The sequence below is a fragment of the Podarcis vaucheri genome (assembly GCF_965113315.1).
Source record: "Podarcis vaucheri genome assembly, chromosome: 3".
In the NCBI taxonomy this organism is placed as follows: Eukaryota; Metazoa; Chordata; class Lepidosauria; order Squamata; family Lacertidae; genus Podarcis; species Podarcis vaucheri.
In genome coordinates this window covers 95904961-96023131 of record NC_138761.1, presented here as the reverse complement: position 1 = coordinate 96023131, position 118171 = coordinate 95904961, and the positions used below count along the sequence as shown (strand labels likewise).

The 118171-nt window shown below is 43.7% G+C and overlaps 3 protein-coding genes across 5 annotated transcripts; 1 reads left to right on the top strand and 2 right to left on the bottom strand.

The window, feature by feature from the left end:
• Positions 1–22236: 22236 nt before the first annotated feature.
• On the bottom strand, positions 22237–66260 carry NOL10 (nucleolar protein 10). The gene is made up of 21 exons (XM_082218296.1): positions 66136–66260; positions 63157–63202; positions 62485–62583; positions 59969–60046; positions 58101–58138; positions 57168–57304; positions 56410–56475; positions 55767–55827; positions 53408–53493; positions 53154–53232; positions 51041–51190; positions 46585–46651; positions 42032–42084; positions 33400–33526; positions 32653–32732; positions 32468–32566; positions 31463–31549; positions 29290–29463; positions 27376–27623; positions 23510–23612; positions 22237–22598 (listed from the first exon to the last, which is right to left on the bottom strand). Exons 1-21 carry the CDS (start codon positions 66199–66201, stop codon positions 22479–22481), a joined length of 2064 nt encoding a protein of 687 aa, XP_082074422.1. The 5' UTR covers positions 66202–66260; the 3' UTR covers positions 22237–22478.
• A 4151-nt stretch (positions 66261–70411) lies between these two features.
• On the top strand, positions 70412–94085 carry ATP6V1C2 (ATPase H+ transporting V1 subunit C2). Of its 3 annotated transcripts, XM_082218354.1 has the most exons (15): positions 70412–71027; positions 72647–72785; positions 72919–73091; positions 74607–74674; positions 78188–78273; positions 80248–80277; positions 83393–83487; positions 84450–84541; positions 85648–85746; positions 86945–87013; positions 88421–88513; positions 90417–90510; positions 91763–91860; positions 92452–92581; positions 92778–94085. In XM_082218354.1, exons 3-15 carry the CDS (start codon positions 72963–72965, stop codon positions 92871–92873), a joined length of 1179 nt encoding a protein of 392 aa, XP_082074480.1. In that variant the 5' UTR covers positions 70412–71027; positions 72647–72785; positions 72919–72962; the 3' UTR covers positions 92874–94085. The 3 variants fall into 3 exon arrangements, with proteins under 3 accessions (XP_082074480.1, XP_082074479.1, XP_082074481.1); XM_082218353.1 differs by lacking the exon at positions 72647–72785 and having other exon boundaries at positions 70413–71027; XM_082218355.1 differs by lacking the exons at positions 72647–72785; positions 80248–80277 and having other exon boundaries at positions 70415–71027.
• Positions 94086–94268: 183 nt separating this feature from the next.
• On the bottom strand, positions 94269–112619 carry PDIA6 (protein disulfide isomerase family A member 6). The gene is made up of 13 exons (XM_082218345.1): positions 112463–112619; positions 108132–108273; positions 106678–106735; positions 105070–105196; positions 104311–104417; positions 99068–99204; positions 98340–98454; positions 97888–98028; positions 97559–97643; positions 97378–97450; positions 96677–96835; positions 96170–96266; positions 94269–94776 (listed from the first exon to the last, which is right to left on the bottom strand). The coding sequence occupies exons 1-13, from the start codon at positions 112494–112496 to the stop codon at positions 94702–94704; spliced, it is 1350 nt and encodes a 449-aa protein (XP_082074471.1). The 5' UTR covers positions 112497–112619; the 3' UTR covers positions 94269–94701.
• Between the last annotated feature and the right edge of the window lie 5552 nt (positions 112620–118171).

The window sequence follows — 118171 nt, the reverse complement described above, 5'->3', positions numbered from 1 at the left end:
AAGCAGGGTAGAAATGTTTTAAAGAAATAAATAAATGAAAAACGAAAGGCCAACGAAAAGCCTCACAACCACCACCTTTATTTTCTTGAACACATCATCTGCTGAAATGGAAATGCTTTGTTGTTTAGTTGCACAGCACTTTGGCACCTGGTAAAAGGAACTGAATTGGCTTTGACTGATCTCTTTGACGGAAAGAAGACCGTAAGCAAATGCAGACTAATAATATACTGGCAGGTGTGTGTGGCTGTGTCTTTTTTTTTTTTTTAAGAGTGAGGCTTGGTGAATCACCGATGTCCTAGTTTAAACTTTTGTAATCAACTGCAAGCTCTCCAGTAATTTTGACTACAGGTGTATGACTCAACACTCCTTCCTAACACACATTATGTAACTCTACACAACAAACTGTACCTTGCTAATCAGTCAGTGTGTATTCAGTGGGTGCCACTGAGATCCCCACAAGACCTACATCTGCTGGCAACTTTACTGCCTTTAGGAGTTCCAAAGGTTGCTTAAGCACTGAGGCAGATACTATAAGTAAAATTGGCATTTTCAGATGCTAAGAAAGCTGGTTCAGTCATGGATTCCAGAAACTGGCCCATGATCGAAGGCTGCAATCAAGTTTTCCAGTCATCTTTTACCCTAGTCATCCGTTGTGTCCACTATTCATGCAGTTGTATTTCATCCGTTCTTCTGAAGTTTAGCTATCTGTTTCTACAGTGTACCTACTGAATACATTTGTACACACAGATTTCTTGTTTTAGTTTGTAGTTTTGTAAACTGCCTTTCAAAAAAACCCCAAAATTCCTTACAAGGCAAGTCACCAAAAATTAACAGCAATATATGAGGCAACACAATTAAAGACACACAATAACGCTGCAGTCAATAAATAACAGCAGCCAGCACAATAAAACCATAAACACATGGAAGAATGAAGCACCACAATAACATTGGCTGCAATTCCTCATGCAGCTGGGTTTCAACTGTGATGCCATATGCTGGCTTCTGTATAAGTGTGTGTTTCTTATCTCAGCTTTCCTGTTGCAGGCTATGCTATATTAAATTACCCCCCCCCCTGATCTCCGTTGTGCTTTTCTCCTCCTCCTCTCATTTAGTGAGATCTCTGAGGGCTTCACTAGAGGTTGGAAGAGATAGTCAGAGACGTCACCACACTGTGCCTCTCCCTTTCCTCTTCACTGAGGTAAACTCAGTGTGTGCTGCGATATCCGTACGCACAAACACATTCTTGTGTCTCCCTGTTGGCAGCAGGGATTGCACAGCAGCACACAGTGTGATGATGACACATCTAAAGTTTTCCTATACGTCACTAGATGCCAGGAGCTGGGCAGAGGAGGAAGAGGAGTGGTATAGACTTGCCTCCCCATCCTGACACTTCCAGGGAGGAGGTAGAGGAAGAAAGGATAGATTTACAACAGTGGTTTGCGGGAGGTCACAACTCAGAGGGGGGAAATAGGGAAATAATGGGAGAGGAGGAGCAGGCAGAGCCAGAGCAGCAGCTGGCTGACACATTGTCAATAGAAAGCATTCCAGACCCACCATCTCCCAGAACCTGGCAAACCTTGAAAGTAGGAGAGCAAAGAACTTCAAGATAGAGGGCACTTAAAGGTAAAAGGACCCCTGACCATTAGGTCCAGTCGTGACCGACTCTGGGGTTGTGGCGTTCATCTCGCTTTATTGGCTGAGGGAGCCGGCGTACAGCTTCTGGGTCATGTGGCCAGCATGACTAAGCCGCTTCTGGCGAACCAGAGCAGCGCACAGAAACGCTGTTTACCTTCCCACCGGAGTGGTACCTATTTATCTACTTGCACTTTGACATGCTTTCGAACTGCTAGGTTGGCAGGAGCAGGGACTGAGCAACAGGAGCTCACCCCGTCGCGGGGATTTGAACCGCCGACCTTCTGATCGGCAAGTCCTAGGCTCTGTGGTTTAACCCACAGCACCACCCATGTCCCTAGAGGGCACTTAGCAGCACCCATATGATGATGAATGAGGAAGTGGGAGAGAAGGAGGGGTGGAGATTCACTTGGGAGAACGCCATTATCCAAGAGGCTGGGGACTATAGCCTCTCTCTGTAAAGTTTGAAATAAAAAGGGACTGTAAGAAACTTTTCCTTGTCCTTATACTTTCCTGGGCAACTGGCCGGGAGCCACTGACAGCACCCTGACACTAGGGCAGGAGAAGGAGACAGCGTGGCTGTAGCTCCGTGCTTCTTGTAAAATCTACTCATGGCTAGTGTTACAGAGGGTTGCTCTTGGCATCACTGGGTAGCTGCTGAGGCCCAAATTCCAACAAGCGGTCCATTGCTGAGCTGACTGAGCTCTCTTTTTTGCTGTTGCCACCTGCCCTCTCGAAGTATGAGAGGAGCGAAGTGAATGAACATTTTCGACCACTGTGTGGACAAAGTGCTGGGCTATATGGGCCTTTGTCCTGATCCTGCAAGCCCTTCTTAAGTTCTCATGTAGAAGCTGCCGCCACTTGTTTTGGTCCTAATTGGGCCTATAGGGAGTATGGGGCATCGGTAAGTACATAAGCGTATATTCCAACTTCTCCAGAGCCAAAACTGGGAAGCACATCTTTATTTGGGGGCATATATTTTTCCCCCGTGTGAGATCACAACCCCAAAAAAGTGCTTTTGGGAGGCAAGTGTACGGCAGAACAGCATGCGAGGTCATGTCACCCAAAATGGCTGCCACAATCTCACACACACAAAAATTGGATTTTTTTCAGGCACTTGGGAGGTATGCATAAATAAAGCCATGCTGGATGAGGCCAGGTGATCACAGGAAGCCCACAAACAGCATTTCCCAAGTGCTCAAGTCCTGCTTTCGGGCTTCCCATAGACCATCTAGTTGGTCACTGTGCAGGGGCGCCGACTTATAAAAAATATTGGGGGGGCCCATACCGGGAGGCGGCCACCCCCTCCTACCAACGTCACCTTAGCCGAACCCAGAAAAAAAGCCCCACTCCGGCGGTGGGAACTCCTGTCCCCTCCATTCTCCCCTCACCCCGGTCCCTCGCCGGCGACGAATACGCCGTTCCTCGGCCCCGCGGCTCCATTCCTTTCTAAAGTCCCGCCGCTGGGGGTCTTCCTCTGACTGACCGACCTGCCCGCCCCTTCTCAGGAGCTCCCGGTCACTTTGGGAGGCGCGCGCCGGAGTCCCCTGCACAGTTTTTGGCAAGGTGCCTAATAATTTTCTTAAATTATTGGGGGGCAGAGCCCCCCCAAACGAATTTTTGAGGGGGCTCGGGCCCCCTCAGGCCCCATGGAGTCGGCGCCTATGCCACTGTGAGATCAGGATTGCTAAGGAGAATGTTCTGTCAGTGCAAGAATTTCTACTTGTGCTATAAAACATTATTTCCTTCTCTCTCCCGCCTGCCCCCCGCCCCGCCCTGGAGACCCCCTTAATGTCTTCTGGGCATGGCATGAGGCCTCTGTGGGGGCATGAGAAGGAGGCAAAGTCCTGTTGCACTAGTGCTAATCTGGGCAAAGATCCCCTATCTGTTACCTTAAATGCCCCTTGCCTCTGCCTCTCCTCCTCCCTTTCATGCCATTTGTTATGTACTGAGTTGAATAGGATCCAAAATGCAGCAGCCTGATTGGTCCTAGAACAATAGGATCCAAAATGCAGGAGTCTGATTGGTCCTAGAACAATAGGATCCAAAATGCAGGAGTCTGATTGGTCCTAGAACAATAGGATTCAGAATGCAGCAGTCTGATTGGTCCTAGAACAATGCAGCAGTATGATTGGTCTGCAGGAGCCACTCAATCCAGCTCCAGGTGGAAGTGAATCCACAACCTGATTGGCCTGCTGGAGAACCCCGGAATTAGCCAATCACATGCAGCCCATTGTGTAAATAATGTATATAAAGCCAATATTTTGGGGAAACTTTCATTCCTCACTACTATGAGCTGAATAAAGAGCATGAAATCCACACTCAACTCCGGGTATATTTCACCATTAGTAGCAGTGCTCTCTCTCCTTGGCTTAATTAATGCTGTGCTTTGTGGATTCTCCACACAACTTACTTTATATTTCCTTATGCATGCCACTTCCGCTCTGCTTTGCTCTAAGGAAAGGAGGAGATAGAAAGCCTCACTTGCGTTTGTGGGATATGGCAGGGCTGATTAGGAAACAGAGCTGCTGACCATGGTGTCAGGCATGTCCCGTCCCGTCCCCCCTCTTCCAAAGAAGGGCCTGAGGCAGTCACCACTATTCCACCCTCTCCCAGTGAGGGCGATGCTCTTTTATTGTACTTCTCCAACATCCAGCATTATTGGAAGGAAGTGGTGATTGTGGTGGGTTCATGGAAGACAACGCTGAAGCTCTGATGCACAGGCAGATACACACAGATACAAATCCGGATCTAACATTGAATTCTAGAGAAACTACTACAGTGTTCTTTCTTTAGAATGAATGACAGAGAACCCAGCCTATGGTTCCTAGAAATAAGGTGCTTCCCGCAGTCCCCCACTTGAAAGAAGTTCAGTTTTACTGATCACATAGAACATACTCAAAGGTAGATAAAAACTACAAAACGGGGGAAAGGGCTTGATCATGGGCAGGAATATCATTGTAACAACAGAATTTGACAGAACAAAAAAAGCTGTCACTCCCTGCTTGCTGGCCAGTCTTTCTGGCGGACAACTTCACAGTTTGGATCACAAAAGATGGTTTCTGTGTACTATAGGCACCTCTTTGATGTACCGTAATTTGTATTAGAAAAGGGGGATCAAAAGCTTCCCAAGAAAGAAAGAAAGAAAGAAAGAAAGAAAGAAAGAAAGAAAGAAAGAAAGAAAGAGACTTCTAAAATCCAGAGTTCTAAGAAATGATGAAAATAGGAGAAAAAAAGTGGACTATCAATGAAACAGCATTACAGTGGTACCTCGGGTTAAGAACTTAATTCGTTCTGGAGGTCCGTTCTTAACCTGAAACTGTTCTTAACCTGAGGTACCACTTTAGCTAATGGGGCCTCCCGCTGCCACTGCGAAATTTCTGTGGAAATTCACCAGCTATCCAGGTGAGCTCTGAATAGTCCCTAGCTAAAAGTCCTTGGATTGAAAAGTAAGGATAAATTAAGCACCCACTCCTGTTGCAACGATACGCAATGATACACGAATACAATGAAACCTAAGAGTTCCATGTGCTGACAATTGGCTGATTGACCAAATCCCAATAATACAGCATATAGTCGTACCTTGGTTCTGGAACGGCTTGGTACTTGTACGTTTTGGCTCCCAAATGCCAAAAACCCAGAAATAAGTGTTCTGGTTTTTGAAAGTTCTTTGGAAGGCAAACATCCAACATGGCTTCCACAGCTTCAGACTGAGCACAGGAAGCTCCTGCAGCCAATCGTAAACAGCACCTTGGTTTTCTAATGATTCCGGCAATCGAATGGACTCCTGGAACGGATTAAGTTTGGCAGCCAAGGTACCACTGTATTTGAGTGCAATCTCCCCTCTCCCCTGCAGCTGGAATTATGGGGAAATGTGATTCTCCTCCCCATGCCCTTCAAGCAGAAATGTTATCTTACAGAAAGCCTGGATCCTGCACAATATGTCAGTAACAATTATGTACTGTATTTTTCGCTCTATAGGACGCACCCGACCATAGGACGCACCTTGTTTTAGAGGGGGAGAACAAGGGAAAAAAAATCTCCCCCTCTGTGCTCAGCGCCCCTTCAGCGAAACGGCAGGAGAAATGGAGCCCCTTTCATTTCTCCTCATGCTTCGCTGAAGGGGCGCTGCGCAGCTCTTCCTCTCTGCTGAAGCTAGGAGAGTCTTGCTCTCCTGGCTTCAGCGAAAGGAACCCAAAGCCTTTGGAGTGCAGTGCAAGTTCGCGCTGTGCTCCAAAGGCTTCAGGCGGCTATCCCTGAAGCCTGGAGAGCAAGAGGGGTCGGTGCGCACCGACCCCTCTCGCTCTCCAGGCTTCAGCGAAAGCAATGCGTAGCCTCCGGAGCGCAGAGGGAGCACACCCTCTGCGCTTCGGAGGCTTCACGTTGCTATTGCTGAAGCCAAGGAGCCTGCATTCGCTCCATAGGACGCACACATATTTCCCCTTAATTTTTGGAGGGGAAAAAGTGCGTCCTATAGAGCGAAAAATTCGGTAGTCATTGCATTTTAAAAAATACGGAATATGATTCAGCCAATGTTAGGTGCTTTTAAATTCCATGGTTTTATATGGGAGGAATTTAAACAGATACTTAACTCTTCCACCAAATTTAATTGGGCTTTAAAAATGTATAACTTGGCAGCATCATGCCTACTGTCTAGGCATGGTTGGTACCAAACGCATATTCATATGATACTACGATAGTAGTACAGATAATGATTTTTATCTTCTTTATATTTATGGCCCTTGCAGCCATAGAACCTCCCTGAAATAAGTAACCACCTTCTTATTAAAGTAGACAACACAGTCAGTGCATTCAGTATTCAGTTCGTTGCCTAACATAGAGAGCAAGCCCACTTAGGAAACTGTTCTGATTCACCTGTGTTAATAACATTTAAATATTTTACAGCTTGCTGCTTTGCATGCATAAAATGAATCAGCCATCACTCTTGTAAAGTTAATTGGTGATGCAACCTGATTCGTTTAGAAGAGAAAGAAATGTGCTACCCCAAACCATTGTTATTAGAGATCCTGTTTGTTTTTCCTGACTCCCTTGTGCGGTACCTGTTCCTGTCTTTAAACAAGGGAATCTTGAATGGCAAAACCACCAGTGAGTTTTGAGAGTCAGCAACTAGCACCCCACAGACCAAATCAGGCCCTGTGAAGTTAGTGTCTGCCCTGCCACACCACCCCTCCAGAAATGTCTATTTCAGGCAGTACAAGAAGGAGAGAAGTATAAAACAGGAAAACATGTTACGAGGACAGACATTACAGCCCATGCCTTTTCCTTTTTCTGCTTATACATGCCTGCTTTAATCTCTCTCACACATACATAAACTAGTGAGTGACAGAGATAACAGTAAGAGTACAGGGTGAATACTGTATAATGTTATCGAGATGCAGACAATGGGCGTGTAGGGCCATTGCTCAACTTCACAGATCTACGGTTGCCTATTAAAAATGAGAAAGAGATACAATGCGCACTAAGGCACCATATCGACACATGTGCATTGCAGCAAAATCAGCATGTGTACAATTATCACACAAGTCATGTGATGGAGGTGCTTTTTATTCAAGATTACTTTCACACCTGGGATTTCTTGTGTTGCTTAGGCCAGTGTTTCCCAACCGGTGTTCCGCGGCACACTAGTGTGCCGCGAGACATTGCCTGGTGTGCCATGGGAGGGAGGCGGGCGAGGCGGGCGGCGAGAGGCGGGGCGGCGGCAGCGAGGAGAGGCCGCCCAGCGCGGGGCTCTCGCCGTCTGCCTGCCTGGCTGCCTGCGTGGCGCTGACGTCACGGGGCTGTAACATGCCCCACATAGGCACACGCGGGGCAGCGAGCGAGCTCCCTCCCACATCCCATCGCCGGCTCTGCACCAGGCGGTAGAGCTCGGCGAAGTTGCCGCGCTGGAAGGCCAGCAGCGCGCGCGCCTTGGCCAGGCTCTCGCCCGCCTGCGCCTCTAGGCACGGCGCCTCGGCGTCGGGTGGCAGCGAGCCCAGGAAGCGGCCCAGCCGGCCGGGGTCGCCCGCCTGCAGCAGCGCCTCGCACACGCACGAGACCTGCTCCGCCGAGAAGCGCGGCGAGCGCGGAGGATCGGGCGCGGCGGAGGCCAGCCCCGCGCTTGGAGAGGACGCAGCAGCCGTCGCCAAACCCGATCCTCCTCCTCCTGCTCCGCCGCCGTCCTCTGGCTCTCGGCCGGGAGGAGCCTGCGGCGACGGGGCGGGCGCCGAAGTTGGCAGAAGTTGGCGCGCCTCCTCGGCAGCGCCTTCGTCCTCCTCCTCCTGCCTCTGCTCTCCTCCAGCGGCGGGGGTGCGCCGCCCTCCCCGGCCGGGGGGCTCGGCGGGGCCCGCGGGGAAGGAGGCCATGTTCGCGGCACGCGGGATCGCAGCCCCCCTCGCCTGCCTCCGGCCCGCTCCCCTCCCCCTGCGCGTTGCCCTAGCCGTGCGGGTCTCCTCCCCCTGCGCCGCCGTCCCCTTTCCACATCCTAGGAGCCGCGGTCCGCCTTCCGCCCCCGGGCCGCGGCTCCCAGCCCGGGCTGGCCTCCGCCTCCTGGGACGCGCACCCACCCCCGCAGCCCCCCAAACTTCGGAGCAACTCTCCAGACGCTTCTCCCCTGCCTCGGTCTCCCTCCTTTCCACTTCTCTTCCCCCCTTCCTTCCCTCTTTCTTTCTTTCTCTCCCACCCGCCTTTCCTTCTATTAACTTTCCTTTCCCCTTCCCATGTAGAACAGTCCCTGCAAATAAAAACCTAGCATATTTGGAAGAGGGATGCTAGCCTAACCTTCTATGCTGTTACTATTTTTTTTTTTTTTTACATAAGTAAAAAGTGACCTTTCCCCATCTGGCATGGTGGTGTGCCTTGAGATTTTTTTCATGAAACAAGTGTGCCTTTGCCCAAAAAAGGTTGGGAAACACTGGCTTAGGCAAACATTTGACCAGCGTTAACGTGGAGGAAAAAGTGAAAGAGGGGCCATTTGTAAATGTGAAAGGGCAGCAGTATAGCATGTGTATCCAGAATGTGGTAGCTAGACTGGTGACTGGGAGTGGCTGCTGGGACCACATAATACCGGTCCTGAGAGATCTGCATTGGCTCCAAGTATGTTTCCAAGCACAATTCAAAGTGTTGGTGCTGACCTTTAAAGCCCCAAACGGCTTCAGTCCTGTATACCTGAAGGAGCGTCTCCACCCACATCGTTCAGCCCGGACACTGAGGTCCAGCGCCGAGGGCCTTCTGGCGGTTCCCTCATTGCGAGAAGTGAGGTTACAGGGAACCAGACAGAGAGCCTTCTTGGTAGTGGCGCCCGCCCTGTGGAAGGCCCTCCCGTCAGATGTCAAGGAAATAAGCAGCTACCCTATTTTTAAAGGACATCTGAAGGAGCTGCACAGAGTGGCTGGGGAAACTCAGCCAGATTGGGGGGTATAAATAAATTATTATTATTATAATTAATTATAAATTATTATTATTGTTGTTGTTGTTGTTGTTGTTGTTGTTGTTGTTGTTATTATTATTATTATTATTATTATTATTATTATTATTATTATCAGTGCAGCATTCATTTCTGAAGGAACATGAGCTTTCAGCCTAATCAGTCAGCCTTGGGTGTCTCTGATGTAGAGAAGGCAGGCGTGTAGGGTATAGAAAGATTTCCTGAAAAACACTGAACCGCTACATTAAGCTGGGCTGCCAGTAAGAAAGCAGCAAATGTGGAACGTAAGATCTGCCTTTGAGAGATACTGTGAGAGAAAACAATCAGATGTGATGGCTTTCCATTCCCACAAGATGTGTTATGTGAGTTTGTTGAGTCTTTCGGCTGGATGCTGAGAAAATATGCCCTTATCTTGAGTTGACTGGTTCTATAGTATCACCCACCAAATCTAGCCTGCTTCCACAGAAAGTGCAGCTCCAGCGCTGTATGTCTGCTTTGCCACTTACAATAAATCTATTTACACACAGAGAGAGATTAGAGCCAGCTTGGAGAGATCAGGGTCATTTGTTGGGTTACTAACCCTCAGAAAATACAAGGCAAAGTCAGCAATTGGAGCACAGCTTGGCTTGAGAGTTACTCACATCATTAAGTATCTCTTTGATTCAAAGAACCTCTTTCTGATTATTCAACAGGCACAACAAACCCCAGGAGAGCACCCCAAAGAGCATTAATTTATAAAACCCAAGCAAATAAGATTTTAAAACACAATATTGCTCCTGAAATTTGCTATGTGTGTGTGTTTTCATCATCATCATCAATATTTATTATTTATACCCCGCCCATCTGGCTGGGTTTCCCCAGTCACTCTGGGTGGCTCCCAACAGAGTAAAACATCAGACACTAAAAACTTCCCTAAACAGGGCTGCCTTCAGGTGTCTTCTAAAAGTCAGATAGTTGTTTATTTCCTTGACATGTGATGGGAGGGCATTCCACAGGGCGGGCGCCACCACCAAGAAGGCCCTCTCCCTGGTTCCCTGTAACCTCACATCTCGCAGTGAGGGAACAGCCAGAAGGCCCTCAGAGCTGGACCTCATAACTTGTAACTCAATCAACACTTGCTATCCCCTCCTCTTTTTTTCAGTTTTTGCTTCAGTTTTCTCCATTTAATATGAATACCATCCCTGGGTCAGTGATATATTTATGAGCACTATTTCTAGGTTTTTTAAGAGCCCCTCCAGACTGCAGGGTTTCTTTGTTTGTTTTGCCAGTGTATTGTCCAGCATGTCATTGATACAATAATAGTGTGATAATAGTGGATTTATACTAGACAGTGCATACATCATTCTGATTTATTAATTCGGTGGTGCTTCCTCAATATTATTGCCATCTGAACAAACACTCTACAGTACAACAACCCCCAGGAACATTTGTGGTAAAAAAAAAAATTCTGGAAGCTATGGGGTATGCACTTAATGGAAACAAAGCAGCACATCTAGCCCAAAAACTTTTGCAGGCTCAAACAGTATTGACAGTGGGATCATGTGTAACGCCACAATACCATCAAGAGCACAAATAATCATTAATGTGCAATGAATGTGGAGGGGCCCCAAGGTTTACCTAAGTGATGTAGATGTCATATCTGGAGTAGATAAAATAACTAAGTTGCTAATTTATAGTGTTCTCAACATAGCCATCCTCCATTGAAAAGTGGCATGCAGATCTGATAAAATAAATTTAAAATGTCAAGATAGACACAGCCTTCATTATTGCTGTTGTTCTTCTAGTTTTTCTGGTCATCACTGATTTCATAATACCAGGATATGGTTTATACTTAGCCTACAAAATGAATTCTGCCTTTAACTCTGCCCAATGAAGTGAGGCATGCCATGTTAAGGTTATATATGCAAGCTTAAGACACACATCTGGATGCAATACAATACAGTGCACATGAGCAAGTGCATAGTGCCTTTCCGAAACCTTTGAACAAACACAATCGGCAGCACCACATCTGGATTAGACAGAAGTGTTTCAGAATCAATGGGAACAACTTTCAAGCGGGGTTGAGTCCCTGTTCGTCCTGATCTTGCACTGGTTTCAGCAGGGAAATTTGCTTTGCAAACTTGTGTATTTTAATTAGGCAAACTTGAATTTTAAAACCGTTTATATGAGGAGAGATTTGTACTAAAATGCTGATGAATTTTCATGAGGACGTTGTTAAAAAAATGCAAACTGATGTGGAAATGTGGAGGAATGAACCCGAGACTGGAAAAATGAACCAAAACTGACATATTCAATCCATCCCCCACACTAAAGGAGCTCTCTAAAAGCTTCCCATGAAACATTCTGAAATCAGTACTTAGGAGAGATCCAAAAGTTCTCCAAGAAGTGGCTGACAAGCACCAGCAGACCAATGCAAAGAAGCTTCCATGGTTGCAGATTGCTTCTGTAAAGAAATCCTAATCTCTTGCTTTCATGAGCATCAAAAGGCATAAAAAGGCTCTCACCAAATTCACCGAAAAGAAAACAGTAAATTAAAACTGAAAAGGAGAAAGAGATCCTGAGGTTTGGCTCAACTCTGTACACTGTACATGTATTAGCTTTGATGCATTATTAGAACTGAAATAACTTTCACCCGTTTCAAGGAAAAGGGTTTCTTTTTTCAGGCATGAGATCAAAGCGAAAGGGGCTAAAGGGTATTTTGGATCTCAAGCACAAGGAACTTTCAAACAAGTGAGTCATGATTGTTTATGTACCTAGAAATGTTGTGATAGAGAAAGCTCTTTTTATGGGGTGCAGTAACAACAGCGTAAATCAAGCATTAACCAGAAGTAGACAGCAAATTCTCTATATTTTTCAAAAGACCTCTACGGGAGCAGAATTTTAGGGAAGGCCCAAAGTAGTTCTGTTTTTAGTAGCATAAAGGCAGTCAGACAAGAGGCGCCACTGTATCTTTGTCCCAAAGCATAACAGTGTTTAATATAAAAGAATAACCAAAACAATACAAAGCAGCTGATCAAGCCACTTGCAGGAAAGTGGCCATGAAGTACAGTAGGTTGAAGCTCACATCTGACATTTGATTGGCTCTTCAAGTCCTTGCATAAGGAAGTAACTGGGCTAAAAAATTAACACCCATATACCGAGCTGCATGGGACTTGTCTGCAAAGCAAGTCAGAGTGCAAAATTAATGTGTTCCCGTTAGACCAACAGTTCAATTTCCAACATACCCTTTGGTGACAAAACTTGCAGACCCATGAATCCATAGCAGTGTCCAGCTAAAAGTTCAGAGCCAATCCGTCTCTGACACCCAGCTGATTCTAAACACAACACTGCACGCCAAATGCCTCCACAATAAACCAATTGCCACTTTTCTTGAAAGGCCAGACTAAGTATTAATCATTTGTAAATTATCTTTTATTTTTAAGTATGCACATGTAAAACAACCAACTAACACCGGGACCATGCAAGAGGTAAAAAATATGGATGGCAAACTCATGACACATGGAGGGGCTTTCTTAATTTGCTGAACATGAGGACACTTTAGATTTTCAATTTAATTTTAAAATGAAGGACACATGGGGGGGATGGCAGCTATTCCTTCAATATACAGTGGTATCTCTGGTTACATACTTAATTCGTTCCGGAGGTCCGTTCTTAACCTGAAACTGTTCTTAACCTGAAGTACCACCTTAGCTAATGGGGCCTCCCGGTGCTGCCGTGCCGCCGCCACACGATTACTGTTCTCATCCTGAAGCAAAGTTCTTAACCCGAGGTACTATTTCTGGGTTAGCAGAGTCTGTAACCTGAAGCATATGTAACCCGAGGTACCACTGTACTGGGAGCCATTCATCATATACAGACAAAACATAGAAACAGCTATGAGAGATCACCGTAATTGTCCACAGAAGCTTCCCCTCTTCTTTCTGCAATTTCGTTAACTTGTTTGCTTGATCCCATTCTATCTTCCCCTTTGTCTTCTATCATTCATTTGGTTTTAGTTTCTTTAACTCATTGGTCTCTCACTTTCCAGGTGAATTTACTTCCATCTTTAAGCCTAAAACTCTATCTACCCAGTTATCACTGTGTTTCTTTTCCTTCATTTCCCCCCTTGCATATATTTTATTCCTGTTGTCTTGGATATCTTACTACTTTCTAATTGATTGATAAAAATATTTATGTACAGCAATGTCATGAAAATATTTCAAAGTGATTTACAACAATAAAACAAAAAAACTGCAATAAAAAATATTACAAAGTTTTTAAATTTCTTTAAAAATTGCTCTTCTTCTCTCCGATCTGAATTTTATTCTCTTCAGTCTAATAATATTGCCCTTACTAAATTATCTAACACACAAAGAAAGTAAAACCCCTCTTCCTCTTCCTCTTCCTTCTCCTTTTCCTCCTTCTCTTGATAGTATTGACTGTTTTCTTTATAATAATCTTTTTCTGCTATCTTCCTCAGAAACAAGTTTAAAGGTAAAGGTACCCCTGCCCGTACGGGCCAGTCTTGACAGACTCTAGGGTTGTGCGCTCATCTCACTCTAGAGGCCGGGAGCCAGCGCTGTCCACAGACACCTCTGGGTCACGTGGCCAGCGTGGCGAAGCTGCTCCGGCGACCGGCACCAGAGCAGCACACGGAAACGCCGTTTACCTTCCCGCTATAAAGCGGTACCTTTAAAACAATTTTAAAAAATGCTAAAATCCCTCCAGACTGGTGCTTTATTCTGTAACATTGTGCGCTAATGGTGGATTTGTGCTGGACTGCCAACACATCTTTCTACAGTGGTGCCTCGCAAGACGAAAATAATCCGTTCCGCGAGTCTCTTCGTCTAGCGGTTTTTTTGTCTTGCGAAGCAACCCTATTAGTGGCTTAACGGATTAGCGCTATTAGCGGTTTAGCGGCTATTAAAGGCTTAGCGGCTTAGCGGCTTAGAAAAAGGGGGGAAGCGAAAAAAATCGCAAGACTCGCAAGACGTTTTCGTCTTGCGAAGCAAGCCCATAGGGAAATTCGTCACGCGAAGTGCATCGAAAAACGGAAAACCCTCTCGTCTAGCGGGTTTTTCGTCTTGCGAGGCATTCGTATTGCGGGGCACCACTGTACTTCATTAGTTGTTCTGTGATGCTTCCCCAGTGTTACTACATTATTGCTTTCTGAAAGGTCACTCCTGCACTATAGTGCAACAAAAGCAAGCCAATACCTCCCACCCCCCAACCTGGAATGTTTGTGGTATTAAAAAACCCCACAGGATTTCAGCAGGAAGCTACAGTTCATTCACCAGCTGGAAATGAACCCTTGCTATGTTTAAAAGTGCAGTGAGATAATAGGTTTTGTTTTTTTCTTGAATGGGTCAGTAAATCTTTGACGAAAACAAAAGTCAAGGATGAGATGAGCTCTCGTTAGAAAAATGAGATTGCAGGAGAAAGTAAAAAAAAAAACACACCACGCAAACCCAGGATACTCCCCTTAAGGTCATTAACTCAGGTTCCGCAGGAGACTGCGGAAGAAGATTGGAAGAAATTCAAGATTTATCTTAAGGACCATTATAAACTTGAGGAAGTTTAGAATGTCGAGATTCGATAGAGACAAAGGGTTGCAGTAATATAAGATCAGAATAAGAAAGGACTATAATAAATTAGAGTTGGAAAAAATATTTATAAGTTGCTGTAAAATTTGGACATGAGGATGCAGAAAGGGGAGGTATGGGGAAGTCCGAGGAAAGAAGTTTACGAAATGACATTATGAAACCACACTTCTTTGTTTGTTTGTTTGTTTTTTTGTGTTTGTTTGTTATAAAAACTTTTGTAAAACTAATAAAAAATATTATAAAAAAAAAAAAAATATAAGTGACCATGTATATTTTGGATTCAGCCGAGAGATCATAGGATGCAGCATAAACAGAGAAAGACCTGATCTGCCATGAGATGGACCCAATGCCATTGGAGATCCACTGATACACCTGTAGAAAGCTCCTGTGGTGTAGACAGAAGTATTCCGTTCCTGGTGGGGGTCAGAATGGGGCAATATGAGACACAAGACTTACCCACCTTGGAAGACTGGCAGATGCAATTAATAGACTACATGGAGATGGCGGAAATGACTGGCAGAATCCGAGACCAGGGAGAAGAGATGGTGGAAGAAGATTGGAGGAAATTTAAAATATATTTACAGAAATATTGTAAAATTTTTGAATGCTGATGACATTGAAATGAATTACAGGGGTTCTAGCAACAAGGTAAAATGTAAGATTGGATTAATAACAGATAAACTAATAGGACATGAATTTGCTGAATTAATTTTTAAAAGGGATACAAGAACGGGAGACGTGAGGAAGTCAGGAAAACAAGTTAACTAAAGCTGAGAAATTAAGAAAGAGGGAATTTTTGCCTTTTTCTTATATGTGTTTTTTCTTTTTCTTTTTTCATGTTTAATGTTCGTATTTTTGTATTTTGTAACTTTGTATTTTCTTTGTCTTTGTATTTTTTCTGAATTTTTCTATTGTTAAAACCTAATAAAATATTTATAAAAAAAACACAGAATGGGGCAATATGGGGGTGGAGGTAGCTGAGGTCCTCCTCCGCAGGTCTTCTGCTGGTTCCCTCACTGCAAGAAGCGAAGTTACAGGGAACCAGCCAGAGGGCCTTATCAGTGGTGGCACCCGCCCTGTGGAACACCCTCCCTTCAGATGTCAAGGAGATAAAGAACTACACGACTTTTAGAAGACATCTGAAGGTGGCCCTGTACCAGTAAGTTTTTTTTGTTTGATGTTTTATTATGTTTTTATATATACTGTAAGCCACCCAGAGTGGCTGGGGAAATGCAGCCAGATGGGCGGGGTATGAATAATAAAATTAATAGTAGTAGTAGCTTTGGATCTGCAGACTCCCAAGCTCCCACATTCCCTGACATGCCCCTCCAGAAAAATATACTAGTGCGGATCCGGGAATCATCACAATGCACAGATTTTCAGGGGATCCTAGTTGTTGCCCCTCTTTTATTTGCGTATTTATATCCTACTTGTAAAGATGAGCCTTCACAAAGCATCAGGCAGTAACTTAATGAACACAAAGCGATAATAACCTGCTTTATTTTTCTTTATTTTCACGCTGCCACAGGCAGGTATGCTGATTCGGTTTCGGATGAATAAATGCTAGCAATGGTTTTAGGAAACATATGTCCTCTTGTTGGAAATCCCCGTCCTCCAATACGGAATGCAGTTATCTTCCCTGGACACTTGGTATGTGGAAACATCTTGAGAAAGGAAGCGTGATCCCAGCTGAACTGATAAACAGCTCCCTTTACCTAATTTTTAAAATACACACACACTCACACAATCACACCGTCATCATCCCCTTCCGATAGGATTGCCAAATTTTAAGTTTCTTCCCTGATTTGTATATCCTGCAGATGTGTCTCCTTGAATTCCCCACTCTATTAAACTTTTGGCATTATATTAAAGGAAACAAGTATTTACCTGGACCAGAAAGCTAACCCCTTTTTTACATCAGTAAGAGCTGACCTAGTTTTTGCTGAGGAAGTAAGCCTGTCTCAGGGCTGCGCCACTTCAGACTGAAGGTGTGGCCGAGATCAGAGATACACAACCATTTCCTTGCCCCACATGCACCCTGCACATAGAAAAACGGTACGTCTGAGAAAAGGTTACACACTGGAACTTTCCTCCCAAACGTCTAGTTTATTGTGTGCAGCAAAATGTTGCATGAAGGACAGTCCAGTGAGCCTCCACAGGCAGCCTGAATTGGTACAACCCAGACATATTTGCTACCTCTCTGTGAAAGCTAGGCCAGAACTGGAGGCATCAAATGGATGAAATGTCGCACGTGAAATGCCAGAAATGAGCAGGGCATGATTTAGCCAAAGCTAAGCACATTTATATCCCACTGCTTTCAGTCGGAGAAAGCGACACATGTGCTTAACACTTCCATTGCAATTAATGGTGCTGAAAAAGCTTAACTTGGGACAGGCTCTTGTCTGCTGTACCTGCAGCACTTCAGTTAAGCCTGTTAAAAGATGGAACAAAGCCTAAAATATACATGATTATTGGCCCATGGTTATTTGCAGCACAGTCCTGTGTGTCCTGCTAAGTTCAATAGGAATTACTTCTAGGTAAATGTGTATAGGATTGCCTGCCTTTTGGTGCCTCAACTGCCACTGTTTTGCTCTCTTATCTAGTTCTTACCTTTATTACAGGGAATGGGGAACTAAGATCATGTTATGTAAAAAGAAAAATGAAAACATTTTCCCCAATCCCATCTTTATTTTCACCTCTCTACTTAATTCTGAATGGAGCTCCATCAATTTGTTTTGTTTTGTTTTGTTTAATTAAATTCTGGCCAGATCAGTGAAATTCAAGCTGATGGGCATTCATATTTCCAGGCTGGGGTATGACAAAAAAAAAAAAAGGTCACGTGTTTGACTCACATATTCTGCATTTCCAGTACTGTTAAATTCCTTATCCACTTCTGATGTCACCACATGGTATGTTTGGTAGGCAGGTGTTTACTATGTTATTCCCTGAGCCCAGCGAGACACCTCCCAAAAGTGATTGTGGCTAGTACCCATTGAAACTGGTAGGCCAGAAGGTAGGAAGACCAACCGTAGGTGGCGATAGAGCCAATGAAAGGCAGACTCACTCCATGACTGATTGTAAATAAGAAGGCAGGAAGGTAGGGGTGGCTGAGGGCAAAGTTTGATCTGGCAGTGCCCCTTTCCTCTAAAGGATCAGCCCCCACTGCTCAATGGGTTGGTTGGTTGGTTTTTGTTTGTTTGCTTGTTTTTTAATGGTCCAGGGACACAACTACTGAAATAGGAGTGAGGTATGCTTTCTTCATACTGATCATCACAGAAGGAAGGGCAGGAAGAAGAGGGAGCAGTCTCCCTGAGCATACAAGCATCTATTCTTGCTCAGACTCTTCATTTGCAAACTAGCACCCAACCTCTTCACCCTCTTCTGTTGTCCTCTTAACCCTCTACAAAGGACAGTGAAAACTACCACAAGTTAATTTGTGACTTCACTGGAACACCATGCATTGAATTATTGAAGAACCACATCCAGTCTCCAAAGTGCTTTTCGATATGATGTGGTTGTGACGCTTGTGATTTCCTTCCCTGCCATAAAAGCCGGGTTTCTCGTTTTTCAAAGAGTGGTGATCTGCAATTATGTGGCTTTAACTTCAGATAGATTCTCACATGCAATTTAATGCTGGAAATTTCCAAACGGCTGACATTAAAAGTTAGCAAGTCTGACAAGTTGGTGGGGAAGAGAACAGAAAATGCCAGAGCTGGATATTGCTGGTGGGGCAAGGGCTACTGCGCTCTGATCTTGCTTTTGAACTTCCCATGGACATGTGTGTGTGAGAACAGGATGGTGGACTAGGTGGGCCTTTGGCCTGATCCTGCCGGCTGTGTGTTCTTATGATGTGTGTATTGTTCTGGTGCAAACAAAGGCTAATCCCTGGAAATGGAAGCATGGAGGCATTATCTGCCATAAACTGTGAGCTAAGTGGCAGCTGGAAAGGAGTATTTCATCCCCTCACGTTAATCCAGCCTTTCTCAACCTGTGCGTCCCCAGATGTTGTTGAACTACAACTCCCATCACCCCCAGCTAGCAAGGCCAGAGCTCAGTGATGATGGGAGTTGTAGTCCAACAACACCTGGGGACCCACAGCTTGAGAACCGCTGCCGGTTAATCCAACATCTTCAGGTGTGTGTAGCATAAAGGTGCGGGTGGGGCAGAGGGGTGGAGAATTTTCTCCTCACATTGACTCTACATAGTAGGAATGGTCTATTGTTGTTTGCTTCTCATGTCTGAACCACAATGGTGTCACTGTCACCACAGTTCTGGCCCTACCATTAGGCAAAGTGAGGCAGCCACTTCAGGGAGCGGCTGTTATTCCCACCCTTCCTGAGTTGGCGCTCCACTTGTCTTGGTGCTTCTGTTTGCTTGTATCGGGATTATATGTGAAATCTGTGGATATATCTGGAAAAATGAAAACAGAATGGCACTGAGCTCCAAAGGTGGGGGGTGGGGCTTCTTAGCCTGCCACTCTAAGCAGCTTACAAGAGTCATCACACTAAGGAGAGATCATGGCGCAAGGTGACAAAATAGTGCCTTAAGTGGGCCAGGCTGGTGCCTGATGCTCCACTGGATAGCTGCCTCACGTGGGTGCTTATAACATCACACGGTCAACCAGCCCTGTGCTTTTCTAGGTTACGGAATCACTGTGACCAATTAATCATGACTTGGAATTAAAGCAGATAACGGGTGATAATCCACACTGAGGAAACCATTAGAAAAGGAAAAGAGGAGGGATAAAGAGAGGCGAAACATGGAAGGAGAAGTGAAGCAGCAACTTGCATGAAGATGTTAAACACAGAACGTGAGGGTTATAATTTTTGGGAAGTATCTTAAGCACAAAGCTCTAATTGCCCATCAACATGCACAAGAACCGCAAAGCTGCATCATGACCGCTGATTTGACACAAGTGTTGGTGTTGGTTAATGCTCTGGCGGAAACAAATTCATTTATAAAAGGAACACTACCCAGAGTCTTGGGGCTATTTACAGCATCACTCAGAAGCATTGCAAACTGGAACTGAAAATAGTTTTAACGCCAGTCATTAACAATCCATCTCCCACATCACACTGCTCCCACATCACATAAAGGGGGCTTCATGCCCCTTTGTGGGAAGCTGATCTATGGGCCGTTAGTTCTTCCCACATAAACATATAATCATAGCCACATCCATTTGTTAGTCACAGATTGCCCATGGCAGCCAAGAATAAAAGCTATATTCATTGATACAAATCTATGACAACTATGTTAAAACTCTTAAATGCATGCAGAAATAAGCATTATGACTATTCACAAGGCTAGTAACTGATGATATCACAAACATCCTAGCTTGTTAAGTTACCGGTAATTAACTCTGGTCATCAAGTAAAGCCCAATGAGAACTGATCACAGACACTTTGTAGTTTTCCTCTTTGGAGTTTGTGACACAACTACATTTTTTAAGTTGTTGATGCTCATTTTATTTCACCCCATGTCTTTTTTATTTACCTTCTTTTATTCAATTTTTTTGTCTTGTACACATTTGGATGATTTATTTTATGTGCTTCTTATTTTGTTTGCTTGGCGCTGGTCATTCACCATATCAATTAAATAAGATGTGATTTAATTTGAGTCACCCACTAGCAGAGGGATAAAAACCCACTGGCACAATTCAACCCAGAGGTGATAAAATTGAACTTATCAACTGGTACAAAACCATTTAATTACAACTTGAGACTACCTTTGAATTTCTTTTGATTTGAGAATGACCAGATTCAGGCCAGTGATCCGAGTGTTCTGGGCCGGCTGTGCTCTACCTGTTGGTTTCTGATTACTGTTAAGACAGTTACAGGTAGGTAGCCGTGTTGGTCTGCCATAGTCAAAATAAAAAAATTCCTTCCAGTAGCACCTTAAAGACCAACTAAGTTAGTTCTTGGTATGAGCTTTTGTGTGCATGCACACTTCTTCAGATACACGAAGAAGTGTGTATCTGAAGAAGTGTGCATGCACACGAAAGCTCATACCAAGAACTAGTTGGTCTTTAAGGTGCTACTGGAAGGAATTTTTTTATTTTGTTAAGACAGTTACACCCTAAATAATGATTTTCTATTTGCAAAGATTTGATTAAAAGTTTCTGATTGCAGTTAAGGGGGGGAACTGAGATCTGTGTTAGCTGTGGCTAAGATAGTTACTATACCCTTTTCATTATTACCATAAATGTAGAACACACACAAAAAGCACATTATTTTAAGTGGCGAAAACAACACTGAGACCGTCATTGTCCCACAAGTTCTCATTTCAATGGTTTATGAAGAAAAATTTATTGCTCTGTAGATGTAACCAGTGACGTTACTTCTTTTATAACAGAAGTAATGTACACACAGAATGGTGAACACACATTTTTTAAATGACATGTTCCGTGTTCCGATTTTTAGTTTGAAATCTCTTGCCCAGGGGCAGGAATGCCTTCTGAAAGCATTCTGGTACTAAGTGTCGCTAATAAATTCCAATAAATAATTCTCATAAATGTCTCAGCTAAAGGGGGAAAGTAGCGAAATGGAAGGAAAAGCACCCATTGCTTGATCAGCAACAATCCACACCGATGAACTATTTTTAAGGGAGCTATTTCATAATACCTTGCACTTTTAATAAAGAACATCTCTTGGCTCAAGGTGCCATAGGCGACTTCATGTGTGAAGTGGGCCTCTCTCTTCATGTGTGTGGGGCAGGAAATTGGTTCAGTGCCAAGGACTGCTCTGAAAACTTACCGTGATACAGATCGCTATAGCCCGTTTGATTACTTTAGCGTACCTCTTAAAAGACCTTGTTTTCATTCAGACTTTTTGCAGATATACTTTGGTGGTGGTGGCACATCGTAAGCGTGCAGGAAACCATTCCTGACCTGTGGAATTGTCTTTTTTCTTTTATAAGAAGTCCTCCTGTTTGCTGACTCTGGGTCTAACATACACATGGATCGCTTGCTATCCTTCACTAGGAATGGAGAGCTGATGGCTTTCCCAGCTGTTGGTGGGACTGCAACTCCCATCATCTCTGACTCCTGGTTGGGGCTGATGGGAGCTAATTAGAATAATTTATTTTTTAATACAGTGCCATCTATATGCGTGGAAGTTTTCAAAGACGAAATACAACAGGGTGAACTGGATGAGAGTGTACGTGACAAGAATGAACATGCAGAGAGGGAAAGCACTGCGAGGCCATGGAGGATTCTGAGGACAATAAGCTTGGTATAGGATCCAGGAGTAGCTAGGAAGCCATTGCAGGGATTTGAGGAGTCACAAGACAAGAGTTTGAGAATTTGAGTTCTCTTCATAGAATCATAGAATTGTAGGGGGGCCCTGAAGATTCATCTAGTCCAACACCCCTGCAATGCAGAAATATGCAGCTGTCCCATAGGGGAATCAAACCAGCAACCTTTGGCGTTATCGGCACCATGCTCTCACACTGTCCAAGCTGACGATAATTAATGATCTTTGTCATCGACTTCAGAATTTCTTGTCATATAATTCCCATTCCCACCCCTCATCATCTTGTTAAAAGACTTGGCAGATCAAAGTTTTTCAGTCCTTGAAAGCTAGAGTCTTTTGAAACAGAGCATTATTATTAAAATTTATTTTTTTTAAAGGTGAAGTCTACTCAGCACAGGAATGGTTGTATCTGAAACAAACACCAGGTTATACAATCAGCAGCTTAGAAACATAAGTATCTCCATTCCAAATCAGCGGCTTTCCCTGGTTTTGTTCTTTCTTCGCCACCCAGTTGTGCCATGGACAGTTCTTCTCTGTCAAATGTAACTTGAAGAGTTTTTATTTGTGTCTATGAAAAGCAGAATTGTCCTATTAATGGAAGGGCCGCCCTCTTCCTCTTTTACTTTTGAGATGGCCAGCTGAACGCCTGAGTTTTCGCCTTTCTTGATGATGGTGTTTCTCTGCTTCCTGCTGCTTTTTCTGTTGCTCTGACTGAAAACAATGCAGAAAATACCCAAGTAAATACTGCACTTCCAAACCATACTGATGTACCAAGAGAGATGGAGAAAATATTACTTTATTCTAGTCAAATCCAAAAAACCACAATTTACTAAGTGGTCACCCAAGAATTATTACTGCAACGTTTTTCTTGGGTGTATCAACAAGCTATTAACTCTATCTTCTAGTTTCATGTACAAGCACATGTAATTATATTTAATCCTGTGTACCCCTCATTTGTTCTGATTTTAAAATAGTTAAATAAATAAATAAAGTGCATTTTGGGGAAAATCTAATAAAAACAACCACAGATAGATCAATGGATCGAAAGATAGTACAAGCTCAATTAAAGGTGCAATCCTGTGTCCACTTATTTGGGAGTAAGCCTTATTGAACTGAGTAGACATGTACAAGATTATACTGCAAGGCACTTTGTTTAAAGACACCCATGTTTCCATTTGTTCCCAATTTCTTTCTCACCACCAGTGTGTAGTCATCAGTAGGTTGGGGATACCACTAGAAAAATATTTGATGCTGGGCGGAACATTCTTCCGTCCCCAACTTGTGCCTTCAGTTTGTGCTAGAGCTGTGCTGGGTTCATACTGACCCCCCCCCCCACCATCCCATATAAATGACTGAATAGAATTCCTAGCTTCCAAGGAGAGTCCTCCAGCAGCTTACAGAGATTCAGCAGCTTGCCTAGCTCACTGCTCCTACCCACAGCCAGAAGCAATGAAATAAATTATATAAAGCAAGTACAGGTATGCAAATATGCTGAAGTTGCACAACACAAACACAGCCCAGCCCTTGAAACAACCCAAGTTGTACCAGAAGGCTGACTTAGCCCTTCTATTGCATTGCAATTAACACCGCATTAACGTGCACCATTAAGACTTTAAGCTTACCTTTTTTAATTTAAAGGTAACTTGTTTACTTCCTACTGTGGTGTCATGTACGCTAAGTGCACCAACTCTCTCTTCGAGCTGCAAACGATCTCCGAGTGTTTTTCTGCAGACAAGAGGGGGAAAGTCAGTTTCTTAGTATTTCTAGTCAGCATACTGTATTAAAAGCACATAGAGGGGGGAAATAACCACCTCTGTGTGCACAGAAATTATTTCCAAATATGATCACTAAATTTTTTTCTGAACATTTCACTCTTATTTTCCCAAATATTACACACATACAAACATGAGATTTGTATGCTCCACACACACTGTATGTTTAAGATCCATTTTTACAGAATGCATAGGTGCTCCAGCTCCAACTATTATATGCAAACAACAGTCTACAAAATGCGCTTTAAAAACCCCAGAGCTCTACATAACCACATTTCTAATCTTTTATATGCCACATAAAATAAATCTCTTTTGTCTGGACAAAACGCAAAGCAAATTTTAGGTGAAAGCGAAAAAAGCAGGTGAAGCAGCCTGAAGCGTAGTTTATATATCAACATTTGTACCTCAGATAAGAGGATACATTAGCACTAAACAATTTTTGCACAAACCTTTTAACAGGGGCTCTCACATGTAATTTATAGGGTACAAGAAGCTAAGACACTGCAATCCTGCATTTCCAAATCCAGATACAAAGTTTAATCTAGGAATACCCCTAGAATATGTACATTCCTGTTTCTCCAGATGAATGCAACCCTATCAAGAGCTGGCCAGCTACACAATACCTAGATCCAAGAATCACCAAGAACACCCCCATGCTGATATCTGAAAGCAGAGGAACCACAGTAACGCTGTGACCCTTACTCTTCACCCACAGAGCCAATTCAGTAAGATATTGTGGCTGATGGTCTCAAAAGGTACTGAGAAGTCCAAGAGATTCAATAGGATCACATCTCCCAATTTCGCTCCTGAAGGAAGCCATTTGCCAGGGCGACCAAGGCGAATTCAGTTTCAAAATGGAGTCTAAAGCCAGGCTATGTGTAGATAATCTGTCTTCTCTACGAGCATCTGAAGTTGGCTAACCACCAATCTCTTGAGCACTTTGCTTAGTAAGGGCAGTAGTTTTGCAAACTGCTGGAATACTGGATACTTTGCCATTTCCACCTTCCCCTCGTCTTCTCCCCTCCATACCGCTGTTTATTGTTCAGTGTGTGTGTGTTGTTAAGGAAGAACTTAATACAGTATTAATAAAAGCTTGGAGCAACACTGAGTCAGGAATATGATAAAGCAACACCCAGTCTTATATAAAAGAGTCATAAATCTCTTCAAAATGCCATAATAAAAAGCAACATGTCTAGCCATTAGGTGGATTGGGGAGACATTAAGACAGTCAAGATTCGGGGTGGGGTGGGGACTGAGCCCTGTTAGCACCTTAACAAATTAATTGTGTCATAAGCTTTTCTGGATCAGAGTCTACTTCATCAGATGTGAAACTTTATGCCACAATACATTAAATTAGTTACAGGACTTTTGTTGTTTTTGCTACAGCAACTAATATGGTGGCCCTTCTTGGAGATTGAGGAAGTTACGTTACATATGCTACAATGAAAAGAAAAAATATAGAAAGAGGCATATATATCTGGCATCAACTAGGTATCTTGAAGATTACCACATTTTACCATTCAAGAGTGGCATCCTCAGCTGGAGTAACACCTGAAGATGGGACTTTAGTCTCTGAAGGGACATTCCATGCAGCCACTAGGTAAAGGTGTTCTCATTTTGCTTCCACTGGCTTTTTTAAAAACCTAAGTAGACCACATGAAATTAATCTCCAGTTTTGCCAATACAGTGCTACCTCAGGTTAAGTACTAAATTCATTCCGGAGGTCTGTTCTTAACCTGAAACTGTTCTTAACCTGAAGCATCACTTTAGCTAATGGGGCCTCCTGCTGCTGCCGTGCCGCCGGAGCACAATTTCTGTTCTCATCCTGAAGCAAAGTTCTTAACCTGAAGCACTATTTCTGGGTTAGCGGAGTCTGTAACCTGAAGCGTATGTAACCTGAGGTACCACTGTATAAAAATTGCCATGTTTCTCTTTCTTGCTGGTTTTCAGCCACAAGAAACCTGTGTGTTTTGCTTAACTTTTGAGACAGATATAGAGAACTCTCTAGATTTTATATGTTTTAAGAATTAGGAATCAGCCATTGTGTATTTCTTCATCCCAATGTCCCTAGATGTAACTGGAAACCTGCACAGCTCCTAGCAATGCCTTAAGACTGATACTAAAATGCAGACTTTAATGGTTTCTAACACCAAGCCAGTTTTTCCACTTCCCTTAATAGCCAATTTGATGAAGAGTTCTAGAACTTGAAAGCGTTCTCACTATTTTGTGACATTACGGTTGGTCTAATAAAAGTAAAGCCCTCTTGTGAATCCTGGAATTATGAGTAACCAGAAATTCTTCTTTTTGTGTGACAGGTTTCATGGACAGCAGACCAACTAATTACTATCTAGTTTTTCAGGTAATTATTTGGATAGCATAAGTATCACTTTTCCGGGGGAGGGGGGAGAGAGAGAGAAGGAAAGGCCCATCGAAGTTCAGCATTCTGTCACCATCAGTGACCAGCTAGATGCCTCCTGGGATGTTCCCAAGCAGGGCGTGTTTGCTCCCAGAGTTTGTAATTACAGGAAAACTGTATATGGTGGTTCTGTTCTTGAGTACCATGGCTAACAGGCACTGAGACATCTGTTTTGCCGTGAATTTGTCTAATCCCCAAGCTAATACTCACCATTACATCTTGCAGCAATTAATTCTATAACTACAGTAACCACGATATTCCCTATTGTATCTTTGCTATTTAAAGCAACTATATTCAGAAGCTGTTTTCTAGAACAGCCTAAACCTGTTTCCCTCAAAACATGCAGGTGACCTGAAGAATACCAATAAAATCCTTTCACTTAAAAGATGCAATTCTTAGGTTGATCAAAGGTGCTATTATAATAATATGAAACAGAGTAATGTAAGATATTACAATCATAGGTAATAAGTTGTGGGATACTGGGATACACACACACACACACACACACACACACAAATACAACTCCGTTAATAATGATTATACTCCAATATAAATAATTAAATCTACTGAACTTTCTTCAGGACAAACTTCACTAAGAACTATTGTTTAATGTTAATAGCAAGTTCCTGCAGTAGACGAAACCAAGAGTGAAAATGGGGAGTCTCAAAATGTGCTTGTCTTAACAACAAAGAAAAAAAACTACCAAGCCCATGAGGTGAAAGACTAAAAGTCAAGCCCTGTTCTAACAAATGTATAAGCAATTGTAATCTCCAAGGGTTGTTTTTGGGGGGGAGGGGGCAACACTGGTAAGCTTCTGGTGTAGAGAAATTAAATTAGCCACCAGTTCTAGCAAAAATTTGGATATGGGTTGTAAAAATTTGATTGCCAATTATAAACAGAGCAATATGAAGTTGGTTAATGAGGCAAGGGATGCAGCAAAGTTTGGAGATGTTCTTTAGACTGGTTCAGACAGGCTGACAGCTAACTGGACACTGGTCTTGTGCCCAATCCGCATGGGTGCACATTAGGGTTTAAGGGGCTGCAATCCATGCACAATTACACCACACACTGCTGAGTCTCTCTGAGTGTAGCCCTATGTTGTATTTTTAGACAGCGGACTGGTGTGTGTCCAAGAGGGGCACCTCCTTTGATCCTTCCCCAGCACCATGTCTGGCTGTAGAAACAACCATCCCCAGAAGAAACCAGTGCAACATCCAATTGAGCCTCTCAAACACAATTCAGGGGGAGGGGGTGGAATTAACTGCAAGCCCAGTGAATGAAACAGAGGTGTTAGCCTTACTTCATTAACTTTTGCCTTTTGGCGGTGTCCTTGAAACTTCTAAATTCTTCTCCAGCTTTAATCTCAAAGAACTTAGGTTCCAGGAGTGTCTGCTGATCCTCCTTGAACCACTTCTGCTGTTTTAATTTTTCCTCTTGGCGTAGAAGTCTGCGCTGTTTCCTGACCTCTTCAACCCAACCTTTTTCATCATCTGAAGTCTCAGAACTTTCTGCATCGCTTGGTTTTCCTTCTGGTTCTTCCTCTTCTTCCTGCAGACAAAAATAACTACTTTAAAAAAAAGAAGAAAAACAGCAACAAGCCACCCCTCCCCACAAGACACTAGTTAATGTTCCTTAGAAGAACAATTTATCCAATTAGAGTACGTGACACTCTACAGATGCACTATTTGGAGAGGGCTATAATTCTAACGGTGGGGGTCGGGGTGGTTAAATGGCATGGAACACAAGGAAACAGAATGCATTTGCAACAGTGTTCTTCATAAAACTATTGATGTTGATACATTATTAAATAAACAGTTCTAGATTGGATATATACAACTCTCAGAAAGATAAGGAGCAGAATAAATTTAATAATTTGGATGCAATCTTCATAGAAGAGAGGAACACACAACAACAAAATCTATTTTTGTCTAATATTCACTGATCCCATCTCCAGTCTCACCCCCCACACCCGTAGCATGTGATTTAGCCTGGCTCCATTTGAACATCTCACAACAACAACCACCATTACTACTGGGTTACAAAACCACTTAGATCACAGTTACACAACTACCTATTTGCCTGCTTATAAGAGGAAAGGGACACTGGCAACCAGTTGGTAATAATTAAGATCTTCTGAGTCCAGAGTAGGCTTTTTCAGGAACAACTGAACCACTGCCTCTTTTAAATTAAATGGAACTGCTCCCTTGCTCAAGGAGACACTGAACACTTCCTGGACCCAGCTGGTCAACCCCTCCCTGCTCACTGCAACGAGCCTAAGAAGGACAGGTAGCCACAAAGTGGGCAACACTTGGTCAAGCATACTTGTCCATATCCTCAGGCCTCAAAAGCTGGAATTTATTTAAAGACACAAGACCAGATAGAAGTACCAAACATGAAAAAAGAGTTGGAGTAAAATCCCCAGCTTGACCACCATTCTCATGCATATTGAGAAAAACAAATCAAGAGTTGGTCCTGCTACATGGATTAGGTCAACAAAATGTTGGGTCAGCTTCCGGTCCTCAGCCTCCTCTGTCAAGGTAGCCTTGGCATGAATGCTGAGGTCTTTCAGGACCAACACATCCTAAACATCAAATCAGAGAGAACCTCTATCAGTTCAGGCTGAGAAAGGCAGAATCTCTTGGCGGGCCCAATTGCCCAACATACCACACACAGAGTGGAGACTGTGACCCGTCTCAACAGGAAATCTGGGGAGGGAGAAGGGATTCTTATACATGACAGAAACACCACCTCCTAAGCTTATCCTGGTACTGAATGGAGCATCCAGGTGAACACAACTGAAAGATCAACTCCACCTAACTCATCCACCCAGGTTTGGGTGATCCAAGCTAGTTCAAGCTCATCATCCATAATTTATTGAAGCACAGAGTTTTTAGTATGTATAAATATTCTTGCATGCTCATAGACATTTTAAAGCATGGCTGACTTGCACCCCAAATGCAGTGCCTCTCATACCTGTACCTTGCATGTTATCTGTTATCACATGCTATGTGAGGGAGGCAAATACTCCCCTTGTTGGATTGCCTGGATGTATTCCTTAAGGCAGGGTTAGGTGGAGAAAATAAGGCTATACGGAGTCCTATTGGGAATCCTCTGCATAAGGGCACTAAGCCCACAATGTGACTGGATGGTGTTCACATTCCTGCAAATGTATGTTAAAGAACAGAAGGCAAATCCTAAAACCTCACAGATTTACCTCTCCCAGGGTTTCTTGGTGCTCCAAGATCTTTAATTTCTGTTTCCTTTTCTCACTTATTTTGGAAACAAGTGGATTAAGCAGTCTGAACTCTTCACTCTTCTCATCCACCTGGAAATCTGGGTTCTCAAACATGACTTTGAAGCGATCGTCATTAAGAATGCTAGGCATTTTCTAGAAGGAAACAAAACAAAAACACAGTCAAGTGCTGGTTATAAAACTTACAATGTTCTAACAAACCTGGTTTTTCGTCAGGTTTCACAAAGCAAGAAGGCCTTCTGTGAAATAAAGGCTCTATTTTCTTCACCAGAAGGGGAAGGGGAATAATCAAAATTGTCATTCTGCCAAGAGATTCCTTTGTCATTCAATGAGCAACAGTGGACACCACACACTGAACTTCATATTGCATATTGCACGTTTCATATACTGGACATAACTATTGAAGTTAAAATATCCCCCAAAAAGTTTAAAAACATTGGATGGACATAAAATGTGACCAAGGATGACTCACCAACAGCATCTAAATACTTTTCACCTACCACAGAGCCAAGTCATGGGAAGGGTAGGAAATATTTTGGATGTCTAACTATTTTAAGCTGTTGTCTAGAAATGTGAAATCAAAATTTTCCAGACTTGCTTATGATATGATCACAAGCTACTAAAATAGGATGGCAACCAACACATGGAATGGAAAATACATCTGCCCCACAAAGGTTGTCTATTGTAACTCTTCATGTACCATGCCTGTTTCTGCATATGTGCATTTCTGCATAGCTCATCTTAAATATTTCAAAACGAAATGACATTTGAAAAATCTACAGCAGGAAGAAGAATAGCTATGTAGAACATATCAGGTAGACATAGTGTTGGCAGCCTGCACAGACTTCTTTGAGGAACATGAAAAGGATGGAAGTCAATGCCCACCTGGTGCTTGGCAACATGTCTGTATGAACCATTAAACAGACATTACTGGAAAGTTTGGAACCAAATCTTTTAGTCACAGACACCATTAAATTAAGGAAGCCTAGTATGGGAAAACTTGGACAGCTGGAATGCCTCACTTACAAACTTCAGCAAGCGTGGCAGCTTCATCTTTAAAGTGAGCTACATTTTAAATTAAGATTATGACGCTTTAATGAGTAGCTTAGTAACAAATGCTCATTTTTTTATTAGTTAGGAAAATGCCATTTGACTGCTGCCGTTGGAAAAGTACTAACACCTGGGAATCGATCTGGTCCAACAGCATGTTTGTACAGCTGCCCAGAAAGGAAAATTCTTTGAGCAGCAATGGTAGGTCTAAAAATATGCAGAAAGAACAACTAAGAGGAATATTACTAAGGCCAGCTGCTTTATGGCCCATCGGGGAAACAGTCAGGTGCTGACGCCATAATTTATTTTACATTTAAAGTGAGAAAGCTGTAAAGGCCAAGTTTAAAATGTCAGACCAGCCAAGGACGTAATGCTTATGTGATAAAAGCTGTTGCTTCTCCCACCCACTCCCAGCCTGCCTATCACAGTCATACTGCCTAGGTTTTGACTTTCCTCTGCAGAGAAGTTGGGTTGGAGCTAATGGCGATGAAAGCAAACTCAAGCTATCATGCATGACAATTTGAGTTAACTTTTATCACAATATTAACTCCACGTCAACTTCTGCATAGCGGGATGCTCTTGGTACTCTTGATAATTTCCTCAATTATACAAAATTTTGCCTTAGCTCAATGGTAATATGCTTAATAACAGGCTCAGATTAGAAATATAGTAGACACAGAGGCTTGTGAGCAATGTAACCTATTAGTACTATTCAAGTGCTGATTAACTGCAAACACGTTATGTTCCGCCAGGTCAAGTAAGCATATGAAGTGAACTTATACCTGTTCAAACTACTGGTTCATTAGTTCCAGTACTGTCTACCATGGCTGGGGCTAGGGCAAATATCTTTCCTAGCCCTGCCAGCAGAGACCCTTTAACCAGAGTTTGAACCAGGGGAAATCACTGCAAGGGACATTCTCTGTCACGGCTCTACAGCTCCCCACCCAACTGCATACAGAAACACGCTTACCCTGAAAATAGAAGCACTGATTCAGTTTGGCATGTCTTAATATCTGAAGGCCCCTCCCATTTTACTATTGCAGTACAAAAGCAATGGCAGAAACAGGGAAGGATATCCTCTTACCTTTTGCTTCTTTTTTCTTGCATTTTGTGGCTCTTCTCCTTCCTCGATCAACTTCAGTGCAAGCTCTTTATTAACCTTGGGAAGTTTCTAGTGAATGAAAGAAATGTTAAAACTATGGGCTACTGAACAAACTGCATTTAAGCCAAAGGACATTCTACAGCCATGGTTTCAGCTTACTCTGCTCCGTTTCCACCGCTCTCTCGTTACCCTTAAGACTTTACGGTGCCCAAATACTGGCACTGCCTTCCATGTCCCCGTTGCCCTTTTTGCTGCTGGCTGCAGGAGCAAGGGTGTGAAAACCTTATTGGCAGTCTTATAAGGCTATTGTCAAACAGCTACTCTCCCCTTCCATTCCTCCAGAAACACCCATACTCCTTTGCAGCTTGATTCTTTCATCAATTCACAATCTGTTTTTACCATATATTTAGACTTGAGTTTAGTAAGTGTTGCTTAAGTTGGTACCACCTTCAACCTGTTTCCCCCTACGCTCTGTGCTGCCAGGGGCTTTTAATTTTAGTAATGCATTTTATTAACGCACACTTAAGCAGCTTCATCTGTTAGTTGTAATGGCTGTCAGAAATCGAACCTCTTTTAAATTAGATGCTTTGCTGTCTTTAGATACTTTGCAAGTATTTACTGTGTTTATTTCTCCTCACTTAATCGGAGTTCCATATTCTGACAAGATATGAGAGGGTGTTGATCACGTGTGACATCCAACAGCATCCTCCCACCAAGGTGAAAGATTTCTGCTTGGGCAATAGTAACCTCCTTCCTTCTTCTTCTTCCCCCCCTCCAAATCTGCTCTGGAGGTTTCGGGGACCCTTCCCAGGGGAGATATGTGAATGTGCATGGCAGGGAGAGGAAAGGGGTTCGTGGAACAGTAAATATCACCCAGTGTGTCTCAGGGTATCACAAATGTCCAGGATTGGTAGGGTAGCTTCTCCCATCACTCCACAATGGCCTGTTTATGGAAACTTCCTTGAACAGTTAAAACTGCACCTTTACCTTTAGTTGCACTCTTTGTGCCCGCGTTTCTTCAATCTTCTGCCTAATTTTCTCTCTTCTGTATTCCTCATAGGCAAAAGGATTCACCATCATTTTTACCTGCAAACACAAAACAGTTAAGTGGAGACAAGGAAAGAACTCATAAGATGCCCTGTTTCTAAGCAGCCTTATTTTGCCCAGTTCACCTTGTGATACAGTCGTATGTCCATGAAAAAGCCATGCATATATGCTCGGAGAAGTGGCGATCCAATCAGATGAGCCAGCCCTGAGGTGGAGAGGGGTGGGGGGAAGAGAGAGAGAGAGAAAGAGACACAGACAGAAAATATTAATGTATCAGGAAATATTTTGGCTACATCACAGAAGGTTTTTTTTTAAGTAAAATAAAATTGGGGTTGTAATTTTCTTGGGGGTGGTTGTACATAACCATTTGCAAAAAATTTGAAAGTTCCTAGTTTATAGCCTTCAGACATGTTCAGAACACTGGACAGACATATTGGAATGTATTTACACCTTCGCTGCATACAAAGGTTCGTCCATTTCTCCAACAACATTATTGGGAGTGTGCCATGTGTGAAAGGACCTCTTTGAATGGGTTGCATTTCCAACCTGGTAATAGGGAGAAAATGTAAACTTAATATACGTTGCCAGGTGAAAAGCTGCAAACTGTCACGTAAAATTCCTTGCTAGCTTGATGTAGGCTTTGTAGACAAAAGGAAAAAGACAAGGAGTCGTGTGTTGTACCCACAACTCCATCACGTCAAAAAGGGATGGGCTAGAACAGGCAAACCATCACTGCTCCCTCTCTCAGCAGCAGGAGGCAGCAGCAACTATAGCAGCGTGTAAACAAAATGAGTACCTGAGAGCAGAATTAATTAAAAAGAACAAGAAAGAATAAAGAAATTCTTGCATCTTTCAAGGCAGCAATACTATACCTAAATTGTCAAGGTCTTTTCTTGTTACGAACTTGTAGTCATCATAAACAGTCGTCTCTGGGTTTTCCTCCAGCTCTTCTGTCAAATTATCAAGAAACGAGCACCATTTTGGAGCTGGACCTAAAACCTGTAAATGCAACAAGGTTAGTCGTAAACACTGTTTCTGTGACATTCCAACAGCTGTTATAACATAATTTGTCACTACTTTAACCAGAACACTGAGGTTGCAAACAAGAGGACAGCCAGATGAGTAAACCTGTTAAGACTATACAAGTCCTGTTAAGATGCAAGTCTGAACAGTGTAAGTGACGTACAGTCAAGCCATTAAACTATAGTAATTGTGTGGTGAACTGTGGTTCAAAAACAAATACAGGGGATTTAGTCCACCCACTATATAATGGTGTTTCAATTTCTCCCCTAAAAAGAAAGAGAGAGATTGCCAAGTAATTAGTGAACCTAACGAAGCTGTTCCAGGATTCAAACATATGAAGGATCACGGAAAACTACAGCTTTGCTGGAGAAGTTGTGATAGTTGTAAGTGCACTCTGAACAGATACCAAAGTGCGTAGATACCATTTCTTAAGACAAGGTGCATTAATGAAGGTATTCACACTGGCATGGCAAATTCATGCAAATAGGTTTGCCACATATTGCTAAAAGAGCAACACAATTAAATTAAAAATAAATTTGATTTGTTGGTTTGTTTTCAGTCGTCTACTAGACTCATGTAAATCCATGTCAATCAGCACAATATTTATTGCAGCACTCCAAACCATTTATGGTGATGAAGGGTTTGCAGATTTAAACTCCCCCCCCCCCCTTGCTGGAATCAAATAGATTCCAGTATGTGCAAGGTGTTGCAGGGGGTGGTAGGGAGGTCACAGAAGGTTTTCAGCTCCCTGATTTTAGAGGTCAGGGCTCCTCCATAAAAAGCCTGCCATTGCAAGCCCACCCACCCCACAATACATATACAACTTTCTCGGGATCCCAGTCAAGCCTACATGCAAACATAGGCCCTGCTGGATCCAGGTCAGCAACTCTTTTTTTTTTTGGTAAAATCTTCTGAAGGTTGTGTATAGATATACCAGATAAAAGTAGTTTACATAAAGATCCTGTTCACCTGGTCAAATGCACTGCTTAATAAACAGATATGCATCAGCTTCAGACATCCACACATAACCAGTTTCTGCAAGCAAGTGAAAAACCCAGGAAACTGCAGGTAACCATAGCTTCCTGTTACGCCCCAAACCGAGAAACTGTGATGAATGGCTTCTAAACAATCCAGAATATATTAAGCCATGGTTTTAAATTTGGTTTCAAGATTCTGGCTTGCTTGGAAGCCATTACTCATAGCTTCCCTGTTTGGATGCAAAAGGAAGCTACAATGTTAACTGCAATTTCCTGGCTTGTCTGAAGCTTGTGATTATCTTGACTGATTAAGCAAAGATTTGACCATGCAAACGTGAAGATTGTGGCACTAAATGCACATTTTCATTGTGCTGACCTTACAGCTGATCCTCCATGTTTGGGAAATGCAATGTTTCATTCCCCTTTCCTCCACTTTTGAGACTGATGCTAATGACATTATATGCCGAAATACTAAAATTAAACACAGGGGACAGGTTGAATACCACAATAATGCATGGAATATGGATGAAAACATTGTATGGATTCATATAGCCCGGGGGGGGGGTCAGTTATGACCCCTGATGCCACACTACTGATGTATCTCAAAATTAGGTTTCCATTTCCTCCAAAATTCAGACCAACTGAACTCTTTTCCACTGTTGATATCAATCTCTCTCCCACTTCATGCGCACACAGTCACACCCAGTGAAGCTAGATTATTTGAGTAACCGGAGAATGCATCAAGGTAAACATCAAAAGCCCTCTCTCCAAGGGAAGGAAACAGGAAATAATGGCAAGTTCGGAATACCCAAAGCACCTACAAAATGGAACGTTAGAAGGTCTGCTTCCTTTTTAAAAATGTTATCAGTGGTGATAATTTAAGTGAAAACAAACAAGGAATTCTAAAAGGTCATGGTCACTATCCAAATACACTACTTGATTAACCAAAAAAAGTATATGTATCTTTGCTGTGCTGTACATATATACTCTGAGTACAATGACTGAGACAATGTCCACTTGAACTACTGTATACTATGCGAACAACTGTTCTACATTGGGAAGGGGTGTGGATTAACAAAAATGTCACTATTATTAACAGGTGGGAAAAACAGTAATCACAAAATATTACAGTACTTTAAAAACAAACATGGTTTCTGGATATTGAATGTCAGCTGTTTCTAGTGGACACATTTTCCAATTCCGAGCTGTTTAAAAATATTTCATTGGCATCATTAACGTTTATTTATTTTGTGTATCCACACAATGTTTGGGGGAGAACTACCAATGACTAAAGATGAGTTGCATTTATACAACAGGCTGAGTTAAAAACTACTCATCTAAATATGCTATGTCTGTTAAATTTAACTGCTGACATTTCTTGCAAAGCAAGCTGTTGTATCTCAGTGGACCACAATTTATGGGATTTTTTTAGTGTGTCGTTGGTGCAATCTTAAAAGAAAAAGGTAACAGGGGGTACTTGCACCAGAGTTGCAGAAAACTGCCACAACGGAGAGCTACGCATATAATGAAATGGGAAGATTCAGACATATCTGTCCCTTTCAGAATCAGAAGACTCTTCAGCCACTAGCCATAGCAATAAAATAAAATAAATGTACTGAAGATAGAGGTAAAAACCTAACTATGCAAAATACATTTTGGAGGTTTGCATCAATAATCAAATAATAGATCTTATTCTAATTGCCCCTGCTAAAAACCTTTCAGTCTTTGCCCCTTTTTTCCCTTTGCTAAATATCCTTAACTGACTACACAAAAAACCCCTACTCCTCATTCTTTCCATAACAACGTCCTTGACATTAAATCCACCCCACCCACAAATATCCTGCTATGAGAAAGTGCCTGAGCCAAGCATATTGTAGTTCTATTAAATTTATTTTTCAGCCTAAGCTGCCCATTCTAGCTTTATACTTTCTGGGTCACCCTTAGATCTCTTTGAGTTTGGTTGCATGTGTGTATTTTGTCCTCTTCCAGTCACTGCTAATTATCTAGAGATCAAACTTTTTTTCTTTTTCTTTTAAAGGATTATGGATGCATTGCTCATCGTCTGAGCAAGCTGCTCCAAGGAAGAGGATGCATTAACAATTTGTCTGAAGCTGACAAAGTAAATTGCTCCTTAGAACTCTAAACAACACATAAAGGTCTTCCATAGACAATTTCCACTCATTTCCTTCTTGCCGGGCATCTTTTATTTCCCTTCTCTACAGCTGTCCTAAATAACCATCTCTGGAAGCCCTTGAGTGTCCCCATTACAAGATTCCTGCCCAGCCCCAGTCCAAACACTTAATAGGCATTGAGACATAAAGGTTTCAAAAGAGTACATATGGCCCACATCCAGCTTGCCAAGGTCTTTCTTCCCCTTCTCCATGATAACCTGCCTGCAAGTTGGTAGGTCTTGGTAGGTCTGAAGTAGGCTACAAGCCATACATTGGCTCCCCAACCCAAGACTAAAGGGCGAAACCTTCTACAGACTCACCAGAACTCCTCAATATTTCACAGGCATGCTAGACTGGCTTATTTGGGTCTTAAGTTATTCACATCCATGCAGTGCAATATCACATGTTTACTCAGAATATAATAGGATTTATTGTGAATAAATAACTTGCCAGAGAAATTATACAGGCCATTACCGACCACAGGCCATTTACATGTGGGAAATGGCACTGGATTTTTTTTAAAAGGCAGTTTTGCTGAGCTTTGGGTGGGGGGGGGGGAGAACCGGAACGGGGGCGGGGTGGAGATGAGAGAGGGATGTTTTGTTCATTATCTTATGCAGATGTCCCATAAAAAAGGTGAGCAAAAAAAAGTATAGTTATTCCACAGTAAAGGCGCGGGTGGCACTGTGGGTTAAACCAGAGCCTAGGACTTGCCAATCAGAAGGTCGGCAGTTCGAATCCCCGCGACGGGGTGAGCTCCCGTTGCTCCGTCCCTGCTCCTGCCCACCTAGCAGTTCAAAAGCACGTCAAAGTGCAAGTAGATAAATAGGTACCGCTCCAGCGGGAAGGTAAATGGCATTTCCGTGCACTGCTCTGGTTCGCCAGAAGCGGCTTAATCCTGCTGGCCACATGACCCGGAAGCTGTATGCCGGCTCCCTCAGCCAGTAAAGAGAGATGAGCGCCGAAACCTCAGAGTCGGTCACGACTGGACCTAATGGTCAGGGGTCCCTCTACCTTTACCTTTAAAGGCCCAGTTTGGAAGCATCTCAAATCTCCAATACCTTTGTAAACAGAACAAGACCTTTAAGTGGAACAAATGAATCCCATGGGCGGTATGTGGTCTGCCCCTGAATGAGGCTGCTTGGCATCCCTTGGAAGTAAGGCAGTGTAGCGTCTTTAGCACTCTGCAGGCATAAGCAACCCATTTCCTCTACTTCCCAAACTCTAGAGCAGGGATGGGGAACCTGTGGTCCTCTGGATTAAATGCTGGACTATGGTTCCCATCATCCTTATTTACTGTCCATGCTGGCTGGGGCTGATGGAGTCCAACACCATATGGAGGGCTAGAGTTTCCTCATCCCTGCTGTAGAACTTTCTACTGTCGTCTAGGCCAGAGTTATTCTACTTGAGCCAAACTGTAGCAGCCATTTATGAACTGGATCGTATTCACTAATGCAGTGCCTCACTTCTAACAGCAGTATCTGTGCTCCACATCCGCTTATCGGGCGCACAGACACTTCCCAACGGAGCATCCAAATGTGTTAAGAGATTCTACCGGATGGCCCCCACAAAATTACTTCCCGAGTGTCACACATTGGATGGTTTCCGCACCTATGCCCACACGCGCGCATTTCCTTTGAGGCAACCTGTTTTGATGGGAAGTGGAGGATTTCCTTTGTTGTGAATAAGCCCAACGTGCTACTTTTGAGATTGAAAGTATTTATCTGAAAACAGATAGGAAACCCATGCTTCCTGTTTTGAGAAGGAAAAACAATCGTCCAACAGGTTACACTTAAAAATACTAGCAGAAAAACCACAGCCTTTCACTTGAAAGCCATACAATATTACTCTATGCAGACACAGATGCAGAAGAGAGACAGAGACCTAATATTGTATGAGCGTAATTTACAACGTTCGTGATATTTTAAAATCTGTATGAAAATGCCCTTAGGATACACCCATTAAATGGCGCGTCCATGAAATCCCACATCTGTACCTCCTTTAATAGTTTATGCAAGAATTCATCTAAGTTGTGGGTGGAAAGACTAGGGTTTTAAACGGGGGGGGGGGGGAGAGACATCTTGTGAAAACAGAATTTAAACACTGACTGTTTTGTACTTCACCACTATAGAAAAAGTACAACCAAACAATAACTGTTATCAAGCTTTCCATCAAGTGAAAAGAAGGAAGAGTTATTAACAAAGCCATCAGTGGCTGATACAACTTTTCCCCTGAACAAATTATTTTAAAAACAACCATGGTCCTTCTCAGCTTAGATCTTTTAAAAGCACAAAATAAAATGGTACAGTGGTACCTCAGGTTAAGTACTTAATTCGTTCCAGTGGTCCGTACTTAACCTGAAACTGTTCTTAACCTGAAGCAGCACTTCAGCTAATGGGGCCTCTTGCTGCTGTCGGAGCATGATTTCTGTTCTCATCCTGAAGCAAAGTTCTTAACCTGAGGTAATATTTCTAGGTTAGCAGAGTCTGTAACCTGAAGCGTATGTAACCCGAGGTACCACTGTAATGTCCTGCAATTCTCTTTCACTGCCCTATCATAGCCTTTTCCCATCCTTAATATGAGCTTCACTCAAGGCATTTCAGTGCTCTTGCAATATTCAAGAGATTCTTTCCAGAAGTTGCAGGGCTGTAATTCCGATCATTCATGACCATTAGCCATACTGCCTAGAGCTGGTGGATACTCGGAGTCCAACAACATCCCGAGGGCCACAGGTTGGCAACCCCTGCCACACTGTTTGGAAGGCTGATTTCAGCCATCTTCCAGCATCCTGTTTATGGAAAATAATTCAGGTTTCCACAGCCAACATAACACAATACCAACCAGAGTTGTTCTCTAATTTTCAGATCATTACTTCCCCATGTTGTGCCCTGGAATGAAGTCCAAGAAACAAGTTGACCAAACTTGCAACTAATTTGTATTAGTTTGTCTGCGGTTTATCCCTTTTAATTTATATAACTGTGATCTTAAATTATTGTAAGGCATGTACACAGGCACTAGATGGGTATGGCGGAAATTGCACAATTCAAGGGAAAACCTTTCAGCTATGCAAATTAAAGTGGAGCTTTCTGCAACTTGAATCCACGAGTAAGCACCTTTATACTTTTGCACTTTCTAGCTGGGGTGCATAAATCAAAGTTTTGGGGGTTTTTTGTATCTGGTGTAGGAGGTGGAAGACTGGATTAAGTTACAAACCTAGGAAAGCCAAGAAATGCAAGTACGGCTGCAGGCAAAATAAATGCAAACCTATCTTGTGGAATTTGGGGGATTTCACAGCACTCCTCTTCCTCATAATCCTAAAGGGAGGCTGTGATTGGCTGCACTAAATTCTATGATATGCTTTCAAGTTCTATCGAAGTTCAGCAAAGTAAAAAAAAACACCCAACACAAGTCATTAACCATTTACGTTAATGTGAACTGGAAATAAAACAGCACCTTCTTCCCTTTCTGCACATGCCAATTTGCACTTACTCTGTGAAACCAAAACTGAACGTGGTCTTTATTTTATTTTTCCTCCTCTCCTCTGGCATATTTCATTAAGGCAAAAAAAGCCCTGTGTTTTAAAATATTACCTGGCCACAATGGCATGCCCTCAACCATGCTTTGGCCTTCTGCTTCTCAAACAAGACTCCCAATTTATGCCACGTCACAAACCACTTTTGAAACTAGGGTGGCTTTCAACACCAGTTTGTATTGTGGAATGGGAAAACCTGCAGCCTGGCCAGTGCAATGGATGATGGGAGTTGTAGTTCAAAACATCTGGAAGGCACCAAGTTGAGGGAAGGCTGTGTCAAGCCTTCTGGGACTAGTGTTTCTCCAGAAGCACCTCCTGCATCCCATATGAAATGCAGCAGGTGGGGGGTCTGAGACAGGCCTTTTGGACTATGATGCTCAAATTCCAAAACTCCCTTCCAAAAACGGCCATTTTGTCATGCTTGCTGCTCGCACTGGCTGCATTGGAACACCATACTATGCCCATTTTATCTTGATGGGAGTTAGGCATAGTGAACCTTGGGCTCACCTGCTGTCCCCTCTCAGGCATGGCTGGGAGGAGAATGGAGGCGTCTGTGACCGTTTTTGATTAAATACATCTTAGGTTTAAAAAAAGGTAAAGGGACCCCTGACCATTAGGTCCAGTCATGGCCGATTCTGGGGTTGCGGCGCTCATCTCGCTTTATTGGCCGAGGGAGCCGGCGTGCAGCTTCCGAGTCATGTGGCCAGCATGACTAAGCCACTTCTGACAAACCAGAGCAGCACACGGAAACGCTATTTACCTTCCCGCCGGAGTGGTACCTATTTATCTACTTGCACTTCATGCTTTCGAACTGCTAGGTTGGCAGGAGCAGGGACCGAGCAACGGGAGCTCACCCCGTCGCAGGGATTCAAACCGCCGACCTTCTGATCAGCAAGTCCTAGGCTCTGTGGTTTAACCCACAGCGCCACCTGTGTCCCTTACATCTTAGTTTTATATTAAAACCTTAAACTGAGGTTATAATCTTGATTATGGTTTGTTGAAACAATCCAGTTTCGTAATCAATCATTTGAAGCTGGCTGGTTTCTAACAAATCATAATTAAGATTAACCAGAGTTTGATGGCTTCAGAGGAAGCAACAAATTGCAACTATATATGGACATTTAAGCTTCTTAATGCCTTGTGGCCACACCAGAGGAGAAGGGTTATCCATGGTTTACCATGTCATCCGAACACAGATATTTGAAGCTTTTAAAGAAAGTCTTTATTGTAAGGCTCATTAATAAATTGACCTTTATTGTAAGGCTCATTAATTAATTAATCTTTCATGAGCTTCTTTTAATTCTGTATACTGCTGGTTGCATTATCATTGTTTTAATATTTTCATTTTCTTGTTTTTAATTTGTGAACTGTGTGTTTCAATAAACTATGATTAAAAAGTAACTCGCTTGATCCCAGAAGTAATATTTATGCAGGTTTTAGATGTGCTTCATTTTAACAGAAAACTGATACTTTCTCTCTCAGTGGTTTTTTCCAGTTCTGCTAATTCAAAACTAAATTGTAATGAGTAAAGAGAAAAGCTTCAAGGTTAGTTCAAAGCAATTCTACTCTTTTAAAACCAATATAGTTGCATTATTACAACAGGGTGAGAATGAAATGTATCCATGATAAATTTCTGGAATATACTTTTCAGTAGCAAGTTTACACCACAGACTCAAACGTACGTGTTAAAATGTACTGTACAGTACAAATACAGAACTGTATTACAATCGAAAACAAAGCACAGGGCTATTTCTCAGTGTCCAGAGATCATAACAGCAGAGAAAATGTTTCCTTTACTTACTGGTATGTAGTAGATGCTCATTTTGGGGGCTTCATTGGCCGTGAACAGCATTCCTAAAGATTATAAGAGAATCTTGTAAAAGACAGGACATCCCCTCCCATTTTTAACTTTCAGAAATTTGAACTGAACACACTTGGTGAGAACATGAATTCCAAAGCTATTACTAAAAAGAAATCGGAGAGCACTATAGACATACCAGCTCTGGGCTCAGTAAAAGCTCCACTCTTTTGAGTGCCCAGAGCTGTTCCTGTTTCCTCTTCTTCTCTTACCACATACACCCTCACCCAGTCAAATGCCATTTTATTTTATTTTATTCAAAAAGTCAACTTTCCAGACCAATCCTCAATACCATCCAAGTATCTGAAAAATGGGGGGTTAATTTTTGTTATCCCTAGAAAGCAACAACAGATGCAGTCCTCCCATGAAATCAGTAGCAAAATGACCACGGATTTTAAGGGAGCAGGAATGAAAATGGTCAAATTTTCTGTTGCAGAGTTAATTATTAGTAGCTCCAGATGGTTTATATGAAATCTAGTCAGCTCTTAAAAGCTCGTTCAAGAATGTATACAATTGAGTGGCATCTAAATTTTATGAAATAAATAAAATAGAAATGTAAGATAGGGCTACCATACATCCAGATTTTCTTTAAAACAACTCAATAACTTTTGGGGTGTTCTGGTTTTTACTTTTTGAAATATGGCAACCCTATGTAAGAACCCATATGTGCCCATCTGAATTGTTTCAGGAAACCTACCCAGGCATGTGATTTCAGTACAGTGGTGCCTCACAAGACGAAATTAATTCGTTCCACGAGTTTTATCGTCTTGCGATTTTTTTCATCTTGCGAAGCACGGTGTCGGGAAAGTTTTAGAAAAGCTTCAAAAATCACCAAAGTCTTTAAAAACCTCAAAAAAGGCTACCACACCGCGTTCTATGAGTTGCTCCTCGAAGTCAAGTCGCAACTGTATTAACGGTGTTAGGAAAAAGGAAACAAACTTGCAAGATGTTTCCGTCTTGCGAAGCAAGCCCATAGGGAAAATTGTCTTGCGAAGCAACTCAAAAAACTAAAAACCCTTTTGTCTAGCGAGTTTTTTGTCTTGCGAGGCATTCGTCTTGTGAGGTACCACTGTATGTGATTTTAGTAAGTATAAATGTTTTAAAACTACCGTATTTTTCGCTCTATAACACGCACCTGACCATAACACGCACGTAGTTTTTAGAGGAGGAAAACAAGAAAAAAATATTCTAAACAAAACAGTGGATGTATGATTTTTGTGGTTCATGCTGTGGCCACAGACATGTGATCTGACGGTGAGTTTGGGGTAGCCCAATGCAAAAATCCTGAGGATCCATGTGGGTCCATGCTTTGTAACCACGCTTTTGCCCCATTGCGGCCCCATGAAACAGTGGGTGTGTGTGTGTTTTTTGTGCAGGCTGTAGCCATGGACATGCTATGTGATCTGATGGTGAATTTGGGGTGACCCAGTGCAAAAATCCTGAGGATCCATGTGGATCCGTGCTTTGTAACCACGTTTTAAGTGGGGAGGGAAGGAAAAGCACTCAAGGGACAAGGAGCACACGTGGGGGGGTGTGGAGAAGGGTGCTGCTAATAATGCAGGAGAGGCTCCTCTCCGGCTTTGCTCCTTTAGAACAAGCAGGCTCTGCGTCTCTCCCTCCTCCCCAGCAAGGAAACCACGATAGTAACCACTCTGAGACAAATCAAGAAAAAGTGCGACCAACACTCTCCCCCAACAAGCACAGTGAGGTCAACACACACACACACAGAGAGAGAGAGAGAGAACTGGCCCTAAAGTTGCAGGGCGCTGGAAGTCGCAGGGGCGCTAGGGGAGTGAATGGGAAGCAAGAGAAGGAGAAAGATCCCTCTCACACACAGAGACACACAGAGTGTCAATTCTAAAGTCGCAGGGGCGCTGGGGGAGTGAATGGGAAGCAAGAGGAAAAGGAGCCCTCACACACAGAGAGACACACAGTGTGGATTCTAAAGTCGCAGGAAGAGTGAATGGGAAGCAAATCACACACAGAGAGACACACAGAGTGTGGATTCTAACGTTGGGAGAGTGAAGGGGAAGCAAGAGGAGAAGCAGCCCTCACGCACACACAGACACACAGAGTGTGGATTCTAACGTGGGGAGAGTGAAGGGGAAGCAAGAGGAGAAGCAGCCCTCACGCACACACAGACACACAGAGTGTGGATTCTAACGTGGGGAGAGTGAAGGGGAAGCAAGAGGAGAAGCAGCCCTCACGCACACACAGACACACAGAGTGTGGATTCTAACGTCGGGAGAGTGAAGGGGAAGCAAGAGGAGAAGCAGCCCTCACGCACACACAGACACACAGAGTGTGGATTCTAACGTGGGGAGAGTGAAGGGGAAGCAAGAGGAGAAGCAGCCCTCACGCACACACAGACACACAGAGTGTGGATTCTAACGTCGGGAGAGTGAAGGGGAAGCAAGAGGAGAAGCAGCCCTCACGCACACACAGACACACAGAGTGTGGATTCTAATGTCGGGAGAGTGAAGGGGAAGCAGGAGGAGGAGAACGATAGCTCAAGCACACGCGCACACACACACACACACACAGCCCCTACAGTGCCTAATCCAAAATCGGACAGCAAAAAACTGCAGGCAGGGACAGAAAGCAGGGGTTGTTTTAAAGCAGCCAACTCCCGCTCTGCTTCTCTCCCTCCTTCCCGGCTCCGCTAGCTGACAGGAGCCGCTTACACCCGCTTTGCTGTTTCAAAGCGAGCCACGGACTGCTCACGACTGCAGCAGATTCCCCCGCCATCTGTAGGCATTCGCTCCATAACACGCACAGACATTTCCCCTTACTTTCTAGGAGGAAAAATCTGCGTGTTATGGAGCGAAATTTACGGTACTTGCTTTAAATTTTTTTAAATGTAATGTAACTTGTTTTTAATGTTTGCTTTTATTGGTATTTTTAATGAACACTTCAGATTGTGTTTTGTAACATATTTAGAGGTCTGTTGTTTGAATAAGTGATAGTAAGCAAATAAACTCTGCAGTTGGAGTCACTTTTTTCACCCTTCTGCTATGTCACAAGAGTGAGCAGAAGAGGGTTTCGACGAGTGGAAAAGCACCTTTGAAATCAAGCCATTTTCTTTTATCTTCTACTCACAGGAACGAATGATAATTTTTTCCCATCAGTCAGTGAAGAGGAGGTGAAAGGGAGGATTCAGTTTAATAATTATTTCAAAAGTTTCTAATAGTTCTGTCAAGAAATGGAAAACAACTTCCTAATGGAGGCAATATTCCCACAGACTGAAGGTGTGCACTCTTTGGGGCAGTGGCTGGATGCAGATATACGATAGGGAGAAATCTGAATTAAAGAGATTCCTAGAGCTCTTTTGTTTAAACACGCTAATCCTGATCACTGATTACAGGAAGAGGGACACACCTATTAAACCACAGAGCAGACTAATCAGATTATATGAAGAAGTATTTCAGACTTGTTTGAATAACCTCCTCATTACTAAAATACTGACACCTGAAATTATGCTGAGGAATGAGATCTTGTAGGGGTTTCATGAAGCCAGAGAAGAATGAAAGAATGAAACATCCAGTTTTGACAAGGATATGATTTTTATGAGAAACGAAGGATTTGGAATGTAGGAATGAGCTGAAGTGTGCAAGATAAAACACTGGAGACACAACTGACCGCTTGCTGTTTCTTGGATATAGATATTTATTCCGACAGGAACAACCTTTTTAGACAGGCACTATTAGGCTTGTTCCATCACAAGCATTTCTGCTTGCCAGATGGAACGGTCCCTCCTCTCCACCCCCCCACCATGCTGTTTTGGGGGTTCACCAGACCTGCCAGTCAATTTGGGGGTGTGGGATGTGAAGCCACATTGCACTAGCAAGAGCCCTTGTACTGACTTCCACTAGCATGCTGGCTCAGTTGAATCTAGCCCCTAGTCTCGCATAGGATTCCACAAACGGGCCTAGACATGGGATGACTTTCCACATTTGGCTAATTTGGCTGGGAATTTTGAAGTAGCCATTTATTTCAAAACTTGCAAGGAGCAACCATACATACTAATAGCACTCTCAGTTCTCTTGAGGGCTGGTCCTTATGTAGCCAAACCAACACAATGGGGCAGTGTCAGCTGGCCTGGAGAAACTCCCGAGGTTTGCAGACGTTAACTGGTAAGGGTGGAACACAGCCTGTGAAGAGGCAGTGTTGCCACACATGCACACTATGCAATGACAGGGCCTTGCCCTGGCTGTTGGAATGAGGGGCCCATCAGTGGCACATGAAGTCTGGTGCTGGCTCTGGAGACACTGTTTGGGGTGGGGCTGGGAGCCAGAAAACAAGGGGAACGGAATGATTTCAGGAATCCTGAACAAAAGCCCTCCATACTGCAATATTACGTTGCAGGTCCCCCTTCTGATTATTTGCAACCCAACAGAGGACCAAAATCAACCACACCCAGGTAGGAAAGTTACCAGAGGCAATCATGTTTGGACCAGCATGGTTACCTATCACCTGGTGAAGAATTTTCCACATACCTGAATTAGGATATATGCAAACATCATTAATATCATGTTCAGGCTCCAAAGAAGTGAATACCTTCCCCTGAAACAGAAAAATGTGAAACATAAAGGATTAACCCAGCTCTTTTAAAAGAGCCAGTTAGGCAATATAATAACCTCTCCATTGCATGGAAAAAGCTCCAGGTTCGACTCCTGCCATCTTCATTTGGACTGGAAAGGACTCCTGCCTATAACACTGGAGAGGTGCTGCTAATCAGTGTTGACAATGCTGGGCAGCTTTCCTATGTCAATTAATTGGAGTGACCTTAATTAATTGGAAGAAAATATTTTTAATCAACTGATTGATTCATCCATCAAAAGTGGTAGACCTAACATATTTCATGTCTCGCCTATCCAAATAGATTCTGAAGGCAGCTTACTCCAATTGAAAAATACACAGGACCCACCCCCTTTAAAAAACAAGGTTTCAACAACCAAGCAAATATAAACAGTCTGAATCACTCTCACTTTAGCCTGCCTTTACTGAAGACATTCTCAAAGGAATCTTACATAATTTTCACCTGCTAATATTCACTGTCTGTGAAAATGGTCAGCTCATGTGAAAGTTTTATTTCCTGCATGGTAAGGACTGAACTGCAGAAGAGGAACTCTCCAGACCAGAGCTTTCCAAACTGTGTGTCGCGACACGTTAGTGTGATGGCTGCACTGTGTAGGTGTATTGTACAAATGCTCCATGCACTGGGGCTGGAAAGAGGTTAGTTTAACCTCTGGCTTGCTAGTAAAACTGAATTACCGTGTCGCGAAACGATGCGTGTCTAAAAAGTGTGTCACCAACATGAAAAGTTTGAAAAGCTCTTCTCCGGATAGTTAGAACTTTTGCAAACAAGGTGTCATTAGTGGGTCCCAGAAAAAGAAAAGTAGAACAGGAAGGAAGACGAGGACAAAAGAGGAAAGAAGAGAAGGTGTGTGTCTATCCATCTGTCTGTGCTGGGAGGCCCTGGGGGAGGAAAGGAGCAGAAGAGAACAGGTTTGATAGGCCCTTCTTGCATTTTGCACCAGTTGCATTAGTGGCAGTTTGCTGCCTGCTGAATAACCAGGCTTCCTCAAACATGGCCCTCCAAATGTTTTGAGACTACAGTTCCCATCATCCCTGATCACCGGTCCTGCTAGCTAGGGATAATGGGAGTTGTAGGCCAAAAACATATGGAGGGCCGAGTTTGAGGAAGCCTGCTTTGGACTGATCCAGCACGGTTCCTCTCATGCTCTTAAGCATCCTTATTTGCTCTCTAATACTTTCAAGGTGTGGGCTACAGTCTTTTCCATTCAGAAGGTGACAGTGCATGTTAAGACACGCAGTTCTTTAGCCCAGTGCTCTGCAGTTAGGATGCAGTAGTCTGCAACAGGCTCCATTTTATTTTATATAAACTAGGGCGAGGCCACCCAAATCGCTTCAGGCAATTTCCCGCTATAGCCATTTGGGCAGAAACGCTGAATGTCCAAGTTCTATGCAGCCTCTTCGCTATATAAAAAAAGACTGATGAAAAATAAAGTGAGACATTATAAATGCTTATGACCTGCAGTATACCTGCACTTTAAGAGGCGCAATAAATATGATCCAGTTGCAAGTAATTCAAGATCTGAGAACTATAAGCAAGCAGTTCTTTAAAATTCCAGGATATGTGCTCTGTGTGTGTGTTTTTAAGCACAGACATCCAAGCCATACATACTGCAGCACGGGCATAAAACTGCCTTCCACTGACAGCCAGGTCCTATATATTAAAAAGAAGGCAATCCGCTGATTATGTCTTTGCATATGTGAAAGAAAGAATGGAAATCAGGACCTTCACTGAGAAATGAATCAAGGCCCACATGGTGCATATAAGGTGGCTGGATTTGCAAATTGGGACATTTAAGAAAGTTGTGTGTAATAGTGAGAGAAATGACTGCAAGGCTCATACAGTAGCCTCCTCCTTCTAACAGGTGCCAGTGAGGAGCCCCCCCCCCCATCGCAAACATGCAATCTTTAGCTGAGGTGGGACAAACTTCCTGCCTGCTGCGATAGGAATCAGCCTCATGCTTTTCGTGCCGTGTGTGGACACAGCCTTGCTGGACCGCTAAGGAAAGGACAAGTAATGGATTTCCCCCCCTTCCATGGGAAGTGTGTGGATTTCCCATTCCACTATATAACATTTTCCAAATATGTATCCCGGGGGGAAATCACTCCAAAAGACTCACGTAGAAAGGAAAAGAAGTTTGGTCACAACCAGCCCTGATTCGCAAGTGGGGAGGGGGGCAGAAGGAGGAAGGAGAGCGGCTGCTTTGAAGCGAGCATCATGTCGCCTGACCCAGTCATTCACTTCTGGGCATTACGGCTTCTGCTTCTTGTTTCCTCCTTACCTCGCTTCCACCATCCGCAGCAATGATCTCCCATGTACCAGCAAAATGCACTGGCATTGCCTTTTAAGGCCTTTTTATTGTTTTATCACCTGTTGTTTGCTGCCACAGACTCCTTTGGGTAAATAAAAAGCTTGGTAAATAATAAAATAATGAATGCTAAATCAGGGCTGGGGAACTGGTGGCCTTCGAGATCCGGTTGTTCTCCCAACTCCCATCGGCCAGGGATGATGGGATTTTGGAGTGCAGCAACACCTGGAGGACCGTAGGTTCTCCATCCCTTAGCTGAATCATGGCTGTTGCTTGCCTGCTGTGAGTGGCACATGCTGGGACAGCAGCAGGAAGGCCCGTATTCCTGGCTCAGACATGACATCAGGCCAGTGCTGAGCCTCATTAGAGCAGAGGGGAAACCACACCAAAGTCCAGGGGTCAAACTAGCAAAGATTGATCATAACTGTGATAACCTATGTTGGAAATGTAAAGAAAAAGAAGGAACCTTTTATCACACGTGGTGGACTTGCCCCAAGGTGATAGACTTCTGGGAAAATATTTATAGTAATATAATAATATTGAACTGGGGGGGAAAATTGTTGAAATATATATTTATAAAGAAACCAGAGGCCTTTCTCCTTGGAATAACAGGTTTGGAATTGCCCAAGAAAGATGTTAAATTATTTTTGTATGCCACAACTGCTGCTCAAATATTACTAGCTAAGAAATGGAAAACGCAAGAACTACCAACTGTGGAAGGATGGCAGATGAAGATGATGGGCTTTTCGGAGCTAGCCGACCTGACCAGAAGAGTCCGTGATCAGAATGAGGAGGAGTATCAGGAAGAATGGACGAAATTTAATGACTACTTAGTTAAATACATCAAGTTAAATTAATTGGAAAAAGCTTGCAATTTCCAGTTAGGCTTAGGGTATAAATAAGTAATATGAGGAATTATTATGTATAATGCTGAACTGGGAAGAAAGACTGATGTTAAGTGATTAAGTTAAGATTTTAAGAACTTTGATTTGGAAAACCGTTAAAATGATATCCATTGAAATTCAACTAGGGGGATACGAGGAAGTCACTTAACAATGTTAAGAAGATTAGTTTTAATAAGGATATGATTTATGTTTGTCTATTTATTTGTTAGTGCGTTTTTTAATTTTGTGAAAATCAATAAAACTTTTTGAAGAAAATAAAAAGTCAGGGGTGGGCAGAGCAGCTAGGCTGTAGAGGCAAGGAAGTACAGACTTAAAGTGGCCATTGATTTGGAGGGGAAAGAGAGAGATCTGGCCTAAACCTGTTCAATGCTGAATCTTCAATGATTCAGCTAATTAAGCAGATAAAAGGGTACAAAGCAGTTTGTTTCCTTTTGCACTCCTCCCTTTTTTCCCCTTGTGTGGTTGACAGCTTCACCTCCCTCCTGGGTGCTTCCTTTCCCTCCCTGTTTAATTTCTGCCACCCCACCCACTTCTGCTGCCTTCCGCCTCGGTAATTAACAGGAGGAAGGGTCTTCCCCCACCTCCGCGCTTTTGGAAAACAAAAGAGCTGGATGCTCCCCCGCTGCAGGCAAGTCTCTGTAGGTCCTCTCTGCCACACACCCTTCCTCTTTTCGCCACAGATTTCCAGCCAGAGACAGTTAAAGGAACCAGCATCAGAGAAGGAGAGGCCAGTGGGAACACATCACCTGCCCAGGAAGAACAACTGCATCTGCCTTGCAGCCAGAAATCTCCTCATTTGGCATTCCACAAGCCACTTTGAACTCTTGCAGGTGCAATTTGGAGAGACAAAATATATTGATTCTTGTTGCCTAGGACTGCATGACGTTCACATTCCAACACACAATTAAACACATCCTCACAAACATGCACTGGGCTGCAGTCCATGGGTTGGATCCAGATTAGAGTCACATGGAAGGGGGTTGGCGGAAAGTGACTACCCTTCTCCCAGCCCCACAAAGGCTTCTCCCATGGGAGACACAAGTTTTTTGGAGTGATACCTCTGGAAATATTGGAAAAAAAATATAATGGAATGGGAAATCAAAGGAGAAACTCAAAGGAAAGACAAAAGGAATTTGACTTACTGTGTCCTTGTTCCATAGCTTTATGATTCTTGAATCGGCAGAAATAATTAAATCTAATGAATTGTGGAACTGGATTGATTTGATAGGCAGACCATATTGGTGATCCTTCACTATTAATGGGCTGCTTGATCGGAGGTCATAAAAAAGAACCTGGAAACAAGTAAAGGTCACTGGATTACATGTTCAACATTCAAAAGAATATTAGAGGTCTAAAAATTATGTTAAGTTTTCAATAGGTGAACAATTATCAGATAAATATAGAGGATTTCCACAGTATTTCTGAAGAGGAACGAATAACAGCATCATAGAATCATGAGATGTGTTTATTCCGTAAGAATTAAGCATGAGCCTTCAAACACTGAGATCTATAAAAAGAAAGGATCTCTATAGATGAATAGAGCAAAGAAGCAGTGTTAAGCTTTGTCCTGGTTTGCACATCATAGTAAAACAGAGCAAAATGGGTGTGATCTCCTCTTCAGGAGCCAGTACATTCACACTAAGCCATAGTTTGGCTTGTGTGAGAACGTAACTTTTAGCTTTTCTTAAGCATAACTCATGTTTAAACTTACTTTGCATAACTCGCATTTTTCAGCCTGCAGGGCAGTAGAAAAGTTGTTGAACCCCCAGATCTGCCAAATTCTCATCCCACTGTATGCTTTACAAATCCCCTATTTGTATGTCGGGTGGTTGAAAAGAATAGGTGTGTGTGGAATTGGTCAGGTTGTAACAAGCTAATCTTAGAATCATCCAGTTATGTCTGGCCTTGCAGTAATGTGCTACCATATTTTAATGTTTCAACATTTTAATGTTGTATTTTAATCTTGTTTTTAAGTTGTATTCATTCAACTTGTTTTTATTATTGCTTGTTAGCCGCCCTGAGCCCGGCCTTGACTGGGGAGGGCAGGGTATAAATAATAATAATAATAATAATAATAATAATAATAATAATAATAATAATAATTTATTATTATTATTACCATATAAAAAACATTTATATTTCATTCACTCTTAAACATTTGAAGAAATAAATGAATCCTCCTCTGCAATAATTAATTAAGTTGCTGTTGTTGTTATTAACACTGATCCATTATTTCCACAAAAACACCTCAAAGCAACTTGCAATACAGAAATCAAGACAATGTTGCTATCAGTTCCCCATATGGGGAACCTTTGTAACAAGAGCACATAGACAGCAAACCATCACCAAACTGGGCATGCAACAAATTGCTGCAGTTTTCCATGTATAACACGACTCCTACTTTTGGGAGCCCAAAATTAAGAAATCAGTATTTTAAAGTTGTTCACCTTTTTGACAAATTTGCCCAAAAAGTTGTTGAGCTTTTTTGGGGCAATCCATGGTGTGGTGGGAACCTACTACTCCCCAGATGTAACTGTACCACAAGTCCCATCATCCCTGCTCATTGGCCGTGCTTGCTAGAGCTAGTGGAAGTTGTAGTTTGGCAATCTCTGGAGAGCCACAGGTTCCCTATACCTGCCCTAAAGAAAATCACAGCATGAAACAAAGGAGCACAAGTTGCATTGGAACTGTAGCTTCCTTGGGAAGCTGAGGCAGGAGGCAATTTCAACAGGGTCCCCCATCACATGCACATGCAGCTCAAGATCGATTTGACACATTCCACAGAACGTATGGCCCACAATTCATATGCCAATAGAAGACCTGGACACAGTCTTGCACACCAGCCCAGTTTGCACATAATGGTAAACCATGGTTAATGGTTTACGATGAACACATTCAATTGCTCTTGCTTTACTTTTACCCTCTAACCAGCAGCAGCAACAAACCACAATACCCGGCTTAGCATTATGTTCAAACAAGATTTCACCCAGATAAACTTTGGTTCATTTCACCCAGATAAACTTTGGCTTAACCTCATGGCTTGTTTGGAGTGAAACAAGCCACAAAACTTTGTTTGGATGTAGCACTAAGGCTCTTGCTAGAAAGAAGATCTCAACCATGTTCAGAGCAAACCGTTATTTATGATTTACATGTGAATGCCACCAGGGACATTTAAGAATCTGACATAATGTAGCCTTTGCTCAGCAGAGAAATGTAGCACAAAGCCCATAGCAACTAAGCTGACAGCATAGCTACCTGCCCCGTGGATGTTCCAACAGCCATATTCAATGTTCCATCAAACTTCAGGGCCGAAATAGAGGGCAGACCATCTATCCTGAAAGAATTTGAGAAAAACCTCATTCTAGTTAATTGCCACAATCACTAACGCATAAGGATCAGCACCAACCAAAGGATGGTACGTAATTCTGAGAAGCTGCAGCATGTTAAAAAAAAAGTTACTTAAGAAAATTTACTTAAGTTAAGAGGCAAGATAAATATATTTTCCATACTCCTTATCAGCTGTCACACTGCTTAAAGCGCAATCCAGCACCCCGACTCTGTTTCTTGTTCTAGGGTCCCAGCATTCCACCTTCCCCTGAGGAAAGCAAAGAAAATACCATTTAGTGCTTTCAAACAATTCACCATGCTTTCATCAGTTTACTCATCTGCCGTTCATTGAAGCCACTTATTTAGCATTCAGCCTCGAAAGATTGATTCCTATTGTCAGGGGTTCAGGAGCAGAGACGCAGAGAAGGGAGGAAGCAGAGAGCGAGGGGGAGGAATCCGAAGGGAAAATGAGTGATGATGACGACCCGAGATCTCCAAGCCTAAGCAGTGAGTCAGAGGACTCCCAAAAGGGAGCCCCAGTGAGCAGAGCAAGGGGGGGATCCGGGGGGACACCCCAGGAGGAAGGGAACAGAGGAGATTCAGAGAGTAGCAGCTGGAAGTCGGGACCCACGCTCATAACTGAGGGCGGCAGCAGCTGGAAGTCGGGACCCACGCTCAAGACTGAGAGCAGCAGGGAGGAAGGTAGCCAGGCATCGGGTTCCGGAGGCTGTCAGCAGGAGGGAGGGCACGAGTCAGGGGTGGTCACGCCCTCCTCAGAGAGCGAGGCAACGGTTAAGAGGAAAGTAGAGAGTTGGGCGCGCGCGCCAAGTTCAAATGCAGCGGAAGCCGGAGCAGTAAGCAGCCCGGAGAGTGAGCCAGGTCCCAAAGCCCGCCGCAAGGAGGCAGAAGGATCAGGGGGGTCAGCGTCAGAGGAGAGTAGAAGGGAGGAGGCCCAGGGGGGCAGAAGGACCCAGAGACGTAGGGAGAGGCGAAGGAGGTGGAGCAAGGCTAGGGTATTAAGCTGGTGTGCAAGAGGCGGGGACTCAGACGGGTCTTCGCCGACCTAGGGCAGAAGGTGTAGAGCTGCACGCTGCAGTTCGGAAATGAAACCTGTAACTTAATAAAGACTCTTATAAAGTGAACGCTGGCGGACTTGGTCCTATGTGAGCTGGGACTGGGTGGCAGCTCTGACACCTATGCTTTCAGGTTTTTTTGTTGCATTTAAAAACGATCTGATCTTCACATACTTGCAATGAGCAATTCCTTATGTAACCCGGGGCTGGGGCGAGCTGGGGTGAGTCAACAGCTGGGACTACAGACATGACACATGTTGCAGCATGTGAACCAGCTCTATTACATACCAGAGCTGGCAGAGTCTGCTGCTGGGCTCCATCCAGGTTAAAAATTGGGGACTCATAGAAAACACAGATTCCCAGCACAGCCTCAGCAACTCCCCACAACCATCCACTTGCTTTCTGCCTTTTTGTCACTTTAGAGAAGACGCTGATGGAAGGCTTTCCCCGCCCCCCTCCCAATGTAAATAAGCACTTTGAAAAAGAAAACTTTGACCCTTGGGAAGATGGGGTGAATGTGCCCTTAAATGCCATGTATCCATGGCAGAAACAACATTGCAAGCATGGCAACGATTGCCTCGTTTTAAACAGGGCCCACGTTAAACCAAAGGACACAGACTGGCAGTAAACCATTGTCCCACCCTGCAATTATGCCATGCCCACTCCTCAAAAGCGTGCCTGAGCCTGCTGAAGCAGCATTGTCAATGGTGCACAATGCCACTGCATCACAACTCAGCAAGAGAAGGTTTATTCTCCTGTCTTTTGTCTCCATCGTCACAACAACTCCGCCGCACCCTAGTGATATAGCACCTCAACACAGCCTCAATGTTTTGACCTCCCAAAGAGCTATTCCTCTTCTTCAGTTGACATAACCGACGTCATGATGCCCAACACATCTTGTGTCCTTTGCACGCAGGATTGGTTTCCCTAAATTTACAGAGAAATCTGTGCATATCTGCTCAGAAGTCAGTCCCAAGCAAATGAGAAAAGAACTGCAACCTTAGTAAATGTGATGGAAATATATTCTGCTGCATTTTGGTGTATATTTTTTTTGAATGCCTCCTGTAATAAATTGGCACAACAAAATGTTGCAGTGTGAGATCTTTCTATGTAGGATTGCTGTCAGCCAGCCATGCCTTTTCTACAACACACACTCCATTGCATTACCGTTCCTCCCACAAGGTTTTCCATTTTCTTCCCTCCAAAAGTTAATCTATTTTGGAGTTCCTCCCTTGTTAGAGTCCCCAGCCTTGAAATATTCTCTGAACTACTCCAACGTTGATTGGGTTCTTCCAAGCCTGATATTACCGCCTCCTTTTTCAGGGGAGGAACTACTTTGGCTTCATAATGAGCCACACTCAGAGAATGAATTTGCTATTAGTATATAGGATATTGCAGTCCTGTGTCAATGATCTTGTTTTTTAAACAGAAAATGGTGCTATATTTCTTAGTAAGGTGAAACATTTACCTCAACCGTGCCAGTGGCAAATAAACCATGTGCAGGATTTATGTCACAGACGTGATTCTCCCTAGAGGAGAAGGAAAAAGAAATTTAATGACAGGGAGATAAAATATTAAAATAAGCAAGCTAATACCATCTGTGAAATGTTCTAAAATCAACCCAAACCTATGAGGCTACTAAGAGTAAATGCAATTTTACGTGCAGTGTTTCTTTGTTCAATCGCTATATTTTAATCACTATATTTTGGTTCTGTTAAGAAGTATAACTAAAAGCATAACTAACGGCCATGCAAATCTGAAACAAGGAACAATTCATCGCAGATAGCAGGTCTATTGGTTTATCGGTTGTACCTATTTAAAACTATTTGCCATCTTTTTCTAAGATACTTCAAAATATCCAATGAGGTATTTTCTCGACTGAGCAACTTAATGAATGGAAATATTGAAACCTTTGCTTATTAAAGTAGAGTAATTAAAGTAGACATTATACTTTAAAATATAAACAGAGCACCCCCAATTTATAAGTGCAGTCCGCAATGCATTTGTGATACTCAGATTACAGATCTTATGACAATTTTTTTTTAAAAAAAATCAATCCTGTGGCTCCACCTGCTGGAATAAGATGCACCTAGTGAACTGAAGATACTCACGAAGCGTCAGTCTGTAAGGAATTCAGGTACCTTCCTTGTTCCAGATTTAGCCTGTATATTTCAGAGCTGCAACAACAACAACAACAACAACTGTACTTACACATTTCCCTTTCGATAAGAGTAAGTGACAATAAGTGTATATATTAACATTCATATGAATGTATGTATGTCTACATATGCCCAAGACATAAATAAATCTACTCTTTTCTTACATTGCAGCAGCAAGTAATCAATTCCAACCCCTCCTTCTCCCTATTTTCATTTAGTGTACAGGCAACACCCATTTTAGGCACAAATGATATGTGTGTGATCACATATACATGTACAGCGCCAAACCTGGAAGTGACCTGGGAACGTCATAAAGACATCATTGAAACGTTACTAGAAGGGTGGGGCAGAACAAGGTGCTTGCAGGCTTTTTCAACGGGTTTTTGGTTTCACGCAATTAAATGCTTTTCAAATGCCTTAAAATTCCTAAAATAAACTTAAAACCATCACTAAATTACAATAAAATTGAAATGGCCCACATATTTTTCAGAACTCAATTGCTTTTTAACAGAGCTTCTCAACAATTCAGCTTAACCACTTCCTACAAAATATTTCCAACAAAACTCCTTTGTTTTGTGAACTACTCATTCAGAGTTCTCTCCCAATATATTTATGAATGTTTAGTAAATCTGCTTTTGTAGGATATTCATCATAAACACTAAATAAAAATGTATGCACAGTTAAGGAAGGAATCAGCGCGTCTTAAATACCTTGCTCCTACGAAGTATAAGTCACATGATGGATAATGATATGAGAAATCTCTACCAAACTTTGGTATTCTTGTCCTGTAGTAACGGCCATGTTGGGAATGAAATTCTACGTATCTGTCACACAGCAGAAAGACTATCTGAAAAATATAGAGCACAGGATTGAGATCTGGAGGGGAGTAACTCTCCCGCCTTGCTTAACCTTTAAAAAGTGGGGAATGATTATTTTCCTAGAGGCATAATCAAGTGGGCTCAGATCCGGAACTGCTGTTCTGCAAATGTGTCCGATCTAGAGGAGGCTCCCACGCCTCAAACTAGATGCTTTCTGAGGCAGAAGTGAGAAGAGAGGCTATTTTCTCCAAAGCTCCCTCCACCAGACTTCTCAGTAAGTGGCACCCTCCCTGTGGAACACCCTCCCTTCAGATGTCAAGGAATTAAACAACTAGCTGACTTTTAGAAGATATCTGAAGGCAGCCCTGTTTAGGGAAGTTTTTTTCAGTCCATGGAAGTGCAACTTTGGATAGGTTTGACTGGTGTAAACAAAATAATGGCAGATCGATCATCCATGATACCTAATTTAGCAACTATATGAAGTCTGTTTCATGTGATCAGTGACACATCGGGAGAGATATCTTACACATCGGTAAGAATGTTTTAGTGCTACTTGAGTACTTTTTATTTTAAAAAAGATGTACCACACTCTGGAGGATAATTTTTTGTTTTAAATAAACACAGCTAATTCCAGCTTTTCAGCAAACAAACAAGACATTCAAAAGAATGTCAGCAGAGGATAAAGAGCAATTTTCCTTCAGGTTTCTGTTGCTCAAGGAAACAGCAGGTAATTGCACACTACAGCAAATGGATCCTTTTAAACATTTTGAAATGCAAATTCTTCTAAAGCTTCCTACATGATATAAACATTAAAAGGAGACGTACCTTTGAGTAATCATCTGACAAAATATCAAATGTAATGACTGTGGAGATGAAAAACAATTATAAATAGGAGAAACTAAGAAACTCTTAAATAAACCGCACAACCTCAATTTTCATTGCACAATGCTCCTGTCTGTCTGTCTCTCTTCCTCCCTTAAAATCAAAGACAGAGTGTGTAATGAAACAAGCAAAACCATTAGCAATGCTCTGTTTGCAGTCTGCTGCGAAAACAGCCACCTGAGTGCTGTTTCTGCCCATGCCACTATCTCACTGGGATCCGCGAACCCGCTGAAAGGGACAGTGATCAATTATTAAGTCCATCCTCTTGCCATAGGAGGAAGGTTTTCCGCTGTAACACATTTTGGGTTCAAAGGTCCAAGGGAAGTGTTGGCGAGCTATTGCAACCTCCATGGCTAACTTCTATTTGCCTTACAGAATCAGTAGCATACAAACCAGGGATGACCTTCCAGATGTTGTATCCCTGGCTATCAACTACAGTGGTGCCCCGCAAGACGAATGCCTCGCAAGACGAAAAACTCGCTAGACGAAAGGGTTTTGCGGTTTTTGAGCTGCTTCGCAAGACGAATTTCCCTATGGGCTTGCTTCGCAAGACGAAAACGTCTTGCAAGTTTGTTTCCTTTTTCTTAACACCGTTAATAGTTGCAACTTGACTTCGAGGAGCAACTCATAGAACGCGGTGTGGTAGCCTTTTTTGAGGTTTTTGAAGACTTTGGTGATTTTTGAAGCTTTTCCAAAACTTTTCCGACACTGTGCTTCGCAAGACGAAAAATTCGCTAGATGAAAAAACTCGCGGAACGAATTAATTTCGTCTTGCAAGGCACCACTGTATGCTAGCCAGGGCTGATGGGAGTCCAAAAACATCTGGATGGCTACAGATTCCCCACCCCTGTTGGCTCCCATTTCAAGCAACACTAAGCATGTGATAGTGCACTCTTGGCAGGCACTATAAGCTGACCACCATCCATGCTCCAGGTAAGCAACAAACACAAGCCGATATAGTAGCACAATATCTTGCCAAGGACTGATCATTATCTCGATTTCACAAAAGTACAACCCCCAATACACTCTCAAATTTCTTTAGACTATACGTACTAATGTATAACTTTTTGCATTCATGCGTATACTAACATACTTTCCAAAGAAAGGCAAATGGCATGTGCTCTATTCTCAAAAAAACACCCTGATCTACATAGTAAAGGTAAAGGCACCCCTGGCCATTAGGTCCAGTTGTGGCCGACTCTGGGGTTGTGGCACTCATCTTGCTTTACCAGCCAAGGGAGTCAGCGTACAGCTTCCGGGTCATGTGGCCAGCATGACTAAGCCGCTTCTGGCGAACCAGAGCAGCGCACGGAAACGCCGTTTACCTTCCCGCCGGAGCGGTACCTATTTATCTACTTGCACTTTACGTGCTTTCGAACATAGAAAGCACAATTGGGACACACAGGATCTGGTCACTTAGCAAGCAATTCTGTACATCAGTCTTCTCCCGCCCGGTGCCTTCCAGCCCTTTTGGATTACAAATCCCATCAGTCTCAGTCAGCATGGTCAATGGCTAAAGATGGTGGGAACTGTAATCAAAAAGGTCTGGAGGGCATTAGGTTGTAGAAGACTGCTACACACACTTATCTGTGAATAAGCCCAGCTTTAATACTACTGAGTTATCGTTTGTTGTGTTTGTTGGTTGCTTTTTATATTTTTAAAGTCACAAAGCAACTTAGCTCAATAAATATTATAACATTGTACGAAGTGGGATTTCCCACCTAATAAAGATGCATAGGATTGCACCGTTTTCTACTGCCCTGTTAATACGTTTTATATATTAGTTTCCATCAAAATTAGGGTTTACTTACCATCAGCATCTATGCATCTTTCAAATTTCATCGATAACTGGTAAGTATCGTAACATCGAATCCTTGGTTTGTACGTCCCTGTTCAAAACACAAAATAAAATAGTGTATTTGACATGTGAGAAAATTTGCTTTACTACTCTTGAATTGATTTGTCTCACAGAGACAATATGTCTCACAGAGAAAATATGATTCAGGTCTTGAAAAAGTTTCTGACCTGGACATGAATGTTTGTTCAAAAAGAGCTGCAACTCTGCACCTAGAAGTGTGTTTTTTTGTTCCTTCATGACAATAACACCAATCAATCAATATAATTTATTTTTAGGATTGTGGCACAAGCCACTTATACTTCATTCAATTTTTAAAAATTGTATATAAATAATTGTAATGATTTATATAGAAATACACAAATTCACAATGCCTTATGCTGCTGAACTCACAGGAATCCCACCTAACTTAATTTTTAACATGACCCAGTCCATTAAAAAACAAGATTCCTATTAACTGGACAAAATAGCACATTAATAGCAATCAAATACTAACCCTTGCCGAGTCTTATTTCAGAACTCTATGGAATTCTACAGAACAGACAGTTAAAATCCCTTACATTATTTTGAAAATTATAGGAATCAAGTATGCAACAATGGGCCACACTGACAAGGCTGCTATGGGGTACCCTTCCAATAAAAGGGGGCGGGGGAATACAGTCTTATTATATCCCAAAGGATGAAGGCAAAAAAAAGCACATCGAACCAAGCTCAGATATAGATATCTAGCTAGCTAGCTAGCTGAATGGGAAAACCTCTATGTAGATGGATCCTGGCATACGTAACAGACGGATCAAGCAGCTGGAGCAGAACAGGTAACATTCAGCAGTTTGGGAGGAGCAGCACATAGCCAAACCCTGCTCCCTTCAGTGTGTTATTTTAGGATCCTGATTGAGCTGGGAAATCCTCTATTGCACAGCGAGCCTCTACAAGCAGAGGAGGTTACCCACTGAAAACCTTCACTCTTGGATTCATGGAAGACTCTCTAAACCAGGCATGACTAAAGTCTCTTTCAGGGGCCTAATCTGGCCTGCCGGTTGGTTTAATCCAGGCCCTGTAGCAGTTTATTTCCTGGGATAAAATCCCCAAAAAAGCTCAACAACTTTAATCATAAAGAACAACTTTGGTTGGCCCTCACGCATGTTCACTACGTCAAATCTGGCCCTCTTTGAAAAAAGTTTGGGCACCCCTGCCTAAACCATGGGTAGGCAAACTAAGGCCTGGGGGCCGGATCTAGCCCAATCGCCTTCTAATCCAGCCCGCGGACGGTCTAGGAATCAGCGTGTTTTTACATGAGTAGAATGTGTCCTTTTATTTAAAATGCATCTCTGGGTTATTTGTGGGGCATAGGAATTCGTTCATTTCCCCCCCCCCTCCAAAATATAGTTCGGCCCGCCACAAGGCCTGAGGGACAGTGGACCGGCCCCCTGCTGAAAAAGTTTGCTGACCCCTGCTCTAAACTCTGCAGAGATGATACTCTGGAGGGATGCGATTGCAACACGCAAGTGTTGTAAATGAGCAAAAGGGGCTAGAAGGTAAGTGAGATATGATATTGAGTCTAGACTCAGTTAGTTGTGCTTTGTTCCAATTGTAATCAATCTAATTTAAGTCATAACTAACTTGTACCACTGAACTGAAGGAGATATAAGTGCAACTAACAGAACAATCCCATACAGTGGTACCTCGGGTTACATACTCTTCATGTTACAGACTCCACTAACCCAGAAATAGCACCTCGCGTTAAGAACTTTGCTTCAGGATGAGAACAGAAATTGTGCTCCGGCGGCGCGGCAGCTGCAGGAGGCCCCATTAGCTAAAGTGGTGCTTCAGGTTAAGAACAGTTTCAGGTTAAGAACGGACCTCCGGAACGAATTAAGTACGAAACCAGAGGTACCACTGTAGCTGCTAGCCTTATGCTGAGTTTGGGAGGGGGTCGCCCCCTGCCAGTTGCCAAACATGTTGAAAGGAAGCCCACTGCTGGGATCCCTACTGGGATCCCTGTCAGTAGGAGCCAGCAGAAACCCCAAAATGTGGTTGGATCCTGAAGCAGTCTCACTACCATTACATGATGGCACTAGGCCCAATTTGGGGCTGATCATCCTGTCCCCATACTCTCTGCTGCGGTGGGCCTGTGGATGCTGCGGTAACACCATAAAGCCTTATCACTGGGAGGGGTGAGCTTGGATTGAGACATAACTTTTCTGAATCTAACTCATTGTTTGCAGGTCCCCAAAGTCCCATTTTAATACTACATAAAGGAAATTTTAAGCCCTCAAACAAAGATATGCTTCCTGCCATGCTATCCTTGCCAGCTACTAACTTTGCTGTCCAACAGAAGTTTCAATCTCAGAGCCCAGTCTTCCTCAACCATAATATATCCAATGTGAGAGTTACTAGTGCTTTACAACTCAGTGCAGACACACTGTTACAGCTAGCAGCAGACTGAAAAAACCTGAATGTTTGCATACTCACCAGCTGCCATCACGTACTGCCCATCCCGTGATACCTTGATCTTGGAGCTAACAGCAGGCATGTCAAAATCTTGGATAAGTTCAATTCTCCTAGAAATGCCTTTAAAATAAGAGTTATATGAAACATTGCCTAATCAATACATCACAATAAAAAGTTTTCACTTCCAAAAGTACTGCCAAAAGTACTTAAGGGGAAAAATGCTGAATGTAGGGATGGGGGAAAGGGGTGTCCCAATGTTGTTGGACTCCATCTTCCTGTTGGGATTCCATTCCACCTTTTGCTGCAGACATGGGATTGTTGCGTGCCACATGTCTGTTTACATTCCAGCACAGATTGCTGGCGTGAGCGGAACTTCCGCTCTGTATTGCTTTTGCTTTTGCTTTTCAGTCCGAGAAGATGGCAAGAAGAGATGCCATGTTTTCTTTTTCCTGATTTATGCCGGAATAGGCAATAGTCGGAGAGAATCAAAGCTGTAGTCCAGCACCATTCAGCGTGTCACTAGTTTCCCATGCCTGGCTTAAAGTTTAGCATAAAACAAACTGTTCCAGCTTTAAGGCAAGATCCAAGCAACCCCCTTCCAGCGAAGCACCATCAGATGACTCTTTGAAAACAGAAATGGCACCCAAGCTAATCTTGCAGTGCCCTTTACATTGTACAATGAGGGTAACTCACCAACATCTTTCTTTTGCAGTGCTCTCTTCTTTCTATCAGAAAGCCACTGTAAGAAAAAGAAAAGAACATAGAGGGTTAGTGTTAAATGGGCAAAAACATAAATAGCTGAGCCTGGTGAGTTACAAAGGTTCCCAGCCCCCATAGTCATAATTTGCAGGTTGCCTTCTAATCTTATTTGATTTTGATCCGATCTTAAGCTGTATTTCAGTCGATTGCTGAATTTTATGTTTTAATGTATTTATATTTTGATGTTAGCCGGGTTATGGCTGGGGAGGGCGGGATATAAATAAAATTTATTACTATATTATTAAAAACTCTGTTTATTAAAAACAGAGATGGTACTATATAGCCTTCAAAATAAGATTGATAATCAAACTATTATGCTCTATAAGCCCTATTTCACATATATTTAAGGAAGTTCAGCCAAAGAGCTCCCAGAGCAGTCCATATGAGGTTAAAAACAAAATGCAATAAATGCAAGCAAACAAACAATTATGCAGCAGGGTAGTTAAAAGTTCCAGTATTAAATCAATATAAAACAGAGAAAATCACTTTGAAGATGTGATAGGAATTTTGAGGTCTTAGATATATGGTAATGTTCATAAGTGTACCAACTAAGCATGTACAGAGATCAGCACAGGAAGACTGACCTGAAACCATTTTGATTCCCAAACTGACCAAATGTTTTCCCTGCAAGGGGGGGGGGGGTGTCAGGGAGCCTTCCCATTGACTCAGGAATTGAGTAATCAGCTTTTTAATGGGTGACAGACTATCAAGCAAGGCAATCAGATAATGGGTGACAGACTATCAGGGAAGGCAATCAGGAAAGGCAATCAGATAACCTGGCAAACAGGAAAAACATTCAAATTTCTGTTTTAGACCGCCTTTTCTGTTATGTAGGTATGATGTATCTGGGGGGTGGTCTTAGGTTACACCCCTTCTGTGATGTATGTATGATGTTTCTGGGAGTGGTCTTGATCTACAGGGTGGCAATTTCAAAAGTCATAAAGGCCTTGCACGCCATTGTTCTGGGTTCCTCCTCCTTTCCTGTGTGAGGGGAGCACCCTGTTGCAGCAGATCAATAAATATCAAGCTTACTAGCTGCTTTGCTTCTCAATATGCTCTAGTTGGCCTCTGTTATTTTCTCCTACCAATAGGGAACCTACATAAGGACTCTATATGGGCTCTTGGATACCCCGTAAGGGAAAAAGGGCAGAGATTTTGTTTACAACAAAGATCACTGTGCTGTAGCAGAGACCAAAAGACACATTTCATGGGCATGGTTTTGAATACGGAAAGGTGGCATGGCAAATCAAACGATAATGATGATCTGTGAAATGTGTCTTACCGTATTTTTCGCTCTATAGGACGCACTTTTTCCCCTTCAAAAATGAAGGGGAAATGTGTGTGCGTCCTATGGAGCGAAGACGCCATAGCCCCGCGACCCTCTCCCGGCTGGGGAGGTGACGCGCGGCTATTGAGGCTCCTGCCATAGCCGCGCGTCACCTCTCCAGCGGGAGAGCGCGTGCGGGGCTAAAGAAGCCATAGCCCCGTGACCCTCTCCCGGCTGGAGAGGTGACACACGGCTATGGCCGGAGCCTCTCCGCTGCTCCCTGACCTGCTCTTTGGGGCTGGTGGTGGGCTTCCCCCCACCAGCCCCAAAGAGCAGGTCAAAAGGAACCTGAAGCCTGGAGAGCAAGAGGGGTCAGTGCACACCAACCCCTCTCGCTCTCCAGGCTTCCAAGGTAGCCGCCTGAACGCACCTTAAACGGCACCTTGTTTTAGAGCGGGAAAAAAAGAGGGGGAAAGTTCTCCCCCTCTCTGTGCAGCGCCTCCTGCCGCTTCACTGATCTCCCCCCTCTAAAACAAAGTGTGTCCTATTGTCCGGTGTGTCCTATGGTGCGAAAAATACAGTAGATTGAGCATTCAGATGTACTGCTGAACAGCCACTGACCTAGGCACCCAGGCACACCACTAAAATTCCACAATATTTTAGAATAAATATGTATAGCAACCAGCTACAAACAGACACTCCCATTGGTCATGAAACTTTAAGCTCCCCAGCTGTTTTGCTCAGAAAGATGAAAGCAAGCAAACAAGCAACTGTTCCGAGCTTAGAAGCTTGTGCACACTAGGCAAATGTGAATTTTTAAAAAAAAAAAATTGCAGCCAGCAGACCCAGCAAACTGAGTAGCCAATGCAGGAAGGAGCCGTTTAAAATAAAATAAATGACTGTCTGTCCAACATTAAGAGAGAAAAAACCTTGCAGGATTCTTGTCGAGAGGAGGAAGGGGGTCGGGAACCCACGTGCTTTAAAATTTGGTGTTATGGATGTGACCTGTGCCTCTTTAAAAGGGTGCAGAAAACAGAATTGGACAAAATGACAGGAAGGATTTGAAACCTGCCGGACCAGAGATTTACAGAAGATTGGAAGAAGTACTGTATATGAATTATTTGAAGAGCAACTGTAATCAAGAAATTACGCTAGTAGGACTACAAGAAGTTTTGTAAGGAGAAATATACGAAGTGTTACAAAGTAGAAAAAGATAGAGATATTGGCTATGAGTTTGAAATGTAATAGGGAAGATAATAAATGCATACCGAGAGATTAGATTGGGAAATTTTCAGACAGTATTGATGGAAGTCAAAAATTTGAATAAGATGCAAAAGTACGTTTAATTACTGCTGAAAATATGTTTTTAAAAAAACCTAATAAAAATTATATATAAAAAATAAAAGGGTGCAGAAAGCAAGAGATGCTTAGCAGTCGCTCGGGATCATCTACAGACCCCTGTTGGTACCTATGTACTTTCTGCGCATCCATCGGGAACTGAAAAAGGGGTGGAGGAAGAGAAGGGAGAGAGAAGGGAAGGCACGGGGTGCGTGGGAAGGAGCTCGCTCGTGGGTAGAGGAAGGAGGCGCGCGAGGGGGAACCGACGGGGGGGGAGAGGCAGGCAGGCGGGGCCCCGGTGTTCTCACCTCAGGCAGGCTCCGTCCGGCGCTCAAGCTGTAGATCTTCACCTCGTTGAGGCTGGAGACCTGCATGCTTCTTTTTCCTCCTGAGCGACGGCAAGAGGGCTTCACTTCCGGGGTCAGAGAGGAACACATCCGGTCATAGAATTCAGAGGCAGGGAAAAAACCCTAGATAAGCAGGAAGTTACACACTGGCAGTCCTCCCCTCCAACACATTTACTCCAGAGGAAACAGGGACTGCTCCTTTCTGTAATGGTCATTTTACTGTTTATGCTCCACGCATCTGACTGGGTGGCCTGGGCAGCCTCCAACATATATAAAAACATAATAATACATTAAACATTTTAAAAAAACATCCCTATGAATCAGTCCTTTTCCCCCGGGAGTATACCCCTAAACATTTTGTGAATCTTTGCACTTTTGAATCTTTGCACCATTATACTGTATTTATTGCCTTCAGATAGCTTGGGGGTCGGATAACTCCATACCCTCCAGCATTTCTGCAATGAATATAGGGACATCCTAAGGAAAAAATGGGACATTCCAGGATCAAATCTGAAACTGGGGTGCCTTCTCTAAATTAGGGACGTCCCTGGAAAATACAGACACTTGGAGGGTCTGCTATCACTATCACTATAATTGTATTATTATTAAATTTCATCCAACTGAGGATCACAGGGCAGTTTACAGTATAAAAACACAAAAATACATAATATACTAACGAAACAATAACACCACACTGTTTAAAAGGTCATAAAGGTAAAGGTAAAGGTACCCCTGCCCGAACGGGCCAGTCTTGACAGACTCTGGGGTTTGTGCGCCCATCTCACATCTATTGGCCGGGGGCCAGCGCTGTCCGGGGACACTTCCGGGTCACGTGGCCAGCGTGACAACGCTGCTCTGGCGAGCCAGAGCCGCACACGGAACGCCGTTTACCTTCCTGCTGGTAAGCGGTACCTATTTATCTACTTGCCCCCGGGGGTGCTTTCGAACTGCTAGGTGGGCAGGCGCTGGGACCGAGCAGCGGGAGCGCACCCCGCCGCGGGGATTCGAACCGCCGACCTTTCGATCGGCAAGCCCTAGGCGTTGAGGCTTTAGCCCACAGCGCCACCCGCGTCCCTTAAAAGGTCATAGATTTGTTTAATTAGCCAAAGGCCTGAGGGAAGATGAAATCTTTTTGCCTGGCTCCTAAAGATACATAAGGAAGGCACTAGGTGAGCCTCCCTAGGGAGAACATTCCACAAGCGGGGAGCTACCACAGAAAAGGCCCCTTACACGTGGAGGCACGTGAATAAGGATCTCATACAGAATCAGAATTGTAGAGAGTTGGAAGGGACCCTGAAGGTCACCTTTTCCGACCCCCCTGCCTACAGCTGTGCCTGGAAGGAGGGGGGAGCTCAAACCACCAACCTTCGGGTTAACAGATGATGATTGCAGGGTCAAGGTCAGTTCATATGGGGAGAGGCAGTCCTATAGGCATAATAAGGTAAAAAATGGGAGCAGGTGGTGCTGTGGTCTAAACCACTGAGCCTCTTGGGCTTGCCGATCGGTTGGCAGTTCGAATCTGTGCAATGGGGTGAACTCGCATTGCTCTGCCCCAGCTCCTGCCAACCTAGCGGTTCAAAAGCACACCAGTGCAAGTAGATAAATAGGTACCACTGCGGCAGGAAGGTAAACTCTGTTTCCATGCCCTTTGGCTTCTGTCACTGTGTCCTGTTGCACCAGAAGTGGTTTAGTCATGCTGGCCACATGACCCGGAAAGCTGTCTGTACACAAATGCAAGCTCCCTCAGCCTGAAAGCAAGATGAGCACCACAACCCCATAGTCACCTTTGACTGGACTTAACTCGAAGCTACCAGCATGAGTTTGACCAAACTGCGGGAGGCAGTGGAAGACAGGAGTGCCTGGCATGCTCTGGTCCATGGGGTCACGAAGAGTTGGACACAACTAAACGACTAAACAAGAACAACAAAACCGTCCAGGGGTCCTTTACCTTTACCTTATAGGCATAATAATTTAATTGGCCTGCTAACCTGCCTTATATATGGAGACAGACACTACAGCATCTCCCCACCTAAGCCCCTCATGACCACAGGATTAGGATTTTCATCAAGGGAGCTTCTCTGGGTTCATATAAAGAAAATATTTGGAGTCACACAAAGCCGTATTTTTAGCTCCCTCCCTTGTACTCCCCCTCCTTTGCAGTGCCGTCTTTCAAATAAATATGTGTGGGGTAACATTATATAATAAACAAATGCACTGCTGAGCATGTAAGGGGTGCCTTTTCTTGCCCGCTGAGTGGAGTTACTGATTTCTTGAAATAAACCTCTAAAGAATTGGTCAGAAGCTGGGGCTGACACTCCAATGGTGGAGGCAGGGGACATAGCCATGTGATATTTTGCTGGGTCTGGGGTGGAGGAGGCCTGTGGTTTTGGGTGGGTCTGAGAGTGGACCTCAACCCCATAGCCATTCATATTGGAAATTTCTACCGAATCAGTCCATTGTTCCATTAAGCCCAATGCGGTTGACAGTTTCAGGCAAGGGTCCCTCCCAGTCCCAGCCCTGTTTGGAGAAATCAGGGATGCAGCCTGGGTCCTCTAACGTAAAAAATATGTGGTCTCCTTCTAAACGATGGCTCTTAAAGTGCACAGCTTACATAAAACAAAAACCAGCCGTGCTCTTAATCGACTGTAGACCACAAAAGCTTGTGCAGTAATAAACTGGTTAATCTTTGAGGTGCCACAAGTCCTTTGGTTTTTTCCACTGCAGTACACTAACCTCCACTGGAAAGCGCCATTTTGTTAACTGTTATTCTCTGTACTGTTTCCAGTCAGTGGACAGGTGACAAGCTAGGACCTGGGAGTACAGGCTTCTAGTCCCCATTTGACCATGACTTTGGGCCACACAGTGTCTGTCAGCCTAACCTCCATCACAGGATTTTGCAGTGATAACATGCAGGCTTGGAAGAAAAGGTCAGATATAAATGTAATAAATGGTTGGCATCTGTTTGTCTTGGGAGACAATGGAAGAGTGTGCCTGCTGTCAAACCGTTGGAGAGTTACAGCGCCTGCTGTGGCTGTAGAGACTGGTATGGGAGAGATATGTTTTATTGCAGCTGGGGCAGATGACGGTGTCCGGTTGCGCTGCTGCAGATGCACCATTGCATATTTTCTATCTGCGCTCCTCCCAGTGGTCATTCCTTCTTTGGTCACTTGTGGTCACAGCCTGTCTGTCTGTCTGTCTCCAAGCCTTGCAGTCGTCTGCAAAGGATTCCCACATGCGGAGGTCAATGCTGCCAGCCTTCATGTCTCGTTTGCAGACTTCTTTGTAATGCAGAGTTGGTCTGCCAATGGGCCTAGTGCCTGAAGCCAGCTCCACGTAGAGCCATCTTCCATTCTGTGGACATGACCAAGCCAGTGCAGATGTCGCTGAGACAGGAGTGCAGGAGACGTGTTGGGAAAGTGAGCTTGGGAGAGCACATCTTTGTTTGAGACTCTGTCCTGCCATGTGATGCCCAAAATGTTCCTGACACAGCACACATGGAAGGCATTGAGGCGTTAATAAATAAATATTGTGTTGTGTCAAGTGCACTAGGCGTTTGGGGGTCCTTCCTGTGTGGAGCCCAAAATGCATCCCTGTAAATAGCCATGTGCAGTGGTACCTCGGGTTACATACGCTTCAGGTTACAGACGCTTCAGTTTACAGACTCTGCTAACCCAGAAAGAGTACCTCGGGTTAAGAACTTTGCTTCAGGATGAGAACAGAAATCGTGCTCCGGCAGTGCGGCGGCAGTGGGAGGCCCCATTAACTAAAGTGATGCTTCAGGTTAAGAACGGTTTCAGGTTAAGAACGGACCTCCAGAACAAATTAAGTACTTAACCCGAGGCACCACTGTATCGCTAACCACACTTCCATACGTGGTATTAAGTTCAGGGAACGTTTTTAGTGTGTGATGTCGTATTGTGCTTTTACTATTTTTTGTTGAGAGCCCCCAGAGTGGCTGAGGCAATCCAGTCAGATGGGCGGCATATAAATAATAATTTGTTGTTGTTGTCGTCGTCATCATCATTAGAGTCACCCACAGTTTTGCTTCCTTGAATAAGTTTGCACACCATCCACATTTGTGTGTGCCCACTCCACATCTGAAACCTGACGATGGGACAGTTGGGGGGGCGGTAGAGTTAACCCGTGGCAAATGCCCCTTAAATTGATACGCCAGTTAGGGGGGTGGGGAGGCGGGAAAGCTGCGGAAGGGGGCGGGGCGTCCAGGTAGCACCTCCTGGGTGCAAAATAATCCCCGAGGCTGCTCAAGACATGCAGAGCTCGGAGCAGAAAGAAGCCCCGCTGGCGACTATTGCGCGCGAGGAGGTGGAGGAGAAGGCGCATCCGAGCTCCGCCCGCTGCGGGGGGCTCAGCGGGCCGGCCGTTGGCCGGGAAGGGGAGCCGCCAGCCCGTGCAAATACCCGAAGGTCGTCTTCGGTGGCTAAGGCAGCAGAAAACTTTATCCGCGGCTCTTAGCCGCCGCCGCCCTTTAAGGTGGTTTGGACGCCTTTGCGCAAAAGCCTCTGCGTTTCGCTCGGCTGAAGAATCCTATTGGGAAAAGGCTCCGGTGCGCTCAGCTTTGGATAAGCTCATAGGGGGGCGAGCCGTCGTGGGTGGACTCCCCCCCCGCCGCCGCCCTGCACCTCCGTCTGTTAAGTTAAAACAAAATATTCGTGTTTAAGATAGCTGCTTAATGAGACTAGAATGCTCTAATTATCGGACGTTGGGCGCTTGTGTGTGGCTTTGGCCGTTCTCTGACTCTCTTCCTGAAAACAGCCGAGGTGGTGGTGATGGGAGACAAATTGAGCTCCAGCCTTTCCGAGTTTGAAGAGCCACAATGAAAAGCGAAATGTAATGTAAGTTGCAGCTGATGAAACGGTGGTCAAGCATCAATATAAAAAGTTATTAGGTAGGGTCTTAAGGTTTGGAGGGGAGGGTGGGGTTCACAGAGCTCCTAAAAGGTGAAGTTGAGAGGCAGTGTGCAGTTTATAATGCCAAACTGGAGATGAAAAGGGTCAAGGTTTAATAATAATAACAACAATAAATAAATTATTGTTTTATTATTATTTATACCCCACCCATCTGGCTAGGTTTCCCCAACCACTTGTGGGATGCTTCCAGCAGAATATAAAAAGCATAGGTAACGTTTGTTTGGGTAACAAAATGCAAAATCCAAAGGCTATACATGGGTGTCCTTTGTGCTTGGGGGAGGGGGTTCAGAACAGGAATCCTTACTAGGATAAATTGAATATTGAATTGTTGAAAGCAACACTGTTTAAAAAGTATTTGTAGTACATAGTATATTTATGTCCATTAAAATTAAGTCATTTCCCCCTCCTTTTTAGTGCCTTTGATATGTATTCCTAGAGCAGAAGCTGGTTTATCTGTTAATGTAATACTTGGTGTGTCAAACGAGTAAGTTGGCTACAGGTGTGTTCCTGATGAATAACCACCTGTTCCTGATGTTGTGCTCTTGATGAATGAGCTAAAACCTGATGGAAGGAGGAAACTCTCTTCTCTATCCTTCTTAATGGTACTTCAGTGGTGTTGTGTGCATGTAGTTAGCTTGATTTTGCTATAGTTAACAGGAACAGGTTTAGAAATGAGTGTTGGGCATGCCTGCTTGGTGACAAGCTTCATGTATTATTTGCCTGCCATTTATCCCAAACTTTTAAAGATGGAATTCATTTTTATTCTTGGCTGACTTGGGCACTTCTAGTGAAGATGGGATATAAATGTTGCTAATAAAAAATACCTTGTTTGATCACACACCAGCCCTGTGAGATGGATTACAATCATACCCGTTTTGCAGTTTGGGCAAGTAGACAGCAGGGCTTCTGATCCAGAGTTAGGGATACAGGTGTGGAAGCCTCACTTGCACACAAGGAGATTGAGGCAAGAGCATATTATTTTTCATTTTTACTGTACTGTTTTATTGTGTTTCATTTTTCATTCTTATTGTATTATTGAGAAGTTAGCCACTGAGTTCTAAATCTGGGACAGAAGAGCGGGCTCCTTTAGTTTTTAATTACCACATAGATTCCCCCCCTTTAAGATATCTATTGGTTACATTATGTACATTTTTTGCTCACTTTTTTGCCATTTTCAGTTTCCAGTGCCTAGCCTTCACTAACCTCTTGCCTGAGATGAACAGTAATAGAATGTCAGTGACCTAGCAGCAGGTATCTTTTTTCCCAAGAGTAAAGATTGGCTTACACTTACATTTTCTCACAGTGAAGTTTTAAATGTCCTAAAATATTATTTGTATTTTAACTTGAAGAAAAGTCTAAAAGGTTTTCCAATCTTCAATGCCATTTTGAGAAGGCTTTCCCCCCTTTTTCTTACTCTGATCAAAACCCTTTAGCTTGCAGTCCATGATAGGTTTATTTTAGAATAGTTGTACAGTACTCCAATCAGTGCGACAGGACTTAGAATTTGGTTTTATTACTTTTGCAAATGTTGTGGATTGCTTCAGGCGTCGGTGACCTTGTGACTGCAGACTCCTCCCCATGGACCAGATGAAACAACCCAGAGCAGGAAAAAAAGGAACCACTGCACTGCCCTATGATAACATTCAGGGAAAGGTCACATTTAGTCAAGATCTGGATTGAAAGGTGACTAGGCAGAAATACTAATCGTCTTGCTGCTTTTGAAAAACTTACTCTACATCGAAGATAACTTCCTCTGACCTGATCTATTGTGGGGCTTTTTTGCTCCAGGGTGATTTTCTTTTTCTGGTTACCTTAGTTTTTGGCTACAGTGATTTAAGAGTGAAGGGAACTGCTTGCACCATGTCAGAATTCTGGTTAATTTCGGCACCTGGAGATAAGGCAAACCTAATAGCCTGGGACAGGATGAACACAGTGACTGCCAAAGCCAACCTGTCCTGCAACAGCAAGTTCATCATCCCTGACCTCAAGGTAAAGATGGGAGAGTGGGGGGGGGGGCTCAGAACAACAACATGAAGAAAGGGGCAGGGATGGGGCAGATTTTTCTTCTTTCGTGACATGGCTCTGTGCTGCAATATTAAAAATGACTATAAAGGGTAAAGCAAAGATTGTATACTTTGTTTTTGAGGTGTCTTGAGATCAGGAATGAAAGTGGGAAGCCATTTTTGTAAAAGCTAATCAATGGATTAATTATTCATGGGGGGAGGGATTTTAAACTTTCCATCAGAACTGTCATATCCGGGAAGGCTTGAAAGCCTTTTTGTAAATAATAAAGTTTATGGGCAACTTTTGACTGGTCAAAGCCCTGAGATGAGCAATGTACAGCCCTCATATATGTTTGCAAAACTGACTTCCATGAGGGTTTACTCCCAGGTAAGTGTTGCAGCACAAACACTTGCATAACAGTAAATGCCGCCAAACTCAGTTGAACTTACTTCCAATAAGATTGGTTTGCAAAAGGTCTGTTGCAAAAGGTTTCTATACATGTTGAGATTAAGTCCCATTTAATTCAATGGGAGGCTTCTTCTAAGTTAAGCTTGTTAGCTTTTGTTACATTAATATAGCTGAAGCCAGTTTGAATCTCCTGAATGTTTGAGCTCAACTATTTGCTCTTTTAGAAAGAGGATTGCCTAATTTGCAGAAGTATTCAAATATCTATTGGTGGTTAAAATTGACTATGTTCCTGACAGAGAAGTCTGATCTCGCCATTCAATATGAGCTATGACCTTGCTGTCTAGATGGTCTCAAATTCATGTGTGGATTTTTCTGTCAATTGGCAAGCTTCTTTCGTTTGACGAGCATTCATCGATTTTCACTTTCCTTGCAGACGTAGACATATTAGAAGGCTATAATGTAAGCATGCAGCTATGACAGAAATGCTTGTTCATATCTTAAAAACAGCTGTTCTGTTTGTAACAGGTATTTTTAATATAAAAAAGAATAGAAATCATCAATTTAATTGAAAGAATTGCTCCTCCACAAGTGAGGATCATTCATCTCTAAGGATGAGAATTCAGGCTATAATGCTATACATACTCTCTCACCTTGAAGCAAGTCCCATTGAATTTAGTGGGACTTTCTTCTGAGTAGATATGTATAAGACTTGGCAGTAAAGTCAGTGACAAAACTTGTACTGACTTTAGTGGCTCAGGGAGACAGTGTTTTACATTATGAGCAAGAAGGTTTTAAGGAACTTAAAAACTGGGAAGAATTCCACTGTGGCTTTTGATCATGAGACAACAGCATAGAATCTTTTCCTGACTTAGAACAGCCTTTTGAAAACTTCTTTAAAAGTAGGTTTTGAACCATTGCAACCGTTTTCCACTGGAGGAAAACGCTCCCTTGAATTTCCCATGAATATACTTATTTGATAGCAAGAAGTTCTCATTTGCTAAAGAAAGGTCACTTTGAAAAATTAAATGTCTGGTAAAATATGCCCTGCGGCTGACTAGCTTAAGCTTAATGTGTTTGTACTCCCTTCTGCAGGTGGGGACCCTGGATGCTCTCATTGGCCTCTCAGATGAGTTGGGGAAACTTGATAGCTTTGCTGAAAGGTAAAATAGAACTTATTTACTACACACAAAGAGCAAATGGGTGTTGTTTTTACAAGACACAGTGTTCCTGTGTCAACCTAACACAGGCATCTTTAACCTTAGCCATAGGATTCAGCCAGGGTGACTAGGTGTGACTTTTCTTTAGAAAAGGATTATCCCTAAATAAGGCTTGGGTTCTGCATTTTCTCCTTCGTCCAACAGTTATACAGGAAACGTCAGGGATTAGTGCAGGTGGTGGACTTCACATTGGGAGTAGGTAGGCAAATCCCTGTGAAACTTGGTACTTTCCCTCCTATATTCTGTGTTCTTTGCAATGGCATGGAACTGGGACACTTCTGCACAGGTTGGTTCTGGGCAAGGAAACAGCATTTTCCAGCCACATGGGCAGGGAAACCCAGCCAGATGGATGGAGTATAAATAATAAAGTTGTTGTTGTTGTTGTTGTTGTTGTTGTTGTTGCATTTTGCAATATAAACAGCCCAGTGGTTACAGCAATAATCCTCTTCTTCTTTCGCCTCCTATTTTGTTTAAAGACGGTATCCACTGGCAGGTCTTACCTCCCAGAAAATGTCCTCACATTCAGACTCTACATGTCTGTAGGGCTGCCACTTCTTGTCAGGCCCTGAGGGGCGGAAATATTTTGTCAACCCAGAACCACAGTAGCATGAACGGGTGTCTTCTACTTTGGCAACAGCCAGTTGCCTAATTCAGTTAGCCAGAACTAAAGCACAGCACTGAGCTGGAGACGGGTAATGTGGCATGAGTAGGCCTGAGACGGATTTGTCTATTCCAGATACCAAGGTTGGCTTTGCCAGTGAGCAGCCACTAGCCAAATCCAGTTCTTTGGCAGTGTGTGTGTGTGTGTGTGTGTGTGTGTGTGTGTGTGTGCTGCCTGACCCCTTTCCTGTTTCCAGTTGAAAAGTGTGAAAGGAGGAGTCAAGTAAGCAGGATGAATGAATGAATGGAAAACCCTGACTCTACTTGCTTGCTCCTATGTGCATCACAGTTTCCCTTCCCTCTTCTCTCCTTGTTAGTCTATTTAGTGGAAAGTATACTTTAGCCTGCCATTTTTCTCCAGGCTTTCAGGCTATCCTGAAGAAGTAATGGAGCATTCGGAGCCTGTTGCTAGGCAACGAGCCCCGATTCCCCCCCCCCCCAGAGAGGAAGGAGAGCCTCCACACTAGAGAGTGAAGAAAAGAGGCTTGGGTGTGTCATGGAGCCTTGAGGAGCCACAAAGAAAGAAAACTGAGACACCTTACCCACAGCTGCCACCTTCTCATTGTGGCTCTGTAGCAAAACGTATTTTCTGACTGGGGTCCTAATACTGTTAGGTGCCAAATTTGGATTACAAATCAACGACATTTAGATGCCTTTTTGAAGGCAATTATTCCAGTAGGTCTTTGGCCTGCTTGCCTTATGATTTTACCATCTCCCATGATGGCAGTTGATCTGAAACTATGCAAATGAGCCAGGCCAGGCGTTTACATTTTTGCTCCGCTGAAACACCCTGCTGCCAGAGCTGTTATTGGATCAACACACCGAGAGAAGTGCAAGTAAACCTAGCTAGGCAGCAGAAACCTGTCAGCACTGCTTCTGGCCAGGACAGCAGAGAAGGGGCAAGAGTTTTCAGGGTCTATTGTTTCCATGTACTTTTATTACTTATTTACACAGGGAGACTGAGTAATTTTCCATGTCACTATAAAGCAGCATTTGGCATTCAGATGCCTTTCTGCTTGGTCATTCTTGATTTGTTTCCTTATCAAGTGGCACGTTCCTTTTGCAAATCCATTTAAAAAATTGCTGGGGAAATATGTGGGCGAAAGCCAAGGGTTATGGGACACCTGGCAATCAACATAAATCTTCAGAAGGAAGGCTAAAATGAACTCTTGACCTTGGGGTTCCGTTTATTTATTGGAGACCCATTTATTTATTACATTCTGTCTTTCATTCAGAGATCTCGGTATATTTTATTCTAGCTTCAAAATGACCTTTCTGAGGGGTACTGATTGGCTCAAAGTCTCGTTTTGCCCATTGTAAAAACAAAAACATGATAACTAAAACTGGCAAGAATATTTGGTCTTCTGGGATTTTTTTCCCTTTTCAAACAAGATGTTCATGCACAGGTACAGAAATACCTGTGGTCTTGACCAGAACAGAAAAAAGTACTAGAGGGGAGGGGAGGGACCATGGGCATAGCCAGGATTTGTGTTAGAGGGGGCAGGACTTTTGTTGGGGAGAGGGGCAGAACTGAGCTATCTGTGACTTGATTGGTCAGTTAAATATTTTTATTTATTTACTTGATTTTTTGGGGGGAGCTGCCCCCCGCAGCCCTGGCTAGGCCCATGGCCGAGGGACGGACAAATACAGCTCAGGTGATGATGATGTGGGCCGTCCCCTCCCTTCTCCTGAACCTTCCCTAGAACAGGAGGACAGTATAGATTTAGAACAGTGGTTTGCAGAAGGACATAGTTCAGAGGCTGCAGTGGGGAGAAGCTGGGAAATATTGGGAGACGAGTAGCAGGAAGAAGCACCAGGGAAGAGACAGCAGACAGACTCAGTGTCTTTGGAAAGCATTCCTGACCCCCCCCCCCCCGGACCAGGCGAGCATTGAGGGTAGTAGAACAGAAAGCTCAGAGGCAGAAAGCTCAGATTAGCCGACGCAGGGGTGACATAGAATAGGAGAGACCTAGCGGGATGGGACTTGGAGCAACGCCATTATCTAGGAGAGACTGCAGTCCTTCATCTCTCTCTGTGAATATGGAATAAATTACTTGATAAGAACTTTTATTGTTTATCTGCTTCTTGGCTGCCACTGTGGGAGGGATCGGATTCTCTGAAGCCTGAGAGGTACAATCTGTCACACTGCACCCACTGGTGTGGATGGCAAGTAGTGAATATTCATAACTGGGGTGGGGTGGGGACAGGAACAGGAATGTGTGGGAGCCAACATGCCAAACAGCAGGGAAAAATCAAAATCTTTACGACCTGTTTGCAGTATAAAGTGCCACCTAGGACCTCTGATAGAGCACAGGTTACAAATACAGTGGTACCTCTGGTTACATATTTCATTCCAGAGATCCGTTCTTAACCTGAAGCACCACTTTAGCTAATGGGGCCTTCCGCAGCTGCTGCACCACCAGAGCACGATTTCTGCTCTCATCCTGAAGCAAAGTTCTTAACCTGAGGTACTGTTTCTGGGTTAGCAGAGTCTGTAACCTGAAGTGTATGTAACCCGAGGTACCACTGTAACTCAAACTCAAGCCCCAGCTGTGCTTTCCTTATCATGATCCTGCACTGATGGGACAAGTCAGGCCTTGTATAGTTCTGTGTGCAACTCTACCTACTATGAAAAGGAGCTGAAGAATTGGCTACTTGGAGCCATCTGAGGATATGGACCTGGTGACTGTAAAAACATTCGCTTTGAGCATCCTGCTGTAAGTTTTTTTAAAATAATGTATGATTTTTTAAATAACTTATTTGACTTATCTTAAAGGCTTCTCTCCTTGCCTTTAGTGTAATAAAGAAAATTGCCCAGTATATTGGAGAGGTTATGGAAGACTCAAAAGACAAAGTGCAGGAAAACCTGCTGGCAAATGGAGGTAGGTCCTGCAAAGTATATAGATGTGGGGTTTTTTGTTTAATTGCTGGTGGTTTTCATCCAGTTTCCAATGGGAAAAGCTGGACTTAATACATCCATATGCTTACGAGTTGGGTTTTAGAAAAGAGCCCTTTCAGATAGTCAGCAGCCTCTGTTTCTGCCAGCATCAGGGAACATCATTTTTGCTCTTTGGTGAGATGTAGGTGGCGTGGTTTGGTTTTCTTCCTCCTCTGGTTTCTTGACAAAGGGATCTTGTGACTATTCCATCATGAGTTCAGATTTTCAGAGGTGGCTATTACTCACTTCTTCCCATCATCTACTTCTTGCTAATAGCGTGGAGAAATATGCCATAATCACTCTGCATCAGAAGTGTGGGGGGGAACCTCTAATCCACAGGCCAGCCAAGGCCTACCACTGGTCCCATTTTGGTCCAGGAGGCCATTTTCTCTCTCAAAATCACAGCCACTCGGCAATCAGCTGACATCACATTGATGGGTGGGTGACGAGCTGTTGGCTTGTGGGCTCATTTCTGTGTTGGCTGCACATACAGTGCCCTGCAGGGAAAGGGGCACATGCAGCCAGTGCAGCAGGATTTAACCCACAGCTCACGAGTTCAGGGTTAAATCCTGCTCAGTTTGACAGAATCCGTTGCTAATCCCTTACTCATCAGAAAGGGGTTTGGGTTGAATGTTTTTACCCCCACTTCAGAACTTCGAAGTGACAGATCTCCTGACATAATTGCGCTGTCAGGTGATTGCCCACTCTTCAGATTTGGCCCATGAGACCAATCCTGGGAAGGATCTGGTCTATGTAGCCCAGTAGAGCAGGGGTGGGGAACCGATGTGCTTTTATTGGTCTGTATTATATTAGATTGTATCTGGCAACTGGCAGCATTTGAGGCTTGATGAGGAAAATCGGCCTGGGTGTGCAATAAACCCCGAAGATGCAGTATTGAGAGCCATGCAATCAGGTAGAAGATCTGAAAGACTTATAACAAGAAGTTAATTGCATCTAATGCAATTTTGGTTGGTGCTTGTGAGCGAAAGCCTTTGATGCCTAATCTATTCAGTTTCCCTTTTCCCCCGCTTAAAACATTAAAAGGTGCTAAGTTAAGAAAAAAAAGGAAACAGGGTTGAATTATCTAGGCTTAATAATGCTTAAAGCAGACCTCCTGAAATAGTGGTGACAAACTTTAGTCGCATTCAGCGCCATTTTTACAGAAAAAGAGGCACCGGAACTCACCGTGAACACCTCCCCCTTGTTCTCTTAGAATGGCAATGGTGCCCACCTGAGAGGTGCCGGAACTGAGTTTCGGCTGAAAAAGAAGCCCTGGTTGCATTGGTTTTAATGGATCTACTCTCAGCATGATGGGAAATTAGATCCAAGCCAAGATCTTTAGTCTGTTAATAGACAATGGATGGAGCAACCAGATCTGTCTTCTGTAGCTTCCTTTCCCCACTGGCTAACCAGTTATTTGGTGGGAACAGAAGAAGTACTAATTCCAAAACACTTTCCCCCATCCCAAACAAAAGCTGTTTCTAGGGATCAGGACTGGTGTTCGCACCTGGCATTCTTGGTCACTCTGCTGTCTTGTCCCCCCTTAATTTCCCCCCATGGCCTGGCACCCTAAAACGGACTAGATGGTTGGATCAAAAGCACCTTTTAATTTTCCTTGACGACCCTGACCTAACACCCACTTGCCTTCCCACATCACAGTAGGGGAAATTAAGAGAGTGACTAGACCTGGTTGCCTGGTTTTGCTTATAGCATGACTACCATAACCAGGTGAGCCTGCCAGGGACCAGTTTCTTCAGGGCCAGCTGAGACCTAGAGTTGCCCCCAAGTGGGATTTCAGCTTTTAAAGACTAGAACATAATCCCACTCTTTTGACATCCATCTTGTTGTATGCAATAGACTTAATTTTAAATCTAACCTGTCTTTTTCACGTTTAATAATCACAATTACTATATTTCAGGAGCGAAGGCTAAACTGCAGTTACTAAAGAGTATGTTGAGCATGGGTGATTGTTGTGTTCTTGCAAGCATGCGCTGGTGTGTTTAATGAAAGAGTTGCCTCCACATCTGGTTGTAGGGGTACAGTGATCAGGTTACGATGGATTTCTCTAGTAACAACCTCGTAGCTCGATCACCATCTCCCTATGACTCAGATAACAGCAGGTTTGACAACCTCCCCTTTCTTTTCACACTTTTCCTGGATATATTTTTCTTTCTTTCCTTCTAACTACTTGCTGCATGTAAAACAAGAGGATGTAGGGACTATTGGATTGTGTGAAAACTTCCTATGCATGTCTGTTTCCAGGGGCGTTGTTAGGGTGGGGCCCGAGCCCCAGGACCTGAATCTTCTAGCCCATTAGTCTTCAACTTCTGCAAATCTGGGACCCACCTTTTACTCAAACAATACGTTTCAGGGAACCCCCTCCCAACTTTTTAACCATCTATTTGTATGGTGGCAGCGACGCTGTTGGGACCCACCTTAGATCACGCCACAGCCTGGTAGTGGATCCCAACTCACCAGCTGAAGACCCAGTTCCTAGCCTTTCCTGTTCCTGTCCCCACCCCTTTGCTTCGCTTACAAAGTGGGTGTGATGCAAAGCACGGGGCAAAGGAGACTCTAGCTGCCACCATCTTAATTGCTCCAGAGGCAAATTAAGCATTGTCAGAAAGAGTCAGAGTTGGGTTTCCTGCCCCACCTGGAAGTGGGATAAATTTGCATTGCTGCATGAAAATTAGCATATGCAAATTTATGCCATAGGCCTGTGCTCCTAGTCTTTTAGATTCCTAGCAACGCCTCTGTTTGTACTTGTTGGTCCTGTGCTTAAGACTTCAAATGTTTATCCTCCCAAGACTATTTTGTCTTAGCCCGATTTTTTTCCGCTCAATAGACTAGTTAATTAGGCAGTCACCACTAACTAGGGGCCAAACTAGGCATGGCGGTGGCTGCAAGAAATGGCTGTGGTGTGTGGGTGTGTTTGTGCGCCTTATCCCCGCCCTGGGTAGCCTACAGAGTAGATGTCACAAAATTTTGTGTCTTTTCCTTTTATTGGCTACCATTGGCCCAGGGCAGGCAATGTGGGCCATTGTCATGTGACCTGGGGTAAGTTCAACCTGGTATTACAAGGGGAAGAGGAATGAAATGCGCAGATGTTGTTTTTGATGGCAGCTACACATTTAACATCATGCCTAGTTTGGCCCTGCATTTGTGGCAATAAAATCCAGATAGGAACTTACCTGGTAGGAGTTTTGCTGTTGACTTTAAAGGGCTATACCACAACTTTGCTCTCAGGGTGTGAGTTCAGGTTCTCTCCACCATTGAATTGCCTCTTGTATTCCTTTTGCATTAAAACAAACAAACAAACTCCCCTGTGCATCAAATTCATTCCTTGCCTGCAAAAATGGCCAAGGTTGTGTGCTATATTATAGGTGCCAGCCAATCAGCACTGTGGCGGGTGAGCATCTCTGGTGAGCATCATGAGTGCACTTACAGAGCCTAACAAGCCCTACTTCTTTTGTATGGGCTGCTGCTTGTTCTCTTTATGCTTGTATTGGCCGTCTCATATATACTTTATGGAACTGTGATAAAGATGGCACCTGCTGACTCCAGGACATTCTGCATGCTCTTTCTGTGTGCATGCTATACTTTCCATACCCATGAAACCTAAAACTGTAAGGTGACTCTTTCGAAGACGAGAGAAACTCTAGGGAAGGAAATTCAGATACTCCGAGGGGAACAAGTTTCACGTCATGAAAGAGGAAGCTGCTGAAGAGTGCCGGCTCTGTCTGTTAGAAAGAAACGGCATTCTTGCAGAAGCACAGCCAAAAAACTAGACTTCCGTTAAAGATGTGCTTTTTAAAAACATCCTCTCCTAAGATCAGCAGGCTTTATATCAGTTTTGCGTTACTTCACCAAGGTGCAAATTTTAGTAAACACGCAAGCCAAGCTCAGCATCAGTGCAGGATATCCAGTTTAAAGTCTGACCCACATTCATGTTGAGTTGGGTGTATGGGATGGGGGGCAGGGAAGATGAGGAGAGTATTACCGGTAGGCATTCAAGCGAGTCAGATAAAAATAAAAAAAGCTGAACAGCAACAGACTATTCCCCATCCCCAAGCACTCAGCATAAGTCACAACCAATAAATGACCATTGGAAGTTTTTCACACCAGAGCCCCATCACATGCCCATTTTTTTTCAGATGCAGTCTAGATTGTTTTGGGCGAAGGCTGAACATTTTGACAGCAAACAGGAGCGTAAAAAAGCAGTAAAAATAAAGCATCGGAGAGGTTTCCCATCACACATTATTAGTGCAGTTAGATGATCAAAACCTGCTTTCCAGTGTACTCTCCCCTGTCAAAAAAAACCCACAATTGCACAAAAAATAGAAAATTGCTTGACAGATTATGTTTCGAGGACTTAATCTCAAAGCAAAGTTTCAAAGGATTAATGAACAGAGGAGTTGTTATATTTTGCTGGGGGGAGGGAAAACACCCCTCAACATCCACATATTTTACTTTTCAAACCAAATAAGGTTTGAAACAAAAGACCATTCACACACTTGACAATTGCCTGAATGGTGGTCACATTTAGTTTGGCCTGTAGGCAAGTCTCTTTCGGGAGGGAGTTCCAAAACTCTAGGTGCCACAACTGAAAAGTCCCTACTTCAAGCCTTTGCTGATGGTACCCATTTGGGATACAATCCATGCCTTCACAAAGTCAGCAGCAAAACTCCTATATAGTTAAGGTTTAAAGATTTAAGTTCCCTTGGATTGGAAACCATCTGTGATGAGAACACTGCCTTTAGCAGCTGAGGCAGGTGTTATAGGATAGTTACTCTGAGCATTGCTTTTTTAATTAATGCAGAACTTTTATTTGAATAGCTAATCTACACACCGTGTCTGAAAATGATCAAGTGAGTTGAAGATGGATTTTAAAACCATCCACTTTTATATGGTGCTTAATAGCATGGAAAATATGGAAATGATAGCAAAAGCCAGGTGTCAGATGGAAGCTGTTAATATTAGATCAGCCCCTGAATGGAGAACAATGCATCCTGGTGGTGGTTCTTCTTCTTCTCAACTCATTGGAGTTACTCATATCTTTTCAGTTGACTTGATCAGTTATCTGACGAGGTTTGAGTGGGACATGGCTAAGTATCCTATAAAACAGCCACTGAAGAACATTTCAGAAGCATTAGCAAAGGTAATATGATCTCTTTTGGAAAAGCACCCCCACAAAAGCTAGTTTTCAGGACTTACAATAGATATGATTATTTTCTTATTGGAAGCAGTGTGTTTTGTGGATTATTTATGCTGAAACAAATCTGGGCAACATATATATATATATATATATATATATATATATATATATATATGCTTTCGTAGATTTTCACGGGTACAGGAATGCAGGTTTTGGTGTCTTCGGGTGTCTTCCCGTGTAAGAGTCGGGGTGTCTGTGCGACGTTTCGACGAGGTCTCACTCGTCATCTTCAGGCTGGTGCTTTCGGCTTCTTGTTCCAGTAACAAGAAGCCGAAAGCACCAGCCTGAAGATGACGAGTGAGACCTCGTCGAAACGTCGCACAGACACCCCGACTCTTACACGGGAAGACACCCGAAGACACCAAAACCTGCATATATATATATATATATATATATATATATATATATATATATGGGCTATGAGTTTGATATTAAAGAGGCTATCATAGTATATACAGCACAAAATCCAAAGCAATGGCTTTTTCACACTGGCAAATTGCAGGAATCAAATAATCTTTCCCCTGCATATGTTTTCTTCCTGAGAGGAGAGATGGATACTTCCTTCTTAAGACATACATTTGGACCTAAGAAATCTCATAAAATCATGAGTATGTTTTGGGTCTAGGTGGTAGTTTTAAACAAATAGCTGTTTTATTCTGTCATTTGTAAAGTTAATAATTATCTGCTCCATAAAGTTTTGAGAATGACTGGAATACTGTTTGAAGCACACTTGCCAAGGTGCTGTGTGTGCTGAAAGCTTGATGGTGGAATCTAGCCATATTGGTGAATTTAGCAATAAAATCCACATTTTGTTGTAGTATTTTGCATTTGTGGTATGTAAAACTGTTAACATATGCAGAGTCAGTTTTGCTCAGTTGGATTTCTCCCCCTCCTTTTATATTAAGCAAATTACACAAATAGAAACAGACATGAAAAACCGAGCAGCTGTGTACAACAACATCAAAGGAAATCTTCAGAATCTGGAAAGGAAAACTGTGTATGTATAGCATTTACATATATATATACTTATATATGTATAGTGTGTGTGTGTGTGTGTGCGCGCGCGCGTGTGTGTGTGCATGCATGCGTGCACTGCATCTGAATATGTACTGGGCAATATTTACTTGCCATGATGATGCCCCAACATGTCAGTGGATTTAGCTGTACTAGAACATAGCCTTACAGACAGGCAATGTGGCTCTGACAGTGGTTGTGGAGATCACACAGGGTCCCCAAATGTTTAACGGTCTATTGATCCCTGTGCCGCCACTGTGCTCGCTTCCCCGCTGCCACCAACCAGTTACTCTCTTGTAAAACACTGAGTCCAGACAGTTGCTAAAAGTGAACCAAAAAAACCCCAAGTTTATTTTACAAACATTAACAAGTTTATGGTTTCTCCAATAATATTCCTGTCAGTACCTTAACTTTAATTTCTTTACCGGCCTATACCTTCCTAATACCTTCTGACTGATTATCTCAACTGTTTGACTGACTCCTCTTAACAAATTCTCTCACTCTCACACAGCAGACTAGCCCAACCCACAGACTTGACTTATCTGTCTCTTCTAACTCTAGACTGTCTTCTCAACCACCCTAACTATAACTGTCTCCAAAAAAACCTCTGTGCTTAAACCTTACACACAGTTAACTCTGCCCCCTGGGTTCCCGTTGGTTAGTCATTTTACAATTAGTTAACCCTTTCCTTATGAACCCAGTATGATGTCACACACCTAGGAGGGCAAACGCCACAGTGGGAAAGCAGGATACAAATTGGATAGATAATACAAAACCATCTAGACTCAGGTTAAATACATTTCAAGGAATGGTGAACAGCAAGAGTAAATGCAAGCTTTGGGGAAGTTGAAGGGAGCCCAATTTTTCCAAACCTACAAAGCAACCATAATTTGATCTTAAGTTGTGGGGAGGCATGGGGGCACAGTGTGTTCTGAAGTCAAGAAAACATTTCCTTCCCCAGAACTCAAACCAGTGGCTCCTTTTCTAGTGCTGATACAACGAACACCACTGTCACTAGTAAAAAATTTGTAAAGAATGAGCAGTAAAAGCACAAATCTCATCATTTTTGGCTTTTGTGTCTTCTCTTAGGGGAAATCTTTTGACACGTACGCTAACGGATATCGTGAACAAAGAAGACTTCGTGTTGAATTCAGAGTATCTCATCACTCTCCTTGTTGTAGTTCCCAAGTAAGATAAATCAAGTCCATCCGCAGCAGGCTCAGTGTCTTAACACTTAGCATGTTTATAGAGAAATTAAAGTACATACGATATTGCATTGTCTCAGCAACCCTCGCACGGAAGGCCACTAGGACTGCCACCCTCATTTTGCAGATATGAAGTTGAGAGAAGAAAGTAGAAACTAGCCACCTGGAGAGTTCATGACAAAGACATGTTTGAAGCAGGGTTGTATGGTTCACTGCTCAGTCTCATAGCCACTGCCCTGAACTAATTCACGTAAGCATTTTGGATTTAAAATGTGAATGCAGTGAGAGAGAGAGAGACCCTGAGCAGATGGAAACCAGGATTTGTTTGTTTCAATGTTTTAATTCTTGAAGATAAAAGGTGGTTGTAGAATTTAAACTCAAAGCAGCAGACATACAGTGCTCCCACATGCGTGTAAAACGGTGAAGGTGTTGCTAAAAAATGAGAAATAGTACTGGGTGTTGTCAGTATATCAGCCCGTATTTCCAAACACCTTTACTCAACGGTTTCATGCAGGCGTTGAAAAGCGGTGGGTGATGGGTGGGCAGATATCAATTGGGAAAAGCCCATGGATGTCACAAGGTCTATTAAATTTGGTATCGCTCAGGCTAAAGGGGCACCTGTGCGAATGGCGATGCCCCATCTCCTAAGACAATAAATGTTGGGGTTTCTAACAGCTCTTGAGACCAACTCCTGTCAGCTTAGGCAGAGATACTGTTTAGGCAGTGGGGTGGACAGCCCACCTGCAGAATCCCTATACAAAATGATACGACCTCTGGACCCTGGAAAAGGAGACGGAATTGTGATGGACTGTGGCAACCCTCCCTTCCTGCTTTTTCCTGCTTATGGCAAGAGCTAGACCTCACTATCCTGATCCTCCCTGGTTTTGGAGATGTAAGCCAGGCCAGCGTGATGACTCCGGGTCTAACCCCAGATGGTAGCTGGTTTCCCATTCATCAGTCTTGCATGAAAGTGTTAACACTCAATGAATTCCAAGCATGCTAAACATAAGGACCCTGTCTTGAATTTGGACCCAATATATAATACTAGGTAAGATACCTAAGGCTTGAGGTTCCAATGTTGTTACTATGAGCAAGGCAGCCAGTCATACAATTTTGTACTAAAAGTCACTTTTTCGTTCACACAGATACTACCGTATAAAATTTAATCTTTCTCGTTTCAGATCAAGCTATGTACAATGGCAAAAAACGTATGAATCTCTCTCTGATATGGTGGTTCCTCGCTCTACGAAGTAAGTGAGATTTCTGGCTCATTTCTCTGGTCAGCTTTATCTTAAGCCTTCTCCTCATACTATAGATTCTGACGTATAAGACGACTTTTTAACCCCGGAAAATCCTCTAAAAAGTCAGGGGTCGTCTTATATGCCGAGTATGGGTTGGCTGTGCAGCGGCAGTGGGCGACGGGCTCTGCGCTGGGAGGAAGCGATGCTAAGCTGGTTTTGCTGGGCAGCTTCCTCCCGGCACGGAGCAGAGCACATTCTGGTCTTGGGAGGGTACTTCCCTGGCACAAACAAAAGAAAAATAGTGAGGGGTTTGTAGATGAGTGACTGTCTTTGGATTTTTCTGGTGGGTGTGTTATTTCTTGTACGTATCCCTTCTCCTGTGAGACGCGGGTTGCGCTGTGGGTTTAACCACAGAGCCTAGGGCTTGCCATTTGGAAGGTTGGCGGTTCGAATCCCTGTGATGGGGTGAGCTCCCGTTCCTTGGTCCCTGCTCCTGCCAACCTAGCAGTTCGAAAGCACATCGAGGTGCAAGTAGATAAATAGGTACTGCTCCAGTGGGAAGGTAAATGACGTTTCTGTGCGCTGCTCTGGTTCGCCAGAAGCGGCTTAGTCATGCTGACCACATGACCCAGAAGCCGTACACCGGCTCCCTTGGCCAATAAAGCGAGATGAGTGCTGCAACCCCAGAGTCGGCCACGACTGGACCTAATGGTCAGGGGTCCCTTTACCTTTTTATCCCTTCTCCTATAGGCTCTAGGAAACCAGTCAGTAGGAGCCCGTCCCTTACTTGTTTTTTTATCCTGATTTGCTTGTGCTGTGTTTTCACACCTTCTCATTAATCAAATTAATTCACTTCTCCCACTTGGTTCAATGCATTTCTGCATCACTTTCCAAGCCACAAAAGTCTGCTGGTACTTGCTTACTTGCTTGTTTTTGTTTTTGTTTTGTTTTTTTGAAGTGGGTTTGTTGCGCTAGGGTGGCAGTTTTCTTTAATCCACTTTAAATAGCCAAACCTAAAGTTCTGGTATACTCTAATCCCTCTGCAAATACATGGACTGGAGGCACCCTCAGTTCACTCGTGAAGATAAGACTGGAATTAGGTGGCAACAGGGCATTGTGCTATCGCCTCCTCCAAGGCCTTTGACAGCTGCTTGTTTTTCTCTTATTAGTGTCCCTTGCTCTAGTGATGCTTTGCTTAATGTGATACATGTCTGTTTAGTATGCTCCTGATCTCAAGAAGAATGAAAGTTGAAATAGACATATAAATAACATAAAATGCCTGTAGTGTGCCCTAAATAAGAGCCAGCTCTACTCATAATAAGATATTTTTGTTGCTATTGGCTCTTCTGGGTGCCGAGTGTAAAATGGCAGAAATTTTTTTTCAACAAAGGAATGAACGTTTTCTTTTTTGCACAGGATGATTACTGAAGATGCAGAGGGAGGACTCTTCACAGTAACACTGTTCCGAAAAGTGATTGATGACTTTAAAGCCAAAGCAAGAGAGAACAAGTACTGACAACTTTTCATTCGTAATGCCATAAGTCAGAATGCTTAGCCTTGTTGGACAGAAGCTAGGAACATGCATGCTTAATAATTACCGTATTTTTCGCCCCATAGGACGCACATTTTCCCCTCCAAAAATGAAGGGGAAATGTGTGTGCGTCCTATGGGGCGAATGCAGGCTTTCGCTGAAGCCTGGAGAGCAAGAGGCATTGGTGCGCACCGACCCCTCTCACTCTCCAGGCTTCAGGAAGCTATCCGCAAGCCTTGCAAGCCCGGCGGGAGTTCCCGCGGGCTCACAAGGCTTGCAGGCGGCAGCCTACAGCCCGAAGCACGGGGCGCCCCTGCTTCGGGTGGGTGTCCGCAAGCCTCGCGCGCCTGGCGAGAGGTCCCGCCAGGCGCGCGAGGCTTGGGGCGGCAGCCTGCAGCCCGAAGCACGGGGAGCCCTCCGGAGGGCGCCCCATGCTTCGGGCAGGTGTGTGCAAGGCTTGGGGCGGCAGCCGCAGCTGGGGGGGGAAATAATTTTTTTAAATTCATCTCCCCCCCCCAAAAAAAACGAGCTGCGTCCTATGGGCCGGTGCGCCCTATAGGACGAAAAATACGGTACATGAGTCCTTCTGAATTCTTTGCTTAACTAGTTTCAAATCTGTTTAATTGCTTTTTCATAAATGATATTAATTGTATGTAGGTACAAATAATGGTTGGGGGTAGGAAGGAGAAAAGCCTAACTCATTCTAACCAAGTATATTTGTATTGCATAAATAGGACGTTTGTAACAAATGTGTTTAGGCTAACACATGAAAGTGTATTAAAATGCTATAGCTCGCAATCAAGGAACAATCAAGGAGCTGTAGCTCTGCAAGGGGGTAAAGATGTCGATCAAAAAATTTTCAGCATTTATACAGATTTACGGAATTCTGGAAAGGCAAGAAATCATGGAGTAAAACTGTTTCTATGTCACTTCCAAGTACGGTAGAATCAATGTGTCCTATGGCAATTTACCAGCCAAATTTTGTACGAGACTGTACAATCAGTGACTCCATTCTAAGTTCTAAGGAACCAATGGAAAAAAAATCAGTTGCACCTATCCAGGGTCTTGTTTTGTTAAAAGTACTTTTCGCCCCACTCTTTTGAGCCAAAAATGGCTTCCAGAGCGTGCTACAATTAATTAGAACACATTCCCCATCTAAAAAATCAGGCCACTAAAGGAAAATCACTTGGAAAGGCAGGGAGGAGGCAGATTGCTCCTCCTTTGGTTAGAACTAGGGTGGTCTCCACCCTTATCATGCTGTCCTTCCTGAAAGCAGGGGGGGTCAGTTGCCTTTGGGTCCCCCTGATGGCAGAGGCCACTGTGTATTACACTTATTCATTTCAGTTCTAGTTATAATGCAATCCTATGTGTGCCTACTCAGAATGAAGTCCCACTGTGTCCAGTGGAGTGTGCTCTCTAGTGAGGTGTGTTAGAATTGTACCTAAAGGGTGCAATTAGAACCCCACATACCTGGCTGTAAGCCCCACTGAGTTCAAGGCCAGTTATTTCTGAGTACACGTGGTTAGGAATTTAGTAGAGCGTGAACCTCACAGAGCTGTTGTGAAGTTAAAGCCATGCTGAGTTTTCTGAAGAAGTCAGTTTCCCCTCTTCTGATGCATCCTTGTGGGTGTACAGACCCATTAGAGCAGAGAAAGAAATGCATGCTAATTGCAAGAGCTCCTGGAAAGCTTTTGTGATAGGTCTGACGTGACTTGCCTGCTTAAGAGGACCTGCTGCACCAACATGGCTTAGCATAGCTTTTTAATTCGTATTTTTTGACATGTTGCACAGCTTAAAAACGCAGGCAAACAGAATGCAGAGGTTTCAATAAGACAGAGCCTTCTGAATCCCAATCTATTCTCATTTGCTATTTGCTTCAAGGTTCATGGTGCGGGAATTTTATTACGATGAGAAAGAGCTGAAATGCGAAAAGGAAGAAATGAGGAAGTTGGCTTCTGATAAGAAGCAACAGTATGTGAGTACACAAATTAAGTTCACACGCCTGTCTTTTCTCTTAAGTACTGGTTTCTAGGTCGTAGGTTAGAGATACAATGATTGAAGAGACCTTCCTATATTACCCAAGGATGACAACTCTCATGCCAATTGAATACCTTAAGTGTATGGTGGTGGTATTTTCAGTGAAACAATTGTGCAGTTAACTGGATGTCTTTCCACAATATAATGATTTTGACAGCACATTTCCCACAACTCTCTGAGCTGTGTTCTGGTTCCCTCCTTTTCCTTCACTAGTTCATCAGTTCCTGTCTTAAGCACTGTGTGTGATGCTGGTTCCACAAGCATCACACCTACTTGTTGGCAGTTCCTGTGAATTCACTGGTGATAGATGACATAGTTCCTCCCACCCATCGTGACTATGCTGGAGCTGAGCTAAAATTTCTCAGTTTTTTGTTGTTGTTGAGAAAATGTGAAATTTAGGGTAAAATGAGAACCTATGCTACTGCTAACCCTTGGCAGATATTTCCTCAGGAGAAATTTGGTGAAATGATTCTTCCCTCTGCTCACAAATAGGCTGAATAATATTGAGAGGCCATTTCATTCCCTTTGGTTGTTGCTGAAAGGCTTCCTAACATTCAAGCATAGGAGCACTTATTTAATTTAAAGCAGGAACAAGACGGCGCCTCCATCATTATATTCAATTGATTCAAGGCAGGGGTACTTCTCCTTCCTAGAAGTGGAACAAATACCTCCAAGTGAAGCCCTGCTCTTGCAACAATACGTGGAGAAGGTTGCTAGCATTCAGAAGCCGTCCAATATATGTTTAGGCCTTAGGCCAGGGCCCTAAGAAATTTGTGGCCCTGCAGTTGTTAAGATGCCAACTCTCATGTCAGTGGACAGGGATGATGGGAGCTTCTAGTTGAACACCTAAAGGCCACAGCCTCCCCACACGTTTTAGGAAGCAAATCCATAACCCCCCAATCATGATAAACTAAATTCATGACAAATTGCTACCATTTAATGGTATTTCACATTCTTCCATTTTACCTGACCTAGTTATAGAACAAGAGCATTTGCAGGGACGAGAGGACTGTCCCCTATTAGGTATATCAATATATTGCATAAAGAAGTACAATTTCTATGGACAGTAATGTGGTGACTTAAGCCATACAGATCCCCATAGCAGAGTTAGGTGGGTGTCTTAAAAATATTACAGTGTGTCTCTAAACAAATCTAAGTACGGTGTGCCACTTTTGTTTTTCCTCTCAAAGGGTCCACTACTACGTTGGTTAAAGGTGAACTTCAGTGAATCATTTGTGGCCTGGATTCACATAAAGGCTCTCAGAGTTTTCTCAGAATCTGTCCTCAGGTAGGTTGCACTTGAAAACTTTCTGCATTGAAACAGGTAGCACTCTCAGGGACTCCACCCATAACACAAAAAGGACCACGCATACAAAACTAGAAACAGGTAGCTTGTTCCATAATCAGTAATATTATTATTTTTATTATTTATACCCTGCCCATCTGGCCGGGTTGCTCCAGCCAGTAAAAAAGTCAACAGAAATAGCAGAAGTAGACCAGATTTGTGGCATCTCTTTATTATTATTATTATTATTATTATTATTTATTTTATTATTATTATAGCCTTCAGATGCCATTGGCTGAAGCCAAGTGAAAACCAGTGGCTCTGGGGAGCCAAGACAGACTTAAGGAACAGAGAGGGAATTGAATACTCATTTTATGGAAATATTAACTCCTCGTTTCCCCCCAGGCTTTTAATTTGGAAAGGGTCCCGTCCCCCATTTATTACTGATACAGCACAACTGATAACCATAAACCCTTACGGATCTACTGGTGGATCACTGCATGATTTGCAGTTAACTACCTTCCCCCACTTTTCAAAATAGTTGTATCAAGTTATCTGCTTGACAGTTTACCACATTTCTTTCCATTTATAAAGGTATGGCCTACCAGTGAATTTCCAAGCAATGCTAATTCAGCCCAACAAGAAGTCCACAAAGAGACTGAGAGACGTCCTTAATGCAGTCTTCAAACATCTGGATGAAGTAGCAGCAGCCAGCATAATGGATGTAAGTGTCTACTGAATGAAAAGTGCCATTTCTGCTCTGTGAGCGAATCACAAAAAACGGGGTGGGGTGGGGTGTGTGGACTAGATGACCCTTAGGATCCCTTCCAACTTGCAGTATAATCTTATTCTCACCTAACCCCTAATGTACCTACCTGGGCAGTTTGGCACTAGTTACATTGTTGAATCTTTCTCCCCAGACTTCTATGGACATTCCTGGCTTGCAACTAGGCAATCAAGACTACTATCCTTATGTCTATTTCAAGATTGACCTCAGTATTCTTGAGTGCAGCTAATAATTGCCTGACTTGGGAGCATCATTTGTCCTCCAGCATTTTAGGATTTGGTGGTTCACGAACAATGAAACTGATGTGGCAAGCCCCTCCACTCCAAGCTGCTTTTTTAAGAACCCAAGTTCTGAGGGGACTGTGCGATAGACGCCTTTTTTCATGCAGGAGGATTAAATAACTGTAAGCAAGTATTCATTTGTAGTTCCCAGGCTTTGCCTGCTTTTACAGATACAGTAATTTTGCCCTCTTCCATTTTGAAAGTATTAAGATTCTGGAGCCTCTTCTGATCATGTTAGAAAACATGCTTCACAAGGCAGTTGTGTTACAGTTGTATTTATTCTTCTTTTTTTGTAAATTAAAGTTCTGAACCAGGATTTTAAATAAAAATCAAGCGGTATCTGATGGTTAAGATGATAAAAGTACTCCTTAAATCTGTAACATTTGGAATCAGTCAAAGGTACAAACTCTTGCATGAAAGTTAATCAGTAGATCAGATTCTTAATTTTGGGGATGGGTGAGCTGTTTCAATGTAGGACTTGCAATAAATAAGATACTTAATCCCTCCACTAATCTAATGTGTGGTGAAAAGGAGAAACTTGGCTGGCAATAGATTAATAAAATACAGTGCTGGAAAATCTAATCCATTTTGACAAGTTTGGTGGAAGTAGTTTCTCTGACAAGGGCAGAGTATGTGTGTCCCCTCTTACAAACAAGTTCAAGATTAATCCCTAAGTCGAAGTAAATTTGTAACACATACTATAGCAACCTCAAGGTAACAATTAAGTCTGTACATAATTTAAGAGTGGCAATATTGACGTTAATAAACTTCTCAAAGGGTAATTGGCAGAAATAATACACAAAAGAGATAGCTCTCTATAGAAAGGCTGTCAAGTATTTCTTACCGGGAAGTTCTGTACTTCTTGCGGAAGGAAACATTTGTTTAATACTGGAAACCTAGATTCCTTTGCACAACTCCTCTGAGGGGGAAAAAAGCCAAACACTGTACACCAAATCAACCTGGATTACCTGGTTCTGTATCAGACAACAGGAATGCTGTATTAGGAAACCTTTTCTTCCTGTGAAATAACTGTTAAGCAGTCACTGCAGATCAGCTCCTTTTCCGTATCACCAGCATCAATGCAACATTACTCCTAGAAGATTCCAACTCCAAGTAACATCCATTAAGAGTTATGCCTGCAACAGACATTCCCCCCAGGACACCTTCAAGCAATATGGTGCTTCTGTAAACCTGTAAGGCTCCAAAAAGGTGAGATAAAACTGAAGTATCCTAAGTAAAATAGCTCCTCTGGTGCTGTTAAACGCTTACCGCGTAATGACACCAGAAACACTGTGCTGTTTATCAGAAGATAGTGTGCTGCATACAATGTACAACACTGACACTGTGTGTCAAAAATATTTGTTTTATTCTTTCATTGAAACGAAGGCTGGCATAACCTAGATTTTTGAGGGGGAGGGGGAGAGAATTAGATCATGTTTTAAAACTAGTTAAACAAAGTCTTGAGTCACGGTCAACCACATACCAGCTGGAGAAAAAGCTAAAACAGGAGTATTTCAATGAAAGATCAGCGTCGGCCCCCCGCAAATATCTGTTGCACAGGATACAATCAATTTTACTCGATACAAAACAAAAATTCACAGAATTTTAAAGATGGGCTTTCTTGAGAGCCACAGTTCACTTGCAACAGTGCTTACGGCAGCTGGCCGAGGGGGCTTCTCTCGGCAAAAAGGCCACTGGAGTATCCGTGGGATGCAAAGAGATGTTCCGTCAAACTCCTGCTCAAAGTCTCTCAAGAAACAAAGTGTCTTCCTGCTCTCACAACTCGTCCTTCTGGGTATCCCAGTCATCGAGATCTACATCACTGAGATCAATATCCTCTTCGACTGGCAGCTATAAGGCAACCAAGCAGAGTGTGAATCAAGTTTACAGGTATCCAGATGCATAAAACTAGTGTCTCCATGTGCTTCTTTGAACGAATTCAGAAACTCTGCTCAAACCATGACAGGAAGCTCAAACGCACATGGCCAACACACAAATAAGACTCTTATCTATGCCAGCCATTGTTGCAGGAGACTTCTTTGCTTTAAAACAAAGGTTTAGCTACCTTTCAGTTTTTGCACCTTGACCAACAACCTTATTAAATGTGTCCTCAAATTAGAGGATAAACTTTTGCAATTTAACTAGAGCAAGAAGAGCCAAAGTGGTGCCTTTATGGCATTGTGGGCTACAACTCCAACCATCCACTTGCCATTGGCTATACTGCCTGAGGCTGATGGGAGCTGTAGTCCTAAACAGCTGAACTGCACCACGTTGGCAGCCCTTGAACAGACAGCTCTCACTCCTCCACAAAGATGTATGCAGCTCATTAAAACTTTGATATTGAAAGGTGGTTCAGGCTTCCTGTGAACTTGCTTCACTCTCAATGCCATCAGCAAGTAGAAAACGCTAACCAGAGACATTTATAAACTGAAGTTAGCAGGTATATATTAAGAGAGTACTCTTTTATTTAGCACAGTGGTTTGTTGCAAGAGTTTTGTTAATAGAGCATCACACGCAGGGAAGTTGCCAAAACCATCTATAGCAGTATATGATTGGAATGTAAGACCATAAAACGGGCGGGAAGCTTTAAAAGAGAACTGCAATCAAAGAAATATGAGAGAGACTGACTACAAGTGGAAAAAAGAGGTTTTCTGATGAGCTAAACAGCAGGAGAGATATGGCAATACTATAGACCAGGCATGTCCAACAGGTCGATCGCTAGAGTGATCGCCTGTGTGGTCCTCACCGATACTCAAAAAGGGCATCCCTCCCCTAAAAAAGCTCAACAATTCCTGGCAATGACAATGGGTAGATCACAGCCAGTATTTTTTATATACTGGGAGTAGATTGCAGTCTCTTGGAAGTTGGATGTGCCTGCTATAGATGAATAATGAGAATTGGGATTTTAGCAGTCTATGACAGACAATGTAGTACTCCTTCAGATGTTGTGGACAACAACTCCCATCAGCTGCAGACAGCATGGTCAATGGTGACAGATGGCTCGAGTTGTAGTCTGGCAACATATTGGGGGGGGGGCACCAGGTTGGCTATCCATAGTCTACATGAAGACAGAACAGATGTTTACAATGCTATTAAATCTGATCTGGTAATGGGCAGCCTGGGGGAAGACGCCCCATTCAAAACCACAAGCTATGGAGTGGATTGCAAAAGAGCACCATTTATCCCCAAACAAGCACTAAAACAAAATGCTCTGATGCGCACAGTTCAAGAAGGCACTTCTTACCTCGCCATCTTTGCCGTCCCATGGCTCTACTGTGTTAACTTTTGGAAAAGCCCCTCCACCTACAGGTGCTGTGGACCCTCGACCAACGGAGAGTTCCCTAAAAGGAGAAGGTTCCGTCATGTTTAGAATTTGCTTTTGTTTTTTTGAGTGGGTGAAAAAATACCATACCATTACCAAGTCTGAGATGGCATAATTGTTTTCCACCACCCAGTGGGCAATATAAGGTCTCCTCGTTTCATTTGCTGCACCTAAAAAACGGTTACCTAACACGCTCAGAAGGTTTACGCAAAACCAAGCACACGTAACCTTTAAAGGGTTGAAGTAAAAATTAGCTCCGATATAATGGGAAAATAAAAGCAACCCTAAGAATGATTTTCAAGTCCAGTAGCATTCTTCTACCAATGCAAAACAACAACTTGTGTCCAAACCTCGAGGGGGGAAAGGCATATGGTTCTTGCAGTTTGGATACCATCAAATGGAGCAAAACGTACGCAGAGATTTCCATACCTTAGGAACTCGTTAATTCCTTGCTCGCTGAAAGATCCTTTCAGCAGTGCAAATTTCATCTTCCGAGCGTTCATGGCTGCCATGGCTGGGTAGCCAAACCCTCCAATTCCAAAGGAGTTTTCAAGATCAGACTGAGCTCCAGCTTCCGTCCACAACCACCTGGGGGGCAAAAAAACCCACATCACCACCACTGTACATGAAGGTCAGTTCACATCTGTATGCCTTAAAAAAACTAGTTTTTCCTTCCTTTGCTTCGACACCTTGGTTAATGCTCGTGAAACGGAACACCAAAGCAGGACAAGGGTGAGGGAGGGAGAGAGAGAAAGCTGGCTGGAGTGTGCAGTCATACCATCCAATCCTAATCCCTGATCCCCTGAACATAGGAAGCTGCCTAATCCTGAGTTAGAGCATTGCTCTATCTTGCAGTGTACTGACTAGCAACAGGTTTTGCTGGGTTTCAGGCAGGGAACTTTCCTGGCTCTAACTGGAGAGGCCAGGGATTGAACTAGGACCTTCCACATGCAAGGCAAATACACTATCACTGAGTTATGGCCTTTCCCACATGTTACATTCATAATAATAGCTGCCTTTGCATGTCTGAATGGGGCACGTTCTTTTGCAGAATACAAATGACCCACCCACTAAAAAAGTAACGGGTCTGGCAGCATTTCTTCCTTTCTATGCGTTTTGATGTGACTTACCCCCACATCTTCTTTTTGTATTTATCTGCCAATTTCAGCATGACTTCCAGGTAGGAATTTCTACCTGCGGCTCCTGTTATGACAAGACAGGAAGGGGCAAAAATGTTTGAGGCACTTATTACAAACACGATTGGGGTGGTGGGTGGGAAGAGACAACTAGCTTTTTCTCGCTTTTATTTACCTGTGTCAAGAATATGGGGCAAGACGGAAATGATGCACAACTGGTGAGCATCGCAAGTTTGTTTCAGAACATCTTCATTGATGATCTGAGAGAGAGAAACACACACATGCCTCATCACCCATGAAATTACTAATGGTTAAAGCAGGCGTGGGGAAACCTGTGTCACAGGCCCAATCTGGCCAAGCACAGTTCTTTATCTAGCTCTATCACTCTCCCCAAGACATGCTCCCTTGTCCCATCCCATCCTACAATGAGTTGGCCATGCAGATGAGATCTCTTCCTACATGGCCCGTTTGCTTCATTTCATCAGATTATCAGGACAAGAATACCTCTAGGAGTTCAGGCGGTGGAGCATTATCTGAGAACAGGTCTAGAGCGCGAGCAACAATATCCGATTTTGTCCTTCCACCTTCGTAATCGACGGGCTCTTCTCCCTTCTGGAAGACCTTTATTGTCGGGAACCCACGGATCTGGGAGGTTTCAAATGGTAACAAATCAGAGCCACAAACCTGACAAAGCAGCGATAGCCACTGGGAGGCTACACACTTTCTACATAAAGCTGCTTTCCTGCATAGCAGGAGCGACGTCCGAGCACATATACCTACATTTAAAAAATACTACTAATTCCTGGCTGTGCTCTCACTCTGCTTTTGTTTTAAAATGCAGTACATTAACTTGCTGAAGCAAAGTGCATATCACTTTATTAAACTCCCCCGCAAAACCCTAATTGAGACAACTATCACGTATTTTGAAGAAAAGAACACTGCTCTGCTCAACTCACCCCATATCGGCTTGCTAACATCTGGTTCACTGTAGCATCTACTGCAGCCAATTTCACTTTTCCCTTTGTCTGCTCCTTCACTTCTGTTGCAGCTGCTGCCCATTCTGGCTCCAAACTGTGGGAAGAAAGGTGGGGTTTTTGCGTGTTTGTTCCTTTTTTATTTTATTTTAAAGATCACTACTAATTAGCAGCGGCATCCAAAATCTTAATATTTTAAAGCACCTTTTGTCACAACTGAAATAAGAGTGAGACTAAACCAGGGGTAAAAGCAAGGGGGGTCCCCTCAGGAGGTTGTCAGACTCCACCTCTACCACGAGTCCCAGCCAGAATGGCCAACGGTCAGGAATGAGGAAGAGTTGTAGTTCATAAATGTCTAAGGGCCACAGGTTTCCCACCCCTGCTCTGTAAGCTATGAGCTTTCCAGACTTGTTTGTGGAGAACATGAGGGTAGCTGGCACCAAGGGGACTGCACTGAAATCAAGAGAGAAAACCCCAGCTTAAGGGAAGCAGAAGATGTTCATCATTTTCAGCTGTCACAAGCTGAAGAGCAATCCTTTACACTGTCCATGCGTTCAGTTCCACTGCAGCAAGGTTCACTTCTGAGCAGATGCGATACATAGGATTGTCCTTACACCGGAGTACTGAATAAACATTTCAGACACCCGCCGATAAATTTTGAGTCGTACTTTGCACCTGTAGCAAGTAAACGGTGCCTTCAATCCACTTACTTTTTGCAATGCCCGCACCAAGGAGCATAAAACTCTACCAGCCAGACATCTTCGCTGTTCAAGACGTTCTTATCGAAGGTGTCGTCCGTCAGGTCAATCACATCCTTTTTGCCCGAGCCACCGCTTTCCCCGCTGCTCTGTAGTTCAAAACACAAAAGGCCTCAAATTTAGTTTGAACGCCTTTGCCGCAGTCTAGCAGTAGTCACTCCACATGGGCACATGGGAGTTGCAATTGTAAGCTACAAGTCTGTGGAGCGTTCTCTGCATGTATCTATGCCAGGGCAGCCAATGTGGGGCCTTCCAAGTGTTGCTGAACTACAGCTCCCATCATCCTTGGCCACTGGTCATGCTGGCTGGAGCTGATGGGAACTGTAATCTTAACATCATCTGGCAGGCGCCATGTTCGCTATCCTTGGTCTATACAGTGGTACCTCTGGTACATACTTAATTCGTTCCGGAGGTCCGTACTTAACCTGAAACAGTTCTTAACCTGAAGCACCACTTTAGCTAATGGGGCCTCCTGCTGCTGCTGCGCCGTTGAAGCACAATTTCTGTTCTTATCCTGAAGCAAAGTTCTTAACCTGAAGCCCTATTTCTGGGTTAGCGGAGTCTGTAACCTGAAGCGTATGTAACCCGAGGTACCACTGTACTCTATGGCAGTCCAACGCGTCGATAGTGAGATGGATTTTGGTCGATCGCACTACGGTGGTATTTTTTGTGTGTGTCCTCTTTCCTCCTCAGAAAGAGAACTTTTGCCTCCCTCCCCCAAACCTTAAAGTCTCTCATTGGCTCTTAGTCACGGCACTGCCATCCCCGCTCGTATTCCCCATTAGTTGGCAGCGGTGCCACTCCCAGAAGAGCCTTGCGTCTACAGCCACGCAGTCTGCCTTTTATTTGCTGCCAGCGCCATTGGAGGCGCTCCGGCCCCAAGGAAAACGAATCGGCTTTGTTCCCGGTGTATTGGTCTTCGATGTCTGTCGATCAAGCGCCACTGATGCTTATCACTGGAGAATATATGTATGGTTAAGGCTGACCTGCTTTAATAACTTGCGTTTTATTTCTCCGTGCTGACTGCCAGGGTGACCAAGCACTGCCAATGATTGGCTGAAAATGAGCCTCTTCTAGCCGCCTAGCAGGTTAGGTTGCGAGGCCTCCACCCCCCTCCTTTTCTACGCTTATTTATTTATTTAACTTGAATGACCTCGGAGGGGTGAGAGAAGGGAACGCTTCCTGAAGTCTAATGCCCAATAGCAGATCGGCCACAGAAGGAGTCAAGAGAGGCATCGACCAATGGCACTGGAGTACAGTTAGCACTCTGCCAGCCAATCAATTTCTGCAGTGTTAATCACTGTCTGGATTTGGCAAGGAACTGGATTGTACCATTCACAGATAAGGGGGTTCTAGGCAGCGGGAGCAGTGGACTGTTCCATTCTCAAGTTAAGGGGGGGGGGAATTTAAGCACAAGCGAAAAAAGAAGATCCCGCAGAAGCGAATGAAGGATGGAAAAGCTGAATTGGTTTTCCTTCTTGTCTGGGTGTCTGGTAGTTCAAAGGCTGTCACACTTTCCAAAGCAGGTAGCATTCTGTCTCGCTGAGTTAAGACGATAAAGCTATATACACCATTATTATATTATCATCACCAGTATTACTATTAATAATGATTTGCTAGTCGCTGACTGCAAACAGGTCTCTTAAGAAATTTACGAGAGATGAAAAACCATAAACAGCAATTGCTTGGCTTGGGAATGAATGCATGCCATTCTCATTTCCGAAACCTGGAAAGGGAAGATGTGATTCCTTGCGCTTTAAATGTGAGGTGTAGTTTCTTGTTACCGTCTTTGCACAGTCATAGTTTTTAAATCAATTATTTCAGAAGGCCTAGGCCCTATTGTAAAAAAAAAATAAGTGCCCAAAAGAAGTCCAAAAGTTATCATTTTCACGACGAATGGGAAATTGAGTATTCCTTTGTGATGGTGAAAGACAAGTTGTTTAATTTGTAACGCCTCAGTGTCCTTACCAAAAAAGGGTAAGTTGGAACGCCACTATAATGCTCTCCACTGTAGTAAATTGGCTGTTGATTTTCCACTCAAAAGTGAAATGCGTAAACTTAAGCTCAAAGCACTTAAATCAAAATTAGCTGCTCAGCAACAATTACTAGCAAAATCCAGCTCACATTCTAACAATGCAACCATTTCATCCTTCAAGGTGAGCAACCTGATTGCTAAAAATGGCAAATGCTAGTTTTTATTCATATGATTTTTGAAGATTCCGGTACCAAAGAAGAACTACTTGGGATGGCTTCTTTAAGAGAAAGAACTACAGGTCAGGAAATATGGAATTCTTTCTATTCCTTCATCCTTGCTGCCATCACTACTGATGGAGTAAAAGCCATGACAGGTCAGGTTAATGGATTTATTGCCATTTGTCGACAGCATGGTGATTTCCCTGACTTCCTTGCATATCACTGTATCATTCACCAGCAAGTTCTGGCGAGCAAGAGACTGAATGCAAAGAATGTCATGGACATAGCTTTTAAATTTTAAATTCAATTCGTGGAAAATCACTTCAAAGGCAGCTTTTCAATCTCTCTCTTGAGGAAGGGCAGCCAGAAGTAATTTTACACACAGGTGGCTCAGTAGGCACAAATTTTTGCTAAGATTTCACAATTTGTTGAAAGAAATAATATCCTTTTTGAAGGAGAGGGGAGACGAGTACGCTCAGTTAGAAGATGAAGCGTGGTTGTTTGATCTGGCTTTCCTTGCAGTTTTCACACATAAACTTAGTAATATGAACCTAGAACCTAAAAATAAATGCATTGGAGACTTGATGAGCATAGTTTCATCCTACAGAACCAAATTTAAGCTAATGATGGCTGACCTTACAATCAATACCTCTGGTCACTTTTCCTAACATGCAAGACAATCTGGGGGAAAAATCCTGCCTTTGTTTTCCAAACAGAGAAGTATGTGATCAAAATTGGTTCTGTTATTCAGGAGTTCAAAAAGAGATTTGGTGACTTCCAAAAAATTGAATAAATTGTAGAGTACAGTGGTGCCTCGCAAGACGAAAAGAATTCGTTCCGCGAGTCTTTTCATCTTGCGATGTTTTTCGTCTTGCGAAGCACGGTCCGTCGCAACTGCGCCTCTTCAAGCGGCTTTAAAAAAAAAGCGCAAGACGTTTTCGTCTTGCGAAGCAAGCCCATAGGGAAATTTGTCTAGCGAAGCAACGCAAAAACGGAAAACCCTTTTGTCTAGCGAGTTTTTCGTCTTGCGAGGCATTCGTCTTGCGGGGCACCACTGTACATGTCATTTCCATTCAAATCCGATTTGGACATTAAAAGAAATTGCAGTCACTATCAGTAAAAATTACTCATTGCGCAAACCAGATCTTGAAAATGAGATACTAAGTCTGAAAAATGACATTTTTCTGAAGGCCCATGAAAGAGAAAAATGATTTTGGAGGTTTGTGCCTAGACAAAAATTTCCTAATTTGAGAAGATGCAGCGAAATTCTACACTCATGTTTTGGTTCAACTTATTTGCATGAATCTGCATTTTCATATCTAAAAATGATGAAGAGTAAGCAACGTTCCAACATGACAGATAAAACATCTTACGGATTCTCTGAAGCTGGCTCTCACCCAGGACTCACATGGTATCTAACAGACGGTTAACAAAATGCAGACCCAGGCCAGGTGTCATACTAACGACGGAGGCAAGCAGGTGTTTTAAAAATATATATTGATTTATAGTATAACGAACGTTTCAGGTTTCATGGAAGCTACTATCATTTCTTATTATTTCTCTATCATAAGTAAAAGTAAAGGGACCCCTGACCATTAGGTCCAGTCGCAGACGACTTTGGGGTTGCGGCGCTCATCTCGCTTTATTGGCTGAAGGAGCCGGCGTACAGCTTCTGGGTCATGTGGCCAGCAGGACGAAGCTGCTTCTGGCGAACCAGAGCAGCACACGGAAACGCCACTTACCTTCCCGCCAGAGCGGTACCTATTTATCTACTTGCACTTTGACGTGCTTTCGAACTGCTAGGTTGGCAGAAGCAGAGACCGAGCAACGGGAGCTCACCCCGTCACGGGGATTCGAACCGCCGACCTTCTGATCGGCAAGTCCTAGGCTCAGTGGTTTAACCCACAGCGCCACCGCTCAGCCAAATATTATGTGTTTAAGTTGAGGAATGACAATGGGAGAGTGTGGTAGATCACTGCCGGTTTTTTATACTGGGTTAGTAGATCGCAGCCTACTTGGACATGCCTGCTCTATGGCATCTTTACTATTTAATTGATTTACAAACCTGCTTTCGTTCCTGTGTATTTTAACTAGGTTTATATGGCCACCCAACAGAACGTGTTCTCTAGGTGGCTCACTTAAGACAAAAACAGCAGTATCAGAATTGTAGAAAGCGGCACAAAATGGTTCTTTTTGATAGGAAAAAAAATAAAAATAAATGGATGCAAAATAAAACAAAAAACAACATAAACGGTAAGCCTAGATCGCAAAACATGTGAGTTATTTGAAAGGCATAGGTTAGTGGTAGCCAATGGGCTGCCACTCCACCCCCCCGGCCATGTCATTGGCACTCCCAGCACCAACCAGCCCCAGCCAGAGTGGCTGATGGTCAGGGGTGATGGGGAGCTGTGGTTCACCAACATCTGGTGGGTACGATTTTGGCCACCTGGCCCAGGTGAATAACTGGTTTTGGAAAGTCCATAAAGGTGACAACTGATGGGACTTTTTACCTTGCAAGCCTTGAATGGGCGATGCCACTAAGACCCGGAAGCATTTCAATTCCATCCCTGCCCCCCCCGTCTGCTATTTCATTCTTTGCCAGCCATCGATCCCAAAACACACTTTTATTTCCACTTAACCTTCTGCCGTCGCTACTCCCCACCTAACTGTATTTTGATACTTACACAACGTGCCACAAATACGTCATAGGAAAAGACCAATCCTGCTAGTTACTCCTCAACGTGCATTAAGTTTGCCACGTGTGACTATGTTCTAGTTTTAAATGGGCAAACACACTGCACTGCTTTGCACTTTACAACAACAGCACTTAAAAAAAAATTCTTTTTAAACCTGTAATTAAAATCCTTATACACTATGCATTTTTTTTTTTTAATGCAGACCAATCCTCACCAAACTGCTCTCCAATTATAGCTTGAGGGATGTGCCTAGAAAACACATTCACGAAAGGAAACAATCTGTTGCTTCTTTCTGCCTGGACGTACCTGTCTTCCATAGCTATGGCCCCCTCCTCTGCCACTAAGACGATCTTTCACCATTGACCGGATGGCACTTAAAGCAGCATCAACGATAGCGTCGCTTGTCCTGCCCCCTAAGAACGTAAGAGAAAGACGGCAGGACTGTTTAGACTGGCTCCATGTCAGATTCTGTCAGCACTGTCTTGTGATGTGATGGAGCCTTCCAACAGTCACCAAGAAGGCAGTAAAACTGCAGTGCTGCACTGGGAGAAAGCACAGATGCCAGAAGGAATGAGTCACAGATGAGATGCAGTGGAACATCCTGCCTCCTTGCAAGTAGGCTTGAAAACAGCCTTCTCTCAAGCCCAGTTACAATAAAGGAGGGTCAAAAGAACACAGTTGGGGAGGGAACAGCTACCCCGTCCTCTCTCAGCTGTGACTCCCTAACCACCACGCCCACTTATGGCAATTTTAGTACAAGAAAATGAGAAGGTGTGATGATTACCTTTACAATACATGGCCTGATTAGTTAGGAAACAAGAGGGGGCTATAAGAAGTTTCATTTAATATGCTCATCAGCGTTTCCCAAACTTGGGTCTCCAGCTGGGTTTTTTGTGTGTGTGTTTTTTGGACTACAATTCCCATCATCCCTGACCACTGGCCCTGCTAACTGGGGTGATGGGAGTTGTAGTCCAAAAACAGCTGGAGACCCAAGTTTGGGAAACACCGAGTTAAGTGTATAAGACTCAACAATCCTAGTAAAAACCACCACTTTTACAGAAGTACCTTGGTAATCTTCTGGTCTGTTCTTGTTGGCACCAAATATCTTGATAGTGGGGAATCCTCTGACACCATACTGACCACCTAGGGACTTATGTTTATCTGCATCCACCGCCGCAACTTTCACAATACCCTGCAAGAAAGAGACTTTCAGTTGAGGTAGGATTGATCCACTTGAGAATGAACACTAAGCACCACCTTTAAAATGGGGTTGAGAGGGGTTAATAGGGTTCTATGTAGGATGTCACACATTAAATTTTGCCCAGATGAATGTGGTAAGTCAAGGAATCTGCTCATGAACACACAGTATGTGCTTGGCTTGAACATTAATAAAGCTGATTTCAATAAAGGGCTATTTTTAGTTCATAAGAGAGTAACTTTTACCAAGTTCAAAAAATGAGAATTAGAGCTGTATGAAACTTATTCTCCATTTAAATGTAATCAGAGGAATGATGAATTGATGGGGTCAGTCTTGAATTTTAGCAGGTGTTAACCATCCTGATCACAGGATAACATGATGGAAAAGATCTAGAACAGGCTTCCTCAAACTCGGCCCTCCAGATATTTTGAGACTACAATTCCCATCATCCCTGACCACTGGTCCTGCTAGCTAGGGAACATAGGAGTTGTAAGCTAAAAACATCTGGAGGCCGAGTTTGAGGAAGCGTCATCTAGAATAATATAGGTATTGCTACAATGATGCAGTTAAGGTAAGAAGAATTTAAGATGAAATAAAAGTACAGTGGTACCTCTGGTTGCGAATGGGATCCGTTCCGGAGGCCTGTTTGCAACATGAAAAGAGTGCAACCCGCAGCGGCGCGTCTGCGCACGTGCAGGTTGCAATTTGCCGCTTCTGCGCATGATGTCATTTTGGGCTTCTGCGCATGTGTGAGCAGCAAACCCAGAAGTAACCCTTTCCGGTACTTCCGGGTCGCCGCGGGACGTAACCTGAAAGAACGTAGCATGAAGCGGACGTAACATGAGGCATGACTGTACTGCTTAGTAGCCTACAGTCTTGGGAGTGGCCCACTTCAGACAATGTAACAACTCTAAGGAATTATGGTTTATTGTAGCAAGAACAAGCAACAAGCTAAAGCACTCCCTTCGCTTCTCCTTGCACACCCAGCAGCAAAGGGGACTTCCTAGTTTTATTGAGCTGCATCTGACTCGGGAAACTGTGGTTTGAATGCTCCCTTACAAACCAGGGAGCTCTCCTGTGTAAAACGGGACATCGCACACGCCACTTTTGCAATCGCAAAACTGTCAAGTTAAGGCTCCAGAGTGCTTAAAATGAAGATTGCAAAACAATACGCTTGTTCAAAGCAAATAAGAAACGCGTGTTACAAAAGGCAGCCACCTTCCAAACACCAAGAGAGAAAAAGGCCACAGCAGCGCTGTAGGGCACGTGCTTTGCCAGGTCCACGCCCTGGCAGGGCTGCAAACGCTCCTGTCCCAACCCCTGGAGAGTAGCTGCCAGTCAACACAGACTGGCCTCTCCCAATCTCCAAATGCCTTGGACTACATCATCCCAGGCTAGCATGGCCAATGGAATCAGGGACAATGCCACCAGGTTACAGAAGGCTGCGCTAGAAATGTCATGTTGCGGTTACTCACTTTCAGTGCTGTTGCAGCTTTCTTCCATTCAGGTGTCAGTCTTTGGCAGTGGCCACACCTTAAAGGGGAAGAAGAAAACACACACACACACACAGATTTAAGAACTCTTTTGAATCCAAGGTGCACAGGAATCCAGCCACTTAGAATATTTTGCAGGAACAGGGAACGCAAAGAACATTCATTGAATTTCAAGCAACACCAAAGGTTTCATTTGTTTTATAGTTTGGTATCAGTGCCTCCGTGGCAAGTGGAGACACGGAGTGTGGATGCAGTAGGAGCTGATGTGGCAGGCTGGTTTGTGTGTCTGTCTTTAGTGTTGATAAAAGGGGGGGGAGCAAACAAAACAGCAGAGGCAGCTGGGATGGCGCCATTTACAACCACCTTATAAATCAGGTGTGTTGCAAAGGTTGAGAGGAGAGATGGCAGCGGGGCCAGCTCTGTGAAAAGCAGCCAGTTGAAGGGGATGCCAAGCCAAGACAGATAGTAAGGAGGGGTAAGAATGATGAGGCTTGATGGCTGCAGAAACAGAGATAGAAAGAGAAAGAATGAAACCCAGGAGGAATAACCCAAACATCAGTAACCTTCTGCTTGCTTCTTTCACACAGAGAACGTTGTGGAATGCGGAAACAAGTTTGCTGTAGCGCTGCATGCGATAGTCAGCGTTTTTATTCACCCCCCCCCATAAAATGCTCAACATCTCAGGCCAGGCCCCCCTAAAAAAAGCTCAACAAAACAAGTCTTGCCCCCCCCCCCCCAAAGCTCAACAACTCTGGCCAACACCCCTGCCTAAAAAATGCACTCTCCTCCCTCCAATGACAATGGGTAGATCACTGCCAATTATTTTATACCAGGAGTAGATCGCAGTCTCTCGGGAGTTGGATGTGCCTGGTCTAGAATGACCAGAACCCTCCCTGCCATGATGGAAGATGCAGATCAAACCCTCCTGGCTCATCAGGTGAGTGAGGAAGAGGCAATGCAGGGATCAGCTGAGGAAGGGGGTGCTCTGTGCTTTATGTGTGGGTGAGGTCATGTATTCATGGGGTGCCCATATGCAGCCTCCAGAGGAGTGGCTAAGGGTGATTGTAGCTGTCATTCTCGGAGGAGGGGAAACCAACTGTTGACCTATACATATGCTCAACATTTGTGGAGGAAACTCTAAACAGACAAGGTCCCCATACACCAACTCTCACTTGTTACTGGTGTGCAACTGGCCACTGAGGGAACATGGGCAGCAAGAAAATGGAGACTGGAAGTTGCAGCCCTGCTCCTCACTCACACATAAGATCTTGATGCCCTTCAGACATTTTGGTCTACAACTCCCATCAGCTGTCTGAGGCTGATGGGAGTTGTGGTCCAAAACATTTCAAGTGCACCAAGCTGGTGAATGTTGGTGCAGACAGAACACACCCCAACAGTAATTATTCCCCAGAAGATGTGGCTCAATCGTTACTCACCATGGTGCATAGAACTCTACGAGCCACAAACTGTCGCTGTGGAGGACCTCTCTCTGGAAGTTTGTAGGTGTCAGCTCTATAACATCGTCGCTGGGAGAATATAAGCCGTTGACAGCAAGGAAGAACGAGCAGCTTACCATTCCTAAAATGCAAAATTTGAAAAAAAGTCAAGTCCTTTCAGAGAGACAAGCATCACCGTTGCTGCTTTTATGGCAAAGAGAATTTGTGCGTGTTAAAGCAAGGGGGGAAAGTGACGCCAGAGAGCACCACCAATCCCAACAGGAGAAGAATTGTTATTAGGCTACGTGACACACCCATGCCCCGCCTTTGCCATTAATTTGGTGCTGCCTCTCTCTTCACACAACCACAGTCACCAGAGCTCAAAGCACAAGGGGGGGCTTCCAACTGGATCCCTTCCAGTCGGGATTCAGGCCTCATCATGGGACTGGATCCCTTCCAGTCGGGATTCAGGCCTCATCATGGGACTGAAACTGCCTTGGTCGCACTGGTTGATGATCTCCGGCGGGCTAGGGACAAAGGTGAGAGCTGTTTCCTAGTTCTGCTGGATCTCTCAGCGGCGTTCGATACCATCGACCATAGCATCCTTCTGGACCGTCTTGAGGGGCTGGGAGCTGGGGGCACTGTTATACAGTGGTTCCGCTCCTTCCTCCTGGGCCGTGTTCAGAAAGTGGTGGTGGGGGATGAGTGTTCAGACCCCTGGGCTCTCACTTGTGGGGTGCCTCAGGGTTCTGTCCTCTCCCCCATGCTTTTCAACATCTACATGCGGCCGCTGGGAGAGATCATCAGGAGGTTTGGGCTGGGTGTTCATCAGTATGCGGATGATACCCAGCTCTACCTCTCTTTTAAATCAGAACCAGTGAAGGCGGTGAAGGTCCTGTGTGAGTGTCTGGAGGCGGTTGGAGGATGGATGGCGGCTAACAGATTGAGGTTGAATCCTGACAAGACAGAAGTACTGTTCTTGGGGGACAGAAGGCGGGCAGGTGTGGAGGATTCCCTGGTCCTGAATGGGGTAACTGTGCCCCTGAAGGACCAGGTGCGCAGCCTGGGAGTCATTTTGGACTCACAGCTGTCCATGGAGGCACAGGTCAAATCTGTGTCCAGGGCAGCTGTTTACCAGCTCCATCTGGTACGTAGGCTGAGACCCTATCTGCCTGCGGACTGTCTCGCGAGAGTGGTGCATGCTCTGGTTATCTCCCGCTTGGACTACTGCAATGCACTCTACGTGGGGCTACCTTTGAAGGTGACTCGGAAACTACAACTAATCCAGAATGCGGCAGCTAGACTGGTGACTGGGAGCGGCCGCCGAGACCATATAACACCAGTCTTGAAAGACCTGCATTGGCTCCCAGTACGTTTCCGAGCACAATTCAAAGTGTTGGTGCTGACCTTTAAAGCCCTAAACGGCCTCGGTCCAGTATACCTGAAGGAGCGTCTCCACCCCCATCATTCTGCCCGGACGCTGAGGTCCAGCGCCGAGGGCCTTCTGGCGGTTCCCTCATTGCGAGAAGCAAAGCTACAGGGAACCAGGCAGAGGGCCTTCTCGGTAGTGGCGCCCGCCCTGTGGAACACCCTTCCAGCAGATGTCAAGGCGATAAACAACTACCTGACATTCAGGAGACATCTTAAGGCAGCCCTGTTCAGGGAAGTTTTTAACGTGTGATATTTTATTGTATTTTTGGTTTTTATGGAAGCCGCCCAGAGTGGCTGGGGAGGCCCAGCCAGATGGGCGGGGTATAAATAATAAATTATTATTATTATTATTATTATTACTGGTTTGTGTCACATACATTGTGTGCCCTTTTACAGGTTAGCAGGTCTTGTACGCGGCCTGACAACACATCATTGTATAGTTGGTGCTGTACAGAGATAATTCTCCCGATAGCTTATTCTTTCATGGAGTCCAAGTCAGGGTTCTGTAAAGACTGGATTCACTCCAGCTCAGGCTGCAATCCTCTTAAGACACAACAGACATGCACAGATGTGTGTTGTATCTCAAGCTTCTTGGAACTCAAGGCACTAAGCTCTTCTGCTTCCAGTGTTGACTGCACCAACCGGCACAATTTATCACACCACATATCATTTCACCAGTATGCATTTGCAGTGGCTTTATTCCAATAAAAATGGCTGTTAATTAAAAAACTGTAGTTCATTACTAGAATAATATGGCTAACATGCTTTCCTGTCTTTCTTTCTTTTTTAAAAAAAAGGACAGCGATAAAACCACCTCTGACTTAAGCAATAAAACTCCTAGCCCTTTTGCAAAGCTAAGCAAGGTCTGGTATGGTTTCAAATTGGATGGAGAACCATGTGTTGAGATTCCTGCACAGCAAGGTATTTTCCCTTGGGGGTCCCTTCCAACCCTACAATTCTATGTTCAGCACCACATCCCATTTGAAAAAATCCAGTCTTTAGTACGTATGTATTAGTAGAGCCCAGGGTAATTGTTTGCAGCCCAATAATCCTGCTCATCAGCAGTTGTAGTTGGCCCCATGAGCACGATTCCAAGATAAAACAGTTAATGGGTTTCACATGAGTGAGCTACATGGACAAATCATTCCAACATATACCAACCAACAGGTCATTTTATGAAGACCTAAAAGAACTTTTCCTGCTAGCATTAATCTCTTCCAAAACCTGAGTCCAGAAGAAAAGAGTGGGGTGTGGGTGTGTTTAAACATGTAGCTGTTATCCACAGCAAAGCAGACTGACCATCCTTGTTCTCTCTATTCTTAACTAGCAAAAGGTCTGTTTTAACATGTGAAAGGAGATGCCTTTGCAAAAGCAGGTAGCATCAAGCCATTTCCACCTCACCCCCCTTTTTAACAAGATCTCATCACAGAAAATTGGAATGTCTGCTCTATGCATTGCATTTTAGGAGTATTTGCCTAGCTTGGCATAGCTAAGAGGGATCACCGCAGTGGATAGGCTGACAACTTGAGATGACACACCTTCCACCTCATAACTTTTACGTTTGCTTAAGAGTAGGAAGACTACTTGCGCTGTGCTAACTACGAATGTATACTCAAGAGCAGGGGTAGGCAGCCTAAGGCCCAGGGGCCGGATCTGGCCCACGGATGGTCCGGGAATCAAAGTGGTTTTACATGAGTAGAATGTGTCCTTTTATTTAAAATGCATCTCTGCGTTATTTGTGGGGCATAGGAATTTGTTCATTCCCCGCCCCGCCCCCAAATATAGTCCAGACCACTACATGGTCTGAGGGACGGTGGACCGGCCCACAGCTGAAAAAGGTTGCTGCTCAAGAGGCTCACAGAGGTTGAGAGGACTTATATCAAAATAAGACAGTGCAAGCAGGACCAAAGCAACAATTATGTGGTGTGCATCTTGTCTACTGGCTAGAGCACCCTTTCTCAACCATCTGGGTCCCCAGATTTGTTGGACTACAGTTCCCATCATCCCTGACCCCCCCACTAGCTAGAAATGATGGGAGTTGTAGTCCAACATCTGGGGATCCAAGGTTGAGAAAGGCTGGGCTGGAGTGTTGATGGCGGCCTAGGGAGGCCCAGGTTGAAAACCCTGTTCAGCCATGAAGCTTGCTCTAGACCACCCATCAGCCAAAGCTACCTCACAGGGTCGCTGCAAGAATGAACAGGTATGGGGAGAAATCATGTACGCAACCCTCAGAGCTCCTGGGAGGAAGGGTGGGTCAAAAAAAATTGCATATAATACATTACACTCATAATCTTTCGCAGCAAAGCCCTAGATCAGGCATCCCCAAACTCCGCCCTCCAGGTGTTTTGGGACTACAATTCTCATCACCACTTGTCCTGTTAGCTAGGGATGATGGGAGTTGTAGTCCCAAAACACCTGGAGGGCTGAGTTTGGGGATGCCTGCGCTAGATGGACCATTGGTTTGACTCTGTATTAGGCAGCTTCCTAGGTTCCTGCTCTAAGGAAACCCCCAACCAGCAGCAAAAATTGAGAAAGATGCAACGTCTCTCTTCTTCTAAAAGGATACTTGAGCTTTGTTTCAAAACGTAGTTCAAAAGAAAGCAATTTGGCGCACCCACTCCCATGATCCAAAATATTGATCACTCCTATGATCCAAAATATTGATCACTCCCATGATCTAAAATATTGATTCTGGGCAGGGTATAGAAACCACGATCCGTTTTCAGTCTGGACAATAGAGCTGGCTTCTTCCACCCACCCCAAACCACAGCCGCCCAACAGGCCTGGGCTTCCCCCATATCCATTAATAAGCTTGCAACGACCCCCACCCTCCCCGACCTTGCCATTAATTAAAGCCCCGGCACCTCTTTCCTCCCCCACCACCCACGCGCGCCCCTTACCAAGCAGAAAGCGCCTCGCGCCGAACGCGCCCATGTTGCACTCTTAACAAGCTCCTGCGCTCTCTCTCCACGCTCCTGCGACTTCCCCTCCGGTTAAGGGCACCCAAAGCTTCGCCGATTCCAGCCGTGGCCGCCGCTCATTGGCGCTCCCGACGTTCCCTCTTTTGCATAGCCAATGGGAATCGGACGGATCAACGCCGCCGAGAGAAGGTTCGGCAGGGAGGAGCTAACTCCGTTCGGGAGAAAGAAAGAAAAGAAGAGCCGCGAGGGGGAGGAGCCGGCGCGAAGATCCGCTTCCTCTAAGCCATAGAGATAAAGGAAGGAGGAAGGCGCCCGTCGCCACCTGCAAGCGCAGGGTTCTTTTCAATGGTGGTGGTGGGGTCCCCCCTACGCTGTGGGTTTCTGGATCCCGCGACAGCCCCTATCTACATCACTGCTGGCGCAGTATGTAAAGGACGCCTCCTTGGTCTGTTTTTGTTTGGGGTCGGCTTCAAGTGCAGCTGTAAGATCTCTTAATCATGAGGCTAAATCCCATTATAGTAGTAGTTACAGGTAAGTAGCCGTGTTGGTCTGCCGTAGTCGAAACAAAATGAAAAGATTCCTTCCAGTAGCACCTTAGAGACCAACAAAGTTTGTTATTGGTATGAGCTTTCGTGTGCATGCACACGTATCTGAAGAAGTGTGCATGCACATGAAAGCTCATACCAATAACAAACTTAGTTGGTCTCTAAGGAGCTACTGGAAGGAATTTTTTCATTTTGTTTCCATTATAGTGGAAATCTCCTTTTCTAGATGAGGTCACACTCCCTTAAGGAAGGAGGGTTACTCCTTGGCCCACCGCCTTACGTTTTGAGCATCGGGTGGCAGTGGTGCATTTTCACAGTACTTGTCACATTTGCACCAGATACTGGCTTCCTCACCTCAAAGAAGCATGGGAACTTTCAAGGTGTGAGATAGCCCTGGGTCTTATATACCTTAGGTGCCTTAATACATATACAGTGGTACCTCGGGTTAAGTACTTAATTGGTTCCAGAGGTCCGTTCTTAACCTGAAACTATTCTTAAGTACCACTTTAGCTAATGGGGCCTCCTGCTGCCACCACGTTGCCCGAGCACGATTTCTGTTCTCATCCTGAAGCAAAGTTCTTAACCTGAGGTATTATTTCTGGGTTAGCGAAGTCTGTAACATGAAGCGTATGTGACCCAAGGTACCACTGTACTGTACAGGGTGTTCGAAAAGTAAGTATTACACCTTTGGACAATGTACTACATATGGTAGGTGTATAGTTCCTTTTCGAACACCCTGTTTATCTTCTAACACTTTATGACGTTCCAGTGGGGCTCTCTGCTTGTGGTTCTGTTTGCTCAGCCCAGTTCTCAAGCAATACACACCAAAGCCTTTTCAGTGGTGGCTCCTTCTGTCTTGAACTTACTTTCTAGGGCACTCCGCAAATACTCCTTCCTTACATGCCTTCCATCGCATGGGCGTAACCAGGATTTTTGTTAGGGGGGCAGCATTTTGTTGGGGGGGGGGAGAACTTTTGTTAGGGTGCAGAATCGACATGATTGGTCAGTTAGTTAAGTATTTCTATCGTTTTACTTGATCAGGGGCAGCTGCCCCCCTCCGGCTATGCCCATGTTCCATCGTAATCCTATATACTTCTTACAGAGGCATTCGTTACCTGATGGCATCTTACTTGATGGATTCCTAGTTTTTTCTTCAGATCTATTAAACATGTTTTATGTTTACATTTTAGGGTTTTTATGCAGTTTTGTTTTAATTCTGTTTTCTCTGTATGTTGCTTTGAGCACAGTTTCTATGGGAAAGCAATAGATAAACTTAATCAATGGGTGGTTTCCAAGCCTAGCACTGAAATGACACTGAACTGGGCTTTAATTTTGCAAATGTACAATGAGCCTTACTTTATTTTTAGTCGTAAAGTGTTACAGCACTAAACAAAAAAACAGAAAACCACGGGGTGGATAAACCTATTTATTTGTTTTTAATGTATGCAATTGCAAAAGCTAAATGCATCCCAGCATTCAGTGTGCTTTGCAGCAGAAAGACGTATTTTGCCTGAATTGACACGTCATCCCTAACAGATTTGCTTCTGTACTAGAGGGAAAAGGTAATTGCTCCTTGGTTGACTGCAAGTGGTGGATGGGCATTTCAAAAGCTGCAGCCCTGGAGCAGCAAACAAAGAACACCAAAAGAGTAGGAACTGGTTCTTTGCATTTCTCTTGTAAAACTGCCAGAATAGAAGGTGATTGAGAGGTTAGATCAAGTCTTAACAATTTATAAACAACAGGTGATTCCCATAAATACCGATTCCCATAAATACTATTCTAAAGCATTTGAACCACATGAAACGATCAAGTCAAACATTTGTTCCATTAAGCTTGTCTGCTCTGACCACGGCTTGGATGGCACATAATGCTAAACCAGGGTTAAGATTAACCATAGTTAAACCTAAGCTGTCAGACGATCACTTGGTTTATTACATCACAGAATAGTTAAAAGTACCAGTGACAGCAGATGAATCTTGAGAGCAGTTTGTAAAAAAAATTGCTGTTCTCCACTTGTGGATCTATAGCTATTGAGTGATGATGATTCCTTAACCATAGTTAAGGAGGAGCTTCAGGTTTTAACATAACACTAAGCTATGGCTAATGTTAACTAAGGTTTGTAAAGTGACAAGTGACCATTAACCATATTTAATAAACAATAGTTAAACTGCTGGACTGGGTTCACACATAATGCTATGTTATAGTTTAACAAACCTAAGTTTAATAAACTGTGGTTTAGTGTCATGCGTGAACTTTCTCAGACCTCCCATCTCCCTAGCTGGAGGGGCTGGGGGCTGAACTTGCAGCCTCATTCAGGCAAGGTAAGTGCTCTGCCACTAAGCTATGAGCGTTCTATTGCCATCAAAGCGATTAACACATTGTGGCCACCAGAAACAGCTGCATGAGCTTTGTAACCCACAAATCCCACTTCAAAAGAAAGTACTTGTCTTAAAATGGAGAAAAAATGAGGAAGTGCTGCTCATGAACAATCCATTACTGGTGGCAGTGGGCATGTGGAATGGTTTAAAATAGTTTCTTTTCCGCATGGCTATATATATATATATATATATATATATATATATATGCTTTCGTAGATTTTCACGGGTACAGGAATGCAGGTTTTGGTGTCTTCGGGTGTCTTCCCGTGTAAGAATCGGGGTGTCTGGGCCCAGACACCCCGATTCTTACACGGGAAGACACCCGAAGACACCAAAACCTGCATTCCTGTACCCGTGAAAATCTACGAAAGCAAATATCTCACCTCTACGGGGAGGAAACCTTCCAGCTGACAAGAACCTACGAGAAACTAGAAATCCGAAGAGCCACCATCTTATGCCCAGACACCCCGATTCTTACACGGGAAGACACCCGAAGACACCAAAACCTGCATATATATATATATATATATATATATGCAATTAAGTTTCCAATTAACAGCACACAAACATGACAAAGGTAACTCCTGGTTGACAACATCTTACTTGTTAAGGGTGGTAGATATAATAATAATAATAATAATAATAATAATAATAATAATAATAATAATAATAAAATAATAATAATAATAATAATAATAATAATAATAATAATAAATAATTAATAATAATAATTTCTTATTTGTACCCCGCCCATCTGGCTGGGTTTCCCCAGCCACTCTGGGCGGCTTCCATAGAAACCAAAAAACACTAAAATATCACACATTAAAAACCCTTCCCTTCAGATGTCTTCTGAATGTCAGGTAGTTGTTTATCGCTTTGACATCTGATGGGAGGGCGTTCCACAGGGCGGGCGCCATTACCGAGAAGGCCCTCTGCCTGGTTCCCTGTAGCTTTGCTTCTCGCAATGAGGGAACCGCCAGAAGGCCCTCGGCGCTGGACCTCAGCTCCCAGCCCCTCTAGACGGTCCAAAAGGATGTTATGGTTGATTGTATCAAAGGCCGCTGAGAGATCCAGCAGAACTAGGAAACAACTCTCACCTTTGTCCCTAGCTCGCTGGAGATCATCAACCAGTGCGACCAAGGCAGTTTCAGTCCCATGATGAGGCCTGAATCCTGATTAGAAGGGATCCAAATGGTCCGCATCCTCCAGGTGTGCCTGGAGTTGTTCAGCAACCATGCGCTCAATCACCTTGCCCAAGAATGGAAGATTTGAGACTGGGCAATAGTTGGCCATACTGGCCGGGTCTAAAGATGTTTTTTTAAGAAGCGGTTTAATGACCGCCTCTTTCAGCGGGGATCTGGGAATGTTCCCTCACAGAGGGAAGCATTCACCACCCCGCAGAGCCCATCACCCAGCCCTTCCCGGCTTGCTCTTATTAGCCAGGATAGGCAAGGATCAAGGAGAAAGATGGCTGGTTTCACACGTCCAAGCAGCCTGTCCACATCCTCGGGGGTAACAGATTGAAATTGATTCCATGCAACTTGACCAGACAGGGCTCTAGCACTCTCCCGCCCCAGCCCTGCTCCCACGGTGGTGTCTAGCTCCTTCCGAATATGAGTGATTTTATCTGCAAAAAACTTTGCAAAATCATTACATGAGATCTTGGGGACTTTACAAGGCCCAGGTGATAAAGGTGGTTCCGTTAAATTGTGGACCACCTGAAAGAGTGGAGATGCAATAGAGGCGGTGAAGAAAGTCTTCTTCGCCGTCACTATCGCCACTTGGTAGGCTCGACGTTGAGCTCTAACCTGTGTCCGGTCAGATTCGGAGTGAGTTTTCTGCCACCGACGCTCTAGCCGTCTCAGCGATTGTTTCATCGCCCTCAGTTCTGAAGAAAAACACGGGGCTGTCCGGGCTCCATGCAATCGGAGAGGGCGCTTCGGAGCCAGACAGTCGATAGCCCTGGTTAACTCCGCATTCCAGTGGGCCACCAGGGAATCAGCTGAAAAGCCATCAACATGGGATAAAGCATCCCCTATCACTCTCTGGAAACCATTTGGATCCATTAAGTGGCGGGGGTGGACCATCCGAATTGGTCCCACCTCCCTGCAGAGGAGAGTCCAGTTCATGGTCACATTATTCAAGAAACCTGTATGAGTTTTCTTTGGGGAAGCTGAAACGGTGCGATTTGGCAAGATCTGTGTTCGGATTCATCTGGGAGTAGACAAACCATTATATCTTGTGTAGACCAGTGCATTGGGACACATGGTGAAATGACAGTTTAATTGTAGCATAGGCACAAAGTAGAGAAAACAGTAAATAATTTACATAAATGAAGCCAGTTCCACAGTGCATTATCTCTGTCACGGCAGTATGCATACATTCTAAAGAGGTAGTGGTAATCTGCTGAAATCTTAAGTTCAGCTGTGAGAAAATAATGTTCCCTAGGTACTTTCTGACTTGATGATCTTTTTATTGGTAGCACACCACTAAGAAGAATATTATGCTGTTAATTTGCTTTCCTACCTGCAACTGTATGGAAGTTGGTAATCTGCTCACATAGTCTCTAGTCTGAAGACCGCGAACAGCTACATACACTCCCAGATTTGAATACAGCTGCATTTTATCTTGACAGATCTCTGCCGATTGCCCTGATCTTATTCTTTCATAGAAGCGTTTCTTCAAAACTCCTTGAGTCTGCCGCTTCATTTAATTTGCACCAATACGGAATTGTATTCTTGTTCATTCTTGATTCGGTTGAGCAG

Bases quoted from the DNA above. Each gene is read 5' to 3' on its own strand.
- NOL10 (XM_082218296.1), bottom strand. From the start codon at position 66,201: ATGCAGGTCTCCAGCCTCAACGAGGTGAAGATCTACAGCTTGAGCGCC. The intron at 63,203-66,135 runs GTGAGAACACCG...TTTTTCTTACAG, and splicing joins CCGGACGGAGCCTGCCTGAG to TGGCTTTCTGATAGAAAGAA. The intron at 31,550-32,467 runs GTAAAGGTGCAG...TTCATTCACTAG, and splicing joins CACAAAGAGTGCAACTAAAG to AAACTTCCCAAGGTTAATAA.
- ATP6V1C2 (XM_082218354.1), top strand. From the start codon at position 72,963: ATGTCAGAATTCTGGTTAATTTCGGCACCTGGAGATAAGGCAAACCTA. The intron at 90,511-91,762 runs GTGAGTACACAA...TTCCTCTCAAAG, and splicing joins CTGATAAGAAGCAACAGTAT to GGTCCACTACTACGTTGGTT. The intron at 91,861-92,451 runs GTAGGTTGCACT...CCATTTATAAAG, and splicing joins TTCTCAGAATCTGTCCTCAG to GTATGGCCTACCAGTGAATT.
- PDIA6 (XM_082218345.1), bottom strand. From the start codon at position 112,496: ATGGGCGCGTTCGGCGCGAGGCGCTTTCTGCTTG. The intron at 106,736-108,131 runs GTGAGTAACGAT...TTCCCCTTTAAG, and splicing joins GTAGAGTTCTATGCACCATG to GTGTGGCCACTGCCAAAGAC. The intron at 104,418-105,069 runs GTACTTCTGTAA...TTACGTTCTTAG, and splicing joins CAGACCAGAAGATTACCAAG to GGGGCAGGACAAGCGACGCT.